Genomic DNA, 144,179 nt, shown 5'->3' with positions numbered 1-144,179 from the left:
TGCGTTTAGACTGTTTGCATGCTTTAAATTCCCACGAGATAAGCTGCTTTGTTGCGCTATCATTTGTGCTACCCAGGTCGCTTCTAAAAAAAAGCTAAGAGCTCAGAGTTCAGTGGGCCTTACCTTGTAAAATAAGAAAATATTTAGTTTTTTTACGCGCTTTTATTTAACTCACTGTCTGTTGTTGTCGTTGTTGTCGTATCCACAAATCGTGTAACTCAATTTTAACCCACTTCCCAATGTTGTATCGACTGCAAACTTGGTATACTTATGTCATACTGATGACAATAATATATTTTATCATTAAAAATAAAAATCTTAAACCATTTTTTTATATGTTATGTTTCGCCTTGGGTTTAATTGTCCACGGTAAACTGTCGTTGGCTGTAAATCACCATGGTCCCTTACGTTATGGCAAGCCTCGGGGCCACTTTCTGGAGTCGTGGAGTTCTGCCATTACTCGTACGGTATATTTCATTAAAGCGTGTTTTTAAAAATAGTATGTTTAAATATTACTTGTTAGTTTAGACATTCAGTGCCTCATCAGCAGAAGGCAGGCTTTGCTTGAACCATTGCTGGCGAATCCCAGATCTCACAACGGGTGAGAATGGAAGATTGCCAACGTGCCGCCAAGTTTATCATCTTCTCAAGGTGAGGTAAAATATGACAGAATTATTAATACGCAGAAAAAATATACGAAGTAAAAAAAATGGAGACAGCTGCTCTAACGGGGGTCTATTGTTAATGAAGAGAGGAGCTTTATTCATAACCGCGCTCTGCGTTGAGATGAATCAGCAGCGCGTGCGTGAAAGGGAATGAGTGCGCGTGTCATGCAGTGTGGGGAGCGGTGGCGCAGTGGTAAGCGCTGCTGTGCCACGGACCCGGCGGTCCGAGCTCGTTCCTGCTCACGGCCAGCGTCAGTGGTGATTATCTGAACTATTCCTGGGCGTCCCCAAGGTAGACTCACCGTCAAAGACGGTGTTGGCCACCCACCCCAAGGCCTGCCGTGATAACCTTCATAGGTGCTCGCAAACAGCACTTGCCACAGCAGTCTGTTAATGTCCATATGCACATCTTTGTTTTTGTGCTTCTCATGAGTGGAGCGGTAGTGTTGTGGATGGCTCCCTGCGCTACGAACTCGGGCCATATGCGTTCGATTCCTGGACCACAGCCAACATTATTGACGAACACATGCACTGGGCCTCCCCTCGGTTGACTCAGCTTTAAATTAGTAACTGGTGCTGTATGTGTGTGTCAACTTCAACATTGGGGAGATAAAGGCGGACCGGCGTGGCGATGGCCACCCATCCCTCGTCTGACTTTCCGCCCTTCATAGGTGCTCGCTCACAGCATTTTCCAGAACAGTCTGTTCAGGGCTATATGGGGGATCTTTGTATCTTGGCTGTGCATGAGTGAGTGGGTATTGTGTATTATTGCATCTCCCACATGAAGTGATATCACTCCAGTGAGTGAGTAAGTGAATGCTGCTATGAGTGATCGCGCGTGTAATAGGCAAACACGTGGACGTGCATAAGCAGAGGTGGCTAACACACACACAGTACAAACACACGCACATGCACGGACATACACGAACACCAGGGACAATAATCATCTGAACCAGGCCTGGGCATCGCCTGGTCGACTCAGCTTCAAATGAGTACTGTACCTGGTGTGATGTGAAAACGTGGCCACTGGGGAGACAAAGGCGGTCCGGCGTGGTTGTTGGTCTTACGACCCCTTCGTGTGCAGGTGGCGTCCGACATAGCACTTGCCCCAACAGTCTGTGAAAGCTTTACGAGGGATTTTTTTCTTTGTCCTGATCTGCAATTCCACCCCTCAGGGCACCCATCGCTCACAGTCGCGGCCCAGATACACGGCTCGCTGCGCACATTAATCCAGGAGAAATCCTGACTGCTGATGAGAAACTGAATGTCGAAATCGCTCCTGAGTTTTACTAACATTGAACCGATACTGATCTAATTATGCACTACCTGGAGGCCGTTTGGCTGAAGGGATGCGTAAAAAAATACTGGGAAAACATTGTCTTATGTGACAACGCGAATTGTCTGCTTGTTTATTATAGAGGGTAGGTGGACCACGCAGGGATATAGCATTGACGTCAATAAGACACTCAAGCATACTGCAGTCTCTGTAATAAATGTTTCTGTGTTCGGCGTCTCTGTGTAAGAGTCTCTGTGTTAGGGGTTTCTGTGTTAGGGGTCTCTGTGTTAGAGGTCTCTATGTTCGGGGTTTCTGTGTTAAGGTATTTGTGTTATGTGTATCCGTGATAGAGTTCTCTATGTGAGTGGTGTGTGTTAGGGGTCTGTGTTTTAGGGGATTCTGTGGTAGGGGTCAATGTGTTAGGGGTATCTGTGTTAGGAGTCTCTTTGTGAGGGGTATCTATTTAAGGGGTTTGTGTTTAGGGTATCCATATTAGGGGTCTGTGGACGGGGTCTCTGTGTTCGGGTCTCTGTGTTCAGCGTCTGTGTGTTAGGGGTATCTGTTTTAGGCGTATCTGTGTTCGGGTCTTTGTTGTAGGGGTCTCTGTGCTCGGCGTCTGTGTGTTAGGGGTATTTGTATAAGGGTTTATGTGTTAGGGGTCACTCTGGGGTCTCTGTCAGGGTCTCTGTGTTAGGGGTCTTCGTGTTAGGGTATCTATATTAGGGGTCTTTGTGTTAGGGTCTCTGTGTTATCGGTCTCTGTGCTTGGGGTCTCTGTCTTAGGGGTCAGTGTTAGGGGTCTCTGTGTTAGGGGTGTCTGTGTTAGGGGTCTCTGCGTTAAGGGTGTCTTTGTTAAGGGTGTCTGTCTTTTTTCGATTTAAAGCTTTCGTGACTGCAGGGATTCATCTTCTTGGTTATTTCGGTAAAGTCACGTAGAAGGGAAGTAATAAAATAATAAAAATAAACATAATAAAATAAAATAATTCTCACGACGTTTCGGCTAAGACGCAAGCAGCCGTCTTCAGGTGAAGAATGAGACAATGCCAAGCTAGGAGCTTATATATAAGCTGAGTTGGAGGTGAAAGAAGAGCGCCTTAACAAAAAGAATGTGCATATCAAGAGGAATTTAGCATATTCATGGGAAATGCGTAGGAGGTGGGCGGTGGGGTTTCAAAGTCATATTATGCCCATGCATTATGCAGGATCAGCAGCACCAAGGGCGGGTGCAGGGAGCAGCATTAACAAAGGAAAGGAATGTTAATAGTATGTAGCTGCAGTTACTAAACAACCACGTAGAAAACTAAAGTATAAACTACATAAAAAACTAAAGTATAAACTGCATAGCATCATCAGTATACTTACTATACTCTACAATAAGCTGAGTTACTAACATCAAGTAATACATTACAATTCTACGTCGTAAAAATTATATAATATGCTTCCATCTAAACTTTATTCTCTTACATCACACGAGCATACACCGTACTATATACTGACATTAAATTACATACTGTATTGCTATAAACCACTTTATACATTTTAATATAACACTATGTATTATTCTACCCACCCTAATGTGTATCACACTGCTATATGTTTAATATACAATTACGATACTATATATTACTTTGTACATTGTATTAAGCATATAAATGTTATACTATTTGTTATTATACACTGTACCATTGACCGTCGTGTCAATCGGTGAGTCGTGGGGGGAAAACTTGCAGCGGAGCAAATAATCCATTCCCTGCGGAGAATACAATGCCAGTGAGTGGAACGCGGTCTGAAAGTCACCGTAAACGTGAACACAATCAGTTAAGATCCGAAATGGTTTATTACGTCCTTCCAATGATTGCTAAGCCAGAATCCATCTTCTCGGATGAAATTGTCTCTGTGTTTGTATATGTGGATCGCCTCATGAAAGAATCTCTCATGATAGCCAGATGGCTTGCAGAGAACCTCTGTCTTGGAGAAGTCAATGTCATGTGAGCCCACTGAGTTGTAACAGTGATCTGCCACGGCTGAGGTGTTTGTCCTACCGTGTTTCAGGTCTGCTTTATGTTGTGGTCCGATACATGTCGTTTGGTTTCCCCAATGTAACTGCTACCACAGAGGCAACTTAGTTTGTAGACGCCAGGGTACTGTATGTCTGGAACCACATCTTTTACAGACGGGACCAGATCACAGATTTTATGTACTGTGTTGAATCGGACCTGGATCTTGTGTTTAATTAGGATTTTGGAGATCTTTTTTGTGACCCCAGCAATGTAGGGTAAGGTGATAGTCTTGAAAGGCTCCTCAACAGTATCCTTCTTGATGGTTGGAGTGATGGCTTTGCGGATTGTGTAGTCGGAGTAACCATTAGCCTTAAGAGCTTGGCGTACGTGTTTGAGTTCACTGGCAATGTGTTCCTGGTCGGAGATGCATTGGGCTCTATGGTATAGAGTCTTGATGGTGGGAATCCGGTTTTAGGTAAGCATCCGTATGGGTGGCTTTCCTGTAGACAGAGTGGCTCATTGAACCATCAGGTCTCCTTTTAATTAGGACATTCAAAAAGGGTAGCTTGCCATCTTTTTCGACTTCCATGGTGAATCTGATGGCTGGGTGTATGGAATTGATGTGGTCGAGAAATTGGTCTAGAGCAGGCCGGCCATGTGGCCAGATGACAAAAGTGTCGTCTACGTACCTCTTCCATAAGGTCGGGCGTAGAGTGGCAGTCTGGATGGCGTCAGTCTCAAATTTCTCCATGAAGATGTTGGCTACAACCGGAGATAGGGGGGAGCCCATTGGGGTGCCCTCAGTTTGCTTCTAGAAAGTTCCATTCCAGGTGAAGTATGTATTGGTTAAGCAGTGTCTCACCAGGGGTGGTACCCCAGCATTCAGTCCTTGATGAACCAAGTCTTCAATGATTGCGATGGTGTCAGGTACAGGAACCTTGGTGAATAAGGAAACCACATCAAAACTGACAAGCAGGTCTTCTGGGGACAGGGCAATCCCCTTGATTGTCGATACCAGGTCAGTAGAGTTTAGTACCGCAGAGGTGGTTTTTCCAGTGAAAGGCCATAGGATTTCAGACAAAAAACGAGCCAATTTATAGCAACTCCCCCACCTATAAATTGGCTCGTTTTTTGTCTGAAATCCTACAGCCTTTCACTGGAAAAACCACCTCTGCGGTACTAAACTCTACTGACCTGGTATCGACAATCAAGAGGATTGCCCTGTCCCCAGACGACCTGGGGGGGGGGGGGGGGTGGTGCCAGAGTTGTTAAAGTGCGTCTGCTGCTAATGGGACCGAGCCCCTGCCATGTAGATGGTAAAAGCAAAAAAGCAGGTCAGGAAGAAACAGCCTCCTGCTACGTTGCTTGGTGGGTAAAACTTAAAGCAGGAAACCAGCGTGTGAAAAAAGAAGCTAAACATGATGAAAACAAAACTGGATGTCTATCAGTAAACTGTACAGTAACTAAAGAACAGTTGTCTGTCAAATAAGATGGTCCAAATATGCGTAGTTAAATCTTTTTTGCATGGTTAATAACATCTTTCCAATGATTACTCAGTTTGTACCCATCATCACGGTTGAAATTATGTCTGTGTTTGTATACTTGGATGGCTTCGTGTACAAACCTTTGATGGTAGCCAGGAGGTTTGCAGAACACCTTGGTCTCGGAAAAGACAATTTCATGAGAGCCCACAGCATTGTAGCAATGATCGGCAACGGCGGAAGAATCACTTCTGCCGTGTTTCAGATCTGACTTGTGCTCGCGGACACGATCAGAGACATGAAGTTTCGTTTCTCCAATGTAGCAATCACCACAACTGCAACTCAGTTTGTAGACTCCAGGGTACTGTAAGTCAGGAACGACATCCTTCACAGATGGAATCAGATCACGGATTTTATGCGCTGTACTGAATCGGACTTGGAACTTATGTTTGTTTAGAATTTTGGAGATCTTTTTGGTCACGTCTGTTATGTATGGTAACGTGATAGTTTTGATCGGAGTTTCATGTGGCTGTTTCTGTATGGTGGGAGAAACAGCTTGGCGAATGGTGAGGTCAGAGTATCCATTCATCCTGAGGGCCCGATGTACATGTCTTAATTCACTAGCCAGGTGGTGTTGGTCAGAAATGTCATGAGCTCTGTGGTATAGCGTTTTGATGATATAATTCTTTTGAGATGGGTGGTGGTGGGAATCGGGTTTCAAGTAGGAATCTGTGTGGGTGGCTTTCCTGTAGACAGAATGTCCCAAGGATCCGTCAGGTCTCCTCTCAAACAGAATATTTAAGAATGGTAGTTTACCATCTTTCTCCACTTCCATGGTGAATCTGATGGATGGGTGTCTGGAATTGATGTGGTCCAAGAAGTGGTTCAATGCTGGGAGGCCATGTGGCCAAATGACGAAAGTGTCATCCACATACCTCTTCCACAGGGAAGGACGCAGGGTGGATGTTGGCTATCACTGGTGACAAGGGGGAGCCCATAGGGGTACCCTCATTTTGTTTGTAGAAGGTGCCATTCCAGGTAAAATAAGTGTTGGTGAGGCAATGCCTAACCAGCGCAGGTACATCCGAATTCAATCCATGTTGGACCAAGTCCTCATTTATTGTTAGGGTGGCAGGTACTGGTACTTTGGTAAACAGAGATACTACATCAAAACTGACGAGGATGTCATCAGGAGATAGTACCATGTCCTTGACCATAGAGACTAATTGGGTTGAGTTGAGAACTGCCGAAGGGTCTTGCCTGTGAAGGGAAGCAGAGTATCTGATAGAAACCGGGCTAGTTTGTAGGTAGGAGAGTTGATCGTCGACACGATGGGTCATAGCGGGGTGCCTTCTTTATGGATCTTGGGAAGACCATAGAGTCTGGGAGGTCTTGCCACCGATGGTTTTAGAGAGGGACGTTTGGTTGGTTCGATTAGGGAAGTCGAAGGCTCAGTCCTTTGTTATGTAGACTAGCCGTAGCTTCAGCCGCACCAACCTTACCATAATAATAAAAAAAAACTCCTATCCAGGGGCCTGCCCTGGCTCCTCCCCCCTCAACCAGTATATATACGGGGTCGGATCTCTTGGAATTTCTCATTTACTTGATACAGCGAGCGTGCTGTGACGGTTCCACCTGAAGACGGAGGCTTGTGTTGCCTCCGAAACGTCGTTATTTTTATTTTATTTTTATTTTACTTTTATTAATTTTCATTTTTTACCTACGTGACTTTACCGAAAAAACCCAAGAATATGAATCCTTGCAGTCACGAAAGCTTCAAATCTAGAATGTTTTGGGTTAGATTACGCAATATAAATGTGTCGTTAATCTTGCCACCACCCGACAGAGCCAATTCGTAAGGTTTGTCATGTAAACAAAACATGCTAATTCGTTACTATTTCCCAATATACAGCAGTCGTTAGGACCGGGATACAACCCACGACCTCCTGTATATCAGGCGAGGTAGTTAACATCTCGCCACCGTGGCGCCCAGGTTGCTCCTAGCAGGCCTTTGTGGACCGTACAATGCAGGATCCAGTTCACTGGGGCAAGGAAACAGCTTCACGGCGATGGTGCAGCAGCCTTGCCTTACGCCGCTTTTGATGCTGAACCACTCAGACGACTTTCCATTCACGCAAACACAGCTGACTGTTGTCTGTGTAGAGCTCAGATCCATTAATAAGATTCACAATTTTCAGCGGTGATCTGATGCTCGTGAGAAGCAGCCAATGCGCGTTACAGTTGACAGAGTCATAAGCAGCTTTAAGGATACCCAGAGATGATGCCGGAAATCTTGACTTGTTTGTATGAAAAAGGTCAGCTTGGTGATGCAGCCGATGGTGGGACTTCCGGTTGTGAAGCCGCTCCATTCCCTGTGGTGTACTTCTAAAAGCTTGCATTTGACTTGGGCCGCAAAATTGATGCGAATAGCTTACCAGGAGCAGGAGAGGAAGGCGATGCCACGAAAGTTATTCCTCTCGTGTCTGCTCCCCTTTATTTGGTAGAAGGGCCGGATGATGCATTTATTATACTCTTACGCTATTGAGGATGTCCTCCGCGTGTGCTGGAAGATCATTATTATCCTTTCAATGATGGCTGCGCTTCCGGGCTTCAGCATTTTTGCTGGGATGTTACAAATTTCGAACGGACAGATATTTTTATTTTTTTCTCAGAGCAGTTACTAGCACAGCCACCGGTTGCGTTCGTTCGTTTACATTGACATGCTAATCGAAAACTGGCTGTGATGTTGCCGTGTGTGTCTCTCTATGCGTGTGTGTGTCCCTCAGTTTGTGTGTCTCTTTCTTCGTGTGTGTCTTCCTATATGTCTCTCTCTCTCTCCTGTATCTCTTTGTGTGTATGTGTGTCTCTCTCACTCTGTCACTTTTTGTGTGTGTCTCTGTGTGTGTGTGTCGTTCTGTGTGTGTCTCTCTCTGGGTATGTCGCTCTGTGTTGTGTCTATGTGTGTGTCTCTGTGTGTGTTTTTCTCTCACTGTGTATGGGTTTTATTCTCGGTGTGTCTCTCTCTCTTTCCCTCGATGTGGTGTTGTCCCTCGGTTGTTTCCCTCGTTTTCTAACGAGCTGGATGTCTCACTCACACAGCCACCATTGCGTTGGTTCGTTTACATTGACATGCTAATCTCTCACAATACAATGGCCACCTCCTCAGCTCTTGCAGCTTTCACATCACACCCCCCATCTCGGTTCCCATCTTTGGCACAATCTCTAGCCCCCACCCTTTTGCCCGATGCAGCAACCCCTCCTCCCCCATCTCGGCTTTATATATATAAGGACTTGTTTCAGCAGCCTTGTTCTCTCTTCCACATGAAGACGATTGCTTGCATGGCGATCGAAACGTCGTGATCTATTCTTTTTTCTACATACGTGACCTTATCGAAAGAACCAAAGAGTATGGATTCCTGCAGTCACAAAAGCTGCAAATCAAGATTGAACCGCCACTACGGGGAGGGTTTTCACACAACTGTTAGATCTTTTAATAGACTGCGAGACAAGAATTATCACCTTAGCGAGTCGCTCACCTTTCTGAAGAGATACCGCGACACCAAGGTAATACCGATCGCTTTTACACTCACATCTGCTGCTGTCACTTCTCCTGACGCCTAATTGATCTTGTTTAGGGCTAGCCTCACTTTAATCTCACAGAGAATAAGACTGCTCCGATTTGAACTTGATAATTTAGACAAGACTCTCTTACAATCAAACTTAGCATTAACTAAGAAAATGTCCACATCTAATTGGGGCCATATAGATAACATGACTGTTTCTTCAGCTACTTCAATGTCATCCAAATGTAAAGTTAACCTGATTGCTAAATTCAACCTCCTGTCAAAAAAAAGCCAGAGCCACACCTTAAAAAGTTAGATGTTAACAAGATTGTTATCAATCACAGTAACAGCCCAATTTTCGACAGCCTAAAAGCGGTACTAGCTAAAGGGTTGAATTTCGCAGTCACCCCTAAACACATCCCAGTGGATGATATCATTTCCCAGGTAGACATAGCACTACCTGGATATTCGGGCCGCCATCGTCGTCTTCCCGGCCGCCGTCGACTTCAAGGGGCCCCCAGGTGAGTCACAGTGCACCACACACTAGGCCCTCGTTCCCACCTCACCCATCTCATATCCGTGTAGATCCGCGCACTGTTGTCGTTCGTCCTCATCGGGTTTTAGCACGTAAGGGATCTTTTGCTTTGGTTGAGGGTTGGCCACTCGGGCCGGACCAGTGGTCTCAATTAGCCCATTGAATTGTCGCCACGACCGCTGGGTCGTCCGCGGTCATCGGCACTATACAGGGCATAGAAGTGCGGGTTCTTATTGATACGGGGGCTTCCGCCACCATGATTTCTGAATTGCTACTTAACATTCTGCCGTGAAATTGTTGTTCTATGCGCCCTGTTTCTGTTCCATACTTCGCTGCTAACGGGGGGGTCATTGGGAATTTTAGGCCAGATATCGCAGGGGTGTCCATTGGGGACATTACATTTGAAGGGCCTATATTGGTCTCAGAATCTTTAGCGGTGCCATGCTTGTTGGGGATGGACTTCCTTGGGAAGGTGCCCCTCAAAATCTTAACAGACCAGAGATGTTTGGAATTGCCCTCGGGGAGACGGATTGCGTTTTTATCATCGCCCGCTAAATTGCATTATGTTAATGCGTCTGTTCAGGCGCTTGTTACCGATACCATCACGATTCCCCCCGGGGCAAAAATGCTCGTCCACCTGCACTTATGGGAGCCCAGACGCTAGTTTCGAGGGACCGGCAGCCCTTTATTCAAGTGTTGAATGTGGGGCCCGACGCATCGGTCATTCAGGTGGGCACAGTGCTCGCTCACACGCCGAGCCATGACGGTCTAAGGTGATATGATAGGGGGTGTTGAAGTTTCATAGTACGCAGGCCACATGCATACAGATGATGACAGGTGGGCGGATGTACTCTGCTCCGAGAATCGGATCCTGTCTGGCGCTCAGAGGTCCGTGTTGCGTGCACTATTACTTGAATTCGGGGATATTTTCAGCCGGGGTAAATTTGATCTTGGTCACAAGACCGTCCTGAGCCACCATATTGATACAGGTGACTCTCCCCCCATCCGGATCAACCCTTATCGTTAAGCCCAGCTGAAAAAGAACATGTACGCCAAGCGGTCAACAAAATGTTGGCCACCGATGTTATCTCCCCGTCCACGAGCCCATGGGGTTGCTATGATCGTGCTGGTGAAAAAGCACGACTGGAGTTTGCGCTTCTGCGTAGACTTCCGGAAACTTAACAAAGTGTCTGTAGCAGATGCATACCCCCTGCCCCATATGGACGATTCGCTGGATGTGTTGGCGGGGGCGTCATTTTTCTCAACGCTTGACCTACTCTCAGGGTTCTGGCAGTTGCTCAAAGCCTACGACTACTTTCCGAACGTCGCAAGGCTTATTCAAATTTAATAGACTCCCGATGGGCCTCCACTTGGCCCTGGCAACTTTTTAGAGGTTAATGGAGCTATTCCTGGCAGAACTCCAGTGGGACTCCTGCCTGATATATTTGGACAAGATTATTGTATTCAGCCGCACGTTCGATGAGCACCTGACCCGGTTGTGTGCTGTTTTTCTTAAGATGCGACAGGCTAATCTTAGGTTTAAATCTCAGAAGTGCCATATGTTGCAGACATCCGTTGGATACCTCAGGCACATTGTTAGCGAATCGGGTATTGTGACTGATCCCGATAAAACTGCGTGCATGCGCATGTGGCCTACCCCCAAGTCAGTGGGTGATGTACGCAGTTTTATCGGTTTTGCTTCCTATTACCGTCGCTTTGTGCCCGGGTTGGCAACCGTTGCCAAACCCCTCCATGCCCTGACGGCAAAGGGACAGCATTTTTGGTGTGGAGCGGAGGAGGCCACTTTCGTTGCCCTCCGCGACAGCTTGGTGGGCACCCCTCCCCTCCGATACCCGGACTTTTTGCTGTCGTTCATTTCGGACGCCGATGCTGTCTTAGGCGGTAGACGGAGGAGAAAGGGTGCTGGCGTATGGCATTAGAGTGCTCTCACCAGCTGAGCAATGGTATTGTGTCACGCGCTGGGAACTACTCGCCATAGTTTTCTTTGTACAGGAGTATATTTGTATGGCAGGCGGTTCGAGGTGCGCTCCGATCACGCCGCTCTCCAGTATGCCTTGCATGTCGAGCAATCATTAGGCCAGCTCCTACGCTGGTTAGAAATCCTGCAGGATTACTCGTTCTGAGTGTCTTATCGTAAGGGAATGTGGCACGCTAATGCTGATGCGCTGTCGCGGCTTCCCCCGGACGGCGACTGCACGTGTCTTTCGGGCTCGGCCCGCTGCAAATTGCGGGACATGATTGTCCCCCCCCCCATCGTCGCGTCAGCATCGACACCTTCCACGAAGGAGTCCAGCACTTCCGTGGCACATGACGCTGCCCTGGTGCTGACCCACTCCGAATGGGGGTTGCCTCCAGGCAGAGGACGCTTCCCTATTGAAAATGTGGCGCCGTGTATGGGAGTTGGGTGACGGTTCGGACCAATGCATGGTAACTCCCGTCATTCAAAAGGGGCGTCTGTTGATGTATGGGGATGGTGGGTTGCAACGCTATAGTAATATTGTGGCTATGTGCCTCAGGAGCAGGCTGATTGTGAGTGAACCCGACGGGACACGTGACCGGATCAAGGTGGGGGCCAGGGGCCCCAAGGGGACCTTGGGGGTCACGTGGTCGGGGAGCAGAGCCTTCTCGAGGGTTCGAGAAGGTGGGCATGGCCTGGGCGTGGCCAGCCACGCCGAAGCGCATATAACCGGGCTCCAAACGCAGAGTGGGGCTGCTCATGTCCGGGATGAAGACGCCTCATGAAGACTGAAGACAGAAGCCTCAAGTCGTCGTGGCCAAGCAGAAGCCCCCTTGGCTTGGCCACGTTGAGTAGTACCCGAGTTTCGATTTAAAGCTTTCGTGACTGCAGAGATTCATCTTCTTGGTTCTTTCGGTACAGTCACGTAGAATGGAAATAATAAAATAATAAAAATAAAACATAATAAAATAATTCTCACGACATTTTGGCCACAACGCAAGCAGCCGTCCTCAGGTGAAGAACAGGTCTGTCGAGAAGATAGAGTCTGAATGAAACACCCCAGGCTTGGAGCGTCTATTTAAGCTGGGTTGGAGGGGGAAGAGCACCTCTGCTGATGTAACTTCTTCTAATGCTAAACGAATTCTGTCTAGAACTAGCTTAGCTCTTATCTCAGAGAAAATCAGACTTACGCGCACCAAACTAGATCAGTTAGACAAGACACTCTACAAATCACACTTATCTTTGACTGCAACAATGTCCACATCGGATTGGGAACATGTAGACAAAATGACTGCCTCTTCAGCTGCCGCTATGTCGACCAAATGTAAGAAAAACTTGATTTCCAAATTCAACTGCCTCTCAAACAAGAGACCGGACCCACACACTGAAAAGCTAGACGTTAACAAAGTCGTAATTAATCGCAGTAACAGTTCTATTTCTGATTGTCTGAAATCCGTTTTAGCTAAAGGACTAAACTTTGCAGTCACACCTAGACACATACCAGTTAATGATATCATTGCCCGAGTAGATGTGGCTCTCAAGGGCCTGAGTCACATCGCTGCAGACGTAGCAAGAACTGAAATAGCTGCAACCCTCAAAACGCTAAGATGCCAGCTAGCAACATCAGCAAAGATGAGTGTTTTGAATTAGCTCAATTAAAAAAGAGGGATGACATTGTCATCCTCTCAGTCGACAAAGGCAATGCCACTGTCATCATGGACAAAATAGAATACAACAACAAAATTCAAGAACTACTCAACGATGGCAGCTATACAAAAATTAAAAGAGACCCCACCAACAGCCTCGTCATTAAAACCAACAAAATCATTTCTGATTCAACCGCATTAATTGATCAAGCCAAACAGTTCTCGTTGAAACCTTATGCAGCCAGGCCACCAAGATTATATGGCTTGCAAAAGATACATAAAGAAGATACACATCATCATCCCATTGTCTCTACTATCAACTCCCCCACCTACAAACTGGCTCGTTTTTTGTCTGAAATCCTGCGGCCTTTCACATGGAAAAACCACCTCTGCGGTACTAAACTCTACTGACCTGGTATCGACAATCAAGGGAATTTCCCTGTCCCCAGACAACCTGCTTGTCAGTTTTGATGTGATTTCCTTATTCACCAAAGTTCCTGTACCTGACACCATCGCAATAATTGAAGACTTGGTTCATCAAGGACTGAATACTGGGGTACCCCCCCTGGTGAGACACTGCTTAACCAATACATACTTCACCTGGAATGGAACTTTCTACAAATAAACTGAGGACACCCCAATGGGCTCCCCCCTATCTCCGGTTGTAGCCAACGTTTTCATGGAGAAATTTGAGACTGACGCCATCCAGACTGCCACTCTACGCCCGACCTTATGGAAGAGGTACGTAGATGACACTTTTGTCATCTGGCCACATGGCCGGCCTGCTCTAGACCAATTCCTCGACCACATCAATTCCATACACCCAACCATCAGATTCACCATGGAAGTCGAAAAAGATGGCAAGCTACCCTTTTGGATGTCCTAATTAAAAGGAGACCTGATGGTTCAATGAGCCACTCTTTCTACAGGAAAGCCACCCATACGGATGCTTACCTAAAACCGGATTCCCACCACCATCCATCCCAGAAGAATTCCCTCATCAAGACTCTATACCATAGAGCCCAATGCATCTCCGACCAGGAACACATTGCCAGTGAACTCAAACACGTACGCCAAGCTCTTAAGGCTAATGGTTACTCCGACTACACAATCCGCAAAGCCATCACTCCAACCATCAAGAAGGATCCTGTTGAGGAGCCTTTCAAAACCATCACCTACCCCTACATTGCTCGGGTCACAAAAAAGATCTCCAAAATCCTGATAAAACACAAGATCCAGGTCCGATTCAACACAGTACATAAAATCCGTGATCTGGTCCCGTCTGTAAAAGATGTGGTTCCAGACATACAGTACCCTGGCGTCTACAAACTAAGTTGCCTCTGTGGTAGCAGTTACATTGGAGAAATCAAACGACATGTCTCGGACTGCATCCGTGAACATAAAGCAGACTTGAAACACGGTAGGACAAACACCTCAGCCGTGGCAGATCACTCTTACAATTCAGTGGGCTCACATGATATTGACTTCTCCAAGACAGAGGTTATCTGCATGCCATCTGGCTACCATGAGAGATTCGTTCTTGAGGCGATCCACATATACAAACACAGAGACAATTTCAACTGAGAAGATGGATTCTGGCTCAGCAATCATTGGAAGGACGTATTAAACCATTTCGGATCTTAACTGATTGTGTTCACGTTTACGGTGACTTTCAGACCGCAGTCCACTCACTGGCATTGACTATATATCTTGTATTCTCCGCAGGGAATGGATTCTTTGCTCCGCTGCAAGTCTCCTACCACCACTCTCCCATTGACATATTTCGTTGCTTCCTCTTAGTATCTTTCACGCGACAGTCAATGGTATGTTGTATAGCGGATTGTATAATAATAAATAGTATAAAATTGTAACGTTTAATACAATGTATAAAGTAATATATAGTATCGTAATTGTATAGTGAATATACAGCAGTGTGATATACAGTAGGGTGGGTAGAATAATATATAGTGTAATATTACAATGTATAAGGTATAGGGTGGTGTATAGTAATACAGTTTATAATTTAATGTTGGGTTTGTCTATGGCAGTATATAGTACGGGGTAGACCCGTGTGATGTAAGAGAATAAAGTTTAGCTGGAAGCATGTTATATTTTTTGCGACATAGAATTGTAATGTATTACTCACTGTTAGTAGCTCAGCTTATTGGATAGTATATTTAGTATACTGATGATACTATGTAGTTTATACTTTAGTTGTTTACGTGGTGGTTTAGTTACTGCAGCTACATATTATTAACATTCCTTCCCTTTATTAATGCTACCCCTATCCCCTCCCTTTGATGCTGCTAATCCTGCATAATGCACGGGCATAATATGACTTTAAACCCCCCGCCCACCTCCTACGCATTTCACAAGTAGTACTAATCGCATATCTACATTTCCCATAAATATTCTAAATTCCTCTTGATATGCAAATTATTTTGTCAAGGCGCTCTTCCCCCTCCAACCCAGCTTAAATAGATGCTCCAAGCCTGGGATGTTTCATTCAGACTCTGTCTTCTCGACAGACCTGTTCTTCACCTGAGGACGGCTGCTTGCCTTGTGGCCGAAACGTCGTGATAATTATTTTATTATGTTTTATTTTTATTATTTTATAATTTCCATTCTACGTGACTTTACCGAGTGTTAGCGAGTTTAGGACGGTGGTCACCACCTTATATATAGTGTGTGTGTTACAGTTGTATTGCAGTTGTGTTAAATAAATAGTGTTGCCTCCATACGAGTGTGTGCATCTCTTTCGAACCATTACATCTATAAGGACTTGTTTCAGCAGCCTGGTTCTCTCTCCCACCTGAAGACGATTGCTTGTGTGGCGATCGAAGCGACGTGATCTTATTTATTCTACCTCCGTGACTTTACCGAAAGTATAGTAAATAGCCTACTTTAAAAAGTTACTGTATTTACTGTACCGGACTTACCACGCCTGTCTCGAAGACTGCATGGGGGGTGTATATACGTGTAGTATTTTCATTAAGTTGAATGTAATGTATAATGTACTGTATATAATTTTTTCACACTGAATTCAAGCATAGTGACGTTTTTTGTTACACGGTTGCCGATCGCCGGACTGGTTACAGCCTTTGAAGTTGTTTCACCGGATCAACCCCGGATCGCCAGAAATGTTGGAAGTCGGATAATCGTACGCTGAATAATCGATGATCAACTGTAGTTTGAACTTATTTTGCACTGTAGCTAACCAACCGCGCTAATCCAAACTGCGGGGGAAGGACAACAAACTAAACACAAAAAGCAGTTTTGAAAAAAAATAGTTTTCAATCTAGATTATTTAAGAGTGCATAGCTCCCAGTGGCTTTCTAATGATTGTATGTATGTTGAACTTCTTTCACATCGTACGTATCCATCCACGCTAATCCGAGGTGTTAATGGTGAATGTGATTTGCTATTCGAATGGAGGTGATGTCCTGCTGTGGACAATTATTTAACTCTGATACCAATAGTTGCAATAACTGGATAATGACATGTGTCGAACTCCATGCTCTGGTAAACTCTGCAATGTTGCAGAGCTTTCCATCTTGAGTTAATGTATAAATGAACGTATTGGCGGTACCCTGGTGGTGCCCGGTATTAAAAAAGCACATTGTTCGCAATAATAATTCATTTTACCGCGATGCGTCAAAATCAGTTGCTGTGATGTCGAAGCAGTCGTCAGTTCAAAACGTTGATATCAGACTGTTTTAGGAAGGACCGATGTGTTACACTGCACCGGTGTACACCGCTAAAACGTCCATATAGGTCGATTTATTTGTATGTGTTGCCCTCGCTTGACAAGCGTGGTAGGCCTGTGAATGTCGTGGTGCTGGAACCGAGAGTCCACCTATTATCAGCCTATTTCCTTTGCAGAAATGCGGGAGCCATTCTGGGTGGTCGTTGGGGATTACCGCTGCCATGTTGGCCAATCGCGGTTGGCAGGCCACCTTTGGAAGTGCCACAGACTGCATTGAAATCTCCGAGGCACATGATGAGGTCACGTGATTGTGTCATCACAACCACAGGGTTGGTCATTTCCTGCCGAGGTTTCACCAGCGCCGAGTCAACGCACACCTCCTGCAGACCCGTGATGATGGTTCTTGCCCTTCCAGATTATTTTGAATGTGTACTGCACCTGGTTGGCAGAGGATTCTGATGTTCCAGGTGCTGACCCGGAATGGTTTTGCATTTTTTGAGACTTTTTGTCTTGTCCACCATAGCATGCTCATCACAGCTGGCCAGTGAAAGTCGAGGCTGTGATGACCAATTGCGGTATGAAGATGCACGTGGTGGCGCAACTCGTGGCGAGTTATTGGCAATCATTTCCCCACTGGTCTTTAGCCAGGACGACACAGGGTATGTAGCTGGCATACTTGATGTTGGGTTCTCTTAAACTGGCTACATGGCTGGTGTTTTAATAAACTATGAAAATAAAAAAGTTTTTTTCTTTTTGTTTTACAAAGTAAGGCCCCACTGAGCTCTGTACCTCTTTTTCCGAAGCGACCTGGACACAAATGATAGTCCAAAGAGAAGTGGCTTATCACGTAGAAATGTGTAGCAGCCAAATATGCTAAACATATGTTTCTAATTGTGTAGGGAAAAATCGGAGGACGCAGAGAAAAATCCACGCGATGATGGAGAAAACATGCAAACCCCAAATATACAGGGGTCGAGATCGAGATCGCACCCACAACCTCCTGTATACAAGGTGAGGTCGTTAACATTTCGCCACTGTGGCGCCCCCTTTTTAGAGTGTGAATCCATAGATTCACTTAATCTTCGAGTGGAGGAAGCCATTGCTGAGCTTGATCTGGACATATCCACAAACCGGTGGGCCCAGCACACTGCAGCTTCAGGGCGAGCATCTCCTCCCTGACCAGTTACACCACTGGACGCTCAGCCGCGTGTACAGAATCGGTTATGAACAGAGGGAGACCTACAATGAGGTGTCAGTACACACGATTGGCAGCGAGAGGCTAAATTGGGATGTTTGGCCAATTACCAGTTACAGTGCATGTGTGTGTTTGTCTTTTTTGTATCAATGGAAGGTAACTGGAGAAGCCAGAGGAAACCCATGCAGAACACAACAACAGCCGCCATTTGCCACTAAGTGGCGGTGACGTCACCACGTCACTTGTTCCGGGCTCTGTGCACTTTAAGGCCGCGTGATGTGTCGAAGCCCCGCTGGCAGGAGGTCACGGGACAGACCCAGCTCGTGCCTTGAGTTGACTGACTGAGATGACTGTGTCAACTTATTGTGTTTTAACCGCCCGGCGCTCTGCTCGTTGTTGTGAGCGTCACTCATCTGCCCATAGACTCACAAAGAGACCTATAGATTCACATAAAGACCTATAGATTAACATAAAGACACATTGACTCACTCAGATGACTACAGACTTGCATAGGGATCCATATACTCGCATTAAACCCCAAAGACTCGCATAGAGCCCCATAGACTCGCATTAAGACCCATAGACTGCCAGAGTTCTGATTCATTATCGCCAGTCTCATATACTCAAGCTAAGGCATATTCAGGAATCTTTGTTTTCAAGGAATAATTCCCGAGGCTTAGAGGGCTGGACTAAGGCCTCATTGGAATGTTTTGGGAGTCACGGGGTTCATGAAAATTCCAGCCTCGTGGAGCCAGGCTAGATCCCCCATACTCGTATCAGCGTTCAGTGTTAAAAGCAATCGTCAAAGCAATGATTAGCGTCGCTTTGGAGCATAACAATAACAAGAGATAAGATACTGTCTCGTCCACATGGACGTCTATCCCCATAAGAAAAACACTCAACACAATCGCCGATAAGATTGCGACCTTAGAAGAAAAAATATGTAACTGCTGATATTTCAGGAAATGGTCCTTCGTATGTGCCATGAAGAAGGGTCGTTGCCTGAAACGTCACTTATCATATATATATAAAAGCCTCACACCACTTCCAAAGCAGAAGCAGTTGCTTCACCACCATGTCAGTCACGTAAAAGATGCAATTATTATTTTACACATTCCGTCAGCTACACGGAATTCTGGGAGGGCATCGTTTCAGCAACATCGATTTGAGATAATCAAACTCCAGACACGTTTGGACATTCGGTGTCTCATCATTAGAGCGACCCTTGCTATTGAACGGGCAATGGACTGTCCGTAGACCGGAATAAAATCACAAAAAAATCATCACTAGCGTAGGTCCCTTTTTTGGGGGTTCATAGATTCACAGAACCAGATGAGGGCCCGCCAAGTGGACTTTCTTGAAAGTCTCCGTATAAAGTTGTTCGCCAGCGCCAAGGCCTAATTTCAGCCGAATTAACGTCACCTGCGGTCACGCGCGCAGCCTCCTCTGGACGCAAAATACGAGAGGGACTCGTTACACGCGGGGCGCAGCAAGCAGCAGTTGGAGGAAGAGTGTTTAGTGTTTGGCCTTTAGAATAATAATAGAAACCAGCGTCGCTCATCTCTTCCACCACCGTTGGGCATTTTACGCAGGGGAGAAGGGGGGGGGCTGTAAATAGGGGGAATTAGATGGACTTGGGGGGGGTGGGCGGCTTAAAGGGCGTCAAGGAGAGATTAATTGCGCCGCGGAAAATGTGGCCTGCTTTTGTTGCCCATTAACTGCACCGAGTGGCGGAAAATCTCTGGGTCTCAGGCGCCCACCGCCCCTCCCTCCGTCCCTCCTTCCGCATCCCGTCCACGCCACCCCCACGGCCGCTCATCATGCGAGCGTGCTAGAGGGACGGCTCTTCCGTGCGGCGATGGAGGACGCAGTGGAGGGTGTGTTTGTCCCGAGGTGGTAACCCCTTACGTGAACCTAATTTGTTATCATCAGCAACAGCGTCGTCGTCATCGTCGTCATCAGTATAATCAGCAGCAGCATCGTTATCATCAGCAGAATCAGCAGCAGCACGGCCCTACATGCTGCTGGGGGACACCGTTTTTAATCCCTTACATTTACATTAGCTACCCCGCCCATACTACTGAATGCGAGGTGCAATAATTACCTGGCAGCCCTTTAATTGGTGGAATCCCAGCACCAGCATTGCCCACTTCTACCATCATCGCTAGCACCGCCCTACATGCTGCTGGGGGACACCGTTTTTAATCCCTTACATTAACATTAGCTACCACCCCCATGCTGCTGACACTTAGGCTACGCCCATTTTAAACCTTTATAAACAGTTTGCCTTGAGAGGCTAACCCCCTTTTCCTGATGACGACCGCTTGTTTTGCGATCGAAAAGTGGTAGTTTTTGTTATTTTCTTTGAACTTATCTACGTGACTTTACCGAAAGACCCGAAGAATATAAATTCCTGCAGTCACGAAAGCTTTAAGTCAATCAACACCATGCTCAGCATCATCATCAATACCATCGTCAGCATCATCATCAAAACCATCCTCAGCATCATTATCATCAACATCAATTTCGTCATCGATATCCTGGGGATTTAATCCCTGCCCGGTAGCAGCCATTGTCTCACTGCTCAAAACTACTCTGAGAGTTCAACTGTCAAGTTGTTTTTTGTTTAACGAGGCGAGAATAAAACAAATGCCAGGAGTCTAATTGGCAAGAGTGACCTGGTTCACCAAAATGACAAAAACAAAAAGTAAAACAAGAACAGCCATCAATCATACGGACATCAGAGCAGAGATAACCAAACAAAACTCGGAGCAAAAGCAGCAGCGTCCCGAAACCATCGCTACACGAGTGGTTCTTCAGCCGTGGAGCCGCGTGGAAGGAGCTGGGAGCCAGGCCAAGCAATGAACGTCTCTCCAGATTTATCCGGATTTTTATCAGATTTTTCTCCCAACATTGTTGTATTTTCCCGATAATTCTCTGACTTTTTCTGATTTCCCTCTAGAATTCTACGGATTTTTTGCAGTTATCCCGAAAGCAGCTTTCAGATGACTTCATTTCCAGGGGTTAATAATGTACGAGAGCCAGCCACTGTAAACCAATAACCTCGATTAAGGCTGAAAGAGTGAATCTATTTCCACTAAACTTTGCAGATAATCCTCCTTAACAAATTTACGCAAATACTAATCATATATATTTTTCAGATTTGCGTCGAACTGGGACCATATCTAACAGAGAGGGCCATTGCCTATAAACATCTGGCAGTTCGACCAGCAAGCTGATGAGACCTTGCATGGTGAAACCGGTCCAGATTTTCTCTTGTTGAACGAATGCAACGGAAATTATGCACTCCGAGAAAGCCGTGTGGCTAATGGAATATGTATGAAAACATAATTATATATTTTACGTGGTGAAGACGCAGATTTGACAAGGAGGGGAGTAGAATTATCTGCGGGGCTGCAGTCTTGTAGTGGTTAGCGCACTGCATTAACGAACCCTGCGTCCTGAGTTCAACTCCCGTTAATGGCCAACGCCAGTGACGATTTTCTGAACCCATCCTAGGCCTCCCCCTGGGTCCACACAGCCCACAATGAGTACATGGCGCAGTGTGTGTGCCTGTGCGTATCTGTGTATCCATGTGGTAGCGCAGTCGTTAGTGCACCACCCTATTAACCAGCGACCTGAAGTCAATTCCCTCCAGAAACCAACACCGGTAATGAGTATGTGAACCGGTCCTGGGCAACCCCGAGGTCGGCGCAGCCTTACAATGAGTACCTAGTGTGGTGCATTAATATCAGCGCTGGAGTGACAAAGGGGGACGGGCGTTGTGCCGGTCACCAACCCTTCACGAGTGCCGCGCCGGCATTCATAAGCACTTGCCCCAACAGTCTGTTACAGGCGACACGGGGGATCCTTTATCTTTGTGAGAGAATGGCACTCCTCTTTAGCCGTGCACGCACCCAGTCACACGCAGCAGCAGTAGCTATCTCGCGCCGCGGACAATGGATATGTCAGGAGGACGAGGGTGCGACTGATGTTGGCGGGGGAGGGAGGCTGTGGTGAAGGCGCTGCGTCCATTCGTGTGAACAGCTCCAACGCCGTGTGGCCGCGAGCGATAATAGGCGTAAAAGCTAACTGTAACCCGAATCCCATCCCCCACTTTAACACACACACACTTACACAGCATATGCTTGCAAGTACACACGTAGAATACATTTACATTCTCACATAAATTGCTGTGGTGTCTCCCATAAGTAGCCTGCGCCAGGCGAGATGAAGTGTCGAAGGCAGGCCACAGCGCATCCCAACATACACTGTCTCTCTCACAAAAAGACAAAGCTATCCTGTATATCCTGTAACAGACTGTTGGGGCTTGTGCTGTGAGTGAGCACCTATAAATACTGGTACGGAACACGAGGGGGTGGGTGGCCAGCACCACACCCGCCGCCTTTGTCTCCCCAGTGGTGATGTTTACACGCTGCACCAGGCGCTCATTTAAGGCTGAGTCGACCTAGGGGAGGACGAGGGCCTATTCAGATAATCGTCACTTGGTCGTGAGCGGGAATCGAACTACTGGACATCTGTGAAAAAGAGCTTCAAAGCTTTCTTCCAGCATAAATAAATATTCAGATTCGGGTCGACGGGTTCGTAGCGCAGTGCGTTAACCGCTACACTACCGCTCCCCACGCACACACACATGCACTCACACACACCCCCTTTCACACACACTCTGACAAAAAAAAGACCATGATCTCCCGTATAGCCTGAACAGATTGTTGGGGCAAATGTTGTTAGCGAACACCTATGAAGGGCGGCATGAAACACACTCTCACACACTCACACTTTCGTACACACACTTTCGCACACACACACTCACACACAGACACTAGGCAGGAGACACGACTCATCCGCACTAAGCCACGCGCCATCATTCTCAGCGCGATTTCCCCCCAAAACAAGCGACGCAGCATCGTCACTGACTGCAGACGACGGGAGGAGGGCGGCGGGTGGGCACGGGGGAGGAGTTGGGGGGTTGTGTGGTGCCACGACCGCGGAGCAGCGCCGCAAGCGCCGCAATTGTCCACTACCCCCCACTCTGAGCACACGCACACACGCAGCACTTGCACCCACGTAGTGTCCTGGGGCGGATTGCATGGCACATCAGGTTTTAATCCGAAGAGCCCCTAGAGGGAAAGTCCCACGGATTCCCAGTGCCAGGAGATTGGCTGATCCTTGCAGGACAGGTTAAAATTAGTTTAAAATTATATGGGCAGAAGGAAAAGGTTCCCTGGAGCAATCGCAATGAGTTATTCACAACATTGGGGGGAGGGCGGAGGGTGGAACATTAAGCAAGAAAGCACAACCGCCCTTCCAGACAATGGGCAATGAGGGACAATGGGTGGCCGGCGACTGCCGCCGCGGACTAGAGGAAGGACATGGTAATGGGGGGGGGTATCCACAGGTAGGCGCACGATTGGCCCTGCGGTAAAATGCCACCCTGGGCCTTTGACGTGAGGGGATTAGGCCACGTTAGAGACAGTCGAAAGTGACGACGGCGCAGGTAAGCGCACGATTGGCTGTGCGGTACGACGTCACCCTGCGCCTTTGAAGTTTAGAGAATAAAAAGAGTAGCCCAGGACGATTTTAGGCCTCTTGTCTTCAACCTCTGGGCCGCCAAGACCCACTCCCTGCCGTCCTGCCTGCTCGAGCCGCTCGCAGCATCCGTGTGATTCCAGCGAGTGCTGCTACGAGGCAGTGATAGGTAAAGTTGTCTCTTGTCCTTCTCCCTCTGACTTTTATAGCGTCCGGGCGACGCTGTGAGTACAGCTTCGAGGTACGTGGTAGGACGTTTGAGTGACTGGGTTCGTAGGCAGAGTTAGGCTAAGCTCTTCTCGTAAAATATTCCCCCCAGGTAGTGTGTATTTGCGCCGTAAAAATTTAGTACAGAGTATTGGTGCAGTGTGATTTTTGTGTGTGTGGGTGGAACCTCGGCGTTGTGTTGGTAATTTGAGTGTGAGGGTGAGGCGCGCGTGTGTTAAAAACATAAACAGCCGCTGACGCTCGCGCGTCCATGAAGCCGTGCCACGCGAATATTAGGGCGGGGGCGAGGGGTGCGTTAAAACCGTTCACCAATGCTCGCGCGTGTGTTAAATGAATCGCCTGCAGGTGTGCGCGCGTTCACGCTGCCGCTTTAGAGCACGTCTTAACGTGAGTGCGGGGTAGCGGATAATCCCCCGCCGACGCGCATATTCGTGCAGTCGCTTTAGCGCTAGTTTTGTGTGCAATAACCACCCGCAGACATTTGCGCGCTTTCGCGCAGCCGTTCAGTGTCAGGCTTAGTGCGGTGCGCTACATCAGCGTGAGTGACGGTGTGCGCGGGAGAGCGAGCATAGAGCCGCAGCACGAGCGCTCATTAAAATAACCGCCCGCAGAAGCGCGCGCGTTCGTGCCGCCACTATCGTGCTAGTCGCGGCACGTGCGCATGTTAAAGTATACGCGCCCACAGTGGTGCGCGCGTTCGCGCAGCTGCCTTCGATTTACTGGTGGTGTATGTGGGCGAGTTCGGAGTAACCCCATGCGGCGGTGAGCCAGCGCTGCAGCCATGTCCCTCAGAAAAAGTGCCAGCACCGGGGGGGGGGGGGGGCCCGGCGGAAGCTGATCGACGTGGTGAAGGAGGGCGTGGAGGGGGCGGACGTTGCGCCCCACCTGCCCAGCGAGGGTGGTGGGGTGAACGTCGGCTCCCACAGATTAGTGTCAGAGGTGGTACGAATCCCCACACCTCCAAGGGAGAGAGGAGCCCCACCCCAAGGGAAGGAAAGGGATTTTGTCATGGAAGTCGTTTGTCCGTAACCTCATGTACGCCAAAGATATTAACGGCTGGACGGACGCGCAAGTGTTACAACAGTTGAATATACATTTGGATGGGCGGGCGGCCGACTTTGTGGAAACGCTTCCCACAAGCACACAAGCGCATTGGGGAGAGGTAATGCACTGCCTAGGCCAACGCAGCATTAAATGCGTGCCGCCACCATCCCGGCGAGGACCTCGGCAATTACGCCGAGGACGTTCGCTCGCTAACGCAGAGCGCACACTCAGGGTACGCTGCCGAGATCATTGATGACCTCGCCGCCAAGAAAGTTCAGCAATATCTGCTTAGCACCTCGTGGTGGCAGCCAGATGTGAGCTGCACGTGCCTCACATTTAACACCCTTATTGAGCGCGCACGTGCATGCGAGAGATTCGCTAATGAGTGCGCGCAGTTCCGGGGGCTGGGACGGGAGCGCACCATCGCAAGCCTTCTTTCAGAGGAGGAGGAGCACGCCAGGATGGTGAGGGGGGGGAGCGAAGGAACCTCTGGGACCCCGTGAGACAGCCCAAGGATGGGTGGCCGGGCTACAGACCGGCATAGGAGATATAGCAGGCCATGTGACCCATTTAGGCGGGGAGGTGACCCAAGCCCACGAGGAAGTGACCAAAGCCCATGAGGAGGTGCACCAAGTACGCGGTGAGGTGACCCGAAATATAAACAAATTGCAGTCCACAGTGGAGGTAGTCCAGGCCGAGGTGGGAGGACTACGCTCCACGGTAGGGGGATAACCAGGCAGGTGTCGCGATTAGAGGCAGAGCTCGAACAAATGCGCACTGGGAGTGGAAGGGGGAGTGAGCAAGGGGCCTCCTATTGAGCCACCACCCTTCCCCGGGCATGCTATTAATGCGTCCAATGGGGGGATCGCATGAGAGACTGTCCCCCGATTGCCCGCGCTAGACAAGCGCCAAGGTTAAACACCAAGGCCTCCCTAGAGAGGGGACCACCGAGGGGTGCAATCGATGTGGTCCCAACACAAATAAACTGTAATGATAATGGCGAGCGAGTGACCCCCACGCAGATGCCAGCAACAACACCCAAGAACTCGGCGACTTCAGGCGACTGGCTGCGGGAGCTGGTGGCAGGAATCACGGGGCCACGTCACTGGTGGAATGGCAGGTGAATGGGTGGCGTACCCGGATTCTGCTGGACCCCTGCCGCCCCGAGGACAAACGGGACCTGGTTTGGCGAGTTGATCCGACTCCCAGAGCAGAGGTCGTTCCCGTGCTTGACACGCTGCATGTACCCTGGGCAGACTTACCCAAGGGGGAGGCTGATCAGCTGCGCGGGTTACTGCAGGAGTACGCCAATGTGTTTAGTGAGCACGATTTGGATGTGGGCCGGACCGACATCGTTAAACACCAAATTGACACAGGTGCAGCCCGACCCATTAAACTCCCTGCACACCGAGTGGGCGCACCCGAACGGGCCCAGATTAAGGAGGCGGTCACGAATATGCTCTGCAATAACATAATCCAGCCCTCAGCGAGCCCCTGGTCCGCCCGGTTGTGCTGGTGACAAAAAAAGATGGGTCGACCCGATTCTGTGTCGATTATCGAAAACTGAACGCGGTTACCCTTGGCGACACCATCCCCATCCCCCGCATCGATGACACCTTTGACATCCTCGCGGGGGCACGGTATTTTTCCACCCTGGATCTAGCGTCCGGGTACTGGCAGGTGGAAATGGCGGAGGAGGATCGGACAAAGAACGCATTTACCACCCCGATGTGACTGTTCAAGTTCCGGGTGCTTCCGTTCGGACTCACTAACATACTTGTCACGTTCCAGCGGTTGATGCAGTTGGTGATGCGGGGCTTGCAATGGGAACAGTGCCTAATTTACCTGCACGATGTGATAGTGTTCAGTGGGTCCCTGTCTGAGCACTGGTCCAGGTTACGGGAGGTGTTCCAACGACTGCGAGCAGCACTATTCAAGCTCAAGCCGCATAAGTGTCATATTGCACAGCGCGAGGTTGGGTACCTCGGACACCGTGTCAGCGAGACAGGGGTGTGCACCAACCCGGAAAAGGTACGCCCCGTAGTGGAATGGCCACTGCCGAGGAACCTGACAGAGATCAGGTCATTCTTGGGGCTAGCCACTTATTATTGTTGATTTGTGAAGAGATTCAGCGAGATTGCACAGCCCCTCACCAAACTCACTTCCCCTAAGAACCCCTACCACTGGCGGAGGCATGCCAGACAGCCTTCACCACCCTCAAGAACCACCTCACCCAAAACCCCACCTTAGCATTCCCTGACTTTTCCACAGATTTTATTTTGGACACTGACGCCTGCAGCAGTGGGCTGGGCGCTGTGTTGTCCCAGGTGTAGGATGGGACGGAGCGGGTCATCGCATATGCCAGCCGGACCCTGAGCAGGGCCGAACTGAATTATTGCGTAACCCGTCCGGAACTGTATGTCGTAGTTTTTGCGTATAAGCAGTTCCGGCCCTATCTGTACGGCAGGAAATGTCGCGTGCGCACTGACCATTATGCTCTGCAGTTCCTCCTCACATAAATGGAACCACGGGGGCAGATGGCCCAGTGGCTGACGCAGCTCAAGGAGTATAACCTGTAGATCGAGTATAGGGCTGGACGGACGCACGCAAACGCGGATGCATTGTCGAGGCGACCAGCAGTGTGCTCTGAGACGCGGGCGGAGGAGGCCTGCCCGTGCTTCATGGGGAGACGTTGCTGACAGGCAATGGCCCCCCTGGAACGCCCTGAGACTAACCTCCTTCCGTTGAGAGAGAGTGCCGTGTGTGCCACAGAGGTCCCTGCAGAAGGAGCCGGGGGGCCACCCGGTGGGCATGGAGCCCGCATCCAGGGGTCCGACGGGATGCTCTGCCCCGCCCGATCATATCCAAGAGGACGTCGGCTGTGCATCTCCTGGTCTGGACAATGAACAGCTGCGACAGGCCTTGCAGCGGGACCCGGATCTGGTGGCATTGGAGGCGGCCCTGCGGGAGGCGAAGGTCGCCCTAGAGGGACCCTAGAGTGGTTTGTATGCCCGGTTGTATGTAAAGAATGGGTCCGGGAACTAATCGAATCCGGGCGAATCCCGCCTAGGTGGGGCCCCAGCTGCTATGGCTGGTGCACGACCACCCGCTCGGGGGCCATAATGGGGAAGGGCGCACTCGGGAGACCCTGCGTTGCCAGTATCTCTGGCCCAAACTAACGCAAGACGTGGCCATCTGGGTACAGGGCTGCCGCGCTTGTCAACAGTGTGGGCAGAAACCGGCGTGGTATCAGGTGCCCCTGTGGACGTTCCACGTCAGCCGGTCGAACCAGTTAGTTGGGGTCGACCTACAGGGGCCATTCCCGTGATCCCAACGACGCAACCGGTACATTCTCGTAGCGGTAGAGTATTTCACGCACTATCCAGTGGCAGTGGTCATCCCTGATAAGACGGCCCTTGTGGTCGCCCAGGCATTTGTGGAGCATTTCGTGCTTAAACATGGGATACCCGAACGAGTCATTACTGACCAGGGTAGTGAGTTCAAGACAGAGCTATTTCAGGTGCTGTGCTGGGAGTTCGGAATCCAGAAGGACCGGACCACGGCATACCACCCCAGGCAATTGGTATGGTGGATCAGCAGGATTGGGACGAACACCTCCCCTACGCTCTGTTCACTTACAACACCACGGTGCACACCTCTACTGGGCAGACCCCCTTCCTAATGATGTTTGGTCGGGAGTCTGGCCTACCAGAAGATCTGATGTTCGGTGTTCCCCCACCACAACTGGAGGAATGGAGCCAGCCCGTGCACCTGATGGGGACCCTGCGAGGGGCCCATGGCCAGGCCTACCAACAGGGTGAGGCCGCACATCAGCGGCTAGAGCAGGGCGCCCACCCCCGTGTGGAGCCCCCCTTCTACTCTGCGGGCTCTAAGGTACAGTATGGCTGCATATCTCGTGCGTAAGGGCCGGACAGGTGGGGAAGCTGACCACCTACTGGCGCAGACCCTGGATCGTGGTGCGGCAGATCTCCCCCTGGATGGTACTGATCCAGGACGGGGAGAGGGGCCGAGAGACGGTGGTCAATGTCCGCCGATTGAAACCATGGAGGGCGGCCCCAGCGGGGGAGGCACCCGCCCCTCGGGTGCCCCGAAATCCTGGAATCCTCGCACCCTCCATGCCCCCCATATCCAATGGCTTCGTGCCATACATGGGCCCCGCTGGGCCCAAGTTCCCAGCAGACCCCGGCCTGGCCAGGAGGCGATGGGCGCAGCAGCCCCTAAACCCCTCTGCTCCTGAGTTTGTTCCCCAGCCAGCGGATGCAGGAGGAGCCTCTGGAGTGGAGACGGAGACTGCCGCAGGAGCCTCGGAAAATGGAGCCACCACCCACTAAACTGGCAACAAGGGCCGGGCGAGTCCCACGGACTCTGCGGCGCTATCTGGTTGGAATGGCCAAAGCGAGGTGATCCAGTCAGCCCGGGATGGGGACGGGCACCTCGGGGGGCTATGTAGTGCCACGACTGCGGAGCAGCTCCGCAAGCACCGTGATTGTCCACTACCCCCCACCCTGAGCACATGCACATATGTAGTGTCCTGGTGGGGGATTGCCTGGCACATCTGGTTTTAATCCAAAGGGTCCCTCGAGGGAAAGTCCCACGGTTTTGCGGTGCCAGGAGATTGGCCGACTCTCGCAGGACAGGTTACATTGTGATGCCCCTAAAATTCGTTTAAAATTGTATGGTCGCAGAAAGAAAGGGTTCTTTGGGCCAACCGCAATGAGTTACTCACAACATTGGGGGGAGGATGGAGGGCGTAATATTAAACAATAAAAGCGCAAGCGCCCTTCCAGACAATGTGCAACAAGGGACAATGGGTAGCCGGCAATCGCCGCTGCGGACTAGAGGAAGGACACGGTAACAGGGGGGGGCGCAGTAACCGCAGGTAGGCGCACGATTGGCCACATGGTACAATGCCACCCTGGGCCTTTGAAGTCAGGGGATTAGGCCATGGTAGAGATGGTCGAGAGGGACGATGGCGCAGGGAAGCGCATAATTGGCTGCGTGGTACAACGTCACCCTGGGCCTTTGAAGTTTTGAGAATTAAAAGTATAGCCCAGGACGATTTTAGGCCTCTTGTTTTTAACCTCTGAGCCGTCAAGACCCACTCACTCCCTGCCATCCTGCCTCGAGCTGCTCGCAGCATCCGTGTGATGCCAGCGAGTGCTGCTACGAGGCAGTGATAGGTAAAGGTTTCTCTCGTCCTTCTCCCTCCAACTCTCACAGTGTTCGGGTGACGCTGTGAGTCCAGCTTCGAGGTACGTGGTAGGACGTTTGAATGACTGGGTTCGTAGGCAGAGTTAGGCTGAGCTCTTCTCGTAAAATATTCCCCCGAGATAGTATATATTTGCGCCCTTAATAAAATGTAGTACAGAGTATTGGTGCAGTGTGATTTCTGTGTGTGTGGGTGGAAACTCGGTGTGGTGTTGGTAATTTTAGTGTGTGGGTGAGGCGCGCGTGTGTAAAATAAATTAACAGCCGCCAACGCTGGCGCGTCCGTGCAGCCGTGTCACGTGAATATTAGGGCGGGGGCATGGTGCATTAAAACAGCTCGCTGACACTCGCGCGTGTCTTCAATGAATCGCCTGCAGGTGCGCGCGCGTTCGCGCTGCCGCTTTAGAGCGCGTCTTAACATGGGTGCGGGGTAGCAGATAAACCCCCGCCGGCGCACATTCGTGCAGCTGCTTTAGCGCTAGTCTTTGTGCGTGAGCGGATTAGGGTCTAACCACTCAGAGGCGTGCGCACATATTCGTCCAACCACTTTAGTGCTAGTATTTGTACGTGCACGGATTAGGATATAACCTTCCGCAGGCGCGCATACGTATTCACGCCGCCGCTGTAGTGGAGTGTGTGCATAGTAGAGGATAATCACCAGCTGGACCGCGCGCATGCTCGCTGCTGCGTGAGCATTAGGGGTAGTGTGCGTGGGCGTGTGTGGAGTAACCCCGTGCGGCGGTAAGCCACCCGGTCGGCGAGGGCCTGGCGGGGACCGAACGGCGTGGTTGAGGAAGGAGTGGAGGAAGGAGTGGAGGAGGGAGTGGAGGGGGCAATCGTTGCGCCCCACATGCCCGGCGAGGGTGGTAGGGTGAACGTCGACCTCCAGAGATGTTGATGGCGCTCAGGTAATGGTGGAAGCGGAGAAGGGGTGTGAGGGGTGTTGGGTTCTCGCTATTGACGGCTGTCATGTTCGCTAACTCTGCGCCGCTCGCCCTCGGAGGGAAAGGTTCTCTCGTCCGACATCAATCGTGGGAAGCCACTAGAGCTGTGCACTTTCAAATAATCTCCACCAGTGGTTCTCAATCGGGGGTACGCGGACCCCTATAGGTACGCATTGCAATGTCCCAGGAGGGTACATGAGTTATAAATGCGTGAAGTTATATTATACGTAATAATCATTGGTGACTATTCACGTATGCATTGCGAATATAAAATAACTACGATAAAATGTAAATGCACATGGTAACCTATAACGATATAAAATACCTTTATAAACTCACTGATAGTAAACAATGCGGTTCATAAGAGTAACCAGCGAGCGCTAATGAATTAAGGTTTTTTTTTGCTTGCAGTTATTACATTGTTTGGATAACCTCATGCAATGGGCAATTGGTTAAAATATCGACGTTCACTATTCACACATTTATTTCTCAGAACGATGTTGGGTCAGGCAAGGGGGTTACTACTCGAATGAAACAAAATTCAACAATGGGGGTACAGCAATAGCCAAAAATGGTTGAGAACCATCGCTCTAACTCAGCCCCGTTCGCACTCGAAGGGTAGAATCTCGTCCGGCATTCATCGGGGGAAGCTACTGGGGCTATGCACTTTTAAATAATCGTCTATAGTTTGAAAACTATTGATAGAACCCTACGCAGCGTCACTCAAAATCTTCTTCGGATACCAAGGCCTCGAACTGTTGCAACCCTACGTCACTATATACTACACTAACATACAATACACTACCATACACTATACATTACACTATACACTACGATACACTACACTATACACTGCACTAATATACAATACAATACACTACTATACACTACACTCTACACTACACTATACATTACTATACACTACTATGTAAATACACTACTATACACTACACTACTATATACCATACACTACATTAATATACACTACACACTACACTATACTGTTACAGCCTCCCGCCGGTTCTCTACTGTCGCCCCCTCGGTGTGCAACTCAATTCTTTTGCACATCCGCAACATCAAATGCACTTTGACTTTTAAGAAGCGTCTAAAGGCATCGCTACCTGTCTGGGTCAGGATTTCGAGCATCCCTGAGCTTGGCTCCGCGCCTCCGAGTTGTTTACTTGTCTGGAAAACATCTGGCGTGTTCTAAATGTCATTAATATTCTTTTTAGAGCAGCTTTTGTGTTTAGTTTGTTGTCCTTCCCCCGCACCTCAAATTAGCACGGTTGGCTACGTACGGTGCGAAAGTTCAACGTACACACGTGGGGACACCCATTGCTTCATTCGCCTGTTTCCCACGCAGGCAACGGGAGTGTGATGTCTCTGTGGAGGAGAGCGGTGGCGCAGTGGTTGACAGTGCACTGTGCTATGAGCTCAACCTTAAATGAGTACCTGTTGTATAAATATGAGCGTTATTTTTGTCTTGTGTATTGCAGAGTTTTGTGTCGAACTAGGACCCATATCAAACAGTTTGCCAGCATTGGTGCAAGCAAGCCTCAATCTGCTGATGAAACACTGAATGTCAAAACCGGTCCAGAGTTTTGCTTGTGCAGAACCAATGCTGTGGAAATTACGAATTCCCAGAAGGCCGTGCGAATGACTAGATGTGTAAAAACGCAGTTCTTGTTTTACATGGCGTGATAGAAAAGGGAAGGAGGCAAATTACCCGCTCATTGATTTTGATCGCATCCATTGCTACCATATAATAATTAAACAGCAACAATCATTACTTATTTACACAGGAGAGGCACACCGAGTCCAAATACTGTTTCAGGATGGTGCCGATACATTAATTTGGTCAATTGTTGGCTCAGTTAAAATCCATTTGGCAATAGATGCTCATTTATCAACAGAGACAGAGTTATAGAGACCTGGCCACTACGTCAAACAAGAGACACACGACCAAAACCAATACGCAGAATCCATATTCCGAGTGGCAAGGTGGCGCACCAGCACACATATAATGCAAACAGGCTGGTGGATGAACGCCTCGCGCACTCAAAGTATTGGGTGCAAAACGGGACACCAATGGCATGTTTTGGTCAACACGGGCTACGTTATTTGTGTGCCCTTAGCTGTGGGAGGAAAGGGGAGAAGCCAGCAGAAACCCATGCGGACAAGGAGAGCAAAATCCACGCGGGTCCTTTTGGCTGTCAATCACGAGCGTCACCATCATGTCGCCCTGTACGTGCTAGTGAGTTGTGTTGGGGAAGGACAACCAACTAAATGCAAAAATAAGTTATTAAGAAAGGCTTAACAGACTTTTGGGAGAAGTGCTGTTAGAGAGCACTTTTGAAGGCCAGCACGGCACACGTGGAGATGAGTAGCCAACACCACGCCCGGCTGCCTTTGTCTCCCTAGTGGCGACGTTTACACACCGCAGCAGGTACTCATTTGAGGCTGAGTTAGCCTAGGGGAGAACCATGACCGGTTCAGATTTTCGTCACTGGTGTTGGCTGTGAGCGGGAATCGAACCCGGGTCGACGGGTATGTAGCGCAACGGGGTTACAACACTAACCTGCACACTACCGCCCCCCACATATACAAACTATGCTCTCACACACACCACACAATACCAATACTCGCCATTCGCCACTAAGTGGCGGTGACGTCACCACGGCGCCTGTGCCAGGCAAGGTACACTTTGAGGCCACGTGCATTGTCGATGGCTCGCTGACAGGAGGTCTCGGGACAGACCAATGTGCTGTGGGTTGGCTGACTGAGATAACTGGTAGATGCACCAGCTGTGATCCCTATTGTACCACATCACACACTGGAGAACAGGGGGAGAAAATTAAAACTCCGCACAGTAAGGCGCCCGAGTCGGCTATCGGGAATTGAACCCAGGGCCCTTCTTGCCATGAGGAGTGAGCATTACCATTGCGCCACCACCACCCTGCCGCCGACGCTCCGTCTTCATTGGGTGTCCTCGGTGCATTTGTAGTGTCTTGTAAAATCACTCACACTGACATGTAACAGGTCACCTGCTTACACTTTATTAGCCTATTCTTGCACCAGTTGTAGGCACTTCTGTCAATGTCGCTACGGTCATTTATGTTAACGAATTCCCACTCTTATCTACGCTACACCTCGCTAACCTGCACACAGCAGCTCTCGCTCTCGGCAGCTCCGCACTCAAGGCTCCGCACACAGCAGCGCTCACACAGAGGCTTCCGAACAGCAGCGCTCACACAGAGGCTTGTACACAGCAGTGCTCCCGCAGCCTACGTTCCCTCAGACCCACTCACTCGTCCGACCCGGGCGGGGGGATCAACCATCACCCGCCGGGCGATTCGTGAGGGTTGAGGTCCGTTCCCGGCAGTAGCGAGACGTCTCTCTCTCTCTAGTTCCCTGCAACACGAACTCCCGCTCCGCTCTCACACACGTCCTTATATCCCCCTCCCAATTGTCCAACTCCTCCCTTGTGTCTCTTTAGGGCCAAACAGGTGCCCTCGGCCAACAGTGTGTGTGCCACATATTTCACCACACTACATATTCAATGCGAGGTCTGCTCTGCGGGAGATGCTGCTGCTACTGCGTCAGGGATTCGCGACATGGCTCACACTCTTCCACCACCTCTGTCGCAACGCTCGACGAATGATTAATGATCACAATCATCATTCGGCACCTCCACTATGTAGGCGTTATCAATCCTTTACGGCGCACAGCAATCATAAAGAAGCGAGACGCTGCTGTGTTCTCACGGGCTCACGTCTGCAGTTGTTTAACAGTAGGGGATATGATGCTGCTATGTGGTCGAGCATAAGACACCCCCAGTAGAAGCTGTCCCTGGTATATTAGTCTGCCAGAAAGAGGCGATTTCGCAATGTGGGCTAGCATAGGGCACCCCCAGCGGCTGCTGTCACCTTATGTGAGACTTCCAGTGCGGGGGGCAATGTTATTCGATGTAAATCCCAATTTTGTAATGTTATGAATAAAAATGATAAACTTGGAGCGTGACGCCGGCAACACAACGGCCTCCCCGGTATTCGAACGGCGTCTGGTGGTCGAGTCTTCTCCAATATACTTTACTCTAATGCAAATCAAACACGAAGACGTTGGGTGATTGACGCGGAGCATTTGCGAGCCAATCAACAACCACAGCGATCAGTGACCACTGGAGGACGCAGGGGGAACTCAACACAAGTTCCCATCCCACAGCATCAGCAGTAAAGCTGCCACAAATTAACTGTAATACCTTGCTGCTGGTCTCGTCAAGGAGCATGAAAACCACCACGTGATCTCCGCTCATCCTCACAGCAGCAGCGACTTTTGGCTCAGCAGTCGAACAAAGGCCGGTCACCGTATCACGCGCTTTCAGATGCGTTTTCAGATGCGCTTCTGTGACCGTGTGGAACGCTATTCCTTCTGTTACTAGGAGCTCCTGGAGCGATGCACTTTTAAATAATTTACATTGAAAACGAATTTCTTTCGAACTGCTTTGTGTGTTTTGTTTGTTGACCTTCCCCCCAGACCTCAGATTAGCACGGTTGACTACGTATGGTATGAAGTTAAACATACATACATGCTTGGGCTATGGTTTACTCTGCAGCCTGAGCACCTGAGCAACGAAATGCTCCGCGAGTCTACCCAGGGTTAACGCCTCACGCAGTCCCCACGACTCTCTTTTTCAGGAGGGATCTGCCAAGTTCAAGACAACCAAACTAAACTACACGCACACACAGAGGGAGAGAGGGGCGTGCGTGGCAGGGTGGGGTGGGGAGTGGAAGGGGCGGTGAGAGTGGTGTATGAGATAGCAATAGGGGGTCACCCCAGGCAGTTAGTTCACCTCTCAGGCAGCTGTCACACGTTCCCTTAGAAGCGAATCTAATGAATCAACTATGAAGCTCCAAACGTCTCTGTCCATCCACACAGGAATCCACACCACCCTAAATGAACCCGCAAAAAGGAGCCCTCCCCCTCCCCCCGGGGCACGTTATTCAAACTCTTCCCTCTGCGTCCCTGACAGATCACCGAGATGTGCCCCGTGTGGCTGCGCACAGCATCCGGTGGCTCGCGGTGCAGCCCGGGAACGTCGCTTCGTCATTCTCGCTCTCTCTCAGATTCATTAGCAGCAGCATCAGCAATTCCACACAGGCGAGCAGTGCACTTTGTAAACGCTCGTCTTTACGGACTTTTCTAGAAAGATTCTCCGTAAGACTCTAGAGGCATACGATCAGGCCAAGGCTGCTAAATATGCTGCGCGTGCCTTATTCAAATGTACAATCACCTCGTGAAGTTTCGAGCAAAATGGGCCTTCAGAGCACATTATCGTAAAAAAAGGGTCATGTGGTCTGAAGAAGGGCCGTTAAACGTCACCTCACACACATATATATATCCGCTTTGTTTTAAGGCCATGCGGTGCTGTTGACGAGTGCATTGATGGCATTGCGTTATTATTTTAACTTGTGCACCACTGCAAACGTATCAGCAGCGGCAGCAGCAGACAATCAGCTCACGCTATGAATCTCGAGCATCTGTCTTTCTCAGACAGCGTGGCCGCAGGGCTATGGGGCAGGGTGAGCGCGAGGGAGAGTCCCGCGGGGGTCGTGGAGTTCTCTCTGTGACGACGGGGAGCCGCGCGCTGTCCACCGCGTGACGCGTGGCCCAGAATAGCTCCATCCCTCTGATGGGTAGACATCATCTGATTGTGATGATGCTGCTGCTGCGTTGGCAGTGGTGGGCAGCAGTGGGGAGCAGTGGCACAGCAGTTAGCTGTTCCTGCTAACGGCCACCAACACCAGTGATGATTATCACGCGCTCCTGCGCCTCCTCTACGTTGACTTGCAACGTGCAAACGTCGCCGCTGGGGAAACAAAAGCGGACGGGTTTGGTCCTGGCCACCCACCCCCTGTGTGCTGTGCTGACCTTCATAGGTGCTACTCGCTAACAGCACTTGCTTCAACAGTCTTTAAAGCTATACGGGGGATTTTGTTTCTCTTTGCAGTGGTCCAAAAACACAAATATACATTGAAGAAATTGAACGCATTCGTTCGTAACAGTGTGTGGGATTAAAAAAAAATGTATGACGTTACGAGCAACACCCGTCTTCGTAGCAGAGTAAGTTGTCTATCAGATGGTGGGGGCCGTCTATTCGCAGGTTTGTCCTCCCAACGAGCCCGCCCACGCGCATGCAGGGTCATAGCGGAAACTTTTGTCCGAAAGCAAAGATCACAATGCGGAGATCTCTTTAAAACATAAATAAAACGGCTTTACCCTTTCCGGCAATGTTGTAAGTGTTGAGATGTCTGAACACGCCTTGCAACCGGCGTGTCTCTCCGGTGTTTGCTATTCAGTTTGTTGTCGTCATGATGCCAGCATTGGAGATTCTGCATCTAAATTGTCTCGAATGCCTCTCACTGGTACATCATTTGTTTTTACGTTAATTGTAAACTACTGAAAATAAATTAATGAACATGAATAAAAAAATTACCGAAAATAAATCAATTATACATTTATAAAGGTTTCATCTTGACTTAAAGCTTCTGTGACTGCAGGAATTCATATTCTATGGGTCTTTCGGTGAAGCCATCTAAATAGAAAAAAATAATAATAAAAAAATACAAATATGAACTTTACATTCAAAGTTAATATCTAGCTCCGCCCATTTACCCTTGGGCTACACTCATCTCAAACCTTTATAATATCCTGCCTTAGCAGCTCTCCCGCCATATATTTTTCCTGCCTCAACAGCTCTTCCGCTATATTTTTTCACCTCATGACGATTGCTTGTGTTGCGATCGAAATGTAATATTGTTAGGATTTTTTTTTTCATTATTGTTTTCTATCTACGTGGCTTTACCGAAAGACCCAAAGAATATGTATGAAGGTGTCCAGTTTGGGAGGGCGTTACTCCCCCCCACCTCCCATACTCCGCTCATGCCTCTCAGCCATCAAGTAAGAGCAGTGGTTCTTACACTGGAGTGCACGCACCCCCTGGGGTGCGAGCTGCCCTTTCTGGGGGTGTGCCAGACATGAACAGATTTTTTTATGGTAAATCATCGAAACACAAATTAAGCACGGACACATAAGTTACAACTACTTAGTTTCATAAAACCTAAGTATTTATTAACATACTTTTTTTTACGATTGAGAACCCAAGGGGTGCAAGGCTGCAGTAAAGGTTAAGAACCACGGAGTAAGAGAATAGGGCGAGCTACGGATTTACGGGAGAGCGGGAAGAAGGGGGGGGGGGTCGGTTGGGGGTGCCTATTGAACGTTGAGATAATGTCGACACCTGGGAGGGTTTTCTCAGAGGTGATGGCTATCGTGGTGTGGCTGAGGGCTTCTGGGCCGGACTCGAGCAGGGTGGCCGTTCTGACCTTTCGAGACAGGAGGCATTGTTCAGCGGCCTCTAATGAGGGGTTGCACTCAGAGGAATACAAATCCTTGGTAATAATCTGCAAGAGGTTATTTTTCTCCGGGGTTTCAGGGCAAGCTGGCTGCCCTTCTCTCTAATGTTTATGTGGCACAGGTTCATTGTCCGCATTGTCTTAGTCCATATGACAAGGTCTTGTCCTGTGTGTGTCTGTCCCGAGGTTTTGGATAATCTCAAAGGCAATACGATGGATGGTGACATACCCTCTTTAGGGGTGGAGCTGGTCTAAATTGGTTGTGCAAAGGTTGAAGTTTGCTTTTCAACCACAACGTTTCCTGACTTAACTTCCTTCTGAGGCGTGACACGTGTTATTAAAATTGCCCTCTTAAGGACAGCCCTCAAAGGTTCTCCATTTATAATCTGTTAACCGAAGCATTGCCTTGTTGGTCTTTCTAGAATACTGGTAACGAGCTTCCAGGTATTCTGGCATTGTGGAGTGGAATTAGGACACATGGAGACACAGAGAGAAAGATAGAGAGTGGTGCGTGGTCGCAATGTTGGACGTCATGTGCGTGAACTTACCAAGTGGTTTTGATTGAATTTTACAGAGGCAGTGGCTACTTAAGCCATGTGCACAGTCTCTCCAAGCGTGCAGCGGTTGGTCGTTCTTCCCTCGAGGATAGAAGGCGATTCATCGTTCGTTTCTATTGGGATTGGATCATGTAGGCACATTCCCAACCTTGTAACTGTAACCCTCCAGCACCTAACGACAGAGATAATCAAATCAAGTTGTCAAGTCATGGGTAAACACGCCGATTGAATTTGTTCATTCGGCAACAATCGGAGGAGGAATGTAAAAAAGCAAGCCAAATTTTTTTTTAATTGTTGCTTTTATATGGCATTTCGCTGTAGATGACATCGAGTATCATCGTGTCAGCAAAATCTCACGTGAGAATATATTCCAGAATTCAGTATCTCACCAGATCCTCAACACGTGGCTGCTGCTGTCTTCCCGCTCATCCGTGGTTCCGTCTCCTAACACCTCTGAGTTGTCCTCTCTCTCTCTCTGAATATCTGGGAAAAAAGCTTCATAGCTCATCAAATTTCTCCAGAATAAATACAGATTCTGATTCTTTACTAGAGCGAGTGGATACTGTGTGGTGGCAGTGCAGTGTTACAAGTTGACTATTATTATTTAGGTCGATGACGTTTAAGTAGTGGAGGTTGATCTGATCAAAGGGGTTGAGACCACGCACGACCACCGTGAGCCATGAGAGTTGAATGTTTATCAATGTGACAGGGAGAAGAAGTAAAAAAAGATCCCTTACGTCAAACATAAGAGCGACAGGTCGCATCCGGTCTCTGCATGCTGGCCTCACCAGCTGGGACAGCAGTGGCCTCGAGACTAGATTGATCACAGTGTGGTTCGTTCGGTTTACCGGGGCCTGCCTCAAAGGGAAGGAGAAAGGAAAAACGCGCAAAGCGTCAAACGAGATAAAAAAAATATTAAAAAATGATCAACCTCGAGCTAAAACTTGGAACACGTCGAAGACATAAACACTCGTCCACTATTCTTAGGTTTTTTCGATAAAGTCACGTAGGGAGGCAGCGAGGGAGGGAGGCAGAGAGAGAGGCAGGTAGGCAGGGAGAAGGAAAGCCGTGAGGGAGGGAGGCAATGAGGGAGGCATGGAGGGGTTTAATAAACACATCAAAGGACAACACCGTTATCAATTAAAGTAACAGAGACATTAGTGCATGAGGGATAACTGAAAGGACAGAGGGGAATGGGGGGGGGGCATGAGAGTGACACGCGTACACGTGAAAACAAGACACACCCGAGGTGGGAGGAGCACAAATATATCAACCAACCAAGGAAGCAATCACCCACTTAATCAACCAATTAACCAATCAAGCAACCAACAAATCAATCAATCAACCAAATAATCAATCAACCAATCAATTAACTGAATAATTAACCAACCAATAAATAAACCGACTAACCAATCAACCAACAAATGAAGCAATCACCAATTCAATCAACAAATCAACCAACAAATCAAACAACCAACCAATTAACCAAATAATTAATCAACCAATCAATCGACCAATGGAGCAACAAATCAACCAATCAACCACACAACTTATCAATCAACCAACCAATCTATTAAACCATCAACCAACCAATAAATCAACCAAACAATCGCACCGTACGTAGCCAATCGATGAGCACGGTTGGCCACGTACGGTGCGAGTGAATTTCAACATAAAACCAAGCAATAAACCAATCGTCTAACGAGCCAACGAATCCATAATTAGTTCGCAGGGCGCCTTTCGTGGAGGTTATCGCCCTCCGTGAAGGGTATAGCCCTCAAAGCCCTTCGCATAAACTTCGTCGAACGTGGAGCACGAACGGCGCACATAGCGAGGGCGGCCCGGCGAGTGTGGACATTCTTCTGTGCGGAGCGGAGATTTCACGAGAATGGCAAGCAAAGCCGTGCAGCGTCACTCAACGAAACACGCTCGATTCATCCACAAAGAAGGCTGCTGCTGTCTCTGTTGTAGGCCGATCAGCTTCAAAGACAACGCATGTTTTATCACAAGTACTGTGTGTGGTTAATGCAACTTGATTTTTTGCAAATTGTATCTATTTGGTGTTTGAATATCTTAATACCTGCTGTTTTATTTCTAAAGAAGGGTAAAACCTATTTTAAATGTTCATACTTTGATACTGTCACAAATTGGTCCCATGATAAACACCGTCTGTGTGTGGCGCTTTAAAAGTAAACCGACATAATAGGCGACGTTTCGGGCAAGGGTTCTTCTCCATAGCACATAGAGTGCATGATAAGAGTACGATCCCACACTTCTTAACACCGTATTTTACAGATTATTTTATTTGTGAGCGTGTCCTGATCACTCCGTTATTAAATGGACACATGATTCGTTGCACTAACCGTGGCATTGGATTGCAAATCAACCCCGTCAATAATAACATTAACCAAACAAAAATAGTTGATTAACAAATGCAGCATTGCTGTCAATCCACTGCCGGATAAAGGCCTGACTCGAGGCTGTTGGTCACGGGGGATGTTTGACCATACTTCACCATGCGGGTCGTCAGTGGGTCTCCGGATTGATTCTTAATATCACTTCCCACTGACGTTGGATGGCCAGTAGCACGCCCGGCCGTCTTTTTGTCTCCCCCGTGTTGATGTTTATACACGGCACCAGGTACTCATTTGAGGCCGAGTCGCCACCGGGCGGCCCAGGACCGATTCAGACATTTGTCGACGATGTTGGTCATCTTTGGGAAGCGAACTCAGGTCGCCGGGTCCGTGGCGCAGCGAGCGAAACCAAGTGGCACCGCTCCCACTGCTCACCTCGTACCCAACGACACATCCGCAATTACTAATTAGGGAATTCAAGTTATTCGCCCTGCGTACACAAGCTTCGAATTTAGAACAAATGAAGACAGATCGCAGCTGTAAGCCTGTAACATGAAACAAGTCCTGTTGCCTTGTGCAATAAAGTAATGAAATGTGTTTTAATACTGAGTGCGCGCTTAGCTCTGCAAAGTGATATTAATGCGGCTGTCCGCGATACAATCATTAATATTGTTATCACTCGCACCCGGCGCAGGCTCCGTGAACAATGTAGGCACCACGGTGGCGAGATGTTAACTACCTTGCCTGGTATACAGGAGGTTGTGGGTTCGATCCCAACTCTGACGCCTGCTGTATATGTGGAGTTTGCCTTTCTCTCTCCCTCGATATTGAGAATCAACAACACGTGTTTGGAGTATTTGGCTGCTATGCATTTCCACGTAATAAGCCACTTTGTTGAGCTATAATTTGTGGCAAGGTCGCTTCTGAAAAGAGCGACATAGCTCATTATGGGCCTTACTTGTTAAAATAAAAAAACAAATGTTTTAATCATTAAGAAAAACTTGATTTAATATGGCTGCCCTGATCAGTGTTAGAAATGCATAATGGCCATCATCATCTGCGTCACTCCGTGGATTCCTCATCAATAGTTGATGACGTCTAATCTACTGAAGCGACTAACCGTTCCATCTACATCAAACAAACTCGACACGTTCATCATATACACAATGTGCGATCAGAAACGGAAAAAAAGAAAACATAATAGGCGACGTTTCGGGCAATGGTCCTTCTTCATATCACATAAATAGGCCAGATGAAAGAAGGAGTGTATGTTCAGTCTGAGACATGCACTTGTTTACACTATGGGACCTGATTGAGAATTACATTTAAACATGCTTTCAGATGACCACTTTTTTTCATTGGCTATGAATAGTTACACTAAAAATAGCTATTGCCTAACAAACAGTTCAATATGAGCACAAAGTATTTTACTGCTGAATTCATGCTTAATTTATAACGTCTTGCTGGCACGTTGCATTGATGATGGACTTGCTCCTGTGATATAGCGATGCATTTCTGGACCCAATCACCATCTATGTAGGAATTCAACTGTCCTACATTCCTGCCGTGGAGGAATCTGAGAAATTAAATATATAAGATCAATTCAGATGTGGATGAGGGTTTGCCTCGCACTCAATAACAAAGCCATGCTTTGAGTGAAGGTGGGACATTCATTTATTCGGCCCTGCCGGCGGAACGGTGCTCAGTTTGAATATGGATGAGGCAGCTTTCACACCATGAGTAAGACACTAACAGAGACACGGATATCGTTGACTGACAACAACCGCCCTTCGCCACTAAGTGGTCGGTGACGTCACCACAACGCTTGTGCCAGACTAGGTGTACGTTGAGGGCCACGCGAAGCGTCCAAGACTCGCCGCAGGGTCTGTCGCTGTCACGGGTTGACTAAAGAGGACACATAAAGAGAGACACACACACACCCAGACAACCCAAAAGCACACAGACTGACCGGTAGACACACGGCCAATGTACGGGCAGACGCACGTAGAGACAAAAATATACAAAAACACAAGCCAAACATAGGGACAATGCCACGCACCGGCACGTCTCTGCTGGGTGCTGAGCCCGATGCGTTTAGCAGGTTCTCTGTGGGGCACGAATTTTGTGCGAGGTGTCACGATCTAGGTGGGTGGAGGTCGTGTGTCAACCTGTGGTGTGTCTGGTGTGATAAATGAGGCTGGTGACCTTTCATGGACTTTTCCCGCTTTCTATCGGGCGCCACAGTGGTGAATCGTGTACTACCTCGCCTGGTGCCTTGTGCAATAAAGTTGTGAAATAATAATGAGTGGGCGCTTAGCTCTGCAAACTGATATTAATGCGGCTGTCCACGATACAGTCATGCATTTTACTATTATTATCACTCGCACCTGGCGCAGGCTACGTGAGCATGTGAACGCCATGGTGGTGAGATGCTTACTCGCTTGCGCATGGAGTGACGCGTGCTTGGAATTACACTGAGAGACATAATGAGGAGCACGTGGATCGAGAACTATGTCGCCTGGTATACAGGACGTCGTGGATTCGATCCCGACCCTGACGCCTGCTGTATATGTGGAGTTTGCATGTCTGTCTTCCAGTGGTCGCGTAGATTTTTCTCCGGGTCCTCTGGTTTTTCCCTTCACATTTAGAAACAACATTACACGTTTAGAGTATTTGGCTGCTATAAATTTCCACATGATAAGCCACTGCATTGAGTTATCGTTTGAGGCCAGCTCGCTTCTTGAAAAGAACTATGTAGCTCAGTGGGCCTTACCTAGTAAAATAAAAATGTTTTTTGTGTGTGTGTTTAATCGGAGCTAGCGTCACACTCCACGGGAGGGGATTTCGTCTGTTCGCTGATGACAGGGCTCCTGACACATAATCGGTGTTTTTTTATCACGAGCCTTAGACATTTGAGAACGTGAACCCTAATTCGGTCCCAGCAGTGAATTTAATCAACACCTATCGGTCGAGGCAGTTTAAATGACAACCGCTGAACCGCCGACCGTTCACAGTGGAATGTGAATAATGAACGCGCGGGTTGGCATTGCGTGAGAGTACAAACCGAACGGCGGCAGGGTTAATGCACCGCGTGGCACCTTCACATTCTCTTGTTTCTCAATTAATTCATTGAGGTGCCGGCTGACGCTGAGAGGGAATGGGAGGACAACTTGAGAAAGTATTTGTCTTTAATTTTTAAAGAGATGGGGTGGGTACCCACACTTTACCCACTGCACGCGGCTTGACGACGGAACAACTGTGGCGGGCGATTTAGAACTCGTCCCATTGGTTCAACTGCCGCGCCGGGAGATGGAATTAGAACGGGCGACCTCTGGATTGCAGATGCTCACCACTTCTCCAACCGTGGCGGCCGCGGCCTTCATTGCTCCGACCGAAAGGCTCCCCGTGCCGGGAGCGACCTTCACTCTCTCGACGTTTCTGCATGCCCGTGAAAAACCGATAACCATTTTTATTTTTTGGTTACCCGTGTTTGATTCCCCTTTGCCGAGAATGCCAAGCAAAATGAATTACATGGTGGCTGTGACGTAGCGCTGCGAAGGTAGCGGCAGCCAAGATTGATGGATCACCGCACAGATGGGTTGTGAAACTCCCCTCTCTGTGAGCGTCGAGGAGGAGCTGTGCCCTGACTCGCCTGGAGAAGGCGGCAGTACAGCAAAGTGGACCAATCGCCGTCTCTACGCGGGGATAGAGCGTTTCAAGACGTGGGCTTGTCTTCGGGCGCTCAGATTTCCTCCAGCTTGTTAAAATCAAAACTACTCGTTATTAATTGTCTGCAATCATATTAAATAAATACATTCATAAATATATGAATACCTAACGGTACAGGACCCTCCTGACAAAAGAGACTGACGACTATCGTGGATAAATAATTAAACATTTGATGGCCTTGGCCGTGTACGCGGGGGGCGGCTAAGTGAGACGTGGCTGTGTTTTGCCATTCGCCGAGTTGGAAGCGCAAACCCAGCTGTGTCGTCTGTGCAGTCTGTCAGTCCGCGGACGCTTCCAGAATGTCTAATCGGAACATCCCTCGCCGCTCAGCTCACACCCCTCCCACCCCTCCCCCTCCTTGTGAGAAGTTAACTACCTCGCCTTGTATACAGGAGGTCGTGGGTTCGATCAGGATCCTGATGCATGTTGTATATTTGGAGTTTGCATATTTCTCTCCCCGTTGTCACGTGGATTTTGCTCCGGGTCCTCCGGTTTTTTTCCCTCCAGATTGCGAAACATGCTTTTAGAGTATTTAGCTGCTAGAAATGTCCACGTGATACGCTACTTCGTTGAGCTTTCATTTGGGGCCAGGTCGCTTTTGAAATATAACTGTACAGCTCATTGGACCTTACCTGGTAATATAGAAAAAAAATGTTAAGTTAAAAATAAATAGCATGTGCCAGTTACCTATTGAGACCGGCACCAATCCCCTATCGAATTGTTCGGGGGAACATTCGGCCACCGAATATCCGCAGACACATGCAGACTGCAAAGACGGCAGAGAGGCACACCTCTGAGACGTGTTTGGGCCCAAATGTCGGTAATATACATATATGATGTGGATACTTAATGTACATGCATTGTGTATGTTGATTAACTGTGAATAATCCAACTCATAACAGGGTTCCGTTGTGATTTATATGACTACATTGACCCCCTGGTCGTCGCACCTGGTTGGGTCACAAGTGACGACATCACATTTATCCCCCCTCTTTTTAAAGACCGACACAAGAGGAGGATGTATCCACAACTCTGACTGTCGCCTGATGATGCTGGTTGTGTTATTACTGGCGAAACGTCACGGTACTCTAATTGTAAATGTTGTAGTGGGTTTACTTTCCAATACACCGGTGTGCTGAACTAGCATTGGCACGTTGTGTTTACGTGATAAACCTTACTTAATTGGCGGTGTCGGGTGGTGGCAGGTTTAACGACACATATTTACGCGATCTTACCCCCCAAAAAATATATATTACGGAAAAAACTGCAGGGGAGTTTTCACGTTTCCTTGCCAACGACGATCTACCCATCATCAACCACGATCTCAACCACGTCGCCACCTCGGACTCAAGCCCCGATCCCCCCTTCTAGGATCGCGCTGTTGCCGTCACGATCTGAGAATCTCACCAAGACCTGGAAAAAACCGCTGGGGAACTGAGTGAAACATCATCGCACCTCCTGGAACAATCACCCGCATCAGAACATCGATAGGACGATGCGAGCATCTTCATCGTGAATTAAAAATTAAAGACACAAGCCACAGTTGTGCGACAGTGGCCATGTAAACTCACAATAGGGACCAGCTACAACACTCATAGAGATATATAGAGACACAGAGATATACAGTATAGAGACTCAAAAAGATACATAGAGACTCATGGAGATGCATTACAGACAAGCCCGAGTAGTGCGATTGTGACCAAGCAACCCAAACTATGGACCGTATTGTAAACCCACTGTGGTCTGTGCTCCTTCCACGGAGGAGGAGGAATAGCAACACTACACGAATTCTAACTCCTGAACTCCTCTCGTCGTTGTCAGCAGCAGACCTGGACATTGGCAACCAGCTGCTGAACGTATTGCTGCTGCTCACGCGTGTGCAAGGAGACACGGACACAGTCAGAGCACCCAAGGTGCTGATTTTTTACGTGTGCCTCGAGACAGGCGCGAAGACACAGAGTATTTTGCTGCTGTACATTTCCACGTGATAAGCCACTTCGTTGAGCAATAATTTGTGGTCAGGTTGCTTCTGAAAATGAGCGATATAGCCCAGTGAGCCTTATCTGGCAAAAGAAAAATGTAAATAGGTTTAGTTTAGAGATACATATATGGGCAAAGAGAAAGGGAGACCCAGAGCCAAAGGAGATAGAGATATAGACCCACTGTTGTATATGTCGGATTATGAAATTTTGATAAAAATAATAAAAATTAATAGAATGTAAAAAAATGCGTAATTCGCGGAAATTATGCTAATGTACGTAGTTATATGCATAAATTATGATAATCACGGATAAAATCGTATTCATGTATGCGAATGCTTGCGATTATGTTAATGTATGCAGTTATGATAATTAGGCTTAGCTTCGTTATCCAGAGTTGTATCAATCAGGATAAAACGATTATCTTTGATTTATTGATTATCTTAGTGTGTTTATGTTATGTTAGGTCTCCAAAATCATATCTCAATGCAGGATACAGTTCTTATGAATAAGAGTTTTGCATAGACTTGGAAAGAAACACTCAACCACTTTGTGACACTAAAATGCAAAGGCAAAAGCACACGTCAATAGATTCATTGGCAAGATTATGCAATTAACGAAAATAAATGCCTCAAACACTTCTTATTCATGTAACTTATTCATGTAAATCACTTTTGAAATAGTCTTATTCGTATGCGTGTTGTGTATGCGTTGTCCCCTTGTAAAATTAATTATTATTTTTTTAGAGCCGGGAGTTGTGTCGTTAGCTTGCGGGGGGTGGGGGAGGGGTATACCACCAGCAGCAGCTTCCCGCCCTGCTCCCTCACTCGGGCGTGTCTCTGCTCTTTTGCTCACTCTCTCCACTGCTAGATGAGTGGCGTCGGCACGACGCCGGATAGCGCGCAGCTCCTCCACTGCTGGATGACGAGTCGGCACGACGCTCGCCGTCGTGGTGCGATGATTCCGTCGTTGGATAGCGCGCAGCTCCTCCACTGCTGGATGACGAGGCGGCACGACGCTCGCCGTCGTGGTGCGCGATGATTCCGTCGTCGGAGAGCACGCAGCTCCTCCACTTCTGGATGACGAGTCGGTTCTCAGCGGGTGCTGGTCGATGTGTGTGTGTGTATTAAACACACGGCACATTCGATGGCGCTCTTCTCTTCCTCACGGGCGGCCGATCAGGCTCTTTCCACAGCTCCATTCTCTCTGGCGATGCACGATGGCTCTCGTCGCTCATCCGCTGCTGCTGGTCCTCTGCGATGCTCGCTTGGTCAATGCTTGGCGATTTCCACCCTTTACTCCAGGTTGATTGCTTGTTGTCGCAACTCTGTCGGCTCATACCGAACTCAGCCCCTAACGACCCCTCCTCGTCCCATCTCCCCTCGAGGCACGGCACCCATGGTTGGTGTTGATGCCTCGGCAAGCCTCCGCCCCAACTCCCTTGCGAGCCTCCCTTGTAACTCTGCGTCGCAAGCTGAGTCACAAGACTGAGCACGACTCGAACCAGACTGAACTACGTGATGTACGTTTGTGCTTAAAAGCCAAAAACGTGGGCCCCTCCCCTCTGCGCATCTCTTGCGAGAGAAACAACAACAGAAAAACAGACGTCCCAGGAATGTCAGGTCATAAACCCCTCCTCGCGACCGATCTAACCCCCTAAGTAGTTATGGCTGCCATGTGTTTGTGCCGAACCGTTGGAAGACAAAGGTGGCCGGGGCTTGGTGCTGACGTTTGCAGTTTTTAATGGCATTCCACGTTTCTTTCAAATGCCTGGTGTGGCCTGTGAGGAGTAGCGGGTTGTTTTCATTATTTAATTAATATATATATATATATTGCCCTAATTATTCTTAATATTAATTTTTGGAAAAAGGGGCATAAATACAACACCACGGACACAGGGAGAAAATATAGACACGAGTGAGAGATGAAGACGACACCGATACACAAGAATTGAGACACATACAAAGCGACACACAGAGACAAAGCGAGGGCTAGAGAGACAGTGAGAGGAGCGGGAAGAGAGACTAGAGAGTGATTCACGCAGACGCAATGGAACAAACGGAGAGCCATATAACTCACGGAGAATAAAGGAGAGACAGAGAAAGAGGAGACAGAGAGAGAGAGATGTGGATACATTGACAGAGATGGCTAGAGAGAAATAGACACACAGAGTGAGTGATGGGTAGAGAGAGAGTGATAAACATGGAGAGCGTGGAGCGAGGGAAAGGAGTGGAGGCCATAGGGAGAATGAGGAGATTTTATAGAGGGCGAGGGAGATGGCCAGAGAAAGGGACACACAGAAATACAGAGATATTGACAGAGGGCAGAGAAAGAGAGAGAGCGCACGAAAGTGATGTACAGAAAATTATTCACAGAGTATTGGAGAAAGGGATACAGGAGATTTAGAGGACAGATAGCGAGATAGGATATCGAACAAGGACAGATGGATAGAAATACAGTAGAGAGATAGAGAGTGAGATAGGAGAGATAGTGATGAACAGAAAAACAATAGAGAGATGGGCTGAGAGTCAGAGGGCATGGACACAAAGAGAAAAATAAAGGATTGTAAAGAGAGGGACAAGATAGAGTGATAGACAAAACATCACGTGTGAGAGATGGAACGGTAGAGAGATCGAGTTATACTGGTAGGAACCACCTGGTTCCACCAGCCCATACGGGATTATTGTGTCCGTCCGTCCGTCGTGAATCCAAAAATGGGAGGGGTGGGGCTGGGTGGAGAGGGGAGGGTGGGCAGGGGCTGGGTGGGGAGGGGCTGGGTGGGGAGGGTGGGGCTGGGTGGGGGCTGGGAGGGGTGGGGCTGGGTGGGGAGGGGCTGGTCACCCGTGGTGCCCTTATAAAACTCAACGTTTAACCTACTCACGCCGGCTTGTGCCCGCCCTCACAGTCGGCCATATTTGCGGAATACACCACGCCGCCGTTGACCCTGGCCATTAACCGAGCAACCCAACGTTCCTACCAGCTCCCTCCGCAGGAATGTATTGTACAGAGGGAGACGAACAGGACGGACAGCAAAAGGAGCGAGAAATTAACAGAGAGAGGACAGATTGACGGACATAGACTTTGACTTTTAAACAACTTTTATTGCCGCCAGCAGCAACAGCAGTGGAGGCGAACTCGATTCGAAATACACAGTCACCAGCAAACAAATGAAAATAAACGCTACAAATCCACGCGCTGTGGTGCGGACATAGATACATGGGCAGAGTGACGGATAGAGAGTGAGAGGACAGCCTGCGTGACACAGGGAGAATATGGGGACGAGATAGGGGATGTGGAGTGATGGACAGAGAGAGAGATAGGACAGACTGCGCGACACAGGAATAACCATGGGACAGAGAGAGGGGATACAGAGTGATGGACAGAGAGAGGGGGAGGGAGTTGGGATTGACAGAGAGAGGCAGGACAGAGTAACACAGGGAGAGAAATGAGCAGACAGAGAGAGAACTAGGGGACACAGAGTGATGGGCAAAGAGGGAGATGCGGGTGAGGCGCATTCCCGCCCCTCCCTCCCTCCTCCCCGCTCTCTCCGTCTCTCTTGGCGCCGCGCGTGAGTGACAAGGGCCGCTCAGAGTCACGTGGTCTACAGGCGGCTCTGATGATATTCATGCCGTCAATGCGCAACTCTCAGTGCCACGACGACGCAGCACCGGGCCCGCACCGCGCCGTTCACCTGGCTCTGTGTGGAGCTGCGGGGGATAGGAGATGTTAACTCCCTCGCTTGGTATGCAGGAGGTTCGTGGTGTTCGAAAACGACCCATCACGCCTGCTGTGTATTTGGATTTTGCATGTCTCTCTCCCAAAAGTCGTGTGGATTTTTATCCGGGTCTTGCGGGTTTTCCCTCCACATTTAGAAACATGCGTTGAGAGTAATTGGCTGCTGCTATAAATTTCCACGTGATAAACCACTGTATTGAGCTATCATTTGTGGCCAGGTCGATTCTGAAAAAAGATATATAACTCAGCCGCCTAACCTGTTAAAATAAAAAATAATATAGTTCCCGTGTGCCTGGGCTTGTGTATGGGTAGTGGTAGTGTAGCAGTTAGCGCTACGCTGCTCTAGGAACCCGGCGATTCGAGTGCAATTCGCGCTTACGGCCACCAACCCCGGTGACGATTATCTGAACCGCTCCTGGGCATTTCTTAGGCCGACTCAGCCCCAAATGAGTACCTGGTGCGGTGTGTAAACGTCGCCACTATGGAGACAAAGGTGTGAGGTCGGGTAAGGTCCTGGCAAGGATTATTCCACATTACTTGCCGAGCACGCTGAGGAGATGCTTGTGGAGACCCAATGTGGTTTCAGACCAGGGCGGTCCTGCATGGACGCCATATTCTCTATCAGTCTGCTACAGCAAAGGTATAGCAATTCAAACAGGACCTACATCTTTGCTATATTGACCTGGTCAAGGCGGATGATACCATCAAAAGGACTGGGCTCTGGGTTGCTCTCCGTGCTTTCGGGGTCCCTGACTCTGCTCATAAAAAAATAAGGACCTTTATGACGGTGTGCATGCCCGGGTTAAGCTACGTGGCCGGGAGTCAGATCCATTCCTTGTTCACTTTGGGCTGCGACAGGGATGTCTTCTGGCGCCTACATTATTTAATCTATTTTTTACCACGTAGTTCGAGAAGCCTTCCATGGCTGTAACTTAGGAATCTCCATCTGTGGTACAGATATAATGGGAGTCTGATCGATGCCCGGGTGCAGCCGAGGGATGGTTTCCTTGTTAGCACATGTGCAAGGAATTTCAAAAGGACCTCTATCTTTGCAGTATTGACCTGGTCAAGGCCGATGATACCATAAATAGTGCAGGGCTCTGGGTTATTTTTGATGCTTTTGGGATACCCGATCGTCTGCTCACAATCAATAAGGAGCTTCATGATGGTGGGCAGAGACATGTAAAGCTGCGTGGCCTGGAGTCGGAACCATTTTATGGTCACCTTGAGGTACCACAAGGATATGCCCTGGCTCTTACACTTCGTAACATATTTTAACCACGTAGTTCGAGAAGCTTTGTATGGCTGTATGGGAGAAATTTCGATCTGGTACAAATATAATGGAATGCTGATCAATGCCCGGGTGCAGTCCACGGATGGCGTTCTGTTGATTAATCATTATATATATGCTGATGATCTGTTAATTGCAGGTCACTCTGTGAAGTAGTTGGACAACTCTGCTGCTGAACCCGAGACGTTCCATTAAGAGATGGTGCCTAACAATAAGCTCTACCAAAACGAAGCACCTGCCTGGATATTCTGTCATCCAATACTCCACTCCCTCAACTCCCCATGAGTGGCGCGGCAGTTGTGGAGAGAGTGGAGAAGTTTCCGTACCTAGTCAGTGTGCACATGACCATCTCCGGTTTGGCAGCAGAGGTCTCACTCCGAATCAATCGAAATGCATTTTACTTTTCATCAGTTCCGTAACCCTGTGTGGGTACTACGTGGTCTGTCGCTCCATACGAAGCTCGGGGTCCTCTTTGCCACAGCAATGCCCTCCCTTCTCTACTATTGTGAAACATTGAGCCCTCTAAATGGTTTAACCAGACTGGAGTGTGTGAGAAGCTTGCAATATCTAGACACAGACCCATCGGTATGCTCCTCCGGCTGGCGAGGCTGCGATGTCTGGGTCACAAAGCTCACATGCCCAAGCAGCTTCTATTTGGCCGGATAGAGGGGGATAAACGGGCGCAGCACGGACTTGAAAAATGATGGACTGAAGTGGTAAATAAGGATGTGGATCTGCTTGGACTTTCTGATGACTAGTGTCAGGATCAACTTCTGTGAAGGAGGCTCGTGAAAGACACTTCTAGGCAGTTGGAGGCAATCGTCCTCCAGCAACAACGTTGGGCGGAGAAGCGACGCTCACGACAACGAGCGTCGCTAAAACAGCAAGTTGGCACAGTGGGGACCGCAGCTGGTGTATCTGCCCGTCATCTCGGTCAGTCAACCCACTGCAGCTGGGTCTGTCAGCAGTGAGCCTTCCACACTTCACTTGGCCTAAAAGTACACCTAGCCTGGTACAAGCACTGTCAGGACATTACTGCCACTTAGTGCGAATGGTGACTGTTGTTGCTGTCTGTGTGTGAATTAATGTGTATGTGGCTAAGTATGCAAGCATGTATCTATGTTTGTGTGTATCTGTATGGGGAGTGGTAGTGTAGCAGTTAGCGCGCTGCGCTATGAACCCGGCCGCCCCAGTTCGATTCCCGCTCACAACCAACACCAGTGACGACTATCTGAACCGGGCCTGGTGCGGTGTGTAAAAATCTTTACTGGGGAGACAAAGGCGGCAGGCCGTGGTGCTGGCCACCCACCCACTCGTGTACCATACCGGCCTTCATAGGTGCTCGCTAGCAGCACTTCCCCCACAGTAATTTCATGTATGTGGAGAGTGGGTATTTGTGCGTGACTCTGTGGCTGTGTGGCATGGTGTTTATCTGTCTGTGTACGTCCGCAACTGCGTGCGGAGATGTACGTTGCTAAACAGTGTTGAAATGCAGCAAAGAGAAATCGCATCCTCCATTAATACATTAAATCATTCAGTCAACCATGAGTGCATTCAATCATTCATTCCACCATTGAAAATTTCAACCATTAGTACATTCAAATATTAATTTAGCTCTCAATTTATTCAACCATTAATCATTTATTCAATTAATACATTCATTATTTTATATGCTCCTGGCAGAACTATTCTGGAAATCAATTGAAGATAAGTTTATTTCTAGATACCCTTTAGCGAGTGGTCGTCCACCCTGTTTTGGGAAAGCCAATCGTTCAAGGTAGCCTCTCTAACCACTGACTGGTCTCTAACCCAGACCCTCTGTGGGTAAGTTCATCAAGGTGCTTCTTTGGCAGCTGGAATAGCATCTGTCAATCCACAACATCTACGATTTTCTCCAGTCGGGATTTAAGACGTTTCACAGCGCCAATACTGCGCTTGTGTGGGTGAGTGATCGAGCTTTTGCCACTGCGCAGCTTCCAGACTATGGAACAACGCTTCGTGCCTTTGCTAATGAGACAATCAGAGTGGTTAATGCTGTTTAAATCCTATGTTGTGGGTGAGTGGGTGTGTGAGTGGGTGAGTGGGTAAGTAGGTGGGTGAGTCTGTGAGTGGGTGATTGAGTGGATGAGTGCGTGAGTGGGTAAGTATGTGAGTGGATGAGTGAGTGGGTGAGTAGGTGAGCGGGTAAGTTGGTGGATGAGTGGGTGCGTGAGTGGATGAGTGATCGCGCTTTTGCCACCGAGCAGCTCCCAGACTATGGAACAATGCTTCGTGCCTTTGCTAATAAGATAACCAGTCGTTAGTGCCGTTTACATCTGTCTTATGGGTGGGTGAGTGAGTGGGTGAGTAATCGGGCTGTTGCCACTGTACACCTTCCAGACTGTGGAACAACGCTTTACCTTTGCTAATAACTCCATCAGAGTCATTAGAGCTGTTTAATTCCCGTTATGAAAATGCACCTCTGTAAACGGGCGTTCGCTGCCTGGTTCTGGACGTTTACCCTGCAGGTTATGTTTATTTCCTGCTTCACATTCACAGCGAATTGGTAACTACGGATGAATGTGCCTATGTAAATGAGTATTACTGTCAAGACCTTGATCTACATTCGGAGGAATATCGCCAATGTTAATTACCTGGTTCCTTGTGCTCATCTTGCCACCTTGGTCCACGCCTTCTGTGACCACTCGCCTTGACTCCTGCAGCTCCCTGCACCTTGTGGTTACAGGGGGCGCATGCCCGTCGCCTGCAGCTGGTGCAGAATGAGGCTGCCAGGCTCTTGTATGTGTAGTGAATCACTCAGGGACACTAATAGTAGGAAGCACTCTATTTATTATAGCCTTCACAGGTACAAGGAGTGACTACACTATGGTCAGGACAGCTAACAGGCTGCCTGACCAACAACACCGAGAAGGTGAAGACGATGATGAAGACTCCAGCAGGACGACGGTTTCACTCCAACAACAGCCTCGAACCTTGCTCGGGGTCCCCCTTTAATTCACGCAGCGTGGCCTTGCTCCGCCCTCGGCCACGCCCCCCTTCTAGAACCCACCAGAAGGATCCCGGGCTTTACCTCACGTGCCCCCTCTATCATCTTTGCCCTTCATCCCCTTCTCCGGCCTATCATATGACCTGCTGGCAGAAAGGGCTGCTACAGCGGCAGATCTCCTTCTCTGCCGGTAACCAGTGCTACGAGCCCATTCCATGTCACTACATATGTATTGCATGTTTGTGTGTATGTTTAACTTATTTTGCACCGAACGTAGCCAACTGCGCTAATCGGACGTGTGAGGGAAGGACAACAAACTAAACGCAGAAAGCAGTTCTAAAGAAATTCGTTTTTAATCTAGAGCAGTGGTTCTTAACCTCTACTGCAGCCTTGCACCCCTTTGGTTCTCAATCGTAATCTTTTTTTTACAATGTTAATAAATCCGTAGGTTTGATGAAACAAAGAAGTTGTACTTATGTGCCTGCCTTAATTTGTTTGTTCGATGATTTACCTCCTAAAATAATCTGGCCATGTCTCGCACATTCCCAGAAAGGGCATCTCGCACCCCCAGGTTAAGAACCACTGGGTTAGAGCACTGCATCTAGGACTGGTCCTACAGTGATTGACTCACACTGGATTACAACGAATCTGTCCAGCGCGGCTTTCACAGATGGAAACAAAAGTAATTTCAGCAAAATCTAATCTACGGTTGCAGTTTAAGCTAATTACTATTTTAATTACATTTTCACCGTAAAAAAATTGGGGGGGAGGGGGGGGCTGGGGGAAACTCCACAAACGACGTTAAGTCAACGCACTGTGGAGAGTTTCAAACATCTGCAAAATAATCGAAATTGGACGGTGTTAATCCACCATTGGGAAATTGTAATCCTTCAAAAAAATTATTAACTTTTTTCCTAAAAATGAAAAAAACCGGCTCCTTCCACAACTAAACTTTTCCATCATCCTCGTGTATATATATTAAAGCCATATAAAACAGCCATGTACTGCGGGGAAGTGACGAAGGTGATAATGCACCATCTGCTAAATCATTCAAACTCCTTACCACTTGTCATCCCGGAGACGTTGTAATGTCCGTGGCTTTGGAGTTCTCAGAGTGCTTCTCCACCGACCTTCATTGTGAACGGCCCGATTCGTACGTGTGGAAAGCCTAGAAATGCACAGATCATATTGGAAGTCAGTGCAGCACGTAGATTAGGTTACTCAGAGTTCGCTGTGCTGCTTTTTTGATGTGCATAGCTTCTTCTTCTCCATCTTAGTCTTCATTTTCTTCTCATTCATCCTCTTCTTCTTTATCTTTTTCTTCCTCTTCCTTTTCTACATCTTCGTATTCATCTTCTTCTTCTGCTTTTTCTTCTTCGTCCTCTTCTTCGTTCGATCAAAGTTTTGTCAGGGTTGTTTGGCGATGTTGTTGCTGCTGCGTTGGTAGCGGTGCACAAGGACAAACAATAGCAACAACAACAACAACAAAACACGTCCCCCATGTCAATATTGACGTGGGGGACGTGTTGTTTCAATTGCACTCGACTGAATTGTAACACTGTGGCCTTAAAATAGAAGCCGGCGACGTTTCAAGCGATGGCCGTAAATGGCAGGTGGATTCACGTGCTATATGTACGGGGCCATTGCCCGAAACGTCGCCCATTTAATCAAAATCATCATCACGATGCGTCTGTCTTGTAATGCCAATATGCTCAAGTAGTGGCCACATCTTTCTGATACCAATCTCTTGTGATGTCGTCGTCACGCCGTTCTCTGTTAGGTCTTCCTCTCTTTCCAGTTCCTTTCAATTTCCACACAACACATTTTGAATACCCCTCTTGTTGCCGATCCTATATAAACAATGTGTCCAAATAGTGCCTATTTATTTCTCATCACCGCCTGCATCAGGTATTCTATTATCGAGTGGACTAATAGCTAATTATATCTATATATATAAGTCAAAAATTGTCAGTTTGTCGGTTTGTGGCTTTGTGTGTGTTCGCACGTTTGTGAAGCATTTGGCTCTCCAATGGTGGGGTTTACATTAAATAAAAATAGTCAGATACCACGTCGTAAGCCCCGGCGTGAGCAAACGCTATTCCCTTTTCACACCCGTCAACTTTTAATTAGCGATTTAGTGCGATTTGTTTGCGCTATCTCTATATTTATTTATTTATGATGCGTGCACGGCCATACCAACTCACGCGCCTTTGGTGGGGGGATGGCCCATGCCAAGTCGCACGCCTTCGTTGGGAGTGAGTGGGACATTTTCTTTCGCGTAAAAAATGCTTTTAAAATACACTAAACGCTGAGCTTAAATCTTCACTGTGTGATGTCCCCCCCACCCCGATGCATGCAGTTACTAATATATACAGTCGCTAGATGCTACCACTATAGGCCGTAGATATTACTGCAGAGTGGCCGGGGAGATCGTGGCTGGGGGTCAGGGGTAGCAGCCATGCCCCAGCCTGCCAAGGTGCCACCTCGGCCGGCTGGACAATCTAGGCAAGGCCGGAGGCTCTGCACGGACTAGGCCTCACCACGCCACTCTGTCAGGTGAGTACTTTGTGCTATAGAGTCTATAAATACTGCTATAGAGTCAACATGTACTACTGTAGTGATAGAAGGTACCACCACAGTAAGTACGCACTGCTGTTAGATTTTTAAGAGTAGTTTAGAACTAGTTTAGAACTACTCTTAAACGCCAGGTATATAAGCTAGTATACATATACATTCTAGATTTGAAGCTTTCGTGACAGCAATGATTCATATTCTTAGGTTTTTTCGGTAAAGTCACGTAGGTAAAAAATTAAAGTTAATAAAAGTAAAACAAAAATAAAATAAAAATCACAACGTTTCGGAGGCAATACAAGCCTCCGTCTTCAAGTGGAACCATCACAGCACGATTGCTGTATCAAGTGAGAGAAATTCCAAGAACACAGTATTTGTATATATACTGGTTGAGGGTGGGAGGAGCCAAGGTAGGCCCTGAATATTATTTTTGTGAGGTTCGGTGCGGCTGAAGCACGCTGTTAGGAATGGGCCTTTGTTGTGTAAACTAGGTGCGGATGATGTGAAGGTGCGTGTAAAAGGGACTGAGCCTTTTTTGTTATATAGAGATGATGCGGCTGAAATTGCTGCCAGGAAATGAGTCTTTGTTGTGTAGAATGGTTGACTGAGCCTATTATTATGTAGAGGTGGTGCGGCTTAACTCGCTGTCAGGAAATTAGTCTTTGTTGTGTAGAATGATTAACTGAGCCTATTATTATGTAGAGGTGGTGCGGCTGAAATCGCTGCCAGGAATGCTCCAAATATGTGTAGTTAAATCTTTTTTTCATGATTAATAACATCTTTCCAATGATTACTAAGTTTGTACCCATCATCACGGTTGAATTATGTCTGTGTTTGTATATTTGGATGGCCTCGTGTACAAACCTTTCATGGTAGCCAGCAGGCTTGCAGAGCACCTTAGTCTCGGAAAAGACAATTTCATGAGAGCCCACAGCGTTGTAGCAATGATCGACGTCACCGCCACATAGTGGCGAATGGCGGTTGTTGTTGTTGTTATTGTGGGCGCCATGGTGGCAAGATGTTAATTACCTCGTCTGGTATACAGAAGATCGTGGGTTCGATCCCAACTCTCACGCCTGCTGTATATTTAAAGTTTGGGTGTTCTTCCCATGGTTGTGTAGATTTTTCTCCGGGTCCTTCTGGTGTTTTCTCTACATTTGAAAACATGCGAAAATAATTCCACATGATTAGCCACTTCGTTGAGCAACAGTTTGTGGCCAAGTCCCTTCTGAAAAAGAGCTACATAACTGAGTGAACCTTACCTGGTAAAACATATATATATAGTTTACCTTTAGTGGATGTGCACGGCCAACACTAGTGAAGATTATCTGAACCTATCCTGGGTCTCCCCAAGATCGACTCAGCTTCAAATTGAGTACCTGGCGCAGTGTGTAAACATCTCCCCATCGTGTGCCGTGCCGGACTTCATAGGTGCTCACGAACAGCACTTGCCCCAAGTCTGTTAAGGCTACACGGGGGGATCTTTGTATTTTTAACGTCAGTATTGGCTACACGATGAATAGATTTCATATCGGCACTCTTATATTGACATTTTTTTACCTATTGTAGTGACTGTAAATGTCGCTGTGTGGTGCCGGGCTTACGAAGCCACGGCGGATAATGTGTCGGCAATATGTGTAGCCCGCTTACTGGGCGTAGTACCAGCCCTAGTGGGGCTTGGGTGAGTGCTAGCCAGCAAGTCGGGGATCGCGACAGACCCAGAGAAAACTGCTTGTATTTAGATGTGGCAGACCCCCATCTCGGCCAGCAAGGTGCCTCTTATTATCACCGATTAGTCGTGGGGTTCACAGCTATAGCAAAACCTCTCCATGCCTTGACAGCTAAGGGCCAACAATTTCATTGGGGGCTGCAGGAGGAAGCTGCGTTACACTTTATTCGTGATGGGCTGGTTAACGCCCCTCCCCTGCGTTATCCCGACTTTTCGTTGCCATTCGTGTTGGACATGGACGCCAGTAATACTGGCATTGGCCCAGTGTTACCCCAAGTCGTTAATGGCATGGAGCACGTGGTCAGGTATGCAGCAGGGTGCTGTCTCCAGCCGAGCAGCGGTACTGCGTAACGGGAGCCATTGACCATTGTGGTTTTTGTGAAACAATGAATTAGATTGATGCTTTGTAAATTGTGATTCCTTAAGGCCAATGATCGGCACGGGTGAATGGACAGATGAGACGGAACAGAGCAATTGTAACAGAGACACCACGAGGCGGGATGATACCGACGGGAGGAGTTTCACGGAAGGTGGACGGAGCAATCAACGACAGACCGCAAGGTTTTTTGAGTTTATCTCTCGAGGTAGTCGCACGGTCGCAGGACACCACAGGTCCAAAGGGCCCAAGACATTGAGTGGCCAGTGACACACACACATGGGACATAGAGAGAGAGAGACTGTGACACACAGACGAGATACACACACAGAGACAGTGACACACACACATGGGACAAAAAGAGAAAGAGACACACAGGATACAGAGAGAGGCAGTGACACACATACGGAACACAGAGAGAATCAGTAGCACACACACACGGGACAGAAAAAGAAAGAGTGACACATGGCAAACAAAGATAGAGAGACAGTGAAACACACACACGGGACAGAGAGAAAGAGAGACACTGACACACACACATGGGACACAGAGAGACAGTGACACACACACGGGACACAGAGAGACAGTGACACACACACGGGACATTCAGAGACACTGACACACACACATGGGACACAGAGACACACTGACACACACACACGGGACAGAGAGAGAGACACTGACACACACTCACGGGACAGAGAGAGACACTGACACACACACATGGGACACAGAGACACACTGACACACACACACGGGACACAGAGAGACACTGACACACACCCACGGGACAGAGAGAGCCACTGACACACACACACGGGACAGAGAGAGAGAGACACTGACACACATACGGGACAGAGAGAGAGACACACTGACACACACATACGGTACAGAGAGAGACACTGACACACACACACGCGGGACAGAGAGAGACAGTGACACACACACACGGGACAGAGAGAGAGACACTGACACACACACACGGGACAGAGAGAGACACTGACACACACACGGGACAGAGAGAGAGAGAGAGACAGTGACACACACACAAGGAGCTCAGAGAGACACTGACACACACACACGGGACAGAGAGAGACAGTGACACACACACACGAGACAGAGATAGAGAGACACTGACACACACACACGCGGGACAGAGAGAGAGAGTGAGAGACAGAGGGAAAGGGAGAGAACAAAACATTACAAATAAGATCCTAAAGAGGAGCTGATTCTCCGTGCCACGGGGATTCATGAGGCGGTTGGTGGGGACGAAGTGGATCACTTCCCGGGAAGGCTGAGTGAGAGGAGACTCCAGTTGCATTGTTGGCGTTCATTATTCACGATAGCGGGGGGAGGGAGCTCTGACAGCCAGACTAAGAAATTCAGACAAACCAAACAACATCGGGCGAAGATTTATAATGCATTTTCACACAAAAAACGTTATAAAGCTATTGACAAAGATAGAGTTTAGGAATTCTCGGCAAGGCTAAAATTATCTGCATTCCGCAAGGCCACGCAGATCCTGCTTCTGCATGAGACGGTTTGTAATTCAGCAGGGACCGCGGTGGCGGCTGAGCGATATTCGCTCGCCAATGAGCCATGCCACGTGTGTATGGGCTGAGTTTATAAACGGAGAGCGACAACATACACTCGTCTTCATTATTGTGACGCCACGGTGGCGAGATGTTAACTACCTCTCTGAGTATACAGGATGGTCGTGGGTTCGATCCCGACCCTGGCGCCTGCTGTTTATTTGCAGTTCACGTGTTTAGAGTGTTTGGTCACTATACATTTAAACGTGATGATAAGCCACTTCGTTGAGCTATCAATTGTGTCCAAGGCGCTTGTGAAAAAGTGCTATACATTCAAATGGGCCTTACCTGGTAAAGTAAAAAAAATGTTCATAGTTTTATGGTTCATCATCACCATGAGCCATGGCTTTATCCACTGCTGGATGTCACCATCCCTCGTAGTCCTGCGATGCCATGATCTATCCCGCTGCTGCAACACGAGCCGGTCTCATGCCTCCATCTCCGTGGTGGTCATTCTGCCGGACGCCTTCCATTCCTTGGCTGCCACTCGGCTATTATTCTTCCTGACCATCGTTCATTCACCGTCCCTGCTGGCGGTGACTCGGTCTGCCCGAGCTCCGCTCACTGTTCTTAACAGTGAATGGATCTTGTCATAAAAAATATAAACTATTAAACATTTTTTTATTTTAGCAGGTAAGGCCACACTGAGCTGTGTTGCTCTTTTTGAGAAGTGACCTGGCCACAAATGATAGCTGAACGAAGTGGCTTATCATCACGTGTAAATGTATAGCAGCCAAACACTCAACATGCATGTTCTTGATTCTAAATGTGGAGGGAAAATCCGGAGGACCCCGAGAAAAATCCACGTGACCACGGGAAGAGAGACACCGCAAACTTCAAATATACAGCAGCAGGTGTGAGGGTCAGGATCGAACCCACAACCTCCTGCATACCAGGCGGCATAGTTCTCGATCCACGTGCTCCTCATTATGTCTCTCAGTGTAATTCCAAGCACGCGTCACTCCATGCGTTTCCTTGGCTGCTATTTTAACTCTCAGTTACCCACTGTAGGCAGGTCCTTTGGGCCCTGTTTGGGCTCCACCATATCCTCGATTGCTTGTGTTGACTGGGAGCTCATACCTGCTTCACTGAATCGATCGTTGAGGTCAGAATTGAGGCTGTCTTGCTCCTTTTCAATTTCACCTTCATTTGTCTTGCTTGTTCCTGCATCCACCCCTCGAGGACAAGGGATGACTTTCCCATTACCATCATTTCCAGACCTGACCATATCTTCCACAGGGGATGGTTGGCATTCTTGTTCAAGGGAAGACTCGGATGTTGTGTAGTGTCTTCAAAAATATACTCACACTGACACGTCGTAATAAGTCGCCTGCTTCCACTTTATTTCATCTGTTCTCATGCCAGTGGTAGGCACTCCTACTATCTGTACACTTGACTTCTCCCTGCTCTTTTCTATTCTGCACCTCACTTATCCTGCACTCAGCAACTCTGCCCTCAGCAACTCCGCACACAGCAGCTCTGCACTCAGCGACTCTACCCACAGCAGCTCCGCACTTAGCGACTCCGCACACAGAAACTTCGCACTCAGCGACTCTGCATCTCCACCACTGCCCTCACCTACGCTCCCTCATACCCGCTCACCTGTCTGGCCCGAGTGGGGGTTCAGCCAACACCCGCCGGGCGACAGCGTGAGGGTTGAGGTCCCATTGACGACTGGAGCGGCAGTGGAGAGATGTCTTCACTCTTGGTTCCCAGGCAATAACTCCCTCCGCTTATGCACACTCCTCTTAAATACTCCTCCTATTTCCAAGTCCTCACGCGCTCCCCCTCAAGCTGCCGCCAGACCAGCGCCAGTTGCCCCATTAATCCCTTATCATCACCCCCCATCTCCCGTCTCTTCGGCGCCAACCTCCGGTCACAGCGTACCCACCTGTTCAACCTTGGTTGCACCCGCTTCTCCCCTTAATTACTGGCAGTTTGTCGGTGCAAACCTCATGTTGCAATGCACACATCTGTTCAACCTCAGTTGCACCCACTTAACAGTGCGCACCACGAATATCTCTCCTCTACATCACCCCCCCCCCCCCCCCATGAATAAAGATACAGCCATCCCGGCTCTCAAATCTATGCGAGCGTGTGCGCATGTGTTGTGACCGACCCATGAAAACTAACGTAACCATAAGCAGTGACCGTGGAAGGGGCAACGAAATAACAAAAATAAACAGTAACGAGCGTAATGTGACAGCGTGAATAATCTGTCCTATTAACAAAAAGTGACGCATTGTGAGTGAGTGCGTGCGGCAGGACTGTCCCCGCGGGTAGAGTTGGTTTCGCTCGGGTGTGAAGAATGGTCCGCTGCAGGAGTCCTCATCACTCCATCCGTGGACGTTAGGCGCTCTGGTCCTGCAGGCGGTACAGAACAATCCCCCTCATGGCCTATTTCTTCAGGCGTGGCGGTGGGTGCGTCGGACACATCAGACATTGGCTGCAAGAGTTGTGTGGATGAATCGACAGAACCGGGTGAGACGTATCTTTTAACCTCGATGGATGCACGAACCAGCGCTGCTGGCCCAACCGAATGCATACACACTGCGGCTGCCGGACCTCAAAAACCCAGACTGGTCCCTGCCAAGGACGGTACAGTTTTGGGGACGTGCCTTACGGGCAGTGCAACTATGCCATGTCACCGTTTTGCCAAGGCACCCCCTGCCCTCCCTGTCCCCGCAGCCGCTCGTTTCTGGCCTGCCTGCGGGCTGAGTTGCTCCTTGCAGCCTCGCGGGCCAACCGCAGCTGCTCAAGTGTTTGTGACTTGGGGTTTGGCGCCACAGATCTCTTCCGAGAAGGGCGCAATCCCAACTGAACCTACACCGGGGGTTCAGGCTCTCTCCCATACATCAAATAGAACAGCGAGAATCCCGTTGAGGCATGAGGAGCTAGCCTGTAAGCAGCAAGGACCCCTGGAATGTGAAGATCTCAGTCTGACTAGCCCATGATCACTTGTTGGCATAGCATGGCAGTAAGGGTCCTGTGCAACCGCTCAACCATCCCTTCCATTTGTGGATGATACGGTGAGGTATGTATTTTTTGCGTGCCCAGAGAATCGTAAACCTGGAGCAACTTGGAGGATAAATTCGTGCCCTGATCCATGAGGAGTTGCTCAGGGTCCCCCTTATCAAGAACATAGCCATATAAAAAGGCGTCTGCTATGGACGCGGCCGATTGGTCAGCCAGAGGCCATGCGATAGGCCAATGGGTCAGATATTCAACCCCAAAGAGGAGGTACTTGTTTCCTCTCTGGGCGACCAGAAAGGGCCCCAAAATGTCAAAGGCCACCAATTTATTCACCCGTGATACAACAATGGACTGTAACGGGATGTGCGGTCACAGGCCATGAGATTTCCGACATGCACAATCGGCGCAACCTTTAATTAGGAGTACATCGTTTTCCATGCCAGGCCAGTAAACGTTCTTTTTTAGCGTCGCTAATGTTTTATGAACGCCCAGGTGCATAAATTTCTCATGTATGGCTTTAGTAAGTTTTCCTCTAAGGACCGTGCGTATGACCAAGGAATTACACTGGGACCCTGTCTACTGCATAAGGAGTCCCTCGCGTAGTACAATGGATGTGCGATCCGCCCGGCCCACGAGAAGCATGACGGCGCAATCTCAAAAGTGAGGCGTCATGAAGCTGTAGCTTAGCCCATGCATCATGGTAAAGATTCAAGACAAAATCGTGTGGCAACTGAGCGCCTTCATCTCACATTGTCCCGGCCGCCGCAAGCACCACGGGTGTACCCTCTTGCGAAGGCTTACATCTCGACGCCCCCGAGGCACACGTGCATGCGACATGGGGCGTCAAGCAGGACAATGCGTCAGTGTTGACGTGCCGAGTGCCTTTCCTGTACACCACTGTGAATGAAAATCCCTGGAGGATTTCAAGCCATCGGGACAACTTCCTGGACGGCTGTTCAATGCGCAGGGAGTACTGGAGGGCTGCATGGTCTGTGCGGATGACAAAGTCCCATCCATACAAATACGGACAATAAAGCTGGATGAAATGGACCATGGCCACTAACTCCCTGCGTGTGACGCAAGAGTGCTGCTCAGCAGGAGACGAAACTTGACTGCCATAATCCACTACCCTCTCTGTGTCCTCGACAAGCTGGGAAAGGACTACCCCAATGCCCGTATCTCTAGCGTCCGTATCCAATATGAATGGCCTGGTAAAATAGGGATATAGGAGTGGAGGGGCATCGGCACGGACAGAGCGAACAGCGAGGAAGGAATCCTCCTCAGACTTTTCCCACCGGGCCGTCGAGGCATGTGCCAGGACAGTGCCTGCCTGAATCACAACTGGTGTATGGCCTGCAATAAGTACTTTTAGGAATGGCATCTGCTCGGCAGATACAATAGTCATAGCCCCCGCCAAGGAAGGAGATCATGACATGGCGTTTAAAGGGGTTAGTAGGATACCCTCCTCCGGGGCCGTTGAAGGCAACTCTTTTCGCAATCGCAGCGATACAAGCATTTGGGAACCCAGAGGCAGTTTAACGATTTGGCTAGCCATCGCTTGAATGACAGCATTCTGTAATGGCTGTCGACCGGGGGAGTTCAGAAACAGTAATCGCTGGCCCGATGGCATTTCAATACACCCCTGGTCGATGAAAGTTTTCAAGGGCATCCTGCCTATAAAATCGGTGCCCAGCAAACAGAGCACGGCCAATGTCCGTGAAACCAACACCTGTTCTTCCAACGAGATTTCCCCAATTTGCACAGAGGCCAACATCTGAGATGTGCTTGACCCATAATGCCCATACTCCCCCCGTTAGCCGCCATACAAGCGCTCTTCACTGGGGCAAGACGATCGGATGACGAAGGCAACGTACAAAACACAGCCTCGGAGACCATAGTTGCAATGGCCCCCTGTATCTATCAACAGACGAACCTGGATCACCTGGATTAACCCCATAACTCTTGAGGAACCCACCGCGGTGCCCACTACACAATGAGCCAGTGCCTTCCACTGTTCAACGCCGCATGGCCAACAAGATGCCACACGCTGTGTATGAGTTGCGACGGGATGAGATTTCATGGGATGAGTCCGCACGCGACCTATGCTAGATAAATGATGGGACAAAAACGGCCATGATTCTGATACGTCCGGACTCGCTTGTGTATTGCGGGAGGAGGAGGTGTTGAAGCCGAAGGATGGAGGCAAAGAGAACCCGCCGGTCCCGTGGCGGCAGTCGACGGCGATGTGGCCCGGGCAGCCGCACCTATAGCAGGTACAATAAAAACGCCCAGGCGGCTGGCTCAGCTTGGGGCACCATTCCCGTGCTGATGGCCGCAGGCTAGCGCTCCAATCCCCGGGCGAGAGAGGCACATGCCCGCTCATCTCCAGCTGGCTCCGTTACGCTGGCCGCCACTGCTGGCCAATCCTTAAGGTTGAGATGTGCTTGGATGTCGCGGGCCACCTGCAGAGAAGTCAGGTCGTCTTCCTCTGCCACCGTGAGGGTGACTCCCAATTCCCTAGTCAAGGAGAGTGGCCGTTCCAAGACGAGGGAATCCAAGGCGACTCTGTTCATGTGAGGGATGGCCACAAGCCCCAAGGCGAGAAGCGTACTGCGATAAGCCAGCAAAGTCTCGTTCTCTCCCCATCGCTGCAGCCTGAATCTTCTCCTAACATTAGACGGGGGATCAAAAATAGCTTGAAGAGATGAGCGGCGGCTGAGAGCAATCTTCCCAGGTGACCGGCGATGTCCAGCCAGCTCTGCGGAGGAGGTGGCTGGGCTGAACTCGCCACGTATTCCTGGGCCAACTGAAGCACGTCTTTGGAGCGGGTGCTCGGAGCTCCGGCAACCGGAGCCATTGGAGGAACGACATCTTGCTCAGTGTCGTCGTCAGAACGATGCAACAGGTGGGTTCTTACATCTTACCGACGATTTGGAGATGAAGCCGAAGGTTCGTTGGCACTTCGAACACCAAATGTAATGTCTTCAAAGATTACTCACACCGACACGTTGTAACAAGTCACCTGCTTACACTTTATTTCAGATGTTCTCGCGCCAGTGGTAGGCACTCCTATAACTATCTGTATGATCACATACACTTGACTTCTCCCCGCTTTTATCTATCCTGTACCTCACTTATTCTGCACTTATCACCCCCCATATCCCGTCTCTTCGACGCCAACCTCCGGTCACAGCGTACCCACCTGTTTGACCTCGGTTGCACCCGCATCTCCCCTTTGTTTTTGGCAGTTTGTCGGTGCAAACCTCATGTTGAAACGCACACATCTGTTCGACCTCAGTTGCACCTGCTTAACAGCGCACACCGCATATATCTCCTCTACAGTTGTACTATTGCTTTTTTCCTCTGCGTATGTTTGAAGCTGTAGTTGTTCCAGAGGTTTCCGTCCTGGCACGGGCTATCTTCCTCTCTCGTGTCCTACCTCTAGGGGCATTTAGGACAGCGACGACCCCATCTAAACCACCATTATTATCATTGTCTCCCCAAGGCACTGTCCATTTCAAATCTGGGAGAGCTTTATATGGATTATCCTCACCCACCCCCCCCCCCCAACTGGATTCTGAGGATAAGGGGGCTGAGTCATGTGCAATCGTTATCTTCAAAGATCCAGCTTTTGAAGATGTCTGAGTGGCTGGTTGAACCTGTGTCTCCATGGCACTATATTGAAATAGAAGGGGATCTACTGCCAATTCACCGGCGCTCTGGGGTGACTCTTTCTTGACTGATCCATTGGGTTTTCCAATTTGTCACTCCACCTCACAATCCCATCGCTGCTGGGTTGGGCATTTGCCATTCGAGGGTAACATTTTCTTCATATGTCCCTCTGCTTTGCATCAGTTGCACTTGAGAATGTCCCAACTGTAAAATTAGCCTACCTCTAATTATCTCTCTAAAGGAGGCCTCCTCCTGTTGTCCATTGGGCACTTGCATATAAATCTGCCTTTTAAAAGACAGGGCATGCTCCAGGCAGGATTCTTACAGCACAAAGGCACAAGCCATACGTAATAATAATCATAGTAAAATAATGAAGTCGACTCATATAGCACTCTTCATCCAGAGATCGCAGAGCACTGTACACAATATGCATACAAATAACAAATACGCATAAAATATATCAATTCAAATTAATAACAATCAAAGGGAGGGCAAAAGCATGAATATAAATTTAGGTAAAATCTTTCTTAACGAGGAATGTTTGAAGCAGAGACTTAAAAATGTAAATTGAAGGCGACTCCTCCCTGATGTATTTTGGCAGAGCGCTCCAGTCGAGGGGCTGTGCTGGATAGCCGGGCCCCCTATACAGCGGAGCACGGACATGGGAGTGGAGAGGAGGTCCAGATCTACAGACCTCAGATATCTCGATGGAGCGTGGGGGGGGGGGTCATTAATTAATGAAGGTAGTGCGATGCTAAATCATTCAGGGCCTTCAAAGTAAGAAGATTCATTTTAAATTCCACCCTATACTTCACTGGAAGTCAAGTGCAGGGGTAAATATGGTCGCTAAAATGTGCGCGAGAGTGCTCAACTTCGCTAGATAGTCTTGCCATTCTTTATCCGGAATGTAGGGGGGCATATTGGAGATGATCACGTGCTCTAAAGGCGTTGAAGGTGGCTCCAATCGACGTCAGCCCCTTCTCCATAGCGGCATTAGACGTTTATCTCAGACTCCATGAAGAAAATTGCTTCGCATTCATCTTTAAGGCAAACTTTATGGAGCTCACAGGAACAATGGTGCCCAGCGCTTCCACATAGGCGTTAATTGGGATTTCGATAAAGGCACGGCAGCAGATTCCACACTCACGTGAAGATAACTGCTGTTGCTGATATAGCTTGGGCATAGGTTACCATAGGTTGGGTGGATATGTAGTGAGTCCAACTGAGTCGCAGACGTTGTCTTAGGAGCAACATAATTTATTCATACTCTTTGGTTCTTTCGGTAAATAAATTTCATTCATATATGCTCCAAGCACGTGTGCTGTTTTATTCAGACGCTGTCGCTTCGACAGACCTGGTTTTCACCTGAGGACGGCTGCTTGCGTTGTGGCCGAAACGTCGTGAAAATTGTTTTATTATGTTTTATTTTTATTATTTTATTACTTCCCTTCTACTTGATTTTACCGAAAGAACCAAGAAGAACAACAACAAAATCCAGAAAAACGCATGTCAAAATTTGTATAAATTGATTTGCATTTTAATGAGGAAAATAAGTATTTGACCCCTCTGCAAAACATCTTAGAACTTGGTGGCAAACCCCTTGTTGGCAATCACAGAGGTCAGACATTTCTTGTAGTTGGCCACCAGGTTTGCACACATCACAGGAGGGATTTTGTCCCACTCCTCTTTGGAGATCTTCTCCAAGTCATTAAGGTTTCGAGGCTGACGTTTGACAACTCGAACCTTCAGCTCCCTCCACAGATTTTCTATGGGATAAAGGTCTGGAGACTGGCTAGGCCACTCCCGGACCTTAATGTGCTTCTTCTTGAGCCACTCATTTGTTGCCTTGGCCGTGTGTTTTGGGTCATTGTCATGCTGGAATACCCATCCACGACCCATTTTAAATGCCCTGGCTGAGGGAAGGAGGTTCTCACCCAAGATTTGACGATACATGGCCCCGTCCATCGTCTCTTTGATGTGGTGAAGTTGTCCTATCCCCTTAGCAGAAAAAAAACCCCAAATCATAATGTTTCCACCTCCATGTTTGACGGTGGGGATGGTGTTCTTGGGGTCATAGGCATCATTCCTCCTCCTCCTCCATACACGGCGAGTTGAGTTGATGCCAAGGAGCTCCATTTTGGTCTCATCTGACCACAACACTTTCACCCAGTTGTCCTCTGAAGTTTGCCAATGAACATCTGAATGATTCAGACGGGCATGTATATGTGCTTTCTTGAGCAGGGGGACCTTGCGGGCGCTGCAGGATTTCAGTCCTTCACGGCGTAGTGTGTTACCAACTGTTTTCTTCGTGACTATGGTCCCAGCTGCCTTGAGATAATTGACAAGATCCTCCCGTGTAGTTCTGGGCTGATTCCTCACCGCTCTAATGATCATTGCAACTCCACGAGGTGAGATCTTGCATGGAGCCCCAGGCCGAGGGAGATTGACAGTTCTATTTAGTTTCTTCCATTTGGAAATAATCGCACCAACTGTTGTCACCTTCTCACCAAGCTGCTTGGCGATGGTCTTGTAGCCCATTCCAGCCTTGTGTAGGTCTACAATCTTGTCCCTGACATCCTTGGAGAGCTCTTTGGTCTTGGCCATGGTGGAGAGTTTGGAATCTGATTGATTGCTTCTGTGAACAGGTTTCTTTTATACAGGTAACAAGCTGAGATTAGGAGCACTCCCTTTAACAGTGTGCTCCTAATCACAGCTCGTTACCTGTATAAAAGACACCTGGGAGCCAGAAATCTTTCTGATTGAGAGGGAGTCAAATACTTATTTCCCTCATTAAAATGCAAATCAATTTATAACATTTTTGACATGCGTTTTTCTGGATTTTTTTGTTGGTACTCTGTCTCTCACTGTTCAAATAAACCTACCATTAAAATTACAGACAGATCATTTGTTTGTCAGTGGGCAAACGTACAAAATCAGCAGGGGATCAAATATTTTTTTCCCTCACTGTATTGAGTAATTCAACATAACATAACCTAGACTTGGGTGTTGAATGCTCATCTAGCCACGCTACGGCAGAACTAGACACAGTTCACTTTCATGGCCCAGACCACAAGCTGGGTCCCGGACCGCGTGGCTAGAGGCTTCTGTTACCCAACATGGATCTTCATCACCAGCAACACGAAAAACTCCGAGCCCCTCACATGGGCCCCGTTATATCGGCCTGGGCTGGAGCTGGCTCCGCCCCTCGCCCCACCCACCTTATAGATCTCTAGAGCTCTTTACCAAAGGCTCCCGAGAGCTCTTTTATACCACGTGACCGCCCAGCGGCCCCCGTCCACCGGTGGCCCCCTCCAAAATTATCCGGTCACATAACGGCAGGTCAAACAGCGTATCATGCCCCAACGTAACCCTGGCTGGCTGACACTCTCTCTCGCTCCCTCACCAGGAGCCCGCACAGCATACCGTATGTGGTGCCTCCGCGCTGACCAGCGCTCACCCAAGCCCTGCTATGGCTGGTACTACGCCGAGTAAGCGGGCTACCCATAATGCCAACACATTATCCGTCGTGGCTTCATAAGCCCGGCACCACACAGTGACAATCACAGTCACCACAGATATGTTACGTCTATGTAGTATATTATACTGGTAGGAACCTCCTGTTTACACCAGCCCACAGGGGATTATTGTGTCCGTCTGTCCGTTCATCGTGCATCCAAAAATGGAAGGGGTGGGGCTGGATGGAGAGGGGAGGGTGGGGAGGGGCTGGGTGGGGAGGGTGGAGAGGGGCTGGGTGGGGAGGGGAGGGTGGGGAGGGGCTGGGTGGGGAGGGTGGGGCTGGGTGGGGGGTGGGAGGGGTGGGGCTGGGTGGGGAGGGGCTGGTCACCCCGTGGTGCCCTTAAACGTTTAACCTACTCACGCCGGCTTGTGCCCGACCTCACAGTCGGCCATATTTGCGGAATACACCATGCCGCCGTTGACCCTGGCTATTGACCGAGCAACCCAACGTTCCTACCAGCTCCCTCTGCAGGAATGTGTTAAACGCTAATAGCTCAATCATATTTAATCTCAAACACACGAAAACTGAGAAAATAAAATCTACGTTTTTGAATAAAGTTGGTCTATCACCCTCTCCTAATACTATGAAACAAAGATCCCTGGGTGGAAATGTTGAATGAACTTCGGTATTAAAAGAACACCACGTGTGACAGCAATGATAGAGTAGAGTGAACTACAGGGTAGAGTGCACTACAGAGTAGAGCGCACTACAAAGTAGGGTGCACTACAGGGTAGAGTGCACTACAGGGTAGAGTGCACTACAGGGTAGGGTGCACTACAGAGTAGGGTGCACTACAAAGTAGAGTGCACTACAGGGTAGGGTGCACTACAGAGTAGAGTGCACTACAGGGTAAGATGCACTACAGGGTAGGGTGCACTACAGGGTAGAGTGCACTACAGGGTAGAGTGCACTACAGGGTAGGGTGCGCTACAGAGTAGGGTGCACTACAAAGTAGAGTGCACTACAGGGTAGGGTGCACTACAGAGTAGAGTGCACTACAGGGTAGGATGCACTACAGGGTAGGGTGCACTACAGGGTAGGGTACACTACAGGGTAGGGTGCACTACAGGGTAGGGTGCACTACAAGGTAGGGTGCACTACAGGGTAGAGTGCACTACAGGGTAGTGGGCACTACAGGGTAGGGTGCACTACAGGGTAGGGTGCACTACAGGGTAGGGTGCACTACAGGGTAGGGTGCACTACAGGGTAGAGCGCACAACAGCAACAAACGATGCAGTGTCCCTGTACGTAGCCAGCTGTATTGTACTCTCAGCATTTCGCGTGGTACCTCCGTTTAGCGCTGTTGGCTACTTCAACTTAAAACAAGTCTATTGATACGAATTGAAAGGGAGAAAACATGAAAACCATGTACCTGTAAAGTTAAAGGAGGATTTGTAGAACACAAGACACGAGTGCTGATTTGAACTGTAATGCAGAGAACACAGCCCTGAGCAGTAAAGAAAGGATCAGAAATAAATAAAAGACTAACTAGATAAACAATACAAGTTCCGAATAAAGGGGTATGAAGCGAAACACCCACTGTGGAAAGATGAAATTCCCACCAACATTTCAAAGAATGAACGAATAAAATTAAGCGTAAAGAGTCGAGCCTCGGAGCTCTGTGTTAACGCATCTCTCTCCCTCCCTCCCTCACTATCACTCCCTCTCGATCCCATCCCATAGTGCAGCCTCCCCTCGCCGCCACCATCTCTCAGCCTCTCTCTCCTCCCATCCCATCACAGCCTCGATGACCCCGCTCCATTCCCCCTCCTCCCCACCCCCTCACATCTGTAAATACGGAGGGAGGGGGGGGCTCTCTCTGTCTCTATGCCAAGGGATCATAGGCAGGAAGAGACCGACTTCCACCACTGCCAATGATGATGTTGATGATGGTGGTTATGAATTGATAATTGTAATAATGATCATGGTGTTGACGTTAATGGATTGGCGATATTGATGATGGTGATGGGGTTCATGAATGAAACTAAACATGAATTGATGATGGGAATGTCGATGGTGTACAAGTATGATGATGATATAGTTTGGAATCTATTATTGTGATGATGACGATCATGGCTTTTACAGACCGAATTGACAATAGTGTTTTGAGTTGATGATGTTCATGAGTTGATGACTATGATGATGACGGCGGAAGTTATCAGTTAATGATGGCGTTGTCCATGCATGAATTACGATCATGATTCAAATTGATGTTAAATGACTGATGGTGGGATGGTGGTGGAGACAATGGCTATAAATTGAAGATCATGATGGATGATGAATATTATATTTATGCATTGATGATTGCATTGATGATGATGGATTTGGTGATTGTAGACAGTGATGATTGTATATATACCCATGCAAATGCCCACACAGGCACAGAGATGAATAATTAGCACACTCACAGGTCCACTAATATGCATATTAGCAAGAGAAAGCACACAACAACCGCCATTCGCCACTAATTGTGGTGATGTCACCACGGCACATTTGCCAAGCTAGCTGCACTTTGAAACTTCGTAAGGTGTCGAATGCCCACTAGCAGGTCATGGGACATACCCAGGTGCCATAGGTTGACTGACTGAGATGACTGGCCGATGCAGCACCTGTGACACCTACTGTGCCAACTTGCTGTGTTTCAGCCGCCTGGCGTTCTGCTTGTTGTTGTGAGTGTAGTGGTGGTGTTGACGTGCGCCGACTGTGACAGTGATGGATCACGGGGCGGCGCGGGGTGCGGGGTTGGGCACGCGTTGTGGGCGTGGTGTGGACGCGCGCGCCGGGAGTGACAGATGACGGGGCGGCGCGGCGTGGGTGGTGAGGCACGCTGAGATGTGGGAAAACAGGATCGTAGCCAGCGCCCAGTGATTGGTCGAATAGGATGGGTGCTCGCAGCGACGTCCGCAGGTGGGGTATAAAGGGGGACGCGCGAGAGCACTCGAGGAGAGTTACCCAGTTGAAGACCAGAAGACGGAGTTGAAGACCTAGTGCCCCGAGACCCCTAGTCCCGCCGTCCTTGTAGGGACCGGGGCCCTGTGTGGCTCGGAGGCGAGACTGTGGGACCCGGGGTCCGACGCCCACGTGGGTCGGGCTGGGGACCCACAGTCAAGACGGACACCCCGGGCAGGGAGTGTCCAGAGTAGCTCAGTGGGCGTTAGTCGCCAGGGTAGCTAAGTGGGTGTTGGTCACCCGAGTAGCTCAGTGGGCGTTAGTCGCCGAGTAGCTAAGTGGGTGTTGGTCACCCGAGTAGCTCAGTGGGCGTTAGTCGCCGAGTAGCTAAGTGGGTGTTGGTCACCCGAGTAGCTCAGTGGGCGTTAGTCGCCAGGGTAGCTAAGTGGGTGTTGGTCACCCGAGTAGCTCAGTGGGCGTTAGTCGCCAGGGTAGCTAAGTGGGTGTTTGTCACCCGAGATACTAAGTGGGTGTTAGTCACCTGTGAACGAGTTTGGTAAAATAAAGAGTGTGCTACCCGTGAAGTCGTCTCCCGCCGAGTTACTACATTACATGAGCATAGCTCCTCTGCCCTACGTTTTTGCTAGAGGGCGACTGCCTCCAACTACCTAGTAGCGTCCTTCAGGAGCCTCCTCTATAGAGGTAGATCTTGACACCACCAGTACCAGTAATTAGCTAGTCCACTCAGCTCTACATCCTCCTGTACCACATTAGCCCATCTCTTTTCAAGACTATGTCGCGCCCGTGTAACCCTATCTATCCTTCCAAACGAAAGCTGTTTGGCATACGGTGGCTGGGCATGCGGGCTACAAGCCCAACCCAACGCAGCCTTGCCTGCCGGAGGATTTCACAGATGGGTCTGTGTCCAGATATGTCGAGCATCTGCGAGCTTCTCACACAATCCAGTCTCGTATAACCCCGGATGGATTGTAGGCAGGCCAGCCTAAATGTTTCAAACTGGCGCACATGTTCCGTTAGAGGGGTCCACATTTCGCAAGCATAAAGGGAGGGCACGACTGTAGGTATGGGTTCACTCTCCTGGCTCCGCCAACACAGCTTGGCACAAGCTCAGTTTTGTAATTTGTAGTTTCCTAATTGAATTGAAGGTGGAGGGGTCACCAGCCCCTTGCACCCATCCAGAGTCCCCATTCGCCGTTGTGATGGCTGCGAAAGCCATGATGGTATCAGCTGATTTAAATCGCCCTCCCCCAATGACATTGCTCATATTCACCGCAACAAAAATCAAAGAACCCCCGTGTAGCCTTAATAGACTTTAGGATCAAATGCTGTTGGCGAGCACCTATGAAAGCTTGCCGTGGCACACGAGTGGTGTGGGTGGTCAGCACCACGCCCTGCCTGACCTAACCTAAAAACTAACAATAACATAATTTAAGAATGACAGCTAAAAGACAACCAACATATATGCTATGAAAAAAACAAATAAAACTTTTGAAAATATATCCAAAACAATGGGCAACCAGTCGAAAATTTTAAACACAGTGAGCACCAAGTGAAATGTTTTGCAATTTAAAAGCAATGCTTGAACGCCATCGATCTGGGTGAGAGTTCGGGAGGTACATTTTCCCTTCAGATGACATTTTTTTAAATGAAATAAAATATTTGCCACCGAGGTAGGGGGGGGGGGGAGTCAACGCTTCTCGCCGCTCTCACGGACTCCAACGTTCGCCGCCTTGCATCCACAGCGGTAGTGTTATAGGAGATAACGTCGTGACGTCCGCATTTTGTGACGTCGTCGTGACGTTGGCGTGACGTTGGCGTGTCCGAGCCCAGTGGGGAGGAGCCTAGCAAGAGCAAGTCCCAGTTCCTTCTGTTGTACCCAAAACCCAGCAAGCTCTACGCTCATCAATCCGGACCGCTCATTCTCATCGGGACCCAATTTCCCAGACGATACCGGACCAACACCACTGGCTTCCAATTCCAGTGATTAAAATCACTGTGCTACTTTATTGGTAAAGCACTCTTTCGACAATTGCCTCAATATTTCAGAATCAGAATATTAATTTATACTGGAGGAATCCGATAAGCTATAAAGATATTTTTCACAGATGTCCAGTAGGGCAGGTAAGAACGTGACAACAAAAAAAACCAATACAAAAACCTGATAGTAGTGCAAAGTACAAGAACGATAAATAAATCACCCAAACACATACAAATAAAACGAAACCATCCCCATCCTACCAATAAGGAATTAACTTTTTTTCATAAATGACCTGGCCACAAATTAAAGCTCAACAAAGTAACCCATCATTTAGACATTATAGCACCCAACTAATTTAAACAATCTCAATGCAAAGTGCACACCGTGCTCCTCCGGCAGCCACACTTTGGGCAAAAAAGTTTCGGAGCTCGGGCCTTTTTTAGGTTCCTTGGCCCTCAGATTTGGAACGCTCTGCCTTAGGAACTGAGCTTGGCCGCTGAGATTCTTACATTTAGAAATGAACAAAAAACACACTCATTTCCTGTGAAACGTTAGGTAAACTAGAGGTCTTTTTTTGTAAGTACATGTCACTGTACGGCGAACTAAAGCCCTTTGTTGGGTCTGCTGCGCCTTATAAATTAATACGTGTAGCAAAAACGAGTAAGTCTTCTAGACCGAGTCCTCAACACGGATGGCGGAGGAATCAGTGCCATGATGGTGACTGCGCACTATCTCTATCTCTCTCGTGTGTAAGCGAAGGGACATTTCCACCATCCTGTAGTGTGCCCAAAGGGACGTTCCCTCCATCCCATCGTGTGCCCGCTGTCTAATCACCCATACACCATTACGATGTTGCACATCAGGTAAATGGCGCGTTCACCAATCGCGTTAACATCGGCTTCTCCACACTGTGTTCAGCCACTACACCGCCGGTCATCCAAACCATCCCACTCGCCCTCTTAACCATGCACTCGCTCAACCACCACACTGCTGGTCATAACAACAAAGATACCCACATATTCGCTCACCCACCTACTCACTCACGCATATAAATCATACACTCACCGACCCAGTCCCTTCCTCATCAAACCATCCATTCAGCCACTTAACCACTCATGCAACCACCACACTGCCAGTCACAACAAAGACACCCACATATTCGCTCACTCACACAAAGATCCCCTGTATAGTCTTAGCAGACTGTTGGGGCAAGTGCTATTAGCGAGCACCTATAAGGCCGGAACGGCGCATGAGGGGGTGGGCGGCCAACACTATGCCCGGTCGCCTTTGTCTCCCTAGTGGTGTTTACACACAGAACCAGGTACTCATTTGAGGCTGAATCGACCTCCAGGAGTCCCAGATCCTGTTCAGATAATCGTCACTGGTGTTGGCCATGAGCGGGAATCGAACCCGGGTCGCCAGGTTTGTAGCGGAGCGTGCTAATACCGCTCCTCAACAACAACCGCCATTCGCCATTAAGTTGCGGTGACTTCACCACGACGCTTGTGCCAGGCCATGTGCACCTTGAGGCCACGTGAAGTGTCGAACGCCCACTGGCAGGAGGTCACAGGTCGACTGACTGAGATGACCGAGATGACTGGCTGATGCACCACCTGTGCCCCCTACTGTGCCAACTTGCTGTGCTTTAGCCACCCGGCGCTCCGCTCGTTGTTGTGAGCTTCGCTCCTCCGCCCTCCGTTGTTGCTGGAAGGCGACTGCCTCCAACTGCCCAGTAGCGTCCTTCACGAGCCTCCTCCACAGAGGCCGATCTTGACACCGCTGGTACCAGTCATCGGCAAGTCCACTCAGCTCCACGTCCTCCTGTACCACATCACTCCATCTCTTCTCTAGCCCGTGCCGCGTCCGTTTAGCCCCCTCGATCCGGCCGAACAAAAGCTGTTTAGGCATGCGGTGGCTGGGCATGCGGGCTCCATGACCCAGCCAATGCAGCCTTGCCTGTCGGAGGAGCTCACCGATGGGACTTTTCCTAGATCTTTCAAGGATGTATGAGCTCCTCACACAATCCAGCCTGGTTAAACCCAAGATGGATCGTAGGCAGGCCAGCCTAAATGTTTCCAACTGACGAAGATGCTCCATTAGGGGGGTCCACGTTTCGCAAGCGTAGAGAAGGGAGGAAATGACTGTGGCCGAGAAGACCTGAAGCTTCGTGCGGAGCGACAGACCAGTTAGCTTCCACACAGCGTTACGCAACCGATTAAAAACATTGCCGCTCGACTGATTTGGAGTGAGACCTCTGCTGTTAAACTGGAGCCGGTCATAAGCACACTGCCCAGGTATGGGAAACTCTCCACTCTCTCCACTACTGCCCCATCACCGATTGGGAGTTGTGGGGGTGGAGTGTCCGATGGTACAAAATACCCAGACAGGTGCTTAATTTTGGTGGGGCTGATGGTAAGGCCCCACCTCTTAGTGGCACGCTCCAGTCTCAGCAGCAGCGTCTCAAACTCCTTCTCTGAATGAGCAGCTATTACCAAATCATCGGCATACATAACGTGGTTGACCAATAGGGAGCCATCCCTTGATCGCACCCGGGCATCGATCAGCCTCTCATTATATCTGTACCAAATGGAAATTCCCCCGGTACAGCTATTGAAGGCTTCAGGAACCACGTGGTCAAAATAGATGCTAAATAATATGGGAGCCAGAGGACATCCCTGTCGCACCCCAAGGTGTACAGGGAAAGGCTCTGACTCCCGGCCACGTAGTTTTACCCGGGCCCGCTCACCATCATGAAGGTCCTTAATGATCGTGAGCAGAGGGTCAGGGACTCCGAAAGCACGAAGAACAACCCAGAACCCAGGCCAACTGATGGTATCATAGGCCTTGACCAGGTCAATAAAGCAGAGATGTGGGTCTTGTTTGAATTCCCTACACCTCTGCTGTAGCAGACGGACAGAAAATATGGTATCTGGGCAGGACCGCCCTTTCCTGAAACCGCATTGGGGCTCCGCAAGCCTCTTCTCAGCGTGCCTAGCAAGACAATTTTGAATAATCCTTGCCAGGACCTTTCCCAGCTCACTAAGGAGTGAGATGCCTCTGTAGTTGTTACAGTCTGTGCGGTCCCCCTTCTTAAAGAGGGGGACCACCAGGGCATCCTTCCAATCCTGCGGAACCCATCCAGTGGTCCCGACTGTTGTTATGATGTCATATAGGGCAGTCTGTGCACAAACGCCACCCTCCCACAGCATTTCGCTTGAGAGATCATCTCTACCCGGTTCCTTTCCTGGTCTCAGACTCCTCACACACATTCACACATGCATGCACTCATTTACTCATCCGGCCACTCCCTTCCTCACCCATGCGCCTACTCGCCGAACCAATCACTCACTCAACCACTCACCCATCCACTTCATAATTCACTCACCCAACCACTCACTCAACCACACACTCACTCACTACACTGGAGGTCACCTCAATGTTCTCTCTGCTTCATCCCTCGCGCTGCTGCACAGTGTAATTCCCTCCTCTCGTCATCATCGGCTCTCCCCCCGACCCCTACCCCCCAAAGTTCTTACAATAACCTGACTCAATTCAAGTCACGCAAATAAACTCTCAGCTCCTAACATTTGACCATGTTGTTTGTTGCTGGACACTTTGAGGGCCTTTGGGGCCCTGTACTCAGCAACTGCATTTTGACGAATCTGCTGCAATACCTGGATCCCGATCCCAGCAGTCATCTCCACTCCCTCTTTCGCTCAAGATGTTAACTACCTCGCCTGGTATACACGAGGTCGTGGGTTCGATCCCAACCCTGACGCCTGTATATTTGAAGTTTGCATCTCTCTCTTCCCGTGGTCAACATCATGCTTTTAAGTGTATTTGGCTGAAATACAATTCCACATGATAAGCCACTTCGTTGAGCTATCATCTGTGACAGCCATGTCGATTCTAAAAAAAGAGCTATGTAGCTCAGTGGGCCTTATCCGGTAAAATAGAAATAGTTTACGGGTTTATCGCTCCACATGTGCCTCCCAGAGTGAGTGGGAATGGGGAGGGGCTCAGGCTCCCTGCTCTGCTGCGGTCTCTGTCACTGCCTCTAATGAGGCAGCACACAGATGGGTGCCGGGACTCTCCCCGCCAGGGCGAGGAAGTAGTTTCACACACGATACGGTATAAATAATGCCTGACCACTCTTGCCATGCCTTTTGCATTACTTAACAACAACAAAAAACTCACTCGACACGTTCATCAAAAATAATACGACGTGGTCTTAAAATAATAGCGTGTATATTTAAAAAAAAATAAGCGACATTTTGGGCAATGGCCCTTCTTCATAGCATTTAAGAGTAGGTTCTGTTCTGAAACAGTATCGCCTATTTTCTTACCAGGCAAGCCCAACCCAAATGTCTCCTTCCCTGGAATGTTCAGGTAATGTGGACACATTACGTATTTGTTTCTTTAATGGCTACACAAGTGCCGATTTTGTGTGTGTGTGTGTACTATTTGGGTTTTCGGTAAAGTCACGTAGATAGAAAAATAAATAAAATAAATCACGTTTCAAGGACGATTGCTTGTGTTACGATCGAAAAGTCGTGATCTTTTTTTATTATTTTCCTATCTACGTGACTTTACCGAAAGACCCAAAAAGTATGAATTCCTGCAGTCACGAAAGCTTTAAGTCAAGATTTGCGTGTGTGTTTGTTATTAATTGTACTTCGTTCGTCGTTCATTAGTTTCTTGATCCGCTTGTCCTGGTGAGGTCGCGGCAGCAGCATGTTGAGTAGGGCGGTCCAGACCTCCCTTTCCCTGGTGACAGTTTCCAGCTCTTACTGGGGAATTCCCAGGCATAATCCTGCCAGCGTGTCCTGATTGTACTTGTGTACCCTTTTTGCATGACTACCCCAATGTGTGATGAGGCTCCGGTGCCGGGTCTTTTTTTGTCGGCATGTGTTTCCACCCACATCTTGCCCTCTCCACCTCTGCCTGCTCTTCAAGCCTCCACGACTATTGCTCTCACATCCGCGCTGTGTTGCTGCTTTCTTTGATCATCGTGATCTCCGTTTTCATATACCTGTCAACCCCTTATCAGTGCCTACCATATTACAGACCAATTCAGACCTTATTGGTCACTCCGTCCCCTTATATATATCAACGTTCATCCTATAAAGTCGCATCACAAGGGAGAAACACAAACAAATAGAGAAAATACGGGTAACCCGTATGGGTTGACAGCTATGGTTTTTAGTGCCATTTGCGATGTTCAACCCGATCTTCGCCGATGAGAAGAACCTCGAACCCATTTTGGACTAAAACCTGATGGGGATGTGTGGCTGACTGGATGTGTCGAACATATGTGAATTGCGTCCAATGTGAAAGAGGTCTCTCGTCTGCCCATTTATTTGGTCAATCGCTGTATTATACATTGCGGAGGTCACCTTGGAAGCCAATTGCAGTTTTTTTTCACTTGGAACAGCGTCGAACCTTTGGCCTGAGATTTCATTCGGAGCACCGTGCACACGATCCCTCTGCGGGTGAAGGCACACTGAAGCAGGGCTCCCCCAACTCCAGTCCACGCGATTCACCGCCACCACGCTCCGCCTTTCCGCGTTTACCAATTGACTCCCATTCACATGAAAATTAATAGTTGCTCCACGCCCGATGATTGTTAAACACGTGACGCGTAAAAAAGAGTCTAGCCAAGTTTTTTCTCTTGTGAGATCTCATTGTGTGTAAGTATACATATGTCCCGTGTGTGCGTACGCGTGTTGTGTGTGTATGTCTACATGTATTCTGTGTGTACATGTCTACACTGTCTGGACCACTGTACGTACGGGTTCGATAAAATTGGAAGGATGCCATGGTGATCCCCCTCTTTAAGAAGGGGGACCACACAGACTATCTATATATAAGTCAAAAATTGTGTGTGGGTTTGTGTGTGGAGTTGTGTGTGGTCGCGCGCTTAGCTCGCCAACGGTGGGGTTTACATTAAAAAAATAGCCACGTACCACGCTTTAAGCCCCGCGGTGAGCAAGCGCTATTCCTTTTTCACATCCGTCAACTTTAAATCAGTTTAATTAGAGATTTTGTGCAGTTTGTGTTTATTTATTTATTAAATGGCGCGTGATCGACCGGACCAAGTCACAAGCGTTCGGTGGGGGGGACGGCTTTTAGCAAGTTGGTCGGGGTGAAGAGGACATTTTCACACAAAACGCTGACGTAAATTATTCTAAACGTAATGTACTCCCCCACCCCAATCCGTGCAGTTACTGCTATCGAGTCCCTACATATTCATTTTGTTTTATTTGCCATTTTGTGCTGTTTTCGATTATTTATTTATTAAATAGCGCGCGGCACTTGACCGTACAAACTCTTACGCGTTCGCTGGAGGGGACGGCTTTTAAAAAGTCAGTCAGGGTGAGGGGGTCATTTTCACACAAAACGCTGAGGTTAATTATAAAAAAATTTCACATATCCCTACTCTTTGGTTCTTTCGGTAAAGTCACTTAGGTACCCACCCCCCACCCCAATGCGTGCAGTTACTGCTATAGAGTCCCTACATTAATATTATAAAGTGCTTCGATAGTCATTATTGAAGCGTGGGCGGGGGGAGTGGCACAGCGCACAGCCTGCCAGGGAGCCACCTCGGCCGGCTGCACAATCTAGGTGAGGCCGCGGGTTCTGCCCGGGACTAGGCCTCACCATGGTAATGTTAAGAACAATTGTATTGCTTCTTTCGCTAAACTCACGTACATAGAGAAATGATATAAAAAAAATTATTTCGATATATAATCATTTTGTTTGTGTGCAGACAACTTTTTTTATTGCTTCTTTCGCTAACCTCACGTAGATATAAACCTATTATTTATTTAATGACCTTGTAAATAATACATTCTTTTTTATTGCGTGCAGACAAATATTATTTAATTTTCTTGCTTCTTTTGCTAAACGTGCATACATAAAAACCTACAATTTACATAACCTTGGAAATATTAACAATATTGTTTGTGTGCACGAAATATGATTTCATTTTCTTCTTTCGCTAAACATCTGCATGTCAGCGACAGTCGCTTTGTGTGTATGTGCGCGCGTCGATGCGTCTATGTGTGCGTTGATGTTTGTGTGTGTGTATCAATCTGTATGTGTAAGTCCATGTGTGTGTGCGAGTCAATGGGAGTGTCAGTCGATGTGTCTGTCAGTCGATGTGTATGTGTGAGTAAATGTGTGTGAGTGTCAGAGTCAATGTGTGCGTGTAAGTCGATGTTTACGTGTTTGTAAGTCGATGTGTGTGTGCGAGTGGATGTGTCTTTGTGTGTAGGACGTTGTGTGTGTCAATCTGTAAATGTGTGTGTGAGTCTGTGTGTGTGTAAGTCGATGGGGGAGCGATAGTGTAGCGGTTAGCGTGCTGCGCTATGAACCCGACGACACGGGTTCGATTCCCGCTCACGGCCAACACCAGTGACGATTATCTGAACCGGTCCCGGGCCTCCCCTAGGTCGACTCAGCCACAAATTAGTACCTGGTGTGGTGTGTAAACATTGCCACTAGGGAGACAAAGACGGTCCGGCATGGTGCTGGCCACCCACCCCCTCGTGTACCGTTCCGGCCTACATAGGTGCTCGCTAACAGCACTTGCCCCTACAGTCTGTTAAGGCTATATGGGGGATCTTTGTGTAAGTCGATGTATGTGCATGGCTCCATGTGTGTGTGTGTAAGTCCATATGTGTGTGTGTAAGTCCATTTGTGTGGTTTGGTCGATGTGTATGGTTGTCTATGTGTGTGAGTCACTGTATGCGTGTACGTCGATATGTGTGTGTAACTCCATGTGTGTGTAGCCAAAGTCGATGTCTGTGTGTGTGAGTCCATATGTGTGTATGTGTGTGTGTAAGTTGCTGTGTTTGTGGATCGATGTCTGTAAGTGTGTGTAAGTCGGTGTGTGTCTGTCTTTTTGACCTGGGCAACGCCGGGTACTTCCCGCTAGTAACAACTACAGGGGCATCTCCCTCCTGAGTGTGCCTGGAAAGGTCCTGTTAAGTATTCAACATCGCCTTGCCAGGCATGCTGGAGAGAGGCTTGCAGAGCACCAATGTAGTTTCAGGCCAGGGCAGTCCTGCACAGATGCCATATGTTCTGGCCGTCCTCTACAGCAGAGGTGTAGGGAATTCCAACAGGACCTACATATATGCTTCATTGACCTGATAATAGGCCTGGGCTCTGGGTTGTTCTTCGTGCTTTCGGAGTCCCTGACGTTCTGCTCACAATCATTAAGGACCTTCAAGATAGTGGGCAGGCCCGGGTAAAACTACGTAGCTGTTAGTCGGAGCCATTCCATTCACCTTGGGGTGCGACAGAGATTATTTAACATATTTTTCGAACACGTAGTTCGTAAAGTCTTCTATAGCTGTACTGGAGGAATTTCCATCTGGTCCAGATACAATAATAATAATTCCATTGATATAGCGCTTTTCATAAAGAATCTCAAAGCACTGTACAGGACACAGAAGCAGCAGACACTCAGCATAAACATTCTCATATGAATGCATACATTTTTTTTTTACTAAATTAACGGATGCGTAAAAATAGGTTATGAGGCACATTTTAAAAATGCTGATGATCTGGTCATTGCTGCTCACTCAGAGGAGGAGTTGGAGGCGCTGCTGCTGAACCTGGAGAGTGCCACAAAGAGGTGGGATCTAACCATCAGCCCCACCAAAACTAAGTACCTGCCTGGGTGTTTTGTGCCATCAAGTACTCCACTTCCTCAATTCCTCATTGGTGATGGGGCAGTTGTGGAGAAAGTGGAGAGTTTTCCACACCTGGGCAGTGTGGTTATGACCAGCTCTGATTTGACAGCAGAGGTCTCACTCCGAATCAATAGAATGGCATTTTCTTTTCATCGGCTGCATAACGCTGTGTGGAGGCTACCCGGTCAGTCGCTCCACACGAAGCTTCGGGTCTTCTCGGCCACGGTCATGCCCTCCCTTCTATATGCTTGCTAAACGTGGAACCCCCTAATAAAACATCTTTGCCTGTGAGAAACATTTAGGCTGGCCTGCCTACGATCCATGCTGAGTTAAACCAGGCTGGATTGTATGAGGAGCTCACAAATCTTTGAAGGATCTGGGCAAAGTCCCATCAGTGAGGCTGTGTTGGCTGGGTGATGTCGCCCGCATTCCCAGCCACAGCGTACCTAAACAGCTTTTGTTTGGCCGTATAGAGGTAGCTAAACGGACGTGGCATGGGCTCTCTGTTTTTTAACACCCTTAATAGTTCACACTTTAGCAACTACGGTTTCCAGTCAGGACAGCTGGCATTCTGCCTGACTGGCGACGCCAAGATGGTGAAGATGGTGATGACAACGAAGACTCCAGCAGCACGAAGGGATCCCACTCCAAACGACAGCCCCGAGGTCCCCTCCCAGGGCCCCTCTTATACTGTCAGCATGGCCTGGCTCCGCCCTGGCCACGCCCCCTTCTTGAAGCTACTAACAGGTTCTCGATGTGCCCCTTTCGTAACCTTTCCCCTACATCCCTCTCTCTGGTCTATCACGTGACCTGCTGTCAGTCAGTACTGCTGTAACTGCAGATCCCTTTCCCTGCCAGGAACAAGCGCTATGCTGGTAAGTGACCGATTCTATGTTACTAAACAAGTGGGTGTGGAGCTGAATGGACTTGCCGATGACTGGTAGTAGTGGTGAAAAGATCTGCCTCTGTGGAGAAGGCTCGTGGAGGACGCTCCTGGTCAGTTGGAGGCAGTCGTCCTCCAGCAACATCGGAGGGCAGAGGAGCGATGCTCACAACAACGAGTGGAGCACCGGGTGGCTAAACAAAGCAAGTTGGCACAGTAGGAGGCACAGGTGGTCCATTAGCCAGTCATCTCAGTCAGTCAACCCATTGCACCTGGGTTTGTCCCGTGACCTCCTGCCAGTGGGCGTTCGAAACTTCATGTGGCCTTAACGTGCACATAGCTGGGCACAAGCGCCGTGGTGACATCACCACCAAATGGTGGTTGTTGTTGTTGTGTGTGTACGTGTGTAGTGACTAACTCAGAGACAGTACGACTTGGAGGCAGTTCTTTAATTTAACGAGCACCATCGGGATAATACACACCCGACATGGGTACACACTTATTACTGTTGCTAGCTTATACACAACACCAACCATATAACACTGAAAAGGCTGAATGGAGACAGCCAATAACTATCTAGCAGCGCAATATCGAGTTAAGATAGCAGCGATGATGGCGACGAGACGACAGCGACGATGGTGACAAGATGGTAATAACACTCTTGAACACCACGACGGGGATCCCACTTCCAGCAACAGCCACGATGTCCCCCACAGGGGCCCCTTTTATACTCTCAGAGTGGCCTTGCTCCGCCCCAGCCATGCCCCCTCTCTGCAATCTACTAGCGGGTTCCCCAGGTATCCCGATGGCCCCTCCATGACCTTTCCCCTAGATGTCCTCATCTCGAGTCAATCGTCGAGTGCTGACATCGGTACTGCCATACACCACAGATACCCTTTCCGCCATCAGCCAGCGCAATGCCACTACACGTCTACACATGTTCCGTACATTTGTAGTGGTATAGCACTGGATGCTGGCAGAAAAGGGTAACTGCGGTGTACGGCAGTACTTACCGAAGGGGCCCATCGGGAAGCCCCGGGAACCCGCTAGTAGGTTCCAAAATGGAGGCGTGGCCGAGGCAGAGCAAGGCCATACTGGGAGTATAAGATGGAGCTAATGGCTCTTGCTGGAAGTGGGATCCTTGTCGTGCGTTCAAGATCGCCGTCGTTACCATCTCGTCATGCTGTTAGTCAGACAGCCTACCAACTGTTCTAAGTATTGCCGCCGACAACAGACTGTCTTAATTATAATAGTGTGAACCCACGTAGAATGCGTATTATACCGATGGTGGTTGTTAAATAAAAGAAGTGCCCCCAAGTATTACTGTCTATGATCTGTGTCACTACATTTGGTGCCAGAAGTGGAAAGGAAAAATTCTTCATGTCGAAAGCAGCCAAGAGGAGGAACCCACCTGTAGTGTCCTCGGAGGACGAAGATGGCGAGGACATTATCCCCTCAACAGCCCCAGGATCCGATACCCTGTTCATGTGTCCCACGTGAGCAGCGCCTGTGGAGGAGCAGGAGCAGGATGCCGGCCTCTCGCAGCCACCTACTGAGGAGGGATGTCGGGAAATCAGCGGGCACCTCGGACAATGACTCTCTTCTGCTGCGCAGCTGTTTATCCAACTTGCGGCAGCTGCGCCCGCAGGAGGAGCCACAATGCAGGGGCTGCAGGCGGCCGGGTCGCCTCCTGCCACCACGCCCATGCTGAAACAGGCAACCATCTTGCCCGCACAAGAGCCACCATCTTGTCACCAGAGCTGGAGCTGTCTGCTGTCAAATTCGACCCACCATCGGCAGCTTTCGCAGGGGCATAATTTCAGCGGAGGCGGCTGCCTCCTGTCCGCGAGTTTGTAGTGGCGGGGGGCGACTGGATGGCATTTCAATGCCGCTTCAAAGCAGCCTGCACTTCGGTCGGGTGGTCGACAGTCCTAGATGATGACTCCTTGGTGGCGTTTGAGGCCATCCCAGAGGCGGATCGAGCGACTGCCTCGGGCATGTTCCCAAATGGCCGCCATCTTCTACCCACCGTCCAATGCCCACAGAAGGTTTTTTCTGCGGAGGCGGGGGGAGGCCGAGACGCCTCTCACCTTCCGCATTGCGCTGCTGGCTTTTGACCACGCAGCTTATCCGCACATGGAACAGATGGTGCTCGATTGCCTGGTACTGGAAAAGTTTCTGTTGCTGGTTCAGGAGTTGGGCGTCGCTCTCTCCATCACAGAGGAAGACGACCTGTCTTCGCTGAAGGTGGCCCACTGTATCCAAGCGCACATCAACCTGCAGCAGTGGCCCAAGGTGGCTGCTTGCGCAGGGGTGCCTGAGGATCCGGAGGAGCCTGCGGCACGGGAACTGGAGCGGGCCTGCGCTTCCTTCATCCAGGGCCTACATGGGAGGGGAGTCAAGGGTCGGCAAATGGAGCGGCAGTGGAAAGAGAGGGACCACCTTCCACCACAAAGCTCCCATAGACATCTGTGGACAGAACATGGCTGCACTGTCTGCAGGTACCCTTGGGTACATCCCCTAAATTACATCGGCCAAGGCATGGGCCAGTTGAGGTGGTGGAGGTTAAGAGGCCGCAGTGTGTGCGCATTCAGATCAGATGCCGTCGCTGTCTTGTACACCCATCGTGGTTGAAGCCATTTGTTCAACCCCATGTACATAGCTCATCTGCCTCTCTAGAGCGGCCGGGGTCTGATGTGTCCGACGACCCAGGGTGACTGAGCCCAGAAGCTGCGCTTCAGAAGGATTCCGTTGTGGCGCCCGCAGGATCCCAGCACCTGAAATCCTGGAGATTCCCCGGCAGCGCCTCCATGTTAAGGACCGTTTGTGAAAGCCCAGTCACCATATTCTTCTCCCAGGGAGGGGCCGCGACCATTATGCTGGTTACGTGATGTCCTGGTGGTCCCCAGCGCGCAAGTTCCTGCTCGTGTTAGGGGACCGGTGTCGAGGACTCGCTTAAAGAGTGCTTCTTTCCGCTGAATCACTCCCTTCCCATAATGTCAATTGTCTTCTGACATCGTCCGGTGGGTGGCCACCACCGTTAGCCGGGCTGTGGCTTCCGGTTTGTCTGGGGTCCTTCCCGATGCTCGTGGCTGAGGCATGCCAGTGGACGCCGTGAATTGATTGCGCTTCCCTCGTGCAACAATTGTTTTAGCGCACGTTCTTGTAGGCCCTTCCCCTCTCTTATTACATTATTATTGCCTTTTTTTCATGTGGGGGGGGGATGATGTAGTGAAAAGGTAAACTGCGGCGTACGGCAGTACTTGCGTCAGCAGGCCACGATATGTACGAGAGGGGGACATCTAGGGGAAATGTCACAGAAGGGGCCCATCGGGAAGCCCCGCGAACCCGCGAGTAGGTTCCAGAAAGGGGGCATGACTGAGGCGCAGCAAGGCCACGCTGGGAGTATAAGGGGGGGGCCTGAGCAGGAGTTCATGGCTGCTGTTGGAAGTGGGATCCCCGTCATGCGGTTCAAGATCGTCGTTGTCACCATCTCCTGATCGTCGTCTTCACCATGCTGGGGTGATGTTAGTCAGACAGCCTACCAACTGTTTAAACTAATGAGTGCCGGCGACAATAAACGGTCTTAATTATAATAGTGTGCACCCACGTAGGGTGTGTATTATCCCGATGGTGGTTGTTAAATAAAAAAGTGCCTCCAAGTATGACTGTCTCCGATCTGCATCACTACACATGTGTAACGCAGAGTCCATCTGAGCCTTCTCTAACTCTTCCCTCAAACGAGGGCTCATCCACTTACCGGGCCCCCGTAAGCTCAACCACCTAACTCAGAGAAACCCTCAAGCCCACAAAACCGAAACAACCCCTCACTTCATGACCACAAACCAATGAAATAATTCAACACGAACCAAAACAGACCGACACAAAACCAAACCTTTTAAAATTCCACAGATACTCAGTACTAATGTAATAAAGGTCGTGGAAGCGATCTTTATTACATTAGTCCGGACTTTATTTGTCTTTTGTTCACAACACTCCTATATTACTCCTTCACGCTGCTGGCAGACAGCGTGAGAGGGAGAGAGAGAGACACGCGTGGCCACGTGGCAGCCTGGACCCCGCTCCAGCGTGGCCTCACCCTTCGTTCGTTCCAGATCTGACCACGTGTTGTCCGTCTCCACCCCTTTTAATACCCGGGTCACGTGGTACCTTTCCACCAATCCTGGTTAACCTCTATGGAATCTTCTAGACTCCATCGTACATTCCCAGGGCCGCGCCCCTGACTCGTCTCCCCATTGGCTGTGGCTAAAGCCAGCAGATCCAATCCTCTACTTACAGATGTCACCTTTCCATTACGTCAGGGCCACGCCCCTAGACTTCCCCCCATTGGCTATGGGCCAGGACCGGTAGAGCCAATCATCGTAACGAGGTGTGATCCATCAGCAACCCGGATATATCCTCACATTACACTAATATGGTTCACTTCCAAGTTCCGATAGTACGAATGTGCTATGTAGAAATCACAGACGTCACTCACTGAAAAGGGGTGGCGCTACCATAGAGAGATCAAATCGGACACCTGATAAAATCACCGATTTTTACCCCCAATGTTTGCGTGGCATTGGTCGAAGGGGGCGTGTCTTTGTCCATATATGGTCACTCTGGATCGTGAATCAAGGTAAAATTGTATCGATTCAGCTCAGTCAATCTAGCAGTGGCTCAAAGTTAATCGGTCAGCCATCTCATTCATTGCAATTGACAATGCCAACTGCTGATGTGGCAATTACCCTCAAATCCGTGCCAGAGTTTCATTGCATTGGCCAGTGTAGAAGAGTAGGCCTACATACCATCGAGAGGGGCTTTCTTGAGCTGCACTGTTTCGAGCCCTTCTATCAAAATGTATTAGCGAATTTTTTTTTTAGTAGCTTAATTAGCAGTCACGTGGCTGGTTGGCTCAGGGGGTTCATAAAGGCCAGTGCCACTGAAATAATGGGTTCAAGGGTTTAAATGGTGCGGTTCCCTGTCTCTACCAAGGGGTTCATCATGGCTTTACCCACTCACTCCCGTACAAAGTACATTTTATTATTTCCCATGTGGACGGTATTGGCTTACTTGTAATGAATGGCAGGAACATTTGTGCACTCTGTAGCATGTAGGAGCGGAAGAAACCATTTTGCACAGCTACAGAGAGCTAGGTGCGTTTTGTTATTATTATTTAATATCTGGCGATGGTGAACAGAGATTGGACCCTGAGCCCCCACATGCACAGTAGAGTATGAGGCACGCCCCAAATTTTGATTTGGGCGGATTTTAGACAGAGGAATTCAGCTGCGGCGTTGTGACGTGGAGAGTATCTCTGATCGCTATTGAAGATACTCAATAGCCCACTTGAAGAGGACTCTTGAAATAAAGTTTTGCCGTTTCACAAACCCCCCGGTATTCAGCCATTGTCGAGTCGACCCCCACTTCTCCGGAGGACAGAACACAACGTAGAGTTTACTCATCGTCTCCGAACTTTATTTTTTTATTGTTGTTATTGTTATTATATATTTAGCCGACCTGTCTCCCCCTCGAAAGGATTCACGACGGGAGGAGAGGGGACAGTGCGGACCGGCTACACGCATGGTGGCAGCAATACGTTCAGTAGCTAAACGCCAATGTCGAGGGCTGCTACCACGATGAGAGGGCTTCAGGGGTTATAGTTTGTGTAGTTTTTGCTCATCCTTCTCCGTTAAAAAAGATCAGACTATAGTAGTTTACTATATGGTCCGTAGTTTGAATTGCATGGCCACAATCACACTACGGGGGATTGTCTTTTATTCATCTTTCATGAAGGAAACGTGTGTATTGGCCTCTTGATGTTCTAATGCAGTTGTTTTCGAGGAGTAGGAATGTAAAAGCCAGCCGGTGCGATACTTGGGTCTCAAATGAGGAGGTATTTATTCTGGAGTTTCACGTTGTCCGCCAGCAGCGTTATTTCGGATCTGGGTGACATTCTAGGATGGTGACAGCAGAACGATCCCAGAAGGGAGACCAGGACTTCAGTCGGTGGTGAGGTGGTGTTGTCGAGGTCTTTTGATGATGGATAGGTTGTTGTTGTTGACAAGAAACACAATACGCAGTACAGTAAACAAACAGATAATACGGCTGCGTCCAATACAATCCAATACAATGTTGCTGCTGTGGATGTTCACATGATAAGCCACTGTGTTGAGCTGTCATTTGTGGCAAAGGTGGCTTCTGAAAAAGAAGCTAATAGCTCAGTGGTCTTTACTTGGCAAGATAATACGTAGTGTTATTTGTATATATTTTAAAGTGATCTGTTTACCTTGACTATAATTTTCACTCCTATCGTGTTTTGTATTGTTGTTGTAACGTTATGACCTGTCCCTACTGGATATCTGTGAAAAAGAGATGTATAGCTCATCGGATTCCTCCAGTATAAATATATATTCTGATTCTGATTTGTCCATTAAAAACAAAGTATTTTGACTCATCCCATCAGCCACGACTGTGCAGCATGTCGAGATGCGATGACTCATATATCTATCCACAATCTACTGAACGGGAGTCAAACGTAATGGACACTGAAGCCACTGCTGTTTCAAACTAAGTGCATGGGCGAAGGGGCACACAGACACGCAGACAGCTTTCTGCAACTATTCAGGCCAGAACGGTACATGACGGGGTGGTGTGGCCAGCACCAAGCGTGGCTGCCTTTGTCTCTCCTGTGCTGATAATAACGCACCACACATTGTAAGGCTGGGTCGACTTATGGGTTCTCAAGGACCGGTTCACATACTCATTACCCGTGTTGGCCTCGGGAGGGAATCGAATTCGAGTCGCTGGGTTCGTATGCTTGTTCACTAACGACTGCGCTACCGCATGGATAACACATAGAGACGCACTGACACACAGAAACACAAACACACAGACACACACAGCGGCATGAGCACAGACAGTGATTTCCAGCAGAGGCATCTCGTGTAAGCGGTGGTCGTGAGGAGAGTGCCGCGTGGCCTTGAGGCCCTGATACTATGGCGCAGTGGCTTCACTCGCACGTGAGTAATAACATAAATAAGTGCACAGCGATTCACCTCCTGGCCATATCGGTCCCGCCAGATAAAACATACGAGTTTTTCTTTTTGTTTGAACATCCCATCAGCCACATGGCCTTCAGTTTTTTTTCCTGTAAATATACAAGCACAACTCTGGACCGGTTTTGACGTTCACTGCCTCATCAGCAGAGTTAGACCTGCTTAACTCAGATGCTTATATAGCAAATAGCCTATCAGATATGGATCCTTAATGATCATTTCGTGTTATCTAATACGAAAATTTGTTACGTACTGATGTACATTCTATTATTAGGGCTTTTCCCCCCTATCTTTGCCTTGCTCGGGCAGCTTTTGTGTCTCAATTGGGACGGCTCGGGGTTACCTCCCTTTGCCCCTGGTCCGTTGCCGGTAGGAATGCCTGATGTAATAGGACCCGACTCCCCCCACCTCCTCATCTGATAGGATGGACCCGATTCCCCCCCGACCCCTCCCTCCTGACCTGACACGATGGACCCGACTATCCCCCCCCTACCGACCTGATGTAATGGCCCGACTCCCCCCCCCCTCCCGACCTCTGATAGCTGTGACAGCCCCCACCCCCCGGGCAGTTGTTAAACTTCAATGCAATCTTCCTGAATGTTTATGGCTTGAATCAACCTATTAAGAGACAGCGCACCCTTTCTCTTCTTAAATAAACATGAGGCGGACATCACACTCCTTCAGGAAACGCATCTTTCGTCAACCAGAAGTTGGCAAACTTTAAAGGAGCCTGGGTAAAGCAGGTATACCATGCTGCATATTACTAAACTAAACTATATTTTTTATATTACCAGGTAAGGCCCACTGAGCTATGTAGCTCTTCAGAAGCAACCTGGCCACACATGATAGCTCAACGAAGTGGCTTTTCAAGTGTAAATTTATAGCAGCCAAATACAATAATGTGAACGCATGCTTCTAAATATGGAGGGTAGAACCGGAGGACCACAGAACAATCCACAGGACCATGGGGAGAATTTGAAAATTCAAATATACAGGTGTCAAGATCGGGATCGAACCCACAGCTTCCTGTATGCCAGGTGAGGTAGTTAACATCTCGCCACCGTGGCATATAAACTTCAAGTAGCAGAGGTGTGGCTATCCTGGTCAATAAAATCTCACCAGACTTGCTAGTGCTAGACCCCCCAGGGTGAATATGTTCTCCTCGTGGGTTAGCTGCAGGGCAGAAAATTCACATTGCTGAACGTTTATAACCCCCTCCACCATGAATTCCAAAAAAAATCAACAATACCGGCTCTGATGGTTAAAAATATGCAGGTAAATCATCTTGGGTTGGGACTGAAACTTGGTCGGAGACCACAACTCTACGCAGAGACTTCTCCTTGATGAAATAATAACCTAGTACAAACTGTTTGACCCCTCGAGGACTCTTAATCTGGCGGAGAACTGTACCCATATCTCTAAGGCGTTTTGTTTTGCGGACGCCTTAAAGGCCCTCTTGGGGCAGCTTGCAATGTCTCCTGCATTTGGTTCCTTATGTCGAACACGTACTAATATATTTTTTCTCTCATCCTCAACGTCCTCTTGCGTCAGGATTTCCATTACGTAAGTCAAATGGTGAATATCGCATGCTTTCTTTTGGCACATCTCAGTTAGCAAATAGCAGCGGTGCTAAGTACCGATCCTATTATTTTGGTTGATCGCAAGCTACTTTCCTGAGCATGCTCTTTCGCCTTCCATTAAAGTATTCCAGTAACCCATTACACGTTGGGTTGCATAGTGTTGCGAAGAGCTGTCGCACGGATACGAGGTGAGTGACCTCCCTCATGAGGTCGGCTGTAAATTGTGTCCTGTCTGTGATAAGTTCGACAGGAACCCAACCCTTGTAAACATCATCACCAAGGCTTCTGCAACTTCTACTTGCATTGATCCCTTTAAGTGCTACTGTTTCGGGGTAGCACATGGCGTAATCTACCATGGTCAGGATGCATTGCTTCCATTAACTTGTGTGAGGTAGTGGCCCTATCGGATCTACTGCCATTCACTTACATTGGGTGCCCATGATGGGCATCGGTCCCAATGGCACTTCAAGCACTCGGCTCTTGGCGATTGTCCTCTGAAAAACACAAGACGAGTGGAAAAATCGTTGCACATCCCATAAACGCCTGGCCAGTAAAACGATGATATAACTCTATCCACGATTGTTTTTCTCACTCCCAGGTGACTGCCTAAAATTGAATCGTGTCCTAGTTCTAGGATTTGTGTTCACATTTCTTGTGGTTTCAGCAGCTGCTTTAACCTCTCCCCACTTGTTATGCACAAAATTCGCGGGTGAGTAGATATCTGCTTTTGCGTTGCTTATCTGTCACTACCTCCCCCACTGTTGGCTACCTCGTCTCAACACTTTTTTGAGAATGGGGTCACTTTTTTGAAGGCTGCTTTTAGTACTTCCAAGTGAATAGGCTCATGTAAAGTCTGTAGTTGCTTGAGGAGTCTTGGTGCCTGCTCGGCTTCAGCTCTGGTTATTACAACTTGAGCTCTCTCGCTCGAAGTAGGATGTTTCCTATTACCACATCATACAAGGGCCTTTCATATAGAGTGCATTCACACTGCTAGTAAAGTAGGGAGACTCCACATTCATCCTGGCTATGGGTATTTTCTCACCATTTCATCCATGAGCATGCATTTGCAGTTTTAGCTCGTCATCTGTTCTGCTGCCGCCAATGCTGTTTTCACTACAGCTCCTGAGCATCACGTGTCTCTCATCACAATAACTGTTTGTGATCCCATAGGTGTGTGGATAGTACCTTGTCCCAGTGGTCAATTTGCCTGTTAGGTTATCACCCCCTTTTGTCTCAACGCATTGTTTTAAACCTGACATCCACAACTCAAGTGCTTCGGCTTCAGGTTTAATGTCCCTGCTGGAAGTAGGCCTCACTTGATTATTGAAAATTAACTATTAAAACTATTTACTATTTTTATTTTACCAGGTAAGGCCCACTGAGCTGTATAAAGCTATTTTTCCAAAGCGACGTGGCTACATATGGTAGCATAACAAAGTGGGTTTTTACATGGAATGTTATAGCAGCCACACACTCTAATATACAGGCGTATATCGAACCCACAAGCTCCTGCATACCAGACGTGGCACCCCACGATCCCTGGTCTGGTGTAAGGTTCATTGTTTGACCTACGTGTCACTGCGAATGTCGACATGCGTCTGTGCCAACAATCTCTTGCCCAGTGTCCTTTCTTTCCGCATAAGGGACAGGCCGTAACATGCTTCAGGTCTGCCGGTTTGGCTGGTGGAATGGGTATCTGGTGTGAGTGTCCCCTGATCAGCCTTTTTCCCTGGTGACTGAGGAGGGTCTCGATCCATTTTCATTATATTTGACGAGCTCGATAGTGCGCACGGAGGAACCACTCTGCCACCTCAGCAATGTCAGGCACACTCTTGCACTCACACTCCTCTGGATTAGACTCAAGCACTTGTTCTCCCGTAAGAAAGTCACTGAGACTCCTAAAGTTCTGATATATTTAAATCCAGCGCGTTAGATAGTTTTCGAGCCGATTTACGTCAGAATTGTTGGCGTTTTCAGCACTCAGCGGATGGTAACCCGGCCAATGCTCTGTCTGTGAGCAGTGCACTAAGATTGACAGCCCACTTATGTTATGGCCATTTATGGCACTGTGCGTACCGTTGGAAACTCTGCACAAATGAGTCCAGTGCATCGCTATACTCATCGAATGGTGGTGTGAAGTTAGGCACGCTGGCTTTTCCCGATGGGTATGCTAGTATCGTGTCCATTCCCTGGGTCACGTATTCAGAATTCTCAAGGCGGTTTCTCTCTCTTTTTCTGAAGTTAACCGTGCTTGGGTCACGAACTTATATTTATATTTTCCCCACGGGTGCACCCTCTCATGCTTCTTTCTCTCTTTAAATCCGTTTTGTGTACTGTATTGCTGAAACGGACGCCACTGGTTCACTTGATAATTATTCCCTGGTCCACCGATTATTTTTCTTATCAAGGCAATTTCAATATCACAGGTTGTGGTATTATCCAGGCTGATTAATTAACTGTCTATGCTATGCAAGGACCCTGTGCCTGTTAAGGTAAAGGTAATGCCTTGGCTACAATATGTAGTCACCGAAAAATATGCAGGCTAAGTAATCTCAAGCAAATACGCAATCCAACGCATTACACTTGAAGAGCCGAGATTATGAACATAACGGAAGGTAGGTTTGTACTGTTTCTACAGAGTAGAGTCGCTGCACTTGTGTCGGTATCGACATTCATGTACAGTCTCTACCTTACGACCGAACAGATAATAACAGAACACAAAAGCAAACGGAGCACAAAAGCATGCACTCATTGACCTAACTCACACACCACCATCGTCACAACACAGAGTACCCCCTCTAAACATGCTCAATAACCTACCCACTTAATCCTAATAACTGGCGTATGGGTACCATAGTGGAGACTCCAGCTTTAGCCCAACAGCGTGGTGGTTGTTTTTCTCCCTTCTCCTCCTATGCCTCTCCTTCCCACCTGCCTCTCACTTACCTCGTACCAACACGTGCCTCTCACGTGCCTCGTACCCCCACGTGCCTCTCACGTACCTCGTACCCCCACGTGCCTCTCACGTACCTCGCACTCCCACCTGCCTCTCACGTGCCTCGTACCCCCACGTGCCTCTCACGTACCTCGTGCCCCCACGTGCCTCTCACGTACCTCGCACTCCCACCTGCCTCGTATCCCCACGTACCTCGTACCCCCACGTGCCTCTCACGTGCCTCGTACCCCCACGTGCCTCTCACGTACCTCGCACTCCCACGTGCCTCTCACGTACCTTGCACTCCCACGTGCCTCTCCCATGTGCCTTGCCCTCACCTTTCACCCGTTTCCTCCTTCCTGTTCATGTGCAGCATTGGCGTGGTTTAAACCACTACCCCCCCCCCCCCCTGTTATCTTTTACATATCGCCCACAACCTAACATGTCGTTACCACATGCATATAGGCTCAAGTGGGACAATTTTAATCTCGCTTCTTCACAGTGATGAAGAAGAGACTGACTGCCTCTGAGTGAGCGAGTGACTGGAATGAATCGGTGAGTGCTCGATCATTGATCTCCCCCACTGGTGCTTCAATCTGAGTTCTGTCGGGCGCAGTAATGAGGTTGTAACTGGGTACTCTAGCGAGAGTCCAGCTGCGACCGAATTCACGCGTTGCATAGCGCCCGTAATGGTTGTGCACAGGTAAAAACTAAGACTTTGGCACAGAAAAGAAAACCGAGCTCTTCCATACCTCCTTAGCAAGATGATCAACATTGTGCTATGAAGAAGGAACGGTCATTGCCACTGGCGGAGCTAGTGGGGGTGGGGGGTGGGGTGGCACGTGCCCCCCCCCCACCAATGATCCGACCGAAATCCCTAATATTGATCGGATCATTGGGGTTCATTAGTAATGAATCGGTATTTTGCGAACCCCACTGCCACTCTGTAGCATATCATCACGTGCCAGGGACTCTATGAGATGATAGGACAATAGTCTGAGTCCATAAATGGCAAAAAAAAAACGGCAAAGCAGTTATAAGTGACTCAGAATTGTGCGCAGTTGCCTATACAGTACACGAATGCGACCCTCGATCGATGGCTGCGCCATCGCCGCACACGCGACGAATAAAAAGCAAGGGACAAGTCCTTACTTACTAACAACTCCTATCATTTTTCATTGCTGGAGGGGTTTCCCCCCCTACCTGAAAATTCTTGCTCCACCATTGGTCATTGCCCGTAATGTTGACGATTCTTTGCGTTTTTTTCTTGATTTAAGGCACGCGGTGTTACTGAGGGAAGTGTTGCTTTTTGTTCGTTATCATCATTGGATTCGTGGTGTCAGAGGCACGAGCCCTCGATGAGCGTGCCAGGTTCCATGTCGAGCCGCATCATCCATGACGACAGTGGCCGCGTGCTTCTGTGCAATCCGACAGAAATTGGCGGATTTTTACTTGCAGTGGTTTATTTAATTATTCACGAGACTGCCAATAGATCTGCCAAAAAAGACGATGGGAATCAAGCCTGCAATGTTTAATTCGGAAGAGCTGGGTACGAGGTGTGAATGTGTAACTCGGTAAAGCACGAAGGGATTACGTTTGACTTGTGTAGAAGTACTTCTGGACACAGCTGTGCGACGGCAATATCAATATTTCGTTTGCATATTGCGGCTTCATGCATGCAGATTGTAGATCAAACTTTGCTGCGGAATTTGTCACGTGGCACGGATTTTTAGTGATCTAAAACGGAGGTGCAGGGGAAAACAAAGAGACGAGCATTTGGGGAGCAAGGAGGCCAGAAACGGTCCTTCCAAAAAAATTGCCCGAGCTCTACGTTGGGAGAAGTTTTGCCAATTATATTCGAGAGTGTTGAGGATACACGTGAGAGACAAGCCCGGAGTACCCGGAGAATACCCACCACGCACGTGAGGGGGAAGTAACACTTAATTCCCGTGATGGTAGGAAGCATATGGAGATGACCCCACTTGCTGTTCTGACATCATACCCTGGCCAAAGGCTTGGAAATTGCGACCTCGACGGCCACACACGGCTAGGGAGTTTCACCAGTGACTTTGTGATCCACCAACCCTCACTGGGTCCACAGTGATGGGGTAAAGGCCATGTGCAGCAAAGACACTGGAATGTAATCAACAACTGCAACAACAGACGATCAGACATTCGCTCTTCTCTAGCAACGTATTTTAAACCAACAACTGCGTAGCAATTTGATATTAAAACAGGACCAACAACATATTAGGAATGAAAATATAAGTGCTTCATTCCTGAGATGCATAGGACCAGACAAAGGCTCCGTTGTGATTCTGAGAGTCAATGTTGGTTGGGGCTCATAGAGCCAGACAAAGACTCCCTTGTGGTTCGAATAGATAATATTGGTTGAAGCTTATAGATCCAGACAAAGGCTCCCTTGTGATTTGGATAGTTTCATAATATTGCCCGAGGCTCAGAGAGCCAATGCCTCCCTTGTGGTTCTAATCGTTTAAGTTTTGTTGCCTGAGGCTCATAGAGCCCAAATAAGACACGTGGGTGTGATGTATTATTTATCGATATGCGCGAGGCTCGTGGTATCGGAATAAGACACCTTAATGATTCATACCCTTCAGTTACTCCATACGCAGTTACCTTACAAAATTATTCATTTGATAAGCGGACGAATGGAGTGGTACGTCCTTCAAGTAGGAACTATCACCCTCTTTCAAAAATAAATAATTATTGGAACATATATTTCCTTGGTTGAGGAATGTCAGGGCAGTGTTATCATTTAGTAAATAGTCAAATTAAGAGTGATTTCCTGCTGCTCGAATGGGCATTAAGAGATTGGTGCTCATCTCCTGTTAACAGCTCGGCAGAGCCATCCCACTGTTGATTAGATGGGCAGTGGTAGCTATGCACTCCTGTAATCCAGCATTGTGGAGGCAGCCAGGGTTGGGGGATCACAGAGGTTGCGTCGAGTAGGTGTTGAATCCTGGTTCGCTAAGAGAAGGCAGTGCAAGCAAAATATGTACTACACCTGTTCCAGCTGTATTGAATAGAGTGTTGCTCCCTCGTACGTGTGAGCGTTCTCTGGGTCCTCTAGATGCCTCTCACATATGGAAATGAATCTTAATATATCGCAAATAAAACCTTCATATAAGGGTGACCGCAGAGCTTGGGCAATTATTGGTAGAGTTGGCTCTTCTCCACGTAATCTTAATTTGGAGCTTTCGTGACTGCAGGAATTACTCTTTGGTTCTTTCGGTAAAGTCACGTATAAAGATAAAATAATAAATTAAATAATAACATACGACGTTTCGATTGCAACACAAGCAATCATCATCAGGTATAAATGAAATAGCAACAAAAATCTAACCAGAAAACTATAGACAGACATATAAGCAGACAGATATCACCAAGATACATAGAGAGAAAGCAACACATAGACACACAGAGGGAGAACGTCTCTGTGACGAGGCCTTAAATAGAGAGAGGGGGGGGGTTATAGAAAACATTAGCATGTCAATGGGTAGGACGACGGGTGGTAAAGTACGCAAGCTTGAAAATTAGGAGAACGAGAGAGAGAGACACATTAAATTCAATAACCTAGCAAAATATCGAAATGTAATGTAATGCAACACAGAGAGTCGGTCAACACACAATTAACGCATAGCCTGGTCGATTACGTATTTCAAAGATTGCTAAGTTAGAATTTAAGTGTGAAAATTCCAAAGAGAGACAAAACACAAAACACGAGGAACGGAGACACATAGACAGAGCAGAACATAAGAACAACAACAAACGAGTGGAGACAGAAAAAGTACACTAAATACACAGGCAGAGAGAGAAAACAAAAAACCCCGAGAGAGAGAAAAATATAAACTTAAAACTTCCCCGTAGAAGTGGTTCAATCTTAATTTGGAGCTTCGTTGCTGCTGCCTTGCACTCGTTTGTGGTTCCTCCTGGTGCCTCTGAGTCGTACTCTTTCCCATTTCAAGAAACCACCGGCCCTTCAGGTGGAAGCAAACGCAAATTAAGTACCTGGTTGTAGTTGTCCGTTCGTATCCCACATTTCTGTTCCGGAAAAAATATCCCCCCTTATGCTGCAGGAGATCATAACTACCTCACTAGAGGCATGGATGGATATTCCACTTTCTTTTCCTAACAAAGAAGGTCTTGCCAAGGCCCCCATACTATTTACGAATGGTTCCCACCCTTATCCCGAAACCCTTCTTTCAGCCACTCCATTCACATATTTCCTCGTTTTTAATGAAATCAGAAGATGGCCTGAATAGATTACCACTCCCTTACTTTGCCTTGGAGAGAAATGGGCCTGGCCCTCCCAGTCGTCCTGAATTACCACATAAAGTGTCAGGAGGGCTTTGTGTGCCCCTGGACTCTGGCTGGGTTTACCTTCTATCCTATTCAAGATAGATTCCGGTGCAATCAATTATGTGGATAGTTTCAAGCAAGAACTGGCCTAGCTGGAAAGCGACAAGCTTGGAAACGGGTGGGGGGCCTCCTGGCCGAGGAAGGGAGGGTGAAGTAACTCGAGCAGTTGCGCACACACAACCCTATCTCACGGACACATTTATTTAGATACCTACAGATCAGGAATGCTATCACCAAAGCCTCAGACAAGAACTTATACCGCAGTACTCATCCTATCCTGGATTGCCTGGTAGGAAAAACGTTAAAAATACAGATTGGCAGAGGCATAACGCCTAATTTATGGAGATGGGTCTGGGTAATATCCACAACTAAAACGCTTTGAGAAAGGCTGCTGGAACAGGACATCCCCCACCAGAAATGGACTCAGATATGGTGGGCCCCGGTAGCAGGCCCCAGGTCTCTTCTACTGAAACGCATTCAGTTCATATGTATACATGAGACCTGAGCAACGCAGGAGAGCAAATTCACCAATTCATCCCCAGATTTTCCTAGATGCCCGCAAAGCACATTGCAGACATACCCATATGATTTCCGGACGTGCCAAGATATCTCAGAATTCGACCAGAATATTAGAGACTCTTTAAATCGAAATCTGCAACACAGAGCTAAGCACCTTCAGTGGACTCAACTCTGTGGGGCTTGAAGCCAAGAGGGACGTCAAAATATAACCACACACTCCTCCAAACCTTCTACATTGCAGCGAGGAAAAATATCCTGGAGAATTGAAAAGATCTCGAACCACCTTCATGGGGACTCTGGTACATAACTCTTCTTGCCTTGGTGGAAATGGAGCACCTTGGCCATGAGCTGAAAGGCAAGAAATTGGAATATTGAGGCTGTGTGGTCTCCGTTCCTGCTGAACCCAGCATGAATAGCTGGAGTAATGGGGGCCGCGGAGAGGGGATGGACTTTTTGTCACTGAAGCATTTTTGTAAACGCACGACGACCGTTGCTCCTTGGGGATAATAATACCCTCGGGCATCGCGTTTAAGTAATTTTATTTGGGTTAAGTTAGCCCCCCCACCATCCCTCCCTTCTTCCCTTTTCTTCCCCTTCCCCGAAAAGTATGTTCCTGGTCGTTGTCCTTACGGTGGTGGGGTGGTGAGCTGAAGTTCTTCCAATCGGTCCCTTATTTGAGGGCGTATCGCTCCGAGTTTTTTATGCACTCGTGACCGGTATTTCTCTCTTTGAGAGTTGTGTTATCTTTGGGTTCTCTAAATTTATTATAATAATTAAATTGAGCGAATATTGTGAGTTACAAGTTGACATCATTATTAATTTTACCAGTAAAAAGGTACATTTATTCCATCCCAACAACTAGTCCTGTCCGTTTCCTTAAATGACGTCCACAGCTGGTCCATGTGTCCTGGAGCTTCCTCTCTTTCCATAGTGAAGGAGAGGATTCACTTCTCCAAATGAGACATCTCTAACGTTCTCTTCTTCACCCAATTCTGGAAAATATATAATTATCTATATATATAAGTTAAAAAATGTCTGTTTGTGGGTTTGTGTGTGGCTTTGTGTGTGTTTGCGCGCTTGCGAACGATTTCGATCTCCAACGTTGGGGTAAACGTAAATAAAAATATCCAGGTACGACACCGTAAGCCCCGCCGTGAGCAAGCGCTATTCCTTTTTCACATCCATCAACTTTAAATTAGTTTGATTTAGTGCGATTTTTGTGCGCTTTCCATTTATTAATTTCTTCATGACGCATGCACGACCATACCAACTCACGCGCATTTGGTGGGGTGGATGGGGCGGCCCATGCCAAGTAGCACGCCTTCGGTGGGAGTGAGGGGGACATTTCATTTTGCGTTAAAATGCTATAAAAATACACTTCACGCTGACGTTAATTCTTCACTGTGTGATGTCCCCCCACCCCGATGTGTGCAGTTATTACTACTATACAGTCGGTAGATGCTACCACGATAGGCAATCGATATTAATGCAGAGCGGCTGGGGAGATCTCACTGCTGTAATCATAGCAGGTACCACCACAGTCAGTACGCACTGCTGTTAGATTTTTGATAGTAGTTTTGAAATATTTTTTTGGCCCGGGATAAGCTAGTGATCAATAAAAAAAAATTTGATTCCTGTAGATCAACAAACATTGCATTCCCCCTCAGCTGTCTATAAAAGCTAAATCCACCATTCAACCCATATTTGATTATTGTGACACCATCTACCACCTAGCTTCTGAAGCTTCCTTAAAATGTCTTATCCCATTATAACACTCCACTCTCCATTTGGCCTTTGACGTCCCCGATTGACCCCATTATTGCAACCTGTACATTAACTCAAACCTGTCCTCCATGGATATCCAAAGAGACCATCGCTGGGCTGTCTTCAGCCTCAAAGGCCTCTTAAATACGCCAATTACCTAAAGGACCACCTACAGCAGTTCCTCTCACTCACTCCCCTAGCCTCAGAATTGCCTCCTTAGGCATACTAAATAAATCATTTTGGTTAAACTTTGTCTCATACAAAAAGTATTTCCAGGTCGCTGCTCCAAGTTTCTGGAGTACCCCTTGCCACCCATCTGCAGCTTGGTTCCCTGCCTTCACTCCCCTCTTTATTTCTATATTAGACCAAAACACAGAGCTTACTTGTACCTGTACGTTCCTTTTCTTTGGCACCTCTTGTTGCCACATGTTTTCAGTGTCTTTTTCGATTGGCGTGTGTTTATGGCATTGTTAGACTAAAATACAGAACTTACTTGCACCTGTACCTAACGTTTTCTAACGCCTCAAGGTCTCAAATTATTTGTGCACTGTATGTTCAATTTGCATGCATTTCATTTACAATCTTGCTTGTTATATATGCAATATTCCTTAAGGAACTTGTATTTGTTCACTGCAATATTGATGTTTCTGTGACCCTCACCAAGACAAGCGGACTGAGAAATGAACAAACAAATATTGATGTTTTCGTTGTTACTGTGCTAATGCACCATGGATCTCCTGTGTAAATTACTCGGGAAACTGGCTAAAGAGGACCATTCGTTTAACAAATCAAAGTAAAAACTAAACGTTAACTTGCTTCACAAACAGAGACGAACTTAAAATGCCTCCACAAGCTTGAAGATTGAATCTCTGTCATGAGTTAGGTTTCCATCTTTCTCCCTATGCGCTACCACTTGTGAAATGCCAAACACTGAACTACTTTCTGCTGCTTTCATGGCCAACCAACCACACATGAACAAACTTAATTTGGAGCTTTCGTGACTGCAGGAATTACTCACGTATAAAGATAAAATAATAAATTAAATACTTGCATACGACGTTTCGATTGCAACACAAGCAATCATCATCAGGCATAAATGAAATAGAAACACAAATATAGTATACTTAGAAATGTAATGCAATACAACAGAGTCGGATAACATAAGTCAACACCCTACCTGGTTGATTACGTTCTTCCTGAGAATGCTAAATTTGAGAGAGAGATAAAACACAGAACCAGAGATATATAGACAGACATATAAGTAGAGACAGATATCACAGAGATATATAGAGAGAGACACATATATAGGCACACAGAGAAACCACGCCTCTGTGTCGAGGCCTGGTTGATTACGTTCTTCCTGAGAATGCTAAATTTGAGAGAGAGATGAAACACAGAACCAGAGACATATAGACAGACATATAACTAGAGACAGATATCACAGAGATACATAGAGAGAGACACATATATAGGCACACGGAGAAACCACGCCTCTGTGTCGAGGCCTTAAATAGAGAGAGGGGGGGGCGGAGAGAGAGGGAGGGGTTAGAGAAATTAGCAGGTTATTTAATTCAGTGTGTCTCTCTCCCTGTCTCCTCATTTTTTCCAAGCTTTTGCAGCGTGCCACTCATTGACATTCTAATTTCTCTAACCCCTCCCTCTCTCTCCGCCCCCGCCCCCCCTCTCTATTTAAGGCCTCGACACAGAGGCGTGGTTTCTCTGTGTGCCTATATATGCGTCTCTCTCTATGTATCTCTGTGATATCTGTCTCTACTTATATGTCTGTCTATATGTCTCTGGTTCTGTGTTTTATCTCTCTCTCAAATTTAGCATTCTCAGGAAGAACGTAATCAACCAGGTAGGGTGTTGACTTATGTTATCCGACTCTCTGTTGTATTACATTACATTTCTAAGTATACTAGATTTGTGTTTCTATTTCATTTATACCTGATGATGATTGCTTGTTTTGCAATCGAAACGTCGTATGCTAGTATTTAATTCATTATTTTCTCTTTATACGTGACTTTACCGAAAGAACCAAAGAGTAACACATGAACAAGTCAAGTTTTACCTACCAGGCTATGTGCACTTGTGCCAGGCTATGTGCACTTTAAGGCCACGTGAAGTGTTGAACGCCTACTGGCAGGAGGTAACGAGGCAAACCCAGGTGCCATAGGTTGACTAGATTAGATGACTGGCAGATGCGCTAATTGTACTCCTAATCGTGCCAACTTTCTGTGTTTAAGCTGCCCGACGCTGCCCTCGTTGCTGTGAGCATTGCTTCTCTGCCCTCCGTTGTAGCTGGAGGGTAACTGACTCCAACTGACTGGTAGCGTCCTGAACAAGCTTCCTCCACAAAGGCTGATCGTAGCACTACTGGTACCAGTCATTGGCAAGTCCACCATACTCTCATACCACATTCTTCCATCTCGTCTCAAGCCCATGCCATGCCCATTTAGCCTCCTCTATCCAGCTGAAGAGAAGCTGTTTGAGCTTGCAGTGGCTGGGCATGCGGACTACATGGCCCAGCCAATGCAGTCTTGCCTGCCGGAGGAGCTCACCACAATGAGACTGTGTCCAGATCGTTCATGGATTTGTGAGCTTCTCACACAATCCAGCCTGGTTACACCCAGGATGGATAGTACGTAGGCTAGTCTCAATGTTTTTAACCGGCGAAGATGTTCAATTAGGGGGGTCCACATTTCTCAAGTAAAGAGAAGGGAGGGCATAACTGTGCCCGGGAAGAGCCAAAGCTTCATGTCGACTAACAGCCCAGGTAGCTTCCACACAGCATTATGCAGCCAATTAAACGATAATGCCACTTGACTGATTTTGGAGTGAGACCTCTGCTGTCAATCCTGAGCTGGTCATACAATAAGCCCACTGCCCAGGCATGGAAACTTCTCCACTCTCTCCACAACTACCCTGTCACCAATGGGGAGTTGAGGGGGTGGGGTATATTATGACACAAAATACACAGGCAGGTGCTTAGTTTTAGAGGTACTGATGGTAAGGCACCACCTCTTAGTAGCACGTTCCAGGTCAAACAGCAGTACCTCCAATTCCTCCTCAGAGTGAGCAGCAATCAACAGATCATCAGCATACATAACATGTGTGATCAATAGGGAGCTATCCATTGACCGCACCCGGGCATAGATCAGCCTCTCATTGTATCTGTATCGTATCGTAGGCTTCTAGAACTACGTGGTCGAAAACTGTTAAATAATGTAGACGCCAGAGGACAATAATGTCACTCCCCAGGTGAAAAGGAAATTGATCTGACTCCTTGCCACGTAGCTTTACCCGGGCCTGCCCGTTATCATGAAGGTTCTTAATGATTGTGAGCAGAGAGTCAGGGACTCCGAAAGCACCAAGATTAACCCAGAGCCCAGGCATATTGATGGTATCATAGGCCTTGACCAGGTCAATCAAGCAGAAATGTAGGTCTTGTTGGAATTCCCTACACTTGCTGTAGCAGACGGAGAGAGAATATGGTGTCTGTGCAAGACCGCCCTGGCCTGAAACCACATCGGAGTTCCGCAAGCCTCTCCTCAGCATGCCTGGAAAGACGATGCTGAATAATCTTTGCCAGGACCAGTACATTGAGGAGGGAGGTGTACCTGTAGTCCAGACTCGCTGCGTTTTAGCCACCCGGTGTTGTGAGCGTCACTCATCTGTCCTCCGTTGTTGCTGAAGGGCGGCTGCCTCCAACTGCCCAGTCGCGTCCTTCATGAGCCTCTTCCACAGGGGCCGATCTGGAAACCAATGATGCCAGTCATCGGAAAGTTCACTCAGCATGACATCCTTCTGTACCGCATTAGTCCATCGCCTTCCATTGTCCGTGCAGCGCCCGTTTAGGCCCCTCTAACCAGCAAACAAAATCAGAGAATAGTTTTTCCCCTCTTTTCTGGCAACAAAACAGGTGTTAATATGTTAAAACACCAAACTGAAATCTTTTACAAGGAATCATGTCTGCATTAACCACAATGCTTGTGGTCAGAATGCAAACAAAAACATACTCTGATAATATATGCATTGACTTTGGAACTGATTGGTCCACACCAGAGACAGCTTTCTTTGGAACCACAAATATGTTTTCCCCTATTCTCAAAATATGAGAATAGGGGAAAACCTATTCTCATATTTTGGTACTGGCAAAGGAGGTCCCATCATGTAAACCAAAGCTGTTCGGGCATGCGGTAGCTGAGCATGCAGGCGGAAACATGACCCAGCCAATGCAGCCTCACCTACCAGAGGATCTCACAGTCTGGGGGCAACCCCCCCCCACCCCAAGAAAAAAATATAAATGTGTATATTTAGGGATTGCATATGACTGCACACTCTGTGTGCATGCGTGTGAGTTGGGTGTGTTTATGGTTGTTCGTGTATTTGGAGGTGTGTTTGTGTGATAGGGGTAGCGGTAGTGTAGCGGTTAGCATACTACACTACGAACTCGACAACCCGAGTTCGATTCCCCCTCACGGGCAACACCAGTGACAATTATCTGAACAGGTCCAGGGCCTCCCCTAGGTCAACTCAGCATCAAATAAGTACCTGGTGCGATGTGTAAAATCGTCACTAGGGAGACAAAGGCGATCTGGTGTGGTGCTGGCCACCCACCTCCTCGTGTGTCGTGTCGGCCTTCATAGGTGCTCGCTAACAGCACTTGCCCCAAAAGTATGTTAAGGCTACACGGGGGATTTTTATATTTCTTTTCTGTGGTTATAGGGAGTGGTGGTGTGGTCTTGAGCGCACTGCTCTAGATATCCGAATTCCTGAGGTCCATTCACATTCAGGGCCACCGTCAGTGACGGAATGTTTGATCTATTCCAATGGGTCGAGTCAACCTCCTCTTAGGTCGACTCAACCTCAAATGAGTACGGCGCGTAAACATGAGAGACAAAGGCGACTGGGTGTGACGCTGCTCGCACAACCTCCCTCGTGCCACGTGACGACGTTCAAAGGCGCTCGCTCACATCACTTGCCCCAACAGCCCGTGGAGGCTCTACATGACAAATGTCCAGTCTTGTGTCCTGGACATCTAAGAAAATGAGCTTAATAGTGCATCGGATTCCTCCAGTATAAATACATATTCTGATTCTTACTGCGCTAAGAAACCTGGAAATATAATCCCCGTCGTGGGCCACCAGGAGGTTAACTCAGTCTTAAATCAACGAATATCTAGTTTGATGGGTGAACATCAGCTGGGGAGACAAAGGCGGCTGGTGATTCTGGCAACACCCAAACCCCTTCCGTTCCCCGTCCCAGCCTTAACAGATGTTTTGCTTGCTGCACTTGCCCGAACAATCGATACACCCTTAATGGGGGATGGGGAATCTTTGTCATTGTATAAATGTAAGCGCGTCTATGTATATTATGTATGTACACACACGTGAATACAAATTATAAGCTATATATATCGGCTTGCTTGTTGCCATGGCAACTGATGGGGGGGGGGTGAGGGGGAGGGATGTGAGTGGAGGGATTAGTGCCTAATCCTAATGGGCCGAGTGTTGCTGATAAGAAGAGGAAGGTGGGTGTAGGGGAGGGGGGTGGGTGAGGGCGGGGGGAGTGGGGGAGGGGAGGGGTAGGGGGGTGTTTCACATTGCTTAGACTCACACACAGACACAGATCCCCCGTATATCCTTTAACAGACTTTTGTGGAAAGAGCTGTTAGCGAGCACCTATGAAGGGTCGGCACGGCACACGAGGGAGTGGGTGTTGCCAGCAAACACGCTCGGCCGCCTTTGTCTCACCAATGTAGATGTTTTCACATTGCAACCAGATACTCCATTGAGTGGCCGGGTTCGCAATCCGCAGTGTAAAACAGCGGCAATTGTCAAGTCATCAATTCCCAACGAAGAGCAATACCTGATCAAGCCAAGGGCATCAAAACCACCAAGACTTCATGGGCTACCACCAAGACTTTATGGGCTACCAAAATTCACAAACCTGATGTCCCATTAAGACCCATAGTTAGTACAATACGCTCTGCCATGTACAAATTAGCACAATACGTAACGAAACAAATACAGCCCTACATCGGTAGGACCTCTTCGTTCATCAAAAACTCTGAACATGTCATACATACAATTAAAGATATTAAGCTTAACCCTAATGATATTCTCGTAAGTTATGATGTGACCTCTCTGTTCACGAGGGTTTTCGATCAATGAGTCAATTAAATTACTCGACACTCAGGTAACGAACAAAGGTTAAGCAAAATATTTCCCAAGACTAGCTGAACACTGTCTAAAGAACACCTACTTCTTGTGGCAAGGTGACTTCTATAAACAAAAGGAAGGAGCAGCAATGGGCCCTCCTTTGTCTCCTGTGATAGCGAATTTGTACATGTAAAATTTAGAAATAAAAGCAATAGCTTCAAGCACACGAAAACCACCTGCTTGGTTTAAATATGTGGATGACACATTGGTGGTCTGGTCACACGGCAAATACACACTGAACGCATTTTTAAATCATCTCAACTCGCAAAACCATCCAGTTCACCATGGAAGTGGAAGCTGACAGAACTCTACCATTTTTGGATATTCTGCTTGGACGGGGTAGAAATGGTAAAATAACAAAGTGTTTACCGAAAGAAAACGCATACTGACGCCTATCTGAATGCAGTCACACAATCACCCCACACAGAAATATGCTCTTGTCAAGACGCTCATTCATCGAGCTAAGAAAGTGTCAGATGGTGACGGTCTGAGAAGTGAAATTCAACATGTTAAAGAAGCGCTGCAAATGAATGGTTACAACAGCATTGATTCTGCCCAAGTAATTAAAACGATCAAAATACCGTACATTGCGGGAGTAAATGATAAACTAGCCAGATGTATGGAAAAGCAAAACATCTGAGTCAGATTTGGCATAGTACATAAAATACAAAAATGAATTCTAGATTTGAAGCTTTCGTGACTGCAAGGATTCATACTCTTAGGTTTTTTCGGTAAAGTCACGTAGGTAGAAAATAAAGAATAAAAATAATAAATAATAGAAAAAATAATAACAGGACCCTGCGGGGTGGGCTGGTAGGAACGAGCAATTGAATGGCTATTATAAAATGAAATGGCAAAAAATGGCTGCCAATAAGTGGATGCCCGGTGGCCCCGCCCTCCACCCGCGTAACCCCGCCCCGGCCACCCGTAGCCCCGCCCCATCTCGGTGTCCCCGGCCCCAGCTCGTTGCCCCGCCCCTTACCGCCGTAACCCCGCCCCAACCCCGCGTAGCCCCGCCCGCCACCTCGTGCCCACGCCCCCTGCCGCTGTTGCCCCGCCCAGCCCCGCGTAACCCCGCCCCCTGCCGCTATAGCCCCGCCCAATACACCCCTAACGGGGGAGAGATTCCCAGGCCTGGCTCTAGGCTGGAAAGCCGCCGACGAGGAGGGGGTAGGGAGTTGTTTTTAATGTGAAAGCTTTAAATGTAAATGTTTCTATTAAAAAACATCAGGGAATGTAACATTGTTAAACATTAACTCCCTTTCACACAGGCGTAAGGTACGATACGAAGGGAGAGTTTGAGGCCTAGGTCTAGGCTTTAGGCCTAGCTGTAGGCTTTAGGGCGCCATGAGTTAATTTTTAATTCACCTGTTTTAATTATTTATGTAAAAGCTTTAAATTTAAATGTTTCTATTTAAAAGCATCAGGGAATGTAACATTGTTAAACATTAACTCCCTTGCACACACGCGGTGGAACGATACGAAGGGAGAGTTTGAGGTGTTGTTTGAGGCTTGAGGCCTAGCTGCAGGCTTTAGGCCGCCGTGAGTTAATTTTTAATTTAAATGTTTTTATTATTCATGTAAAAGCTTTAAATTTAAATGTTTCTATTTAAAAGCATCAAGGAATGTAACATTGTTAAACATTAACTCCCTTGCACACACGCGGGGGTACGATACGAAGGGAGACTTTGAGGCCTAGTTCTAGGCTTTAGGCCTAGCTGTAGGCTTTAGGGCGCTGTGAGTTTTTTATTTAATTTCAAAGTTTTAATTAAAAGCTATCTCAGGGAATTATAAGGGAATGTTACACGTGTTTAGCCAGGAAAGCCTCATTAATTTAAATGTTTTAATTAAAAGCTATCTGAGGGAATTATAAGGGAATGTTACACTTGTTTAGCCAGGAAAGCCTCACAGAGTCTAAAGGTTTGTGTAGGGTCATGCCAAGTGTTTGCAGTAGGGGCGATGTTGCTACACGGACGGACGGACGGACGGACAAACGGACGGACGATATAATCTATTGTAGGCTGGTCCACTTCGTTCCTACCAGTATAAATAAATAATAAATCACGACGTTTCGGAGGCAACACAAGCTTCCGTCTTCAGGTGGAACCGTCACTTGATACAGAAATTGTGCTGTGACGGTTCCACCTGAAGACGGAAGCTTCTGTTGCCTCCGAAACGCCGTGATTTATTATTTTATTTCTATTATTTTGTTCTATTATTTCATATTATTTGTATTATTTATTTTTCACTTACGTGACTTTACCGACAAAACCTAGAGTACAAAAATGAATATCTGGTACATAAGATGTATTACTGAAGCTATCAACGGAAGGTGTGTTCAGGATTAACTTTACATATGGGCACTGTTATGTTGGGCAAACAGGACGAATGATCAGCATGAGACTGAAAGAACATCAGAGAAATATTAAATTCTCCCAAATACAACTGTCAACAGTAGCAGAGTACGCGTGCCAACAAGGACACTGAATTGATTTTGATCATGTTAAAGTTTTGTGCAAAACTAGCTACTACTGGCCAAGACTAATTAGATAATCTATCGAAATGGAAAGAAATCAAATTAACTTTAACAATTCGCATAGCTACCGCCTTAGTGCTGCGTGGACGCGAATCTATACATATAAACGCCTAGCTTTATTTGTGATGAACGCTGCACTCCCGTCGTTTTCATGCACGGGGCGCGTAGATTTGAACGATAGAAGCGCACGGACAGAAGTTCGATTAAGTTGGAATCGATCTGCAGAACGAGGCGTTTCTGTGTTGATTAACCAGAATCGATTCCCAGAATAGACTTGGCCCCCACCGATACGACTTTGCCATTTTTTTGGCGACAATTTCCCATTCTCCCCGCATACGCTAACACAATCAACAAATCGCAGGAACAGACGTTCGATAACGTTGGTAAGCGCACACCTTTATCTGTCTATGATGAACACTTGTGAAAGAACGAGGCAATTTTGTCTTGAATCTCAGAATCGATTCCCAGATTCGACTTGGCCGCCACCGACACGACTTTGCCATATTCTTAGGTTTTTTCGGTAAAGTCACGTAGGTAAAAAATTAAAATTAAAATTAATAAAAGTAAAATAAAAATAAAAATCACGACGTTTCGGAGGCAACACAAGCTTCCGTCTTCAGGTGGAACCGTCACAGCCCGACAGCTGTATCAAGTAAATGAGAGATTACAAGAGATACCACTCCGTATATATATAGTGGTTGAGGGGGGAGGAAGGGCCAAGAACGGCTCACTTTTAATTATTATGGTAAGGTGCGGCTTGAGACTACGAATAGACTACATAACAAACGACTGAGCCTTTATTATGGAGAGGTGCGGTTTGTGACTACGCCTAGCCTACATAACAAAATGCTGCATATGAGACAGAGCCTCTGCCATGTAGATGGTAATATACTACATAACAAATGACTGAGCCTTTATTATGGAGAGGTTCGGTTTGTGACTACGCCTAGCCTACATAACAAAATGCTGCAAATGAGACCGAGCCTCTGCCATGTAGATGGTAAAAGCACAAAAGCAGGTCAGGAAAAAACAGCCTCCTGATATGTTGTTTGGTGGGTAAAACTTATAGCAGGAAACCAGTGTGTGAAAAAAGAAGCTAAACCTGGTAAAACAAAACTGGCTGTCTATCAGTAATCTCTAATAGCTGTCTGTCAAATAAGATGGTCCAAACAAGTGTAGTTAAATCTTTTTTGCATGGTTAATCACATCTTTCCAATGATTACTCAGTTTGTACCCATCATCACGGTTGAAATTATGTCTGTGTTTGTATATTTGTATGGCTTCGTATACAAACCTTTGATGGTAGCCAGGAGGTTTGCAGAGCACCTTGGTCTCGGAAAAGACAATTTCATGAGAACCCACAGAGTTGTAGCAATGATCGGCAACGGCCGAAGAATCAGTTCTGCCGTGTTTCAGATCTAACTTGTGCTCGCGGACACGATCAGAAACATGACGTTTCGTTTCTCCAATGTAGCAATCACCACAACTGCAACTCAGTTTGTAAACCCCAGGATACTGTAAGTCAGGAACGACATCCTTCACAGATGGAATCAGTTCTAGATTTGAAGCTTTCGTGACTGCAATGATTCATATTCTTAGGTTTTCTCGGTAAAGTCACGTAGGTAAAAACATTAAAAAGTAAAATAAAATACTACCATCAAAGGTTTGTACACGAAGCCATACAAATATACAAACACAGACATAATTTCAACCGTGATGACGGTTACAAACTGAGTAATCATTGGAAAGATGTGATTAACCATGCAAAAAATATTTAACTACACTTATTTGCCAATCTTATTTGACAGACAACCATTACTGTTTTACCATGTTTAGTGGTGGTCTTCTTGTTACAGGTTGAGTCACAAACCGCACCTCTCCATAACAAAGGCTCAGCCTTATGCAGTCTATTCTTAGTCTCAAGCCTCACCTTACCATATTCATAATAAGTATGCGGCCCTTGCCCCACCACCTTCTCCAACCATTATATAAACGCAGTGGTAACTCCTGCAATCTCTCATTTGCTTGATACAGCTGTCGTGGTTATGTCGGTGCCACCTGAAGACGGAGGCTTGTGTTGCCTCCGAAACGTCGTGATTTTTATTTTTATTTTATTTTACTTTTTAATGTTTTTACCTACGTGACTTTACCGAAAAAGCCTAAGAAGATGGAATCAGATCACGGATTTTATGCACTGTACTGAATCGGACTTGGATCTTATGTTTGTTTAGACTTTTGGAGATCTTTTTGGTCACGCCTGCTATGTATGGTAACGTGATAGTTTTGGTCGGAGTTTCATGTTGCTGTTTCTGTATGGTGGGAGAAACAGCTTGGCGGATGGTGCGGTCAGAGTATCCGTTCATCCTGAGGGCCCGATGTACATGTCTTAATTCACCGGCCAGGTGGTGTTGGTCAGAAATGCCATGAGCTCTGTGGTATAGCGTTTTGATGAGAGAATTATTTTGAGATGGGTGGTGGGAATCCGGTTTCAAGTAGGAATCTGTGTGGGTGGCTTTCCTGTAGACAGAATGTCCCAAGGATCCGTCAGGTCTCCTCTCAAACAGAATATCCAAGAATGGTAGTTTGCCATTTGTTTTGCGACCACGACAATTTCCCATTCTCCCCGCATACGCTATCACAATCAACATGTTACAGGGACAGACGTTCAATTACGTTGGCAAGTGCACTACTTTATTTATTTTTGTATGATGCATTAGATGAGATAGAAGAGCGAGGAGAGGCCAAGGAGAGGCGGCCCACTCTTCTCTTTCTATTTGCCTTCATAATGTTCCTTAAAGATTGTTTCACTTTCAGTAACAAATTATGGACGAGGATGAAGATCCACGCACAAAAAAGCGTCAAAAGGCTAACGAATGAAAGCAAAGCTGGTTAGCCAAGCAAAGTCAGGAGTCGCTCAAGATAATTCGTACAGCACATTGTGAATCTCAACAATGTTACATCAATCGACAAACTGCTGAGCAATCCCGACAAGATCGTGTCACGCATGTACACGGTCAGTGTCAAAGACGAACAACGTTTCTTTCTTCGAATGCTGGTGCTGCATTTTAGAGGTGTGACCAGCTTTGAGTCGCTGCGGACTGTCGACGGAGTGGTGTGCGAGAGCTCCAATGCAGCGGCTTCAGCGAGAGGTCTTCTTAATTCTGACAACGATTGGGAGTGCTGCTTGACGGATGCCAGCACCTACATGATACCGAAGCAGTTGCGCGAGATGTTTGCTTTCACCTGTTGCTTCTCTCACCCCGCATCACCTATCAAGCTGTGGGAGGACCACAAATTGGACTTAACTCTCGACTACATGCGAAGAGATGCCAACGACACCGCGATCAACAAAGCACTTTACGACATCAACAGCGTTCTGCAGTAGCACGGATTCTTTTGCAAAGCAATTGGCATGACAACACCAAAAGGAAACCCACTGGAAGAAGATGTGTATGACCAAGTTGAGGAAGCAAACGAGGGTGCACGACGTCTCGCGATGTTCAACGAGAAGCAGCTCGACGCGTTCAACAAGATCATCATGGCTGTCGATGGCGCGAATGTGACGAACCGATGCTACTATCTCGCGCCACAAGCGCCCCCGAACAACTAGTCATCAAATAATACATTATTTAAATGCATGCTTACAAATGGCAGCGCACTTCAATAGGGATTACCATTGATATGGCTATTTTAATAAACACAATAGACAAGAAGGACAAGTTCAAAGGGGTCGCATAATGCACATGCATAATGTACGTTGCCTCTGTAATCCCCACCCCCCACATTGTGTTAGAGCGCAGAAGCGTGGTCAACACATCTACGCCTCTATTTAAGGAACGAAACAGACTTCTCCACAAATCTGGCTGTCGCCTGATGAAGCTAGTTGTAATTACTTGCGAAACGTTGTACTCAGATTGTAAATGTTGTGGCTCGGCTCTCCAACACACCAGTGGGCTGTACTAGTGACGAATTGGCACGTTCTGTTTACATGACAACCCTTACTAGTTGGCTGTGGCTATTTTAACGACACATGTATGTATTTATGCTATCTAACCCAAAACATATATTATGAATTATATTGGTCACGAAAGCCTAGGTGTTAAACAAACTGCAACAGGTCAACTTATGTGTCCATATTTTTGCGAGAGAGAAGTAGTTCTGTCTCAGCTATAGGCCTGACGAAAGTTCTTGCGACACCTTGATTCGCTAACATAACCTCATATTTTTGAACTCTCCCATCGGCACTGGGAAGCGTCTTGAGGATTCGGCCCATTGGCCACTCATTCCGTTTGACTTGGTTGTCCTTCAGTAGGGCGAGGTCACCTTCTTAGATGTTTGGTCGGCTCGACTGCCACTTTCTGCGCACTTCAAGCATTGCAAGGTACTTGTTTTTTTCCAGTGATGCCACAACGTATTGGCGAAGCTCTGCACTTGTCTCCATTGATGTCTGTAGAGGTCTGCAGTGCTGACCTTGCCAGTGGGTGCTGTGAGCGCGATTGTTTGTAGCTTTAAGCATTTTCTCCAAGTTTCCCATTAGTGTTGCCTTTCCTCAGGCAACGGGCTATTCCAGTCTTGTGTATCAGCACAAATATCCCAGAGTAGCCAACGGCCTTGAATGGTGACCGGCGATAAAAATCGTACAGGCTGTTTACCATCGACAAGATGACATGTCAAGTATAAGGCTTCTATCCAATTGTTACTCGAAATGCGAATGTGTCCGCTTTTAGGTCCCAACTCAGTCCAAGGCATCGTTCGATTGGTGAAGTATTTCAACTCCTTTGAACGATCTGAAGGAAATGCTTTTATCACATCTGCACTGCTGGACGCTATCTTGTGAAGTGTCAGGTTAGCAGTAGCTAACATTCCTTGCGTCCTTTGGAACAAAGGAATGGCTTCTAAGGCCGTGGGCATTGATTTAATTGCATCGTCAACATAGAAATCTCGCTCTAAAAATCGCTTGGCGTTTTCCCCAAATTCCCATTCTCCTGCTTGCGTGGTCCTCCTAAGTCCATTGATGGCTACCGCTGGGGATGGGCTATCCTCTAGAGCAGGCATGTCAAAAGTCCGGCCCGCGGGGCAATCACGGCCCGCGGTCAGATTTCATACGGCCCGCAGCTTCGGTCTTATAAATCATAAAACTTTAAAGATGTAATTCCTCCTTTCACCACACGGTGACAGCACCATTTTAATTCTATCTGGCTCTGCATCCGTGCCGCAAACCCTTCTCGAGTCATTTCTGCCATGGCGACTGCAAAAAAGAAATGCGGTCATTCGCTTAGAAAATGCTGAGCTTATTCGGCTCCACATATTTGTGTGACCAAACATTCTCAGTCATGAACTTAAACAAGAATCGATTGAGGTCAAGGATGAGTGACTCCCACTTGCGTGGCATTTTACGCATCTCAACCACTGCCCTCAAGCCAGACCTGGTCTCTTTACTGAAATCTAGATCTCAGTATCACCCTTCTCATTAGTGTCAGCAAGTTATCTGTTCCTTGATCAATCTGAAATTGAGTGTTTTGAACGGTAACATCTGTCACTATTAACAGTGAAAAGCCTAAAGCACACTAATGCACTTGGACTTATAGCACTTGTTTTATTAAACTCTTGAATAAGATTTGGTTATAACTGTTGATGTTATGTACCTGTAGATGTGACACAAACTATTGCTTTCTGAAAGATCTTGTAAAAGACAAGGGCAAAATTCACTTGTTTTAAAGTTGAATGATAACAGACCACTTTGCATTACTTATAACTCCTGTTTATAATGTTCATGAGGCAAAGATATTTAACTCATGGAAATGTAAGGTATTCTATACAGTTTGTTCAATGTTATCTGACTGAATGAAAGGCAGAATTGTGTTTTTAGAGTTGTTCACGTCTGCCTGAGTGGCTTCTATTTGCTTACATTGTCATTTGAAAAATAAAGGTAATTGTGACAATGAAAATTGTTTTATAACAGTGTGTATTTTCACGTAACTTTTGTGGTTTAAAAAATTGTCAAAAGGAACTATTGACCCCCGGGCATCTTCACTTTATCACATGTGGCCCTCTTTGCAAAAGGTTTGGACACCCCTGCTCTAGAGCAATGAAGCAGGTTTGTCATTGTCCTTCATTGTCACAAACACCGTATGTCAAACATCATATTATTGTGTTTCCAGCATGGAGGTTTCTTCGTAAGTCTGCATGGTACAGCCTTGACTTCTCTCTTCGAATTTCTCTTTCATCGTGAAGTGATTAGAGCACGGCTTGAAGGGCGACATTCATCCATTCGTGAGCAAACTTGTTTTGAATGTGCTAATGCGGTCTGGTATGTGTGTTCCATTAAGACAGACATCACCTACGATGGGCATAAGAAGCATTGTGAGGTCCATTGCGTTGATCGCGAACCTTGTGGACTCTCAGCATGTCCCTGCCAAGCACAAGTAAAATTTGTGCCCCGTGATCCAATGGTGGGATGAACTTTGGGCGTGAGAATCTCGCTTCTGTCATCCGGTATCTCATTGCACTCCATCATCATAGGAGGGGCTAGCTTCATGGTGCTATCCATGGTTTCCACCATGAGGCCATTCGCTCTTCTTCTCGCTGTCTTCATCATTCCTGAGCATGTTCTGAGCGTGAATGGAAAGGAATTCCCACATACGATTAGCTGATCAAAGAACTCTGACCTTGCCAAAGACTTGTTGCTCTGATCGTCCATTATAGCAGACATCCTTACTGCCCTTTCAGGATGTCCTTTCAAGATGTCCCTTTCAGGATGTCCTTGGACAGGCATATCTTTGAGCAAGATTTTCCTTTGAAGCCTTCTACACAGACGTCTGTGCATTTGGTTGTGACTGACGAAGTGGATGTGGCGGTCTCACCTTACTCCCCGCCGTGCTCTGCTTCGGGATCAGAAACCTCATTTCCACTGGGGTTGGAGTCAAATGTGTGCAGAGCAGTTGTGTGTTTGTCGCTGCCACATTCCTCGCAATTGATATCTGCCTGGCAATTTTTTGCAAGGTGGTTTGTAGAAGCACAGGATTGGAAGCACACTCCAAATTATTTCAGCATATTCTTCTGCTTTTCCAATGGCTTCCTTCAGAACTCATGACATTTCTGTACGGAGTGAGGTTCATCATGCAATGGGACATTGCCTTTCTGGATCATCTATCTTCTTCTTTGTGATGGTTGCCTGGACGGAGTTTGCGAATGTCTAGGGGAGACCTCAGTCTTCTGTACGGAGATTGGCACTCTCGCTTTTCCTCGTCTCACTGTTGCTTTTTCGATTTTTGCGAGATCTGGACTGGAGATTCCCATGGTGCCAAACATGAAACTCGGGTCATTTCTGGTCCACGCCAGGTTGCGGATAAACCTTGAGAAAAACGAAAATGGGGTGGAATGCAACCTGATGCTCTGATTTGTATCTTGAACCCTTTGTTCTCCATTTCTCTTGCACGTCAAATGGCAATTTACTCTTTGGTTCTTTCGGTAAAGTCTATTATTTAATTTATTATTTTATCTTTATACGTGACTTTACCGAAAGAACCAAAGAGTAATTCCTGCAGTCACGAAAGCTCCAAAATTAAGATTAAATGGAAATTTCTCTACGATGGGGTTCACTCCATGGTAGGTATTCAGGAACATGAGACCTGATAAGTAGGGGTGAGCCTGGGCTGATTCAAGATCTCCAAGCTCTCGTAACCTTTTATTGTCTTGACCTGAGATTTTTGGAAAGTTCTGCAACTTCTTGGGCTATCATAGCACTCCTCGAGCCTCTCCCACACCACATGCAGGCTTGAGGCAGAGTCGTCGATGTTTGCCGACCGGATCCTCTTTGCATACTCTGCAGATTCCTTTCCTAACCATTTCACCAACAGGTCATGTTCATCATTTGCAGAGATGTCTGCATTTCTGATTGCATTCCTGAAGGTAGATCTCTAGGCTCGATAGTTCTCAGAGTGTTCATCAAACTTTACAAGTCCTGTGTTGATTTGTTCGCGGTGAGCCAGGTACCTAGCAAAGTCCCCTATGAATGCTGATCCAGGGTGTGTCCATACTGGCGCTTGTGAGGTGCTATAATTGGCTGTATTGCCATGCATTCCGTCATTCGCGATGGCACAGGATTGTGGGCCCAAAAGGTTTCGATCACGTTGGTTTGAGCCCTTTATGTGACTGTTTGGAATGTAGTTGTGACTTGGTGCATCCACGTCCCCATCGCTGCTGTCGGCCGATGATGCCGCCGGCAAGTTCTTCTTCTTCGTAACTTTCTTTGACATATCGGCGTAGTTCTTTCAATCACTTCTAACACCAGTTGTAGGACTCGTACTCTCGTTGTCTTTCTCGTCTCGTTTATTCACGCGTAGAGTTCACACCTCCTCATCATTGCTCCGTGTCTCTCCGTTTCTCTCCGATGCACAACTCGCCATTAACAACACTCCATGTCTCCCCGTTTCTACCGTACACTGTATCCTCTTTATCCATTACTACCGTACACTCCGTTCACTCTATCCACTGCTACCGTACACTGCGTTCTCCCTATCCACTGCTACCGTACACTGCGTTCTCTATATCCTTATCGTACCTATCCCTACTTACTGCTGCTCCGTCTCTCTCCCAGGCACCAACCGCTCCAGCTCCAATCCTAACCAAGACTCCCGTCTCTCCATCCCGCTGTGCCCTATATCCCTGCACCAATTAATCCCAATCAATTACTCTATCCCCCGCTTTGCTACTCGCCCCCAGGCCCCCAGCCTCACGTGACCATGTTATTGCCGCCAGGCCGGCGTCGGTCATTAACCACTCACCCTCCTGAACAATCACCGGCCTGCGTCTTCAGTCACCCCTAACACCTGTCGTGTCTCTTAACGACTCCCCCCTTAATGCCACGACAATAACAACCGTGTCATCAGATGCTCCCACTGTACTCTGCTCGCTTGCCTAGCAACAGAACGCGTGGCGCGTGATTCCAAGTCCTACATCACCCCCCCCCTGTTGAAAAAAGTTAGCCGTCCCGGCTAAACACAACGCGTCACGCGGAAACACAACATACAAGGAAAACACAATATACAACAGAATGTACACAATCCCCAACTCACAAAGTTTTAAGAAAAAGTAAATCGTCTTGAGCGGGTTCCCGCAGCCGGTCCCGAAACGTGTGCCCCTCGTCGTTACACCGGCCATTCCCCGATGAGACCCCAACGTGGCCTCGTGTGTCCCGGGGTGTCCCCTGACTCTAAAATGGCGATCCTGCAGACACACGGGGGGTAGACTGCTGAGGTGCGTCCTTCCGTCGCCGCACAGTACGCTCATCGGACACATCCAATACAGGCCGTTCCGGGATGGGAGATGACACATCATAAGGCACCACATATCTATTTAAGCGCGACGGGTGAATGTGCCATAATCGGCGACCGTATCGAATCCTCACACTCTGATCCCGACGAACTTCCACAATCTCAACGGGCCCCTGCCAGGGCCGATGGAATTTTGGTGATGTGCCTATCGGCACCATCGGACAATGTAACCAGGCCTTGTCCCCCACCTGCCATGGTTCACGTGGAGGCTGTGTACCGTGCAGGCGCTCATCAGCCGCCTGTCTGCGTTCCGTATTTCCCAGCGAAGCCTCCCTGGCCTCTTTCAACCGATCCAATACCTCACGCATGGGGACAGGCACCGTTGGCGACTTTCCTTTAGATTTCACCCCCAGCCTGACCAAGGCCGGGGCTTCTGGTTCACGACCATACATCAAATAGAAGGGTGAATACCCTGTTGAAGCGTGTGGGGCTAATCTATAAGCGGCCAAGGCCGCCGGGACATGGAGATCCCAGTCTGTCTGAGTCGAATTAACCTGTTGGTACAACATAGACATCAATGTTCGATGAAGATGCTCGACCATCCCGTCGGTTTGCGGGTGGTATGGGGATGTCTGAATTTTCCTTGTACCCAATGCGTCACACACTTCCTTCTTACCCTGGTCCATAAGCAGGTGCTCCGGGGCACCTTTATCAAAAACGTAACCCTGCAGGAAGGCCTCAACGATCGATCCTGCCGATTGGTCCGCTAGCGGCCATGCCATAGGCCACCGAGTGAGGTACTCGACCCCTACAAGCAGGTATTTGTGACCCCGCGGGTTAACGGGGAACGGTCCCAGAATATCAAGGGTCACAATCTCGTTCACCCGCGAAACACGTATCAACTGCAATGGTACCCGATATGGCTGTGCCGGCGCCTTCCGCCGTGCGCACTCGTGACAAGCCTTAACATACAAATGAACATCATTCTGTAATCCCGGCCAATAGAAATCGTTACTCAGAGTCAAAGCCGTTTTCTTCTCCCCCAAGTGCATCAATCGCTCGTGCGTGTCGCGAATAAGTTCCCCTCTCAAACATAGTGGTACCACAATACAAAACTTCTGCAAGACGACATCCCATCTGACCAGGAGGTCGTCAACGAGTCGAAAAAAGGCCCGATCATCCGACTGTTTGGAACGAGAGGCCCGAAGCCTTATTTTGGTAAGTGAAGGATCGTCCACCTGCAAGCGCGCCCAACGATCCCGTGACAATCCCAGCAACCCTGTCTCTTTTGCCAGTGCTTCGTCAACCCGGTCTGAATCGGCTGCAGCGGCCATGGCCGGAATGCCCTGCAGCGGCGGCCCGCAGCGCAGCGATCCCTTGGAGCATCTAAACAAGCCCGATGATTGAGGCAATCGGGACAGAGCATCCGGGTTAACATGACGCGTCCGTTTTCTGTGCTGGACTGTGAATGAGTATCCCTGCAGGACCTCAAGCCAGCTGGCCATTTGGCCCGAGGGTTGATCGATCCGCAAGGAGTACTGTAGTGCCACGTGGTCGGTGCGGACAAAAAATTGCCGCCCGTACAAGTGTGGTCGATACAGCTGCACAAAGTGTACAATCGCCAACAATTCCTTGCGTGTTACATAATATCTTTGCTCTGCCAGGGACAGTACGCGGCTGCCATACGCAACGACCCTTTCAACTCCATCAATCATTTGCGACAATACAGCACCGATGCCCGTATCACTGGCATCGGTGTCCAAAATAAACATTTCCGCAAAATTTGGATATCCGAGCGGCGGTGCATCCGCCAAAGCGTCCCGGAGCGTTTCAAACGAACGCTGTTCTTCGTCACCCCACAGAAACTTCTTATCCTTAGCAGTCAGCGTGTGCAGCGGTCTCGCAGTTTTTAACAAATCGACGGTAGTATGACGCAAATCTCACAAAGCTATGTACTTCCGACACTGTCTTAGGTACTGGCCATGCACGTACACAACTGGTTTTCTCCGGGTCTGTGGCGACCCCCGCTTCACTGACCACATGCCCCAAGCATTTAACAGACGTTCTCAACAAATGGCATTTTTGGGGTTTAAATTTCGAATTGGCGTCCCGCACCCAGCCAAACACAGCCCGTAGCCGCTGCAAATGTCCCTCAAAATCCTCATTGAACACGATGACGTCGTCAAGGTATTTCAAACATGACTCCCACTGCAATCCAGACAAAACAAGTTCCATCAATCTTTGAAAGGTGGCTGGCGCGGAGTGCAGCCCCATCGGCAGCACATTAAATTGGAACAACCCTTGCGGCGTGCGGAAGGCCGTCTTCGGTTTAGATTCCTCGTCCAAAGGCAATTGCCATAAGCCAGACAAGAGATAAAAAGTGGAAAAAAACTTTGCACCGGACAATGCGTCCAATGAGTCGTCAATGCGAGGGGAGCGGGTAAGCATCCGCCACTGAAACCTTATTCAATTAGCAGTAATCCACACAAAATAGTAGAGAACCATCTCGTTTTTTAACCAATATGATCGGAGCTCCCCATGGGCTAGAAGAAGGGGAGACGATATTCTGTTGATACATCTCGTCAACCGTTTTCCGAATGCAATCCTTTTCCAGAGGGCTCACATGGTGAGGATTCAATCGAATTTGGGGCGCATCCCTAGTATCAATGTGATGTCGCAATAAGGTCGTGCGACCGCATCAAACTTCCCTGAGCTAAAAACGTCCCTGAATTCCCAAAGCAACTCCCTTAACCGCATCCACTGCTCGGGTGTCAAATCGTCGTTGCATTGATACAAATCGCGAAACCAGCTTGGTTCCTCCTCCACCCGTGGCAGCGTGTCACCACCCCCAGTTGCCAAACACGCATTTCCTTTCGAACCCCGTGCAACCGACGCGTGCGCCAACGTAGTCTCCTCTTGAATAATGACCAGCTCGTGTCCCGTGTTTACAATCTGAATGAACGGTTCGGCTGTCGCCGGCACCATCGTAAAAGCACCCACCAAAGAGGGCATTCGTGCCACGGCATTGGAGGGCGACAACAGAATGCCTTCCTCCAAGTTACCCACTGACAGCCCTTTTTTCAACCTTAATGGCACAAGCATCTGCATCGCAGGTGGAACGCGCACCGTGCGGCTAATTACCACCTGAACCACAGCATTGACACGAGCAAATTTAGATGGAGTTCCCAATAATTTTAGGCACTTCCCAGACGGCAATTCCAATTGTCCCTTCTCAATCGAAATCTTAATTGGCATCTTTTGAAAAAAATCCGTGCCTAACAAACAAGGTACAGCCAAAACAGACGAAACCAAAATGTATCCAGTTACGCACACCTCCCCGACTTGTATCGTTTCAAGTACTCGACCCAAAATTCCCAAACTGCCCCCATTTGCCGCTATACACTGCCCATCCACAGGTTCCAAAACATCGGGCGAGGTTGGTAATAATCGGAAAGTTTGCAAGGAAATAAGTGTCGCCGAAGCCACCGTATCGACAATGACTCGAACCTGAAAGCCTTGAACTAGCGCCATCACATCCGACGAACCCGGCGCAGCTCCCAAAACCTGATGAGCCAACGCACCCCATACAGCATTCTCCTGTGCATCATACGAAGGGGGATCAACAGTGTGTGGTGTCGCGGATGGGTGAGGTGTAGAATACGGCCGTGTATTGCATGTGTCGCGACTCGCCTGATAATCCAGCACGTCAGCGGACCGCCATGGCCGCCCGTCCCCGAGCGGCGGGGCGGGCCCAACGGTGGTTGTGCGGCCGCTGCCGTCAGCGACGTCGGCTCCCACTCCGGTAGGCCTCCATCCGCCCCGATGCCCACCACCAGGGGCAGTGGTGGCACCGCCGATGGCTCGTCGCGAAGATCCAGGTTGACCTGGATGTTCTTGGTAATCTGTAAAGATGACCCGTCGTTGTCGCTGTCGCTGGGAAGTGAGAGGAGGACTCGTAGCTCCTTCGCCATCTGCAACAGCTTCTCCTGGGCCAAGGAATCAAGGGCAGCCTCATCCATTGCCGGGTAAGCCGCTTGGCTGAGGGTCAATAGCGCACTGCGATACGCGAGGGGAGATTCTCCCACGGCTCGTCGCCTCAACGAAACTTGCGCTTGGCGACCGATCGAGGTTCATAAATGTTCTGCATAGCCGTGAATATCCCTGACAACGACAAGCGAACCCCCCGAGGGAGGCCGTAGAACGTCGCCAGCGCGTCGTCGTCCAAGGCCGTTGGCAGGGCCTGTAGCGCTTCAGCTTCCGTCCACCCGAGCGACTCATACGCTGCCCGAAATCGTCGTGTAAACGCCGTCCAGTCACCGACTGTAACCTCGAAGCGTTCCATGTGCAGTCGGCATGGCGTGCTCGAAGGCAGCGATTCCAGCTCCTCCACAGCGTCCAGCTGTGCACCTGGCGCATCGGGAGATCCAGTCGCGCCGCCGGCCCCCGCAGATGTAACGAGGTCGTGCGGCCGCTGATCCGATCCCGTCGGCGCCTCCCGTACCGTCTGGATAAATTGTTCAAATTCTTGTGTGAGCGCCGCCATCCTGACCTCCCACGCCACCAGCGTAGCTCTCCATACGTGAGGTGGGCTCGGCTCATCCTCGTCGTTCGGGTCGCCCTCGTAACACGGCGGTGCCCCATCAGTCGCGTCCCCCGGGGAAGCGGGAGCCTCCACTCCCGATGGAGGTTTCACGTCCCCATCGCTGCTGTCGGCCGATGATGCCGCCGGCAAGTTCTTCTTCTTCGTAACTTTCTTTGACATATCGGCGTAGTTCTTTCAATCACTTCTAACACCAGTTGTAGGACTCGTACTCTCGTTGTCTTTCTCGTCTCGTTTATTCATGCGTAGAGTTCACACCTCCTCATCATCGCTCCGTGTCTCTCCGTTTCTCTCCGATGCACAACTCGCCATTAACAACACTCCATGTCTCCCCATTTCTACCGTACACTGTATCCTCTTTATCCATTACTACCGTACACTCCGTTCTCTCTATCCACTGCTACCGTACACTGCGTTCTCCCTATCCACTGCTACCGTACACTGCGTTCTCTATATCCTTATCGTACCTATCCCTACTTACTGCTGCTCTGTCTCTCTCCCGGGCACCAACCGCTCCAGCTCCAATCCTAACCAAGACTCCCGTCTCTCCATCCCGCTGTGCCCTATATCCCTGCACCAATTAATCCCAATCAATTACTCTATCCCCCGCTTTGCCACTCGCCCCCAGGCCCCCAGCCTCACGTGACCATGTTATTGCCGCCAGGCCGGCGTCGATCATTAACCACTCACCCTCCTGACCAATCACCGGCCTGCGTCCTCAGTCACCCCTAACACCTGTCGTGTCTCTTAACGACTCCCCCCTTAATGCCACGACAACAACAACCGTGTCCTCAGATGCTCCCACTGTACTCTGCTCGCTTGCCTAGCAACAGAACGCGTGGTGCGTGATTCCAAGTCCTACACATGTATTAACACCAACACATAGCACAAAGGGGTTACTGCCCCTTTACCAGATGACCTATGGGGGTGGACCACCAGGCTAACTACGCTAATTACTTGGAGTAACTACAACGGACAGGGCCCGAGCTGCGGTCCTCGTCCACGTGTTGGTGACTTCTTCTTGGACGTAGATCGTAGCTCTTCAGATGACGACAGCAACGCTGAACCCCAGTCCCTGTGCGGACCCCGGTTTATATGCTCCAGGGTCGTGGCTGGCCCCGCCCTTGGCCATGACCACCTTCGAGAAACCTCTTGCTGCTTCTCGACGATTCCCGTAGAATCTACCCTGACACGTGAGCACCACCAAGCCCCCACCTGGGGCCCCTGTGTAGATCTTACTGGTCACGTGCCTTCCAGGGTCAACCAGAGTGCCATGGCCTAAGGTAACCTCATCCCATAGCTGACACTCTCACACTCCCTCCTGTATGAGTCAGCACTGCGCGCCACGTGTGGTGCCACTGCGTGAATCCAGCGCCCACCGAGCCCCCTCTAGGGCTGGTACTACACCCACCTATGGGGTATCCGCGATGACAATGCGTCGCATGCCGTGTCGCTTCATACGTGGTGTCCGCGATGTGAGTACATTGCATGCCATGCCCCTCTAGGGCCGGCACCACACAGTGACATCCGCTTTGTACCGAATTGCTTTGTACCGAAATCGGGTGCCGGTATATGCCGCTTTTATCTTTATTTCAGTGAACGGCACAGTTTTCATTATAGACCCCTATTGAAAAACGTGTCTGAGTTCGGTTGACCGAGGGAAAGTTGATGATCCACCGTCTTACTGATTCAATGGGTTACTCACTAATCCACTCAATATTTGATTCACTCACCCACTTGGCAATCTATTTAGTGAGTCATCCGTTCACTCACACACTTACCCACCAGTCATTAAACCTCTCACTGAACGACTTACTAGGATTTTCACCTGTCCAGAAATGGGTATGTGTTTGGATGGCTCTAGGAATTGATTTGTAATTAAGATCTGATATAGGCATTGCTGTGTTGAACTTTACTCCACTGTCTTCATTATAGACCATAGTGCTGACTGAGTCGATATGTCCGGATTAAGCCTAGAGTTGAAAATAGTGGCCACCCGATGCAATCACACACACGCCCTGCCGTGGCAGTGCCCAGGTGTTGTTCGATATTTGCACCACATGTGGTTCTGAATTGGTTACCGCAAACGATCCCCACTTGTCAATTCCCGACTCCTTGTGCAAGCGCCGTCGTCTCACGTCATCCTGAAGGAGGAAATTTCCCCGGGTTAAGGAGGAATACGTGAAGCACCCATCAGTTCCAACGCATCATTGCATTGCAGTCTTTGTCTTTGTGTGTGTGGGGAGCGGTAGTGTAGTGGTGAACGCGCTGCGCTACGAATACTGGCGACCCGAGTTGGATTCCTGCCCACGGCCAACGTCAGTGACGATCATTTTAACCGGTCCTAGTACTCCGCTAGGTCGACTCGGCCGCAAATGGGTAGCTGGCGCGATGTGAAATATCGCCACTGGAGAGACTTAAGTGGTGGGGCGTGGTGCTGGCCACCCACCCTTTCTGTACCGATCCTGCCTTGATAAGTGTTTAAATAGCATGCGTTTAGAGTAGTTTGCTGCTATACATGTCCACGTAATGATACACCACTTTGTTGGGTTATCCTTTGTGGCCAGGTCGCTTCTGAAAAGGTTCTGAATAGCTCAGTGGGCCTTACCTGGTAAAATAAAATAACAATTGTTTATAGTTTAAACATTTTAAATAGGTGCTCGCTAACCGCAATTGGCCACCAGAAGTCTGTTAAAGGCTATACGGGGATGGGGGGGGGTCTTCGTCTGAGAGCAATCGTTGCAATGCAGGTGTAGTGGTGATAACTACTCGCTGTTCGCAAGCTGTGAGAGAGCAGTCAGTAAACAAGGTTTTCCCGCTCAATCTAACGGTTAGGGTCAAATGGGGTGAGGCAGGATCCAAACGCCAGATTGGGAAGGACCAATCGGAGGGGTCCACGAGGTGGTCAACCCGGCCACAAACAGGTATAAAAGCCAGAGCGCTGAGAGCTCTTGGCTAGTTCTGCGACACGAAGACTCAAGTCGGCTGAAGACAGCTAGGACCCTGGACCAAGCCTTTTAGCCCTTGTCAGGGCTGGGGCTCAGTGTAACCAGTGGTCAGGGGAGATAGGTCCTGGATAGGACCCTGGCTCCCGCAGGGCCAGCGGCGGGTCAGTGTGCCTCCCCTAGGCCCCAGCCGGAGGACGCTAGGCTAGCGGGGAGATTAGATAGCTGGCAAGTACGGAGACTGTAGCCCTTAGAATAGGAGCGAAGTGTTAGCGTGAGCTGTACAGGGTTGGAGGGTGTACCTCCTCAGGTTAACGGGTAAGGGGACTGTATACCCCTTGTGTGTTAGGGACTGTGTAATTAAGACAATAAACTGTGTGTACCATAAAGAAGTGTATTAGTCCGTCCTTGACAACACTACACAGGGGGACGAGCAAGGAACACGGCGAGATTCGGCTGACGCCGGGCCTGAAAGAGAGCGTGGATTAACCGTCTGTGACAGCCAGTGGCTTCCACCGGTGCACGTGGGATTTCACTAATCACCGCACACACCACCCTGAGCCCGAGCGTTGGTTAAGATTGGACGCTTGAACTGGCGGCGGAGCCAAAGTAGAGAGAACGACTCAGAGTTAACTCGCTTACAAGGGGAGGCACGCATGTGAATTAAAGTTATTATATCTTTTTAAATCGTCTGCTCTTCTTGGCGAGCTCGACGACAGCCGCTCCATCAGCATCCTCTGCAGCGGCGTGGAGGGAGGGGGTGGAGGTGTGGGGACCCTGAGGCCACCGTCGAGTTCGGCCAGGGACTGTGTGTGATGACGCGGTTCTGTAGCTGTTCACATCCCCTGGGCGGCCTGTGGTCACCCTCACCCCACACGGTAGGCTGTGGTCACCCTCACCCCACACGGTGGGCTGTGGTCATCCTCACCCCACACGAAGTCGGTTTCAAATGGACCCTGGCCGGTAGGGGAACCTGCCGAGCAGCAGGGCCCATGACCAGCGTGGCAGCAGTTCGAAGTAAGGAAGGCGAGCCGACATTAGTTCTCGTGACATCAAGATTAGATCCACCCCCACCCTCCTTCATCTGGGATCGCGCTGGTGTCACCACCCTTTAAATCTAACCTAGATCCGGAAGAACGCTGGCGACTGAAGTATGACAGCACGGACGTACAGAATGAACACATCGCTTGAGACCCAAACATCGTAGCCTCTTTAACACTCCTCCTCCTTCGAATTTTCCTTGAAGTGACTCCGGCGGAACCATCAACCGCAACTGAAAATCAACAGGCCGATGAGCGAATTTTCTTCATCAATGGAAAACATGATGACACAAGCCACAGTAGTGCGACTGTGGCCATAAAACCCACACTATGGACTAGATATTAAACCCATAGAGAGACACAGAGATACACAGAGACCAATCAAATACGTAGACACTTATAAAAGTAAATTAAAGACAAGCCATAGTAATACGATTGCGGCCATACAACTCAAATTTTGGACCATATAGTAAACCACTGCGATCTGCACTCCTTCAACGGAGTCGGAAGAAGACCATAACTTCACGAACTGTCTCTCCTGAAGCCCTCTGGTCGTGGCCGGCAGACCTCGACATTGGTATTTAGCTACTGAAAGCATTGTTGTCATCATACACAAGGATGTAACACTACATTGGACGCGTCCAACATATCAGCGTGGCTCAAACAGTTGCTGTAGAGAAACACTCACGTGTCTCTCTGCTCAATTACTCACTCCCCGAGCGCCTCATGCGACAGAGGAGATGGGCTCGGTGCAGGGGCTTCTTGTGATGATAACCCAGTGCCGACGCGGCGCTCTTATTCATTGAATTGTGAAGCTGCACTGGGCATCGTTGAAGCTGCACTGGGCATCGGTGAAGCTACACTGGGCATCGGTGAAGCTGCACTGGGCATCAATGAAGCTGCACTGACTAGTGGCGCCCGGAGATGGTAGAGACGGTGACGACGACGAGAAGAATGGTGAAGACGACGAGAAGAATGGTGGTGGCAAGACGGGAATCCCACTCCAACAACAACCCCGAGGTCCCTCAAAGGGGCCCCTTTTAACCGTCAGCGTGGCCTCGCTCCGCCCCGGCCACGCCCCCTTTCTGGAACCTACTAGTGGGTTTCTGGTGTGCTCCTTCTGTGACCTTTCCCCTCGATCTCCCTCTCGTGAATATCCTGGCCTGCTGACGTCAGGACTGCCGTACGTCGCAGATCCCCTTTTCTGCCAGCAGCCAGTGCTATGCAACTGCACGTGCCACGTATATACGCATACACGGGTGAAGAATACATAAACACACGTATACACGCACACACGAGACACGTATACATACACATAACATGTGTACACGCACACGGTACACGTGTACACACATACGCACACTGAGACGTCACTCTTAACTTGAACCGACTCTACGAACGCAGATATTGTCGATCGCTTAGCGTGTCACGTGGGAAGTATTTAACAATCATCGGGCGCGTGCGACGTTGAGCGACTCTTAATTTTACACGTGAATGAGAGTCAATTGGTAAACGCGGAAAGGCGGAGCATGGTGGCGGTGCATCGCGTGGACTGGAGTTGGGGGAGCCCTACTGCAGTGTGCCTTCACCCTCAGAGAGATAGCGTGCACGACGCTCTGATTGAACTCTCAGACCAAAGAGTTAACGCCCTTCCAAGTAAAAAAAACCCAAACACTGCCACTAGCTTTCAAGGTGACCTCCACGATTTCTAATACAGTGACTGCCCAAATAAATGGGCAGACAAGATGCCTCCATTGCACGTATGTCCCTCCACATTCCACGGAAATGTTACACATCCCATCTGCCACGTAGACTTCCCTTGGAGAGTGCATCAATTCAGCAGTATTGGTTCCACGTAAGCAAGATCACTGGACCGGTTTCGACATTTGGTGTCTCATCAGTAGGGAAAAGAGTCGCTTGAACCAATGCTGGAAGCTGCCAGATGTTTACAGGCAAGAGCCCTCTGTGTTCGACATGAGTCCTGGTTTAACCCTCAACTGTATGACTGACATGTACCGGACTGTCAAGAGAAATGTGGGGCCACATCTCAGTTTAACACGTAAGCTTTCGCGACCAAAATAATCCATTATACATGTTTTTGGGGTTAGATCGCGGAAATATATAAATGTGTCGTTAAACCCGCCACCACCCGACACAGACAATTAATAAGGTTTGTCACATAAACAGAACATGCCAATTCGTTACTAGTACAGCACACCGGTGTGTTGGAGACCCAAGCCACAACATTTACCATCTGAATTCGACATTTCAACAGTAACTACAACTAGATTAATCAGGCTGTCGCCTGATGAAGCTGGTTTTGTTACGGGGGCCACATCTCATTTGAAAAAAATATATTTTATTTTTGAAGGCCACCTTGGGGTATCAGTTCAGCTGCATCCCGATTCACCCAGCACCCATCGTCACATCCGAACGCGTAGCGACTCACATTGTGAACCACGTGGTTCAGTCGTACGAATGCCCCTCCGCAACACGTGAAATGTGATCCACACTGGCCTGCATCGCATCTATGAGCCTCTGACATCATTGCCACGTAGAGAGCTCTCGAGAGTTACACGGATATCTACAAAGGTATATATATATACATGAAGCTGCATAGAGAGCCAATGCATGTGTAATAATGTTCCAGGAGACTGGACGCCGGGGTTTGGAGGCACACGTATTTATTCCATGTCGGCACAGCACAACACTGACATACAACACTGGAGGAGGTATCGGCCCCCTCACCCGTCTAACTGGGGATACACTCTCTAGCTACGCCTAGCCTACCTCTGGGTCCTCCACTAACGGGCTAGGGGAGGCTAGCTAGCCCGACACTGGTAAGTCGGGCTCACGGTACCCGGAGTCCCAGACCAGCTCTTACAAGAGCAGCGGATCTGGCTCTCGGGACCACGCCGCTGGCTCGATCCTGTTCGGCCCTGATAAGGGCGGCGATCCAGGGGAGTCCAGGGCTCTATCTATGACGATCTTCAGCCTTCACTGGTTAGCTTCAACATCTCTCCCTGAGCCCTCCGGCTCATCCCCTTTTATACCAAAACCCCCGCTGAGGGGTGGGGCCCCGGGGGATCCCAGCTCCGAGTCAGCCCCCCAGGCTGCCCGATGCGGACGTCGCTGGGAGCACCTTCCCGTGCACCGACATAGCCACGCCCACTGTGTTTCTTTCCCATCTGATCCCATTCTATAACAGCCCCTCCGTAACACCCCTACATCACCCCCCCCTGTACAGCTCGCAGCCGTCCCGGCTGCAACAACCACAATAAAAGTGTATTTACCCCTTGAACCCGCGTGTGCCTCACAATTTTTTTCAACAATAACAACAACAAGAACACCAACAAGAACCACAACAGCAAGAAGAGAAATAACACGACGCACCCCCCCCACCCCGAATAAATACGAATTCCGTAAGAGCACCCTATATACAATCTGCAGGAAACACACCACACACACAACACACAATGAACCCAACATACAGTATATACAATCCAATTTGCAGGAAAACACACCACACACACAACACACAGTGAACACAACATATGTACAATCCTCCGGGCATCACAAAAGTCTGCGCGTTTTCGCGCGCGTTCTTGCAGCAGGCCCGTCACACGGGGCAACCCCGGATGGCGGACTGTTGGGTGGCAACCGTCCGTGTCCGAGTGAGTCACTTTCCGTTGCCGCGTGACCCTCGGCATCCCCAGGAGGGGTTGTCGGGCATGAGCCCGTCACTCCCGGTGCACCTGGGGGCGGGACAGCCGGCAGCACGTTAGGTGAGAGCAGCGGAGACGGACCCTGTGAGTCGGCGGACCCCCCACATGTCTGGCCACGCGTGTGTGAAGTGGGAACTCGGGCCGCAATGAACGGTTTCAATCTGGAGGGGTGCACAAACCACCGCCGCTTCCCCCATTTGATGCGTACACACTGAGGCCGCAAAACCTGAACCACCTCCACAGGGCCCCGCCACGGCCGCACCAGTTTAGAGGAGGTTGCAAGTGGTACCTGTGGACAGTGTAACCATGCCTTGTCACCCGGTTTCTACTGCAGCACGTGCGCCCGACCCAGCCTGAGCTTCTCGTTAGCCTTCTGGCGGAGGTCGGAATTTTGCATAGCAGCCTCCCGTGCCTCTGTTAATTTAGCAATATTGAATTTAACATGGTCGGCCAATTTAGTTTTACCCCGCGGCGCGGAGATCTGCAGCTGGGTCTGAACAGGCGGGTCAGGTTCGCGGCCGTACATCAAGAAGAAGGGGGGAAATCCCGTTGCCGCATGGGGAGCCATTCTATATGCTGCCAAGACCCCTTGATTTTGAAGGTCCCAATCGGTCTGTGAGTCCGAGACCTGTTGGGACAGCATTGACGTGATGGTTCGATGCAGACGCTCAACCATCCCGTCAGTTTGCGGATGATATGGGGAGGTACGATTTTTTTTCGTGCCCAGGAGCTCACAGACCTCTTGGAGAAGTTTACCAGAAATATTTTTGCCCTGGTCGGTCAGCAGCCGCTCCGGAGCACCTTTGTCCAGGACGTATCCCTGGACAAAGGCCTCCGCGATGGCTGCTGCCAACTGGTTGGCAAGGGGCCAGGCCATAGGCCAGCGCGTAAAATATTCCACCCCGGTCAACAGGTATCTGTTGCCCCTGGGGGTAGCGGGGAATGGGCCCAGGATATCAAGCGCGACAAGCTCGTTGACCCTGGAAACTTTGATGGATTGCAAAGGCGGGTTAGACTCCCGTGCTGGTGGTTTACGTTGCGCACACCGAGGACATGACCCCAACAGATCCCCGACATCCGTTGTCATGCCCGGCCAAACAAAATCTAGCTGGAGCATGGCGAGGGTCTTTTGAGTCCCCAGGTGGAGGAGGCGCTCATGAGCGGCCCACACCACCTTACCCCACAAAACAGAAGGGACCACCAGCCGGTGTCGATGGGATCTCCCATCCCAATGCATTAACAGACACTGGACCATCTCCCATGAGTCGACATCACCCTTCCCCCGCCCAGCACTTCCGACGCGACGATGCAACGCGAGGAGGGAGGTATCCTCCATCTGGAGGCGCCCCCATTCAGCAACAGGCAACCCCAACAGGGAATCTTTTCCCTGTTGTGCAATCAAATCCATCATCGACGTTGCGTCAGCGGCGGCCGCCAGGACCGGAACGGATATCTCACTCGGAGGCCTGCAACGTCCCGACCCCAGGAGGCATGCGCATTTGGAGGTGGTTGGCATCCGTTACAGAGCGTCCGCATTGGTGTGGCGAACGCCCTTACGGTACGTAGTTTCGAAATCGAAGTCCTGGAGAATCTCCAACCATCGAGACAATTGTCCCGATGGTTGTTGAACTCGCAGGGCGTACTGTAGTGCCGCATGATCTGTGCGGACGGTGAAATGCCGACCGTACAGATATGGGCGATACTGTTGGATGAAGTTAACAATTGCCAACAGTTCCCGATGGGTGACACAATATCTTTGCTCCGCTGGAGACAACACCCGACTACCGTACGCGACTACCCGTTCCACGCCGTCAACCACCTGCGAAAGCACGCCCCCAATACTTGTGTTGCTCGCGTCCGTGTCGAGCAAAAAGGGTTTTGAAAAATCAGGGTAACCCAAGGGAGGAGCGTTTACCAGCGCGTCCCGGAGGGATCGGAAGGCAGCCTCCTCCTCCTCCTGTCCCCAGTGGAACCAGACCCCCTTCGATGTCAAAGCGTGTAGGGGCTTTGCAATCGTTGCAAAATCCACGACAAACTGTCGGTAATACGACACAAATCCAACGAAACTCCTGACCTCTCCCACAGAGGTGGGAGTCGGCCAGGAGCTGACACACTGCGTTTTGGCGGGATCGGTAGCAATACCTGAGCGTCCGACGATATGTCCCAAATAACGCACGGATTCGCGTAACAAATGACATTTTTGGTGTTTAAATTTCAAATTAGCAGCCCGCATTTTGAGGAAAACCGCCCGCAACCTCTGTAGATGTTCGTCGAATGTTTTGCTAAAGACGATAACGTCATCCAAATAAATCAAGCACGAGTCCCATTGTAACCCAGCCAAAACCAATTCCATCAATCGCTGGAAAGTTGCCGGCGCTGAGTGGAGTCCCATCGGCAACCGGTTGAATTGGAACAGGCCGTGCGGTGTACGGAATGCAGTTTTGGGTTTCGAATCATCGTCAAGAGGAAGCTGCCAGAATCCCTAAAGCAAATCCAATGTGGAGAAGAATCGCGCCCCCGCCAAGGCGTCAAGCGATTCGTCTATCCGTGGGAGCGGGTATGCGTCGGCAACAGAAATTTTGTTGAGGCGACGAAAATCGACGCAAAACCGCAACGAGCCGTCATGTTTTTTTAACTAAGACAATCGGCGCTCCCCAAGGGCTGGTAGAAGGAGAAATGATGTCGGAGGCTAACATGTCATCAACGGCCGATTTGACATGGTCCTTATCGGCGGGACTTAACCGAAAAGGATTCTGGCGTATTGGCGCGCTGTCACCCGTATCAATATGGTGATGCAGCAGATGAGTACAGCCCAGATTGTATTTGTTCCGACTGAAAACGTCGGAAAATTCGCGCAGCAGTGTTTTAAGCTTTTGACGCTCTAAGTCCGACAGGTCCGTCGATCCCGCACAAAGCGCCTCGAGCCACCCCTGATCACTGTCCGTATGTGGTCGCGGCAGAGGGGCAGCGTTCACGTGATTTACGACGGGTTCCTCACAGGGCACCGGCGTTGCGTGGGCAAGCATGGTCCCCTGTGGAAGCACCACCGTCCGCGACCCCACTTCTGACACCAGATGTAATAATGTTCCAGGAGACTGGACGCCGGGGTTTGGAGGCACACGTATTTATTCCGTGTCGGTACAGCACAACACTGACATACAACACTGGAGGGGGAGTCGGCCCCCTCACCCGTCTAACTGGGGATACACTCTCTAGCTACGCCTAGCCTACCTCTGGGTCCTCCACTAACGGGCTAGGGGAGGCTAGCTAGCCCGACACTGGTAAGTCGGGCTCACGGTACCCGGAGTCCCAGACCAGCTCTTACAAGAGCATCGGCTCTGGCTCTCGGGACCACGCCGCTGGCTCGATCCTGTTCGGCCCTGATAAGGGCGGCGATCCAGGGGAGTCCAGGGCTCTATCTATGACGATCTTCAGCCTTCACTGGTTAGCTTCAACATCTCTCCCTGAGCCCTCCGGCTCATCCCCTTTTATACCAAAACCCCCGCTGAGGGGTGGGGCCCCGGGGGATCCCAGCTCCGAGTCAGCCCCCCAGGCTGCCCGATGCGGACGTCGCTGGGAGCACCTTCCCGTGCACCGACATAGCCACGCCCACTGTGTTTCTTTCCCATCTGATCCCATTCTATAACAGCCCCTCTGTAACACCCCTACACATGGATACGTATAAGTAACACACCGCTTATGATTATTCTGTGATGTGTTTTTATTCAGGTTAGTGTCAAACTAAGACCCGTATCTAATAGAGAGGGCTCTTGCATATAAACATCTGGCAGTTCACCAGCATTAGTTCAAGCAAAGCGTGACTCTACTGATCAGACGATTAATTATTTAAATTATTAATGACTTTAATTGGTCCAGAGCCTCCACTTGTGTTGAACCAATGCTTCCAAAATGATGCACTCCCACAGGACCGCGTGGCTGTTAGAATGTCAACAAAAATATTTCTTTTTGTACGTGGAGGGACAGATGTGTATATGAAGGAGGCTAATAGTCCGCCGCCCATTGAGCTGCTGTGAAATTAGATCGACAAAGATCGGGTTCTAAACAAACCAATTGCATGCGTCAAATATAAACAAAAGTATAAATAGTTTTGTCTAAACTGCGGACATGTGCTGTTATGCATTGATGTGTGTGCGCGTGCATGACTATACGGGGTGTAGGTACAGGGAGCGGGAGCGCAATGTTTAGCGCATTGCACTACGAACCTGGCGAGCCGAGATCGATTCCCGCCATTGCCAACACCAGTAACAACAATTACCTTAACCGGTTCCTGGGCGTCCCCTAGGTCGACTCGGCGTCAAATGAGTACCTGGTGCAGTGGTGTAAACATCGCCACTCGGGAGATAAAGGCGGCCGGGCGTAGTGTTGGACACATACACCCATATAGGTGCACGCTAATACCACTTACTCCAAACGTATGTTAAGGCTATACGGGGGTCTTTGTCTTTGTAAGTGTATCTGCTGTGAGGAGCGGTGGTGCAGTGTTTAGCGCACCGTGATACAAACCCAGCAACTCGAGTTAAATTCCCGCCCACAGCCAACAACAGTGACGAATATCTGTACCACTCCTAGGCCCCACTCCCATAGATCGACTCAGCATAAAATGAGTAGCTGGTACGGTGTGTAAACATCAACGCTGGGCAGACAAAGGCTGCCTAGCGTGTGCTTTGCCGGCCTTCATCGGCACTACTCGCTAACGGCACTTGCCGCAACTGTCTGTTATAGGCTATACGGGGGAGCTTTGTCTCTGTGTGTATACAGATTCAGAATAAGCTTGTCTCGACCATCACGTATTTTTCTGCTACAATAATTACACGTTTTGGGTCAAAGTAATTTCCAGCTGCGAGCGAGCAGCTCGTAAAATAATCAGCGTTTCAATGCTCGAAGAAAATAATGTTCAACACGGATCTAATCAAGGAAAGGAGCTGAGAAGAAGCATTCTCAATGCGGAGCAGGGGAAGCTGAACATTTTTATTGCCATTAGATCCAACCGGTGGAAATTTCACGGTCCGTCTACCCCGAATTCGGCACGTGAATGTGATTGAAGTGAACGCATCTTCTTCTGCACTTCGTGATCCGCTGAATAATAATGATGATGATACGCGTCGTACGCGATGTGTGTGTGTGATGAAGCCGCCCTCCTTCACTCCGGACGTCTCAGAGCACCGCGCGAGCGACAAGCAGTTTACATTGCACCTCATCTCAACACGTCACAACCCCCCCCTCGCCCGCCATTCGCAGCTGTGCCTTGACTCAGCACCTGGAACTGGGAGCGAAAATTCACCTCCTGCCAGTAGGGGGGCGAGGATCGCTGCGTGGTCTGATCTCGGGGCACCCCCAGTGGCAACTGTCTCTGTGCGGCACAAAGTGATTCGGGAGGCTTTCGGGATGCGCCGTGGTTCCGGGAACCACGATCTCTCCCAGAACGCTTTGAAATCTAAAACCACGCTGGATCGGCAAGAGAATATCACCACATCCGCGCTCCCCTTCCAGCAGACCAATTGCTTCGTCCGCGGTCCATTTTGCCAACCACGTCGAGTTCCTCAGCGTCACTCCCCTCTTTCAGCCCATCCTTAATGCATCCTTTCGACAGGGCACCTCCGTAAATGGACATCCACTCATCGCCACAGAGTTCACCAAGAACTTCCTCGCCTGCAGCATAGTCGGGTCTCGCCTTGATCTTCATCAGCTAGCCTTAGGAAACTGCCAACGCTTGCAAAAAAGCATCTCATCCGTGTCGTCCCCAGTGCCTGTTATCCTCGGTTGGATTCCCTCACATTTCTCCGCTCCCTCCGAAGGCTTCTCATTGCCAGCAGGGTCAAGCTACAAGGTCGTCTGCTGTCCGTGCCACTACCGCGCCTCTACTCTCTGACTTCCCCCACGTCTTTCCGCTGCTGTCCCGCTGCACGGTGGAACAGCTCAGCTCACGGTAGAACCCTCCTCCTCCTCCCTCCCTCCTCCTCATCCCCCTTCTCCTCCTCCCCCTCTGCAGTAGCAGCGGCAGCGCGATCTGCACCTCCTCTCCATATGACCCGCACCTCCGATTTAGCACAGTTGACGATGTACGGTGCGAAGGACGTTCAACATACATGACCGCAACTGTTGGGCGTCGTTTTTCCGTGGCAGCTGCCACCGTCTAGAACACAGCCATCATCGTCCCACTGCGTATTCCACACCAACTATTTAAGAGACACTTCGGGGCCCCGACCTCTTTCACCTGGCTTCCGAGCGAACACCGTGAGACGAGTCACAATACATTTGCGTTCGTACCAGTTGCAAATTGTCTTGTCATTGCACTCACACGCCGTCTCTCGCTCTATTACACTTTCACTATTTATATCTCCCACACCTTCTCTCACACTCTCGCACTGTCTCTCACACTTTTTTTCATACTCTCTCACACTATCTCACACTCTCTCTCTCTAATCATTCCTCTATCTCCAAACCAGCCTAACGCCCAGGGGCGGCCCATCCATACAGGCGAATTAGGGCGGTCGCCTCGGGCGTCAAAGTCAAGTGGGGAACCAAATTCAAGGAAACAAAACACATATAAAATACAATAACTAAGATAGCATTATTTAAATTACCGTGCGCGTACAGAGGGAACATGAATTTCTCAACATTTCTGAGAATGTATTGGTTGGACATACGGACGGACAAACCGAATAATAATTCCTCTGTTTAACAAAATAGGCTTAAAAACGTCAAACGGAAAATAGGGGCAAGATATTTCCCAGTTTACTAAAAACCTCAGCCTAGATCTGCCCTTTGGGTTTGGGGGTGGGGATGCTGATTGCATGGTTTGCCGTCGGGCGCCAGTTGCTGGCAGCTAGTGGAGGGCCGCCCCTGCTAACGCCCAATATTTTTCTTGCGATCAGTGTCACTGTGGGTCAGATGAAATGAACATCGTTTCTCCCAGTTTGCAACATTGGCGTCTATGGCCTATGACGTTGAGCACGCAGACAAATATAGACGAACTCTGAGCAAGAGAATGCAGGTAAATGCCTCGGAGGAGAAGCCCGTGTCAAAGGAAGACTCCGTCTTCAAGAACGCTGCCGCAACTCGCCCGCTCGTGGGACAGCGCTGGAGACTGTGTCGTGGGGAGTGGCAGGGGGAGGAAAGTGTCGAGGCAGAGAGGAAATCGTCTGCAGTCACCCACAAAGAAAAAGAAGAAGCGTTGAGAACGAGAGGATAGATATAAAAGGAGACGGGTGATGCGAAATATAGTAATTAAAAAAATACTACGTAAGTGTAAAACAATGACTATGTAGAGACTGAGAACAATCAGAGAGCTCACAGCACAGGAACGAGTGTAAATGTCACAGTGATCAGAATCATAATACACAGCTGTCCAGTGGGGGCGGGTAAGAACGTTACAAGAGCAAACAGTACAAAACATGGGAGAATTAGAGCAGAAAAAAGGAATTTGATGATAATTGGCATTCCACAGATGGCAGAGCTTAGTTAAACGATGGAAGACCCAGAGAGTTACACACTCTGGGTACCACGGGAGTGATGACCCAGCGAGTTCCACAGTCTGGGTGCCACGGAAGTGAAGGCCCCAGAGATGCCCTTGGACTTGAGCTTCGTTCTGGGGAGGCAGAGGAGGAGATCCAAGACCGTCGACCTCAAGAATCTTACTGAGACGATAAACAGAGGCGTGAAGATCATTCACAGCCTTCAATGGGAGGGAGAGAGAGAGACGTGTTTCACGCAGAGCTCCTGGCCTTACCTCTTACAACTTCATTTTTCTCACCCTTTTTTCGGGATTTTTTTTCAACAACAGTAAGTGTCTTGCTTTATAAACAGTTGTAATCCGTTTGTTTGTTTATTTAGAATTATTTTTTCTTTGTTTGTTTGTTATTTGCTGTTGTTTTCACTGTTCAGGGCGCGGCTGCGCTCTCTGCAGTGTATTGGTGTATTTGTTTTCCACACAATCCTCCACTTTAAGTTGTTAGTTAATTTCATAATTACACTTTTTTTAGTTTTTCATTTCGATTATGAGTTCCGTTCTTCTTCGAGCCACTTTTGAGTTTTGTGATTTTTTCGTGATTTTTTCGTGATTTTTTTTCGTCCCTTTGTTTGGTGTGGTTCCACGTGAACACACCCGTGTTAGCACTGTACCACACGAGTTGGTGTGAGTACAGAGCATTCCCTTTAGACCCCCCCCCCCCCCTTGTTTTGTGCTTTGAGCGTGTTCACGTTATTCTATTTTTGTTGGTGTGCTTTTTTTTACATTTTCTGTTTTCTTCTCTTTTTGTAAAATACTGAGGACTTAAAATAATTTTCACCCTCTCTCCAGGGGAGCTTTGAGTGAACAGCAGTAATACTATTAAGAGAAGGTGGTCAAAACAAAGGATTGACCATCTTTATATAATAATTTTTATTTACTTTTGGTTATTTTTTTCCTGGCTTTAGAAAATAGAGAGGTTTGCTTTAGTAGTTGTGTGTGACATATCTCACACACGTGAAAATGTCCACCTGTCCCGCAACAACCTACGCGAAAGCTACCGCGCCTTTGCAAGGCCAGTCTCTGGCATTTTTCTTCTCATTAGGGAAGCAGAATGGTAGACGCAAAGCTATAGAGCATTTATTTGATGACAAGGGGGTCCTTGTTTCAAACAATAATAAAATAGCTACAACAATAGCACTATAAATTTCGATTTAAAGCTTTCGTGACTGCAAGGATTCATCTTCTTGGTTCTTTCGTTAAAGTCACGTAGAAGGGAAGTAATAAAATAATAAAAATAAAACATAATAAAATAATTCTCACGACGTTTCGGCCACAACGCAAGCAGCCGTCCTCAGGTGAAGACCAGGTCTGTCGGGGAGACAGCGTCTGAATGAAACAACACCACGCTTGGAGCGTAAATTTAAGCTGGGTTGGAAGGGGTGAAGGGCGCCTTGACAAAATAATTTGCATATCAAGAGGAATTTAGCATATTTATGGCAAATGCAGGTATGTGATTAGTACTACTTGTGAAATGCTTAGGAGGTGGGCGGGGGGGAGTTTCAAAGTCATATTATGCCCATGCATTATGCAGGATTAGCAGCATCAAAGGGAGGGGATAGGGGTAGCATTAATAAAGGGAAGGAATGTTAATAGTATGTAGCTGCAGTAACTAAACAACCACGTTAAAAAACTAAAGTATAAATTACATAGTATCATCAATATACTAAATATACTCTCCAATAAGCTGAGCTACTAACATTAAGTAATACATTACAATTCTATGTCGCAGAAAATATAATATGCTTCCAGCTAAACTTTTTTCCTTTACATCACACGGGTCTACCCCGTACTATATGCTGCCATAGACAAACCCAACATTAAATGATATACTGTATTACTATACGCCACCCTATAGCTTAGAATAATACAAAGTGTAATATTACACTATGTATTATTCTATCCACCCTACTGTATATCACACTGCTGTATATTCACTATACAATTACGACACTATATATTGCCTTATACATTGTATTAAACATTACAATTTTATACTATTTATTATTATACAATTTGCTATACACTATACCATTGACCGTCGAGTGAAAGATACTAAGAGGAAGCAAAATGAAACACCACCAC

Source organism: Lampetra fluviatilis, chromosome 43 (genome assembly GCF_964198595.1).
Source record: "Lampetra fluviatilis chromosome 43, kcLamFluv1.1, whole genome shotgun sequence".
NCBI lineage: Eukaryota > Metazoa > Chordata > Hyperoartia > Petromyzontiformes > Petromyzontidae > Lampetra > Lampetra fluviatilis.
Note: the sequence above shows the minus strand (reverse complement) of the source record.